The following is a 144,179-nucleotide window of genomic DNA, read 5'->3' on the forward strand; positions in this document are numbered from 1 at the left end:
AACAAGTATCTTATATTATGCTAAAGAAATTCGGCGAAACCCTCATGGGAGGCGCGTTAACCTGGCATTCACAATTGCCTGCACGTTCCATTGAAACCTTCAAGGAAATGACCGATAAGTTCGTAACGGCCCATGTCGGGACCAAGAAAGCCGAGGCAAGAGTAAACGACATCTTTGCTATTAAACCGTCTCCGGGAGAAGGGTTGAAGGACTTCCTCGCCCGTTTCAACCGAGTTAGAATGACCTTGCCAAATGTATCGGAAGGAATGGCCGCAGCATCTTTTCAAAACGGGTTGAACAGAAATGGTTCAAGAGCGACAAGAAAATTATTAAGTCGTCTTATGAAGTATCCCCAACGACTTGGGATGAAATACATAATGCATATTGTGCCGAAGTCCGAGCAGACGAAGACGACCTCAATGGGCCGACCCATCGACTGACCTCGGTGCAAGCAGAATCCAGAAAAAATCGAAGAGATATATCAGAAGAGATATCGCGACCTCACGACCAAACTGGGAACGACATCTTGTCAGAACCACCGATGCGTCTTCATCCTGCCACGAGGAAGGCCCACTACGATCAAGAATGGGACTCACCGGAATGAGAGAGGTATGCCCGCTTTACTATCCACTCACAAGTTTTGCGTGTCACCTACAGAGATAGTCTATGCCTTGGAGAAACTCAGACCAAAGGTGAAGTGGCTACATAAGATGAGGTCAGACCCGAATACCAGAAAATCATATGCCCTCTGCGAGTTCCATCAAGAGCGAGGACACTAAACCGAAGATTGCATCGCATTGAGACAGGAGGTCGTAAACATATTGCGACAAGGAGACCTCAAAGAATTACTGAGCGGTCGGGGGAAAGACCAACTTTGCTAGGGGCCGTGAACAACATCAGGGGCCATCGAAACAGCCCTCGACAGCCCACACCATCCACATGATCATCGGTGGTGGGTACGATACTTCCATCAACAGTATGAAGTTCACCATAACCCACAAGCTCAAACGGTCGATCACCCATGAACGGTATGATGAACTCGAAGAAAGTATCATCTTCAATAAGTCAGATACCAACGGTTTGGCTTTCCCTCGCTATGATGCCCTTATTATCACTTTACGAATTTTATATACCGATATAAAATGGATTATGCTAGACGATGGGAACGACGCGTATTATCCATCCTCGAGTACTCGCACAAATGAAACTCGAGGACAAGATAGTGCCACGATGCATCACACTAACAGGATTTAACAATGCAGTTGAGCGAACATCCGGCGAGATCACACTCCCTGCCCTAGAGGGTAGCTTCACTCTGGAGACCGCATTCCACATCATGGACCATGACATGGCATACAACGCCATAATAGGGTGATTATGGATACACCATGAGAGTTATCCCCTCCAGCTTGTACCAAGTCATCAAATTCCCAACTCTACAGGGAATATTCAGCATACGAGGGGAGCAACGCACGTCCTAGGAATGCTACCGCATAGCCCTAAACTATACGGCCACCCAACAAATAAAGGAAAAAGAAAAATAGGCATATCAATCAACATGGTCGAGGTCGGAATGTGATGGCAGTAAGGATATTATCAGAGACCCCGATATGGTTGAGGCCGCAAGATCGACCATAGAGGACCTCGACCCCGTTCAATTAGACAGCAATGACCACAGCAAGAAAGCTTACATCGGCTATAAACTTCAGAAACCAAGTAAGTTTCGTGAATTTTTAACTGCTAACGCGGACTTGTTTGCTTTTAGCCATGCAGATATGCCAGGTATCCCAAAGGAGATCGCCACGCACAAATTGAATGTCGATCTACTCTACCCCCAGTGAGGCACGTTAGGTGTAAGTTCAACTCCGCAATTAATGACGCAATATGCAAAGAAGTGAAAATATTGTTGGAAAATTGCTCTGTCACGGAGTCAAAGTACCCCCAATGGGTCGCCAACGTAGTCATGGTGAAAAACAAGAATGACAAGTTGTGGATGTGCGTAGATTTCACTGACCTGAACAAAGCTTGCCCTAAGGATTCATTTCCATTACCCCATATCGACCAACTCATTGACGCAACAGCCGGGCACGAGCTACTAAGTTTCTTGGATGCCTACTCAGGCTATAATCAAATACTCATGGAGGAAGAGGACCAGGAAAATACCATCTTCATCACCCACCATGGGGCGTACTCTTACAGGGTCATGCCCTTCAAACTGAAAAATACGGGGGCAACTTACCAAAGATTGGTGACGAAGATGTTCAAAGACCAACTCGGTAAAATGATGGAAGTCTACATCGATGACATGTTGGTCAAATCCAAAAGGAAAGAAGATCACATCGACCACTTGAGAGAAGCCTTGGTCATAGTCAGGCAATACGGAATGAAACTGAACCCCGAAAAATGAGCATTCGGCATGGCCTCAAGAAAATTCTTGGGTTTTCTAGTGTCGCAGTCAGGTATCGAGCTCAATCTCGACCAAATCAAGGCCATCAAAGGGATACCACAGCACTTGACCACCAAAGAATAGGTCCAGAGGTTGACTGGCCGTATCTCCGCCCTTTCGAGGTTCATTTCACGATCCTCCGACAGGTGTCATAAGTTCTTCGGCGTACTAAAAAGGGAGAACGACCTCCAATGGACCCCTAATTGAGTCCAAGACCTGAAGGAGTTAAAGGTGTACTTGTCATCGCCACTGTTGCTTTCAAAACTAGAACCGGGACAGCCCCTCCTCATCTATCTCGCCGTGTCCGAAGTAGTTGTGAGCGCGGTCCTGGTCCAAGAAAATAAAGGTACGCAATCCCCCATCTATTACATTAGCAAAACACTAGTCGACGTCGAGAAAAGATACCCCATCTGGAAAACCTAGCTATGGCCTTAGTCGTAGCTTCACGAAATCTTAGACCATATTTCCAATGTCATCCCATCTCAGTCGTCACGACTTTCCCCTTAAGAAGCATTTAGCATAAACCCGAGCTATCGGGCAGGCTGACCAAATGGGCCATCGAACTGAGCGAGCACGATATTACATGTCGGCCGCAATGGCGATAAAGTCACAAGTCCTCGCAGACTTCGACACCGACTTCAGTGCAAAAATAATGCCCGAAGTCGAAAAAGAAGTCGTCTGCGCTTCTCCCCAAACACAAGATCTCTGGCTTCTGTACACTGATGGCTTGTATAACGTGTCAGGATCTGGGCTAGGACTCGTACTCGAAGTCCCAACGTGCGAAGTGATTTGCCAGGCCATAAGATGTCCAGACATGATTAACAACAAGATCAAGTATGAGACCGTAATTGAAGGACTAAGACTAGCACTCAAATACGGGGGAAAATGGTTAAAACTATGCTACGATTCTCAACTCGTAGTCAACCAAGTCACAGGGACTTTCCAAATCAAGGAGCAAAGGTTACAAAAATACCAGACCGAAATTTGCAAGCTACTACCCGAGTTCGACAATGTCAACTCGACCAGATCCCCCGAGCACAGAACACCGAGACAGATGGCCTCGCCAAATTAGTCGCAGCCACCAAAAACATTACAACCGGAGAAATAAATGTGGTTCACCTCCTCAACTCATCAATAGATCAAATCGAGGTAAGAGCCATAAATCTGACGTGGGACTAGCGCAACCGCATTGTTACATCTTTTCAGGATGGCCTACTCCCCAACGATAAAAAAGAGGCCAAGAAACAGCGAATGCAAGCAGCCAGATACAACATCATTCACAATGACTTGTACAAGAGAACATACGGCGGCCCTCTGGCGAAATGCTTAGGACCAAATCAGACATGGCGCGTCCTTGAAGAAGTACACGAAGACCACTGTGGAGCTCACTCCGGCAATCGAGCTTTGGTCAGATGCCTCATACGGGCAGGGTATTACTGACCCACCATGAAAAAGGAGGCCGCGGATTTCGTGAAAAAATACGAGCAATGCCAGAAGTATGCCCCAATGATCCACCAAGCAGGCGAACACCTACACTCAGTAACTTACCCTTGGTCGTTCATCAAATGTGGAATGGACATCATGGTCCCCCTCCCGGCAGGACGGGGTAACGTACGATTTCTCTTGGCTTTTAACTGACTAGTTCTCTAAATGGGTAGAAGTATGAGCATTTGCCCAAATACGCGAACAAGAAGTGATCGCCTTCATATGGAAAAATATCATATCTCGTTCCGGTCTCCCCAAAGAGATTAGCTACGACAACAGACCCCAGTTTGAAGGAAAAATAAGGTCGCCGACTTTTTTAGAAAATGGCGCATCAAAATAATACTCTCAACGCCTTACCACCTCGTGGGCAACGCGCAAGCAAAATCCTCCAACAAGTCAATACTGAACATCATGACGAAGAAACTCGAAGACTCCAAGGGACTGTGGCCGGAAATATTATCAGAAGTACTTTGGGCCTACCGAACAATGCCAAAGACGAGCACAGGAGAAATGCCATACTCGTTAGTCTATGGGACTGATGCAGTAATACCGGTCGAGGTCGGGGAGACCAGCCTAAGATACTCCCGCGAAAGTGGACCGTAGAACGATGACAGCAGAATACAGGAACTCGACGAAGTCGATGAATGAAGAGATATGGCCTACGTTAAAATGGTCACCCAAAAGCAACAAGCAAAATGCTATTATAACAAAAGGGTAAAAATCGGGCCACTCAAAGTCGGGGACTACGTGCTTAAAGCTAGAACACAAGCAAGCAAAGACCCATGAGAAGGCAAACTAGGAACAAACTAGGACGGCCCCTACAAAATCACGGCAACAACAAACAAAGGGTCATTCCAACTACAAACAATGGAAGGAAAGAGACTACCAAACAACTAGAATATTACACACCTCAAGTACTTCAACTTTTAAAAGATGGTGTCCCCAAAGTCGTACTCTTTTTCCCTCACTCGAGTTTTGTCCTAATTGGGTTTTCTCAAGGAGGTTTATAACGAGGCGATGACAGGGATACTTCAGGATTGAAGTGCGCACGGATGAAGGCACTGGACGGCTAGTTCATTGTTCGACATCTCAATACTTTTCCAGGTCGAACAATGAAGGGACTAGATACACTGGGACTGGGACTGAAATGCCAGCCAACGCCCGAAAAATATGTAAATCTCTCCAAGTGTACGAACAAAGCACAAACACATGAAGTTTATTTCTATTTTCTCTAAGCATAGGTTACATTCGACCTCGTTCAAATTAACACCTAATCGGCCCTCAACCATGACTAAGCATAGGTTACATTCGACCTCGTTCGATTCAAAACCTAATCGACCCTTGATCATGACTAAGCATAGGTTACATTCGACCTGGTTCGAATTAACACCTAATCGGCCCTCGGTCATAACTAAGCATATGTTACATTCGACCTCGTTTGAATGTAAAACCTAATCGGCCCTCGGCCATAACCAAACATAGGTCACATTCAACCTCGTCCGAATTAATACCTAATCAGCCCTCGGCCATAACAAAGTATAGGTTACATTTGAACTCGTTCAATTCAATACCTAATCGCCCCTCGGCCATAAATAAACATACGATATGTTCGACCTCGTTCGATCTAACATCTACTGGCCCCCGACCACGATCAAACCTAAGCTTGTTTCAACCTCGTTCGACCTCACTCGCTCTAAATTATTACGACCAAGAAAATAAAGGCAACCAAGTAACAAAATCAAAAAGCATACAACCCAAACAAAAGAAAATGGATCAGGTACAAATAACGAAGCTGGTATTTCATACTTAGAATATATTTTACAAAGGCTCGAGAAGAAGCTCACCAAAAAGTGCACAAGTCTGTGGCAACACAAAAGAAGGAAAAGAAAAGCTACTAATCGTCGCCTGGCGCAGCCGCACCATCGACCTGGTTGCCTAGACCATTGTCATCCCCCCTTCACCAGGCATCTTCTTCAATCCGGTCCACGCCCGCATCATCCTCGTCGTCGCCTGTCTCTGGTGTAGCAGGATCGTAGCCACACGTGACTCGAGCTCCACGTGCCTTAACGCAAGCATCCTCGAGGACGGCTTCCGAAATAGTTCCCGCATTCATCAAATCTCTGAATATATCCAGCTGGGCCTCGACATGAATCCACTCCTAGTACAAATCTCAAGGGACATCAAGGAAGTTAGAAACATGGAAGAGGATGGTCGAGTCAACAATTGTGCCTTCTCGGCCTCCAGAGCAGCAACTCGATCACAAAGGCCAGAAACCTCTTTCTCTAGTTCTCCATTCCGTTCATCAAACCGCTCTTCTTTGAGTCTGGTCGTCTCCAAGGCATTCTCTCACTCGGAATGGAGAACACACATTATGATCTCCAAGGCCTCCGCCTTCCTCATAGCCCCTGACCAGGCTGACTCCGCCTTCTCGAGATCCGCTGCTTTCTCGGTGACCTCACCATTTAAAGCTTCCGCTTTGAACTCCCACTCCTCGAGCTCGGCGCGCAACGAGATCACCTAGGCTTGAAGATCACCGCACTGGGATTCAACCCCTCTACTAACCTCCAATGCCTTCTCTTTGTCCCTTAACGCCCTCTCGAGAACATTGTATTTTTCGATAACCTTCACCAGCTCGCCATCTTTTCCTTCATCTCATCTCGGAGAGCTCGTAAGTTGCCACCTTTGACAAACCACCTACAGATCTCGCGATACTTACCGCGGTACTCATGGTATTTTCTCTCCATCTTTAAAAAATTAGCCTTACGCCTCTCCTCTCTACGAGCTCTTTCAATCTCCAAAATCACAGTGTGAAAGAAAGAGAAAAATAAAACGAAGAGTAAGAATGAAACCTTGAACTTGACATACAAAAACGAAGAGGGATTGAAAAACTTACCCTAGGAGCGAGACCGGCTATGCTCCTGGATAAAGTGGCATCCTTCAACTTTTTAAGGGTTTTACCCTCCACATCAGAACGGAGGGGACCAAGAGTATGGACCACGTCCTCCGTGTTAACCAGCAAATCTCGATCCATGGGGATTGCAATAGTCCTTGTGGTCCCCTCCAACCTTACCTCGTGTCGGGTAAATCCCTCCCCCATCATCCTCACCTCCTCGGCATCCACATCAGAGCACGTCTTGTAACCTTCCTCGGATACGCACCTTCCTTTTATGTCGGCCATCGAAGAAGGACCCTCGACCGGTCGCGAGGCCGATGGCTCATCCGGCCGCAAGTCGTCAGGGACTCTCGTCGATGGCCGTTTCAACTTCCATCATGGTCTAAAAGAGAGACGTACCCTCTGCGACTTCGGTCGATGGCGGAATCATGGGCGGTAATTCGGCGTTATCTTTAAGTTCTATGGTCGTCGTTTCTCGGATGACGAAATCGCCTATCACCGAATTCACAGCCCGAACAACTCCTTCGCCAACGTCCACCGATTTCCTCTTGCCAGGAAGAAAATTACCACCACTCGGTGATGATTCCTCTTCATCGTCCTCGTACACCAGATGAAGCAAATGAGAAGTTGGAAACCCCGCTGATGATATGTCCGCGGGCGCAGAAGAAGACGGTATGGAAGCAGCAGTAGGTGTAGTTGGTGAATGAGTAGGCTTGGCCGCGGCAGAAGAAAAAACAGAGGCAGATGACCAAGCAGGTCTAGCCATGGTCACAACAGGAATAGACTCCAAAGAAGAAGCGACCTTCCTCTTGCGAAACGTAGGAGGAAGAGCCTTCGGTCTCCTCGAGGACCCTCGAACTGAAAAAGAAATTAAGTTTTATCATCACCAATAATGAACTATAGCAGGCGAGCAACCATGTGGTCCAAGGAGAAATAAAAATAATAGAAGAACTCACCGGCCAAGGAAGAAGCAAGCCCGAACCTCTTGAGAAAGTCGGCCACTCACGAATCCCCACCGTGTGGGGTAGATCTGGCCAATCCGGTCAGAAATATTCCCGACCAAAGGAGGACGCGCGACTTGGTTATACAAGGAAGAAAATATGTTTAGAATTTACGACTAGAAATAGACAAATCAAATACCTTTCGCAAAATACGGGTACTTACGAGCGCGATTCCAGGTCTCTGGAAAGCCGTCCGTGTTGGCTACCACGTCCTCGGTTCTGACGAAGAACTAGTTGAGCCAGAACTGACGGCTCGCTTTATCGTCCATCTTCACCACCTAGCATTTACCCTCACGATGGCGAAGATGCAACATCGTCCCCCTATAAAAGCTAGGGGCGAAGAGATACAACATGTGGCAGAGTGTGACCTCGACTCCGGCCAACTCGAAAAATTTTGAGAGCATCCTGAAAAGCTTGTAAATGTATGGAGAGAGTTGGGACGGGAAGACATCGTAATAGCGGCAAAATTCCTCTGCCAATGGGAGAAGGGGGGAGTATAGCTAACCTGGAAAGGATACGCGTAAAGCGCGCAATATCCAGGGCAGTGGATTTGCACCACGTCGCACCTTGCCGGGATCAAATCGATATGGGAAGGGATATTGAATTTTGCCCTAAGTTCAGCCAGATCGACCTCTCCCATCGCTGACTCCGAGATTTCGGGCTCAACTTCGGGCGCCTTCGAGAAATCGGACCTTCCTCAACAACGACAAAGATCCTATCTAACAATAAATGTTATTTATATAAATAAGAGGAATGATTCACCCAATAAAGGATGGATTGGACGAATGTTCCTCGTGACAATGATGAATGAAAGATAAATTCAAGATTTGTTTGAACAATCCTCGGACCTGGCGAAAATGTATGGAATAATATGGGCAAGAATTTTGATAAAAATGCAATCTTTGTATCTTTACAAGAGAGAGAATCTTCTTCTAAAAAGTATTCTTATCAAATGAACATTACATGCCCTTTTTCCTCCCTTCTTTTTCCTATTTATTTGACACATATCTCTAACAAACACTAATAGTATAAGTACAGAGAATATTCACTAGAATATTCTCTTTGATATTCTATTTCAAAAACTAGTCGTTGTTGTCTCGTCAACGATGCTCGACCTCGATCATTACTGCCTTCTTTACCACGAACCTCGTTATCCCCTGGACGACCTCGACTAAATCTTTCCTTAATGATGCATTACCATAAATATTTTAGGGCAGATTTTGGCCTATACAGTTAGTCCATCCGCTTATTGAGACCGGTCTCAGGCGGGCTCGATGAGCGGATATTGTGTAACGTGATCGAAGTATTTAGACAAAATGAACGAGTCGTGATGATTGGGGCGAGTTGGCAGCGTGTCCCATTGTGAGACACATATTCTAGCTGTATGTCACACGAATCAGGATGACGCCGCGGCGACATGCGTCATTATGACGTGATTTCCCGATACGTTGCTTCGTTTCGCGCGTGCCTTCTGATTGGGTTTGCCACTTCGATTATAGCGCCATGTGATGATGGATTAATTCCTAGGGTTTGATGCCTGAATTTTTATAAATAGCGGTGTGTGGGCAATGTTCCAATCTTTACGAAACCTTTTATATCCGAAAATTCTACATCCTCCTCTTCTTCCATTGTTTGAAATTTCTTACTAATTTTAGTGATTCTTACTGCTTTTATCATTTCCTTGTTCGAACATTTTCCCTCAACCAACATGACTAACGTGTCTTCTGTTTCTGGTATGGCAACTGATCCTACCTCTTTGGCGGTGCTTATGCCCCCTCACACCGTAAATAGAATAACTAAAAATTCAAAAAAAGGTTTTGCTTTTGGTCAAAATCTAAATAGGGGTTGAAAGAAAAGAATCTTTCGATTTAGAAATTAGAATTCTTTGTTTGAAAATTTTTTGGAGCCCGGACACGAGGTCTGAATATTAAGTCTGAATCATAGTTCATTTATTGCTAGTTACACCTCCATTATTGCTCATTCTTTATGAACGTTTTGTGCTTATCATTGTTAACGTTTCACTAGATTTGTCTCATCACACGCACGTTTTTAAGATTTACATCTAGAGTTATTGTGTTTAACTAGATTTAACCCATTATTACATAAATATAATGGATTAACCGAAAGTCAAACTTTTTTGTCAAACAGTTATTACTATAATTTATGTATCTAATAACCCCAATTCAATGCACATCCCCCACTATAACGGGAGAAAATGGAAAGTAGTTATAAACTTATTAGATAAGCAATGCGAGTAGAGATGCTAATGGACTCCTTCGAATGGAGAAACTCGACGGAGAGCGTTTTTTCTTGAATAGATCTTAAATTTGATTTTGTCAGGCCAGTAAATTTTAAATATCGGATAATTGTATATTTATTTTTATTTTTTTAAAAAAAAAGTAGGGGCGCCCGATATTGACAGTTAGGAGTAACTAATTTGTTTCTCTCTCGAATATTGGAAGAAGTCTAGGAAACAATATTATTTATATCCTTGAGCCTTGGTTTTGAATATTGAATCTATATGAAGGTAATTTCAGCCTATACTGAACCAACTAGGTTTGCTCCCGATGGAGATTTGAACCGGAAATCTTATAATTTCAACTTAGTTCATTTATTACTATGCTATATCTTTGGGGGTAAAATTCTGCAGATTATAAATGTTTTAATTTTGAAATGCTCAATAATTTATTATGCGAAAACTCAATATTTTTAAAAGTTTTTTCTTTCTTTCATAGACTCTATGTTTTGTCAAACATAACCACATAAATTGTAATCATTTGATTAGTTATCTTACTTTTTAAGATTTTTGAGTATGGGTTGAAGTTTATCCTCAAAGAAGTCAAAAATGGATAGAGAGAAAAAGCATACAAAAGTCTCAGCTGAAATCGGTTTCCGTTAATTCAGGTAGCAATCACCTGCGTTAATTTTGGCAATATCTTTTGCTGAGGTTGATTGAAGGATTTGAGTTATGGAAAGATATACATTTGGCTGCTCGGCCAAAAATATTATACCTATTATATTTTACGCAAATATTATACTTTTATGTCGGAAGATGAGCCTTAGAGCAATGGTAAAATTGTCTTTGTGTGACCTATAGGTCACGGGTTCGAGATGTGAAAGCAGTCACTAATGTTTGCATAAGGAGGGTTCGAACTGTGAAGGCAGTCACTAATGTTTGCATAAGGAGGGTTCGAACATCATACCCCTTGGAGTGCGGCCCTTCTCCGGACCTTGCGTGAAGGATGCTTTGTGCACCAGAATACCCTTTTATTATACTTTTATGCTGGAAATTAGAAATAATATTGTGACGCCCTAGACGAATCCCACATCGACAAAACACGGGAGAGATGTTCGGTATATAAATAGACATGTCTTAGACCTTAGTGACGCGTTTTAAAGTTTTTGCGAGCCTATGCCCAAAGCGAACAATATCACTAGTGGAGCGGGCTGTTACAAATGTACCGAGTGAGCATCCAATCTTAGAAAGTAGAAAGTCTAGTTAAAATAGTTGAGTATTCACGACTAAAAATTATGAGTTTACCATTATTTACGCAAAAATACTAAACTTTACCTACTATAATGAGAAAACTTACTCATCATCTCCACTATATCATAGTGGGTAAAATGTCAAGAAGTTTTCTTTTTAACCAATCAAGGTCAAATTCAAAAATATTAATGATCATAGAAAAACTAATTATGGGTTATTTTCTTTTGTCATTGATACTTCATCCTACTATCAAATATTTATTTGCACATGTACATAATTGTGTTTTTCTTTTATGTATAAACAGGTTTGATTTCATCAAATTGAAACTGCAGATTATAAATGTTTAAAATTTGACTAAACTCAATAATTTATCGAATATGCTATCTTTTGTATTTATACTTTTAACAGGAAAAATTTGGTCTAGAAAAGTTGGGAAACAACCCGAATCTCCCTACTTCCTTCTTAGATTATTAGCTCCATGATATTTATACTCAGAGATCAAACTAGGATTTGAAGGTTATAAGTTACGGATGTATTTTTGCATTCAGCCAAAATTAAATCTACTCTATAAATAGGGTGCATTTACTACTATATGTCTATATCATTATTTTTAACGACACATATTTATATGTATACATATAATTTTTGCCGAACTTTTCGTGTGCCGATAACCCTATCTCTACAACATAGGTCCGCCTCTACTTATACCAAAAGCTTAGTGTGCAATTTACGTGAAATATATTTTCTAATCTCGCATTTCTTCTTTACTTTTTGAATTTCAGATAGTGAACACCATGTTATTGAAAGTATTCCTTGAAACAATTAAAAGCCGCTAAGTATAATCTACCAACAAACAAATTCTACGCTATATATTCCGCAAATGATTTTATTAACTCCAACAAAGTTAAATAAATTATACATTACAAGAATGGCACAAAAACTCTTACATAATGAACCATTCCAACAATTCTATACATTTTTATTTTTATTATTTTTATTATTATTATTATCACACAAAAACAAAATATATTCTAATAGTCAAAGAGGATTAGATTTGTTTAAGCTAAATTCTTTTTCTTTTCAAATCTACAAAATAAAGTGTGGTAATCATTATCGAACATGGGTGCCACCAAATAAGTTGACACTTTAATCCAACAACTCCCTTTCTTTCATATAAATATCATATGCCACAAATTTTTAGAACATAGCCAAAAAATTTCCAAAATGAGGCCTTACTATCTTTTGGTCCCTCTTTTAGTACTCTCCATTATTTCAACAACCACAAATGGCCTAACACAGCAAACTAGCTATGTAAACTCTGTGAAAAAAACTAACACCATTATCCAACAATTCTTGACTCCTCAAAATGCAGCTCGTTCAGCACTTAGACTAAAACCATTAGTGTGGGACAAGAAATTGGCTAATTATGCAACATGGTATGCAAACCAAAGGAGATATGATTGTGAGTTGATTCACTCAAATGGACCATATGGTGAAAATATTTTCTGGGGTAGTGGTGCCGGGTGGTCGCCGAGCCAGGCCGTTACGGCCTGGCTCGCGGAACGACGGTCGTATAACTATTGGTACAATAGTTGTAACGACGGAGAATGTGGCCATTATACGCAAATTGTGTGGAGAGAAAGTAGAAGAATTGGTTGTGCAAAAGTGACCTGTTTTAATGGATTGGGAGTTTTTATGACTTGCAATTATGACCCTCCTGGTAACTACATTGGAGAAAGGCCTTACTAAACTTTTTTCAAGTTGAAAACTTGAAAATTGAGAGAATTCTTCTTATTTTTCATTTTTTTTTCCTTTTTTTTAACTGTGTTGTTCAGACCAACTTGCAAGAGGTGAGAGAAGTCCGGAACAAAATGCATTGAATTGGTTTTTGCAATATATTTTCTTGAATTATTTTTTTGTTATTTTGTTTTTTTGAAAACATATGTGAGATTTGAGAAAGGAATTTCTCATTTGATTAAATTGTATCAATAATTTATAACAAGTGTAATATGAATGATTTGAAGTTAATTAATCATGGCTTACGAGCATGAAAAAGTACTGAGCTTTGCTGCTTGGTATGCCATTGATGAGGGGTTTAAGTTTGTTTGTCTGTCATGTTTTTTTTAATGATGTTTCTATTTCTCGAGAAGACAAGTCATTTGGAGGGAAACGAAAAAATTACTTCCTCTAGTTCTTTTTTATATTATTTCTGTCTCACTTTATACGATACACTTACTATTTAGAGAGTAAATTTTTTTCTTGACCATAACTTTTCATGTTTTTTTAAAATACTTAAAATATTATACTTATAGTACTTTAGTATAGTTTGTAAATATGTAAATTTTATTACAAAACTTTTTGAAGATTATGTCTGAATTTACACACAAAAAAAAGATAATTTGACCTTCATACTCCAATTCGCATCATATAAAATATGCCGAGAAAGTATCATTTAAAGTTTTGACACATCCATTAAAGAAATTATTGAATAACTTTACGTATAAGAGTATTTAACTAATATATATTTATCTATTTCTTAAATGTGTAATTAATGATTTTATTCTTGAATAGTAATTAAAGGTGGAATTGAAAAAATAATACCTTTTATTTTTTTAAAAATATTAAATATTTTGGACCAGGGAAAAAAAGAAAAAAAAAACAGAAAAGGACATCTCAATTCTTATTTTTATGTTCCTCAATTTTCACACCCTTTACTTTTCTTCTTCTATCCTTCCATTTCTTTTTTGTTGTTTTTCCATTTTATTTTTTGGGATGAGGGAATAAGTCAGGGTAACAGCTGGCATTTAGAAAACAGAGGAATATAGGGGTTCAATTAGCAGAATCGTAACGTAGTCATAGGTTTACAAAAGAATATTTGTTTATAAAAATCTAAAGTAGAACATTATTAATAACAACACTTTAAACTATTCAACACCTTTAAGGTATCTTTGTAAAATATATTGCTAACCAAAAACAATAATCTGACAATAAACCGTCCAAATGCCAGCCTGATTAAGAGCAGACTTCTTGAAGGCTATGCTCCTTTCTAGATTAGATAAAAAATACTTTTTCGGTCTCAATTTATATAATACTGGTCTTGAGTCGATGGTCTATCAAAAATAATTTTTATATTTTCACGAGATAAAGATAAGGTCTGTGTGCACACTAACCTCCCATACCCACTTATGATACTGTTTGACCAAACATGAAGTTAAAAAAAAAATAGAAGTTTTGAAACGTATAATCTAAAAGAAAATTATAGATATTTATCTTGCTACAATCATCTCATAAGGTTAAAATAAAAATTTTAAATTTATATTATATCTGAATATAGTAATATGATATTTTCTATTAAACAGACCGAAAAGAAAAATATATCACATAAATTGATATAAAGTATTATATATTTGGTTTATCAACTTTTGAGCTAAAAAGCTCATTCATTAATCTACTAATGTTCTCTCTCTTTTGATTGATTGGCATTTCATTTTCATGATTCTGCTGTAGACTCAAAAAAGATAAAGTGGAACTTATTTATGTGGTAGAAATAAGTCTATTTCTTGATTTCTATTGCCCATATCTTCACTATATTTCTCTTTCAAACCCTTTATCTTCTCCTCTGACCACATATAACTTCGGTCTCTCCTCGAGCAAAACGAAACCAACAATAAGGAGATACACACCAAACATAATCACTTAAGGGCCGTTTGGCCATATAAATGTTTTTACTTTTTTTTAAATCATCGTTTGCCATAAAATTTTTAATTTACACTTGAGATGAATTTCGAAATTCTTTTAAATTTTGAAAAAACTCCAAAAGACTGTTTTTCAAAATTTTCACTTCAAGCCATCACAAAAATTCAAAAACAGTCCAAAAATTATATTTATGTCCAAACACAACTTTAACTTTCAAATATCATTTTTACTTGAAAAAAAAATTACTTTTTTCGTAATTTTATAATTCTTATGTCCAAACGCCCACTTAAATTAGTGTTGGTTGTTGGAAAAATTGATTATGGAGAATAGGATTTATCAAATCTTGAGGCATGTCAAGGATATTGTTCTTAAGGATATTTTGCCACACAATAAAAAATAAAACTAGTCGTATTCACCAGGATTTAAAAAGCTCTTCCACTTATTAAACTGTAAATAAAAATTACAGAAAATTCAACAAAGAAACCCAACGTCTAAGGAGGACGAAGAAGATTCAGCTAGATAACCGCAAGTTAATTACTAGTTTAACTCTATTAAATATAAAATAATTTACTAAATAATAAATAAATATAAAGATAATATTTCAAAAAAAAATATTTTTCAAATCAATATAATGGACATTCCGTTTTGAGATACCACTATTTTCTCCAACAGTTGTAATTTATGTACCTATGAATTCGAATACCAAATATATAAAGTATAAAGAAAATAAAATCTAGGCTGCAAAAGAGTGATGGTAAAATTTGAAGTTTAATTACTTTCCGTAAAGAAAGGTCAGTTAGAACTTAGAAGCATGGATGATGTTATTCATATGTGATAGGTTTAAATTTTGAGAATTGACAAAAATTTACGAGGGATTTTTACATAAATAGTCGATCATATTCGTTATTTACTTTTTCTAACCATACATATAATTTATACATTGATTATACATAATTGTATATATATAATACATAAATTTGTCACGATCCGAAATTCCCACCTTCGAACCGTGATGGCGCATAACATTTCACTTGTTAGGCAAGCCAACGTTAGAATAATATTAACTAATTTTTAAATTATTAATAATCCAAGAACAAATGCGGAAACAAGTTTTAAATATAGTGAATAATCCATAAAAATAACGGTATCTAAATACCATCCTAGAATTGGTGTCACAAGTGCACGAGCTTCTACAATAAATACAAATAAGGTCTGAATAAAATAAAGCTGACTAGAAATAAACACACAGCTAAAGTAAAATAGACAGGGACTCCAAAACTGCGGACGCCATGCAGTTATACCTCAAGTCTCCTCTGGTAGTTGAAATCCGAGCAAGTCTACGGTATGCCACTGGGACCAACTCCAAAATCTGCACAAGAAGTACAGAGTGTAGTATCAGTACAACCGACCTCATGTACTGGTAAGTGTTGAGCCTAACCCCGACGAAGTAGTGACGAGGCTAAGGCGGGTCACTTACATTACATGTACGCTATATTAGTAATAGCAACAATAATAGAAATAATTCAGGTAACTCATTTATAATAATTGAAGCTAACTCAGCAGTCATAACCAATTATCATTTCCATCAATTATGTTGCAGCGTGCAACCTGCTCTTATCATATATTCACATTCAATTCTGTTGCAGCGTGTAACCCGCTCTCACAATATATTTATATTCAATTCTGTTGCAGCGTGCAACCCGCTCTCACAATATATTCACATTCAATTCTATTTGCGGCGTGCAACCCGCTCCTCCAATATATTCATTTTAATCAAGTCTGTTGTGGCGTGCAACCCGATCCCCCAATATATATATATATATATATATATATATATATATATATATATATATATATATATATATATATATATATATATATATGTCAACTTTTAAATAAGTCTGTTGCGACGTGCAACCCGAACCTCAAATATGGACTTTTAATAAGTCTGTTGCGGCGTGCAACCTGATCCTCCAATATGGACTTTTAAATAAGTTTGTTGCGGCGTGCAACCCGATCCTCCAATATATTCATTATAATTAATTCTGTTGCGGCGTGCAACCCGCTCCTCCAACATATTCATTTACCAATTCTTATAGAAGAAATTTTCCAAATAATTACAACAATTGATATAAAATTATAAGACAACAAGCATACAATAAATGATTTAATTATGAAATAAATAATGTCGAATAGAAAATTATTATGGAAATCAGGGAGAAACTAGGCAGTTTAATATTTAATATGTTAAATGTCAAATAACAATTAAAACACATAATTCAAATAGCATGTAACAATTAATACAGGAATTCAAGAATTAATATTTGACAAAGAATAGGAGAGAAACAATTATTATAATAATTAATTTATGATTTAAAATAATTTTTAATTTTTCAAGTAAGCAGGCAAACAATTAATTTGACGACGTATAGATACTCGTCACCTCGCCTATACGTCGTTCACATACAATTCACATAATAAATAATTTAAGGGTTCTATTCCCTCAAGTCAAGGTTAACCACGACACTTACCTCACTTTGCAAATTCCAATCAATTATTCAACCACAACTTTTCCTTTTAAATTTGTCTCCAAAAGTTTCAAATCTATTCACAAACAATTCGATATATTCAATGCGAATATTAGGAATTAATTCCATATGAATTTATAAATTTTTCGGATAAAAATTCGAAATTTATTAAAATATTCTGCATTGGGACCCGCATCTCAAATTCCGAAAAAACTCGCGAAATCCGAACACCCGTTCCGATACGAGTTCAACCATATAAAATTTGTCCAATTCCGATATCAAATGGACCTTCAAATCTTAATTTTTCGTTTTTGGAAAGTTTTATAAAAATTCCAATTTCCTCCATCTAAATCCGAAATAAATGATGAATATAGACATGTATTTGTGAAATATAATCACTTTTGGTTAAAGAACACTTGCCCAATTCAAAATCGTGAAAATCCCCCTGAAAATTGCCCAAATCCGAGACTTAAAACTCAAAAATGAATAAAAATGGCGACTTTCGAATTTATGGGCTTTTCTTTCGCATCTGCGGATAAAAGTTTCGCATTTGCGGACTCGCATTTGCGAGACAAAGCTCGCATTTGCGATGCCAGGCTGCCACGTGAAGTTTCGCATCTACGGACATCCCTATAGCACCTGCGACATCCGCATCTGCGCAAAAAGGCTGCACCTGCGAAAATCCCAGGACAACCCAGTCCCGCATCTGCGATGGAAGGCTCGCTTCTGCGAGCTCGCACCTGCGGTCAAAAATTCGCAGGTGCGATTACACAGAACCCAAAATTTCAGATTTTGCTTAAGTCCAATTCTTGTTCCGATTTCGATTCGAATCACACTCGCGGTACTCGGGACCCCATACGAATATACCAACAAGTCCCATAACATAATACGGACTGACTCAGGGTCTAAAATCACGTCAAACAACACTGAAATTACAATTCACGCCCCGATTCGAACTTTGAGTTTTAAACTTTTAATTTGCAAATCTCGTGCCAAAACATATTAAATGAATCCGGAATGACTTCAAATTTAGCACACAAGTCATAAATGACATAACGGAGCTGTTCAAATTTCCAGAATCGGATTCCGGCTCCGATATCAAAAAATCAACCCCGTGGTCGAATTTGGAAATCTTTAGCCTTTAAATTACTAGTTTCCGTTAAATGGTCATAACTTGAGTTAGGGACCTCCAAATTAAATTCAGGGCATACGCCCAAATTCCAAATCACGATACGGAGCTACCGGAACTGTCAAAACTCTGATCCGGGTCCGTTTGCTCAAAATGTTGACCAAAGTCAACTCAGTTGAGTTTTAAGGCTCTATTTCACATTTTAATCCATTTTTCACATAAAAACTTTTCGAAAAATTGTACGGATTACGCATGCAAGTCGAGGAATGATAAATGGTACTTTTCGAGGTCTTAGAATACATAATTACTTATTAAATTTAAAGATGACATTTTGGGTCATCACATTCTCCACCTCTAAAACAAACGTTCGTCCTCGAACGGAGTTAGAAAAAGTGCCTGAGCTGGAGAAAAGGTGTGGATACATACTCCGCATGTCCGACTCGGACTCCCAGGTAGATGCCTCTACCGATTGACCTATCCATTACACCCGAACTGAAGGATAAATCTTAGACCTCAACTGTCGGACCTGTCGGGCTAGAATAGCCACCGGCTCCTCCTCGTAAGTCAAATCTTTGTCCAATTGGACTGAGCTGAAATCTAACTCATGGGATGGATCACCATGATATTTTCGAGCATAGACACGTGGAACACCGGATGAACCACTGATAAACTAGGTGGTAATGCAAGCTTGTAGGCTACTTCACCCACCCTTTCAAGAATTTCAAAGGGTCCGATATACCTAGGGCTCAACTTGTCCTTCTTTCCGAACCTCATTACACCTTTCATAGGTGAAACCCGAAGCAATATTCTTTCTCCAACCATGAATGCAATATTACGAACTTTACGGTTGGCATAACTCTTTTTCCTAGACTGAGCTGTGCGAAGTCGATCCTGAATAATCTTGACCTTATCCAAGGCATCCTGTACCAAATCGGTACCCAACAACCGAGCCTCTCCCGGTTCAAACCAACCAACTGGCGATCGGCATCGCCTTCCGTATAATGCCTCATATGGAGCCATCTGAATGCTCGCCCGGTAGCTATTATCATAAGCAAACTCCGCAAGTGGCAAGAAATGATCCCAAGAACCTCCAAAGTCTACAACACAAGCGCGAAGGATATCTTCCAATATCTGAATAGTGCGCTCTGACTGTTCGTCTGTCTGTGGATGAAATATTATACTCAACTCCACCCGTATTCCTAACTCATGTTGTACAGCCCTCCAGAAATGTGAGGTAAACTGCGTACCTCGATCTGAAATCATAGACACGGGCACACCATGAAGGCGGACAATCTCACGAATGTAAATTTTCGCTAACCTCTCTGAAGAATAGGTAACTGCCACTGGAATGAAATGGGCTGACTTGGTCAACCTGTCCATAATGACCCAAACTGCGTCAAATTTTCTCTGAGTCCGTGGGAGCCCAACAACAAAATCCATAGTGATACGCTCCCACTTCTACTAAGGAATTTCTAGCTTCTGAAGCAAACCACCGGGTCTCTGATGCTCGTACTTAACTTGCCGATAATTCAGACACCGAGCTACATGTGCAACTATGTCCCATTTTTTTTTTATCCTCCTCCACCAATAATGTTACCGCAAATCTTGATACACTTTGGCGATACCTGACGAATAGAATACCTGAAACAGATTAAGATCCTTTTGTTTGAACAGATACTGAAGGCTACGGTGATCAGTAAATACCTCACACAAGACACTGTAAAGGTAATGCCTCCAAATCTTCAGCGCATGAACAATGGCTGCCGATTCTGAGTCATGAACAGGATAATTCTTCTTGTGAACTTTCAATTGCCGGGACGCATATGCAATTACCTTGCAATCTTGCATTAATACTGCACCAAGCCCAATGCGAGAGGCGTCATAATATACCGTATACGATCCTGAACCTGTGGGTAATATCAACACTAGCGTTATAGTCAAAGCGGTCTTGAGCTTCTGAAAGCTTAACCCATACTCGTCTGACCATCTAAATGGGGCACCCTTCTGGGTCAATTTGGTCTTAATAGTTGTTCATTATCAATTACAGAATCGTCAATTATCTTCATGTTAACAAAAATCTCATTTCAAACCTTCACAATACTAATAACGAGATGCGAGGCATGAAAACCTCATAATTATTTACCCAAATTAATGAGTCGCATTTAACGCCACCTGGGCGGGCACCTACCTCGTAGGTTACAACTAAATATTACAACATAAAATTGGCAAGTATGCATAGAGAATTTCATAAAAAAAAATTATTGGGTAAGGGTTACCTTTGAGGAGAATCGAAGAGTATGTTAAGAACAGGGTCAGCTCAACAGTGTTGAGTCAGCATAACAAAAGAAGAAATTGGCTTTGGGAGAGATAATTCTCCACAGGTGTCCGTGGCAAGCCTATGAAGAGAGCAGACCAGTCAATACAACACCACCCACTTGGCTCGGTTCTCAGAAATACTCTAGGAAGAGTTTATTTCCCGGACTATCCGTAATGCATGGCGCATAAGGTTTGAACGATTGCATCAGGTCACTATGACGATGTCATAATATGCCATCGGGTTCAATAAGTTAGCCCGTCATATTCCTACTTTGCTTCCTACAGCCAGAGAACGAGGCCACGGACTCATTAAATGACTTAATTATGATCGTAAAATTTTGTATGACTCAGGAGCTACAGACTAATACTTCATTTTCGCTAGTGGTAGAAATTGCAAAGATAAAGAGACCAAGACGTTTCGAAATTCTAGGGGATTCAGTGGATTCTACTCTGCAGGTAAAAATCATTATGGCAGGGGCTCGGGCAGTCGGCCAGTCTAGTCCGTATATCGGATTACCCGGGGTACTCCAGTAAGTTCTTTTAATGCACCACCAGCATGAGTTTCCTACAATGATTATTCCAGCCATCTAGCACAGACTCAATATGAGCAGCCAAACCCGCAAAGGAGTTGTTATGAATACGATGATACTAGGCACATCATGAGAAAATTGTCCCAAACTTGGGAGAGGCATATTTCATCAAAGCACTCAGGCTACGTGCCCCATTGCAGTTACTACACCACCCACACGACCAGTTAAGGGTGGAGGACAGGCGGGTAGAAGGCGTCCTAGAGGTGGAGACCCATCTATTGTTATATTTGTTTTATGGTATGGTGGAGGTCGTTACTTCAGATGGTGTCGTTATAGGTACGACCTCGATTTATAAATAAAGGAATAATTTCCTTAACTTGATTCGGTTCTGAGAATCAAGACGAGTCCTCCCATTGTGCTCCACTTATGAGTGGGCTTAGTAATTCTATAATCTACTTATGTGTCTACTTCCGTTGGGAGGTTTTATGGAGATAACTACACATATCATTCCATGATGGACTCTAATAAGATCTGTGAGGATAAAGGTGCCTTTCTTGTACTTATTTCGGTATGTTTGATGTATTTTCGGATAATTGATTATAAATTATGAATTATATGCCCTACTGGTGTGGAGTACATTATGTCTTGTGATTTTGTTTAACGAAAGTTATTTAAAAGGAGAAAATGGAAAGTTTCGGTTGGCAAGATGTGCATATTACTTGTGATTCAGAACTGAGGCCGAGGTCCTTGTATTTTTAAAAATAAATTGATATGTTTAAACCGGGCTATGAGCTACGATGGAAGTTATATAAGGACGAGATCCTTGTGATAAAAAATCCTGTGTTTAAATTCTCCCTTGTGAAATTAAATTTGTACTATAGTACTAATAGGGAGTCATACCTGCTAGACTTAATTTATTAATATATAACGATCACAAAAGTAGAGCTCCATACAGACAAATCTTGGCACAAACCACATAGTCCAGAATCTCGTCAATCACTGTACTTCCTCCGAAGCACCCCAAAATCCGCAACCGTAACGTCCACACTGAGTAGACCTTCTGTAAATTTAATGTTGTTTCTCTAACTCCTTCGGTACTGAAGTATAAGATTATTACGGAGGTGGACATACCGCAAGTCCCAACCTTATTCTCTACAAGATCTCAGGCCTTAAACACATGTAAATTTTTGGGAGAACCTTTCAGTACCATATATATACATTTCAGGCCAAAACTGATATAACACATGACTCGCAATCCATTCATTGATAGTGGTCTCTCCCACTCGGCGCAAAGTCATAGTTCACCACGTCCGATGGTCCACAATATTAACCTTCACAACTCGTATAAATCAACCAGATGCCAAGGTACGTTGCACCCCCCCACATTATTCACTGGGTGATCTCTTCATACGTCCGCATCTTCAGTCAGAATCACACGTTGAGGCAATGTTTGAGCATCTCTGGCTCCCTCGTAGTTCATCTGCGGCATCACGAACCGTCGATGTACAATTGATACCGAGTGCGCAATGTCATATACGAGTAGATACAAAGGAATGTGAGATATAGGTTTCAAGCAAAATCAATGTCGCACGATAAGGAATGAAAGGGGTGATATTGTTCCTAAACTTCATAGCCTCTGAGAGATAAGTACAGACGTCTCCGTACTGATCCTTCAGACTCTACTAAGCTTGCTCGTGGCTGGTGAGACCTATGTAACCTAGTACTTTGATACCAACTGTCACGACCCGAAATTCATACTTTCGGACCGTGATGGCGTCTAACATTTCACTTGCTAGGCAAGCCGACGTTAGAATAATATTAATCAATTTTTAAATAATTTTTAAATAATTTTTAAATTATTAATAATCCAAGAACAAATGCGAAAACAAGTTTGAAATATAGTGAATAATCCATAAAAACAACGGTATCTAAATACCATCCTAGAATTGGTGTCACAAGTGCACGAGCTTCTACAATAAATACAAATAAGGTCTGAATAAAATAAAGCTGTCTGAAAATAAACACACAGCTAAAGTAAAATAGACGGGGACTCCAGAACTACAGACGCCATGCAGTTATACCTCAAGTCTCCTCTGGTAGCTGAAATCCGAGCAAGTCTACAGTACGCCGCTGGGACCAACTCCAAAATCTGCACAAGAAGTACAGAGTGTAGTATCAGTACAATCGACCCCATGTACTGGTAAGTGTTGAGCCTAACCTCGACGAAATAGTGTCGAGGCTAGAGCGGGTCACTTACATTACCTGTGCGCAATATTAGTAATAGCAAAAATAATAGAAATAATTCAGGTAACTCATTTATAATAATTGAAGCCAACTCAGCAGCCATAACCAATTATCATTTCCATCAATTCTGTTGCAGCGTGCAACTTTCTCTTACCATATATTCACATTCAATTTTATTGCAGCGTGCAACCCGCTCTCACAATATATTCACATTCAATTCTGTTGCAGCGTACAACCTGCTCTCACAATATATTCACATTCAATTCTGTTGCGGCGTGCAACCCCGCTCCTCCAATATATTTATTTTAATCAAGTCTATTGCGGCGTGCAATATATATATATATATATATATGTCAACTTTTAAATAAGTCTGTTGCGGCGTGCAACCCGTAATTCTGTAATATAGATTTTTAAATAAGCCTATTGCGGCGTGTAACCCGATCCTCCAATATATTCATTATAATCAATTCTGTTGAGGCGTGCAACCCGCTCCTCCAACATATTCATTTACCAATTCTTATAGAAGAAATTTCTCAAATAATTGCAATAATTGATATAAAATTATAAGACAACAAGCATACAATAAATGATTTAATTATGAAACAAACAATGTCTAATAGAAAATTATTATGGAAATCAGGGAGAAAATAGGCAGTTTAATATTTAATATGCTATATGTCAAATAACAATTAAAACACATAATTCAAATAGAATGTAACAATTAATGCAGGAATTCAAGAATTAATATTTGATAAAGAATAGGAGCGAAACAATTATTATAATAATTAATTTATGATTTAAAATAATTTATGATTTTTCAAGTAAGCAGGCAAACAATTAATTTGACGACGTATAGACACTCGTCACCTCGCCTATACGTCGTTCACATGCAATTCACATAACAAATAATTTAAGCGTTCTATTCCCTCAAGTCAAGGTTAACCACGACACTTACCTCGCTTTGCAAATTCCAATCAATTATTCAACCACAACTTTTCTTTTTAAATTTATCTCCAAAAGCTTCAAATCTATTCACAAACAATTTGATATATTCAATACGAATATTAGAAATTAATTCCATATGAATTTATAAATTTTTCGGATAAAAACCCAAAATTTATTAAAATATTCGATAGTGGGACCCGCGTCTCAAATCCCGAAAAAACTCACGAAATTCGAACACCCGTTCCGATACGAGTTCAGCCATACAAATTTTGTCCAATTCCGATATCAAATGGACCTTCAAATCTTAATTTTCCGTTTTTGAAAAGTTTTACAAAAATTCCAACCTTTTCCATCTAAATCCGAAATAAATTATGAATATAGACATAGATTTGTGAAATATAATTACTTTTGGTTAAAAAACACTCACCCAATTCAAAGTCGTGAAAATCTCCCTCGAAATCGCTCAAATCCGAGACTTAAAATTCAAAAATGAGTAAAAATGGTGACTTCCGAATTTATGGGCTCTGCCCAGTCATTTCGCATCTGCGGATAAAAGTTCTGCATTTGCGGACTCGCATTTGCGATGCTAGGCTGCCATGTGAAGTTCTGCATTTGCGGACATCCTTGTCGCACCTGCGACATCCGCATCTGCACAAAAAGGCCGCACCTGCGAAAATTCCAGGCCAGCCCAGTCCCGCATCTGCGATGGAAGGCTCGCTTCTGCGAGCTCGCACGTGCGGTCAAAAATCCGCAATTGCGATTACACTAGAACCCAAAAATTCAGATTTTGTTTAAGTCCAATGCTTGTTCCGATTTCGATTCGAATCACACTCGGGGTACTCGGGACCCCGCCTGAATATACCAACAAGTCCCGTAACATAATACGGTCTGACTCGGGGTCTAAAATCACGTCAAACAACACTGAAATTATAATTCACGCCCCGATTCGAACTTTGAGTTTTAAACTTTCAATTTGCAAATCTCGTGCCAAAATATATTAAATGAATCTGGAATGACTTCAAATTTGGCACACAAGTCATAACTGATATAACGGAGCTGTTCAAATTTTCAGAATTGGATTCCGGCTCCGATATCAAAAAGTCAACCCCGTGGTCAAACTTGGAAATCTTTAGCCTTTAAATTACTAGTTTCCGTTAAATGGTCATAACTTGAGCTAGGGACCTCCAAATTAAATTTCGGGCATACGCCCAAGTCCCAAATCACGATACGGAGCTACCGGAACTATCAAAACTCTGATCCGGGTCCATTTGCTCAAAATATTGACCAAAGTCAACTCACTTGAGTTTTAAGGCTCTATTTCACATTTTAATCCATTTTTCACATGAAAACTTTCCGAAAAATTGTACGGACTGCGCACGCAAGTCGAGAAATGATAAATGGTGCTTTTCGAGGTCTTAGAACACTGAATTACTTATTAAATTTAAAGATGACATTTTTGGTCATCACAAAATTATACATATATTATATCTCCACCGGTTATTTTTAGTTTAAACGGTTGGATGAGCAGTTATTTGGGTTAATTTTTCAATTAATGACATGCAAAGCAGGGGATTGAGGATTTATTGTAGCGACCTAAATCTGGTTGGGCTAGGCCCATCAAAGTTTCTTCATCGAATAACCGGCCAGATTCAATATTTACTTTTGCTGTCTGATCTACATAGATTATATATATAATATAATATATATATCGACTACTTTTTATTTAAGAAATTAGAATGGCGACTATTTGTGTTAGTTCTTCAATTCTTAATTGATTAAGCCCAATTAACTGGCACAGCTTGCCGCTCCATCATTAAGATCCTAGCCCATCAACAGGTTTGACGTACTATTACGGTAGATCCATGTACACAAAATTTTTAACAAGCGATATCATTATTTGAAAAGACGAATAAATAAATAAATTACTATAATATATAACAGTATTACTTTTTATATGTTTGTACTTTATATTTTCTTGTTTATAAAATATGTTAATATTTTGTATTAATAGGGGCCCTATTAAATTAGAATTCATGCTGGAAAGTTTATATTGGGGATAAAACGCTCCCTAATAAATGTGGCCATATACAGAGGCGGATCCAGAATTTAATACTTATGGATTCCTGCAGCGACCTCAAGTAAATTTTCAATAGTAAACACATTCAAACATTTATAGATATTTAGTAAATTTTTCGAATATATTTACACTATTTAGACAAAATCTACTGGATTCACGTGAACCCGTAAATCGGGAGGTGGATCCGCCCCTGACTCCATATCCAGGGACACTCTGCTGATTAAGAAACTGAGTATAATTACTTTCGTCCTTTAATGTTTCTTCGATTGCGCTAAATTGTTAATGTTTCGTTCCTATTGTAGTATACTAGTTTTCACTTAATTGGCGGACTTTTAACATTTACAACAGTTACCATGGTGAAACTTGTATCTAAGTAGTAGTGACTTCACCAGCGGAGGAGGATCTGAACCATAATCTTATTTTATTTAGTTCTTAAAAATAAAAATAAAAAAATATATATATATATATATATATATATATATAAAATACTTTTTTAACACAAATATAGAGTTTGGGGTAAAATTATTGAATTTTGCAATCGCCCCCGTTCACCAGCAAAAAAACATTTATACAGTCAGGGCAATTACTCTTGGGGTTTCACTTTGTTTCTTATTAGTCGGTTGCAAAAAAACTAGCACATTCTTATATTTGTTGGATTATATATCGCAGCGAAAGCAATTTCAATTTCATATTCACGTGTAAATTATACAATTAGCACATATAGAGATTATACTAGTTACCTCTTAAAACATGAACAAAACAGATCAATTTCAGTCTCCAGTTTCAGAGTGGCAAGACCACGATCTCTAGAGAAACGTTCCACAGTCTTCTACTGTGTTACCCAAATAATATTCGGACAAAGAAAATCTCGGGTGGGTGAAATTTCAAGGGAAAACGTGTAAAAAATGGTCAGCCCTATACCGTGTATATAGCCACGTTTTTTAGGGTAAAACCCTTTTCCAAAACCTATTGGGTTTTCTTTTTGCACAAAGGAAAGATTTCCTTTATTTCCTATTATTTAGGCACAATATGGACCACAAAATTTAATTAACAAGGTTTCCTATTATGAAATTAATTGCGAATTTTGAAATTAATTTCTACCATAATAAATTACGAAATATTTCACTAAAAATTCGTAATTGAACTCCTTAATTCAATTTTAAAATTCTTCCATAAAACCTTTTTTAACTCCCCATGTTAAAGTTTCGGATATTAAACAATCAAATCAAATTACTGACAATTTAATTTATTGATTACTTCATTTAGACTTTCGCTTAGCTTATTTCATGTGTCAGATACAACATCCACCGGTCGGGTTTACACACGAAAATGTATAAGCTTTCATAAAGGAGTATCATCAATCTCAAAGTCGAGACATGGATTCTATCAACTAATTATTATTTCGCCAATGTATATCATTATTGTCCAATTTATCAGGCTTATTGACACACGAAAGAATGTTGTCTTTTAATAAATTAAAACAATAAATGATACACACAACTAATAATAATTATATCAAGATTAAGAGTATAAGTACATTGAATGGATTAGAGAAATTATTTTATTAAGTCGGTATAAAATACTCATCTCTATTTGATCCGTCCAATATATACAAAATGTAGTAGCACAAGAAATCGGAATTAAACCATTTCCATAATCAAAATAAATTATATTTAATCTTGTGCTACAACCATTCCGATGGTTTGTCCAATTTCATCATTAGATTGTAAACATAAACTTTATGACATATAAGAACCGATGATTTAATCTTCTGTATATAAGCTAAACTTTATACACTAAAACATCTACTATATAAGCAAAGGACACATAGACTAATACATGATCTATTTTTAAGAAAAAAAGCTTTATTAAATTGAATAAACAAACAAACAATTGTTCCATAAAAAATACTACAACAATACGCATGATTTATAGTATATCCTAACAATATTTACTTAATCACAAGTTTTTATAATCATAAAAATATTATGTCATATTTATGATCATATATTTTAAAAAAATTATAGTCTGATACGTGTTATATCATATTAAAACCAGAGGTTCAAAAACATTCATTTCTTTATTAACTTTATTTCAAGTCAAACTATGATAAACTAAATGAAATAGAGAGAGTATAAGTTAATTACAAGTAAATTTTTATGATATATTTCAGCCAACGATTATGGTTAAACTATACTAACGGTAAAAAAATCTTCATATGATCTGTAACATGTATATAATTTAAATTCTTCCTCTTATTGCAACACATGTCACTTTTCTAATAGTGCCATGTAAAACATTTTCAATGGACCGTTTATGCCAAGTTGTCACCATCAGATTGAGCAAAAACAAAACAAAAAAAGGAAGTTCACGGGTTCAACATATATAACTCACGAGAGAGGCCTTCCAATTATTATTCAATGCCAATATATGACAAAATGACCTTTGGCACAAATTGTCAAATACCATTTGGCTATGTTTACAACCATAGAATATTACCAAATGATTAATATGATCGACCCAAATAAGTGTGCGGAGCCACATGCACCAAAGGGTGTCAACCAATACTTATTCGCCGGAAAATTACATTGTATAGTTCGATAATATTTTTGAAAAATATGTATATATACTATATAATGACACCATTGACTTCTTGACGAGTTTGTTTCTTTATATTTTGACTCCCCTTAGTGTAAATTCTGGCTCAGTCACTTCACATAACATGCATTTGCCCTTTGAAGAAAGCCTATTTCCAAAAAATTATACTCCAATATGATAGCATCATATATTATTTACTCTCTGTTTTATTTATATAAAGAGGTTTGGAGTTACGCAGATCAAGGCACCTAATTTTAGTGTGAATTCGGGCATATATTCTTCAAGTTTTCTGATATAGAATTGACATATGAAAATATCGTAAAAGATACTATAAGTCGACATATTTAATAACTTAGAATATTAAAAAAGAAATTGAGAAAATTATAATCAAAGAAAATTGATAGTTTAACTCTGTAAATAATAATAGTATTACATAAAATAAAACAAAGGAATTACAATTTAATTTTCCTTTACAACTTGGATTTTGCCACCTTTTGAAATTATGCATTTTGATTTTTGTATACCTCTAAAAATGGAGCCTTAACTTCTGAGTGGAAAAAAATACTCTGAGTTTTTTAATTAAAAAAAAAAAAATTCCTCCCAGTTAGGAGAATTTATAGTATTTTTACACTTTTCCTCAAGCGTGATTCGAACCCAGAATCTAACGGCCGTGGGTGGAGGTGATCATGACGAGAGGATTGAACTAGGGGTCGAGAGGGCACTTGGCTGCCAACAAAAGAGGCACAAGAATACATGATTTCATAGGCGGCTGTAAAATTTTTAAAACATGAGTTTAAAGTTTAAACCAGATTAAAAGGTTTTTTGGGGACTTGTACGGGGCTCGCCCATGGATGTGATACTTGCAAAACGCTCTTGAGACTTATGTGTGGGGCTCAGTTTTATGAGGCTTATGCCCCAAGCGTCCTGCTATGCAGCCTAAACACGCCTAACGCTCAACACTCGGGGCTCGCCTGACTGTTCCTGAGTAAATCATGTGTTAAATTTTCTACTTTTACATAGTTGACCATCAAAATTTTTTAATAAATGAATGATAAAAAATTTATTCATCTATAGATATATGAAGATTGTGAATAATTCAAATAAATATCATTTGAACATTTCATTTGAAAGTAGATTAGTAAAATTTTACATTTTCACTTATTATTGGTATTCATGTCATAATTTGATTTCTCTCAAAATTATCAAACTTATTGTATTGTTATTTGAAAGCAATCTATGTTTATTCACAAAGGAGTAATATTTAGTATGTAAGACTAATAAAGTTTGATTATTCACTTTTAGGAAGGTAAAATATGTAATTTAATAATATTTTTGGTTTTTAATTGTTTGAAAGTTAAGACGTTATAGGAGTAGTTAATTTGTCTCTCTTAATAACTTTAATACTATTGCATTATTTCTACTTTTTAAAATATGCTAGATATTTTGATTTTTGAGTTTCTTTACTTCCTTTTTATTTATTTATTTTTAAATATTTTAATGTACTTTCTATATTTTTTTAATAAGGGTAACAAAACTGATCTCCCCATAAATTCTCACCCAAAACAAATATTCCTGAAACGTTTATATAATAAAGGCAAGAACCACATTATTCAATGCACTTTCCCTAAGAAACAATCTATCTGTCTCTCCATAACCAAAAAAAATGAAGCCTTTTTTCTTCCTTCTATTTCCTCTATTCTTCCTTTCCAAAATCACCTCAATTCACACTCTTCAAATTCCCTCAAAATCTTTATTACCATCACTTGATCAAACCACCCTAAATAAAAACTTAGACAATGACACAATTTACAAAATCTCAAAGCAACTATGTTGGAATTGCTTAGGAGAAGCAATTCAATTCTTGTTTCATCACAATTTAGTAAGAGCAACAAAAATGGAGTTACCATTAACATGGGATTCAAATCTTGAAAAATATGCAAAATGGTGGGCAAGTTCAAGAAAAGAAGATTGTAGACTAATGCATTCATTTCCAGAAAGTGATTTTAAATTAGGAGAAAATATTTATTGGGGTAGTGGTTCTACTTGGACTCCAACAGATGCTGTTAATGCTTGGGCTGATGAACAAAAATATTATAATTATGCATCTAATTCTTGTGTTGAAGGGCAACTTTGTGGACATTATACTCAAATTGTGTGGAAAAGTACAAGGAGAGTTGGATGTGCTAGAGTTATTTGTGATAGTGGTGATGTTTTTATGACTTGTAATTATTTTCCTCCTGGGAATTATATTGGTGAAAAACCATATTGACGTTAAATTGGAGTTTTATGGTTTTACATTTGGATTCAAATTGATAATCTCTAATACTATGACTCTTATTCTGATATTGTTATGTATAAATTCAAGTTGAAGGTCTATCAAAAATAACTTCTTTACATTCACAAGGTAGGAGTAAAATCTGCATACATATACTATCGTCCCAGACACCACTAGTAAAATTAATTGAGTATGTTGTTGTTGTATATGGTTAAGTATCAAGTCACATGGTTGATGGTACAATTCTTTTTCTTTCAAATATTTTGTGTTTAGAATCCACGGGTCCAACTATAACTTGAATGTGCGCGGTAAAAAGCTCATCTATGGAGGTTTTAGTGCTTCGTACTAAAGAAAAATTATTTAGGGCTAGAACTCGAAACATTTGACTAATGGTAAAAGAACATCCACACACACACACACACACACACACACACACACACACACACACACACACACACACACACACACACACACACACACACACACACACACACACACACACATATATATATATATATATATATATATATATATATATATATATATATATATATATATATATATATATATATATATATATATCACTAGCACTGATGATTAGAAGTTTTTACTTCAAATTTTTTTTTTGGAATCCATTTGATCACTTGCTACTTGCCAAACCATACTTTCAACTATAAACAAAAATATTATATGACTGATAAACCAACTAAGTTTAACCTTTCGTATTATTATATTGAGTTTAAATTACATACACAACGAATATAAAGAATTTTTTTACTATTAGGTCACCAAAAGAATATTTATAGGTAAGTCTTCTTAAAATATGAGATTTATAATTTTAAAAATAAGACAAATTACCTGCTATTACAAGTAAATGTGACTTATGGTATAAAAAAATTCTTTACACTAATGATATATATAACTTAAACTTCCCCGAAATATACAACAAATTTATATAGGAAAAGGGAGGAGGGGAATGAAGTCTTGTCTTCAAACTTTAGTTTAGTTTGACCCCAGCCATATGTTCCTAGTGTTTTAATGTTTCTCAAAATAGGATCCTTTGGAAATTAATATAATATACGGAAAAGGGCCAAAACTTCCCCTGGAATATCGAAATTGGTACAAAAATGCCCTCCGTCCACCTATTCGAATAAAAATGCCCCTACCGTTATTTTTTTTAGCTCAACATCACCCTTATTACTAACAGAAAATTCTGGGGAAATTTTTTTTTTTAATTAATATCCATGTGTTACCGTTCCATTGGCCTAACTTAAACTTCAACTAAAATATAACTAAACTCACCCTTAACCCGTCCTAATATTGACCCACTCCGATTTTAAAACACAACTCTCTCTCTCTCTCTCTCTTTGTGTCTTGTTGCTACTTGGGCGGAATTCACCGGCGGATCCGCCGGAAATAGCAACGTACACAGTAGCCTATCTCATTTGCAAATTATGAGTAAAAAATCCTTTTTTACTAGACTTAACACGGTAATCTAATCGAGAAAATTGAATCCATGATAACAATCAAAATAAGAAAACAAATACTAGTGAAGAAATTATCTAAAAAAATTATTAACTATTATTAGTACATCATATGAACCCAGTGTGTATGAAATGTGACAATTGCACAATACCCATTACACGGAGTAGAAAAACTTACATATTAATTGAATAAATAGTGAAATAAATAAATAATAAACATACACATCACATAAACAATAAAAAAATTGAAAAACATCCTCAAATTTTCACAGAGGAATGACAAAAAATAGTGAAGAAACCGTTAAGAAGAATATGACAATTCCTTCCATTTTCCATATAAATGATTCTAATAGAGAACTCAGTTTTGAGTTTGCCTCATGAATAATAGTAGGCATACACTCGTAAGTAAATGCTCACTAAAATAAAATAGCGAAGAGAGAGAGAGAGAGAGAGAGAGAGAGAGCTATGTTTTAAAATTGGGGTGGGTCAATATCTGGGCGGGTTACGGGTTGGAATTTATGTTAGGCCAATTGGACGGTGACACGTGGATATTAATTAAATTTCTTTTTTTTAATGAATTCTTTGTTAGTAATAAGGATAATGTTGAACCAAAAAATAACAGTAGGAGTATTTTTATTCAAATAGGTGGATGAAGGGCAATTTTATACTAATTCCAATACTTTAGGGACAATTATGACCCTTTTCCGTATAATATATCAATAATTTTGGAGGTAAAAAGAAGTGAAGAATGTTAACATTTGAAAGCAAAGTAGTTGACTGACAAATTGTTCACTAATGGAGCTGCAACCTTCTATCTTAGAGGTACAAGATTCCACTAGCTTCCTTCTTTATAAATTAAGGTGATTATGATGAGGAGAAAATAAACATGGATAAATCATCTATATATTTAAGGAAGAAATCGTTTAGCTCGCTAGTTTAAGTCATTATTATGGTCCAAGGAAAAATTTACATGCAAGTATAGTACAATTGATTGTAAATATGTAAAATACTAAGTTGAAAAATCTAGGCAATTATTCTGCTATGTACCAGTCGCTAGTGCATCCAAGATCTAGTTTGTCTTGTGATATTTGTCTTAGAGCTAAACAAACAATTACAAAATTCTTTCACCAATTCCAAACTTCAAAATTTTCAATCTTGAGTCCATCGAATTGAACACCTCCCAACTCACACTAAAACTTCACATTTTTTTGGTGCGCATTTAATTAATAATTAATGAATTTAAGGTTAACCCTACCTAAAGGTTTTTGTCAAAATTAATGCCAACATACAGAAAAGTCCAAAGATTAAGCAAGAGTTAAACGGAAAAAACAATAATGTCAGTTGATTATTAACTCATATCATCGTCGTAAATAAAAATTAAAGATAAGTTTAATATATAAATATAATAACGATATTAAAAATTCTGTAACAAGACTAAAACCGATACCCAACTACAGTAGATATCATCTATATCGAGGATACGAACTACTCGAATAATTTTGATGGGCGTTGTCTTCATGGTGGTTTAGAATATATCAAGAATAATGCCTTCTTTAATCTACTTATTTGTCCCTATAAATATGTGTTATTAGTAATTAAGTTACTACAACTTCCTACAAACTAGCTTCTTGTTATATTTCAAAGAAAGAAGAGAAAGGTTGAAAAATGGCTGAATCTTATGTTTACTATTCTAGGTTTTTCGTGATACTTAGCTTACTAGTCATTGCTTCAAACGGTGAGTCAAGAAAAGGGATTTAGGATTATATATTGATATTATATATAAAGAAATTTTATACAATCACATTGTAATTTAACCAATTGTAACATGTCATTTCATATTAAAGCAATAATTTTCTTTCCATTTTTTATATCATCACTTCATGAGCATCACAATAGTGATCCCCGCCTGCCCCTTTTGCCTAACCCATTCGTTCACAACTTCGCTACTATATCGAGGGTCGAGCTACCAATAACAACAACAAAAAATTCAGTGTAATCTCACAAAGTAGAGTATGAGAATGGTAGAGTATGTTGGATGTGCGAACAAAATCCCACATTGGTAGCTGGAAAGATAGAGAGCATACATATAAGGTGTAGGAATCTCATAATGGTGTGAGACCTTTTGTACGGGTTTGGCCCAAAACAAACAATATCATACTATGTTAATAGTATTTTTAGGTTGGTTGAGCCCAACAGAGTGTACGTAGACCTTACTGCTATCCTGACCTCACTTTGTGGGATTATATTATATTTGTTGTTGTTGTGTTAGCTCGACCCTCGAGATGGTGAAGAAGTTATGAACGGACGAGTTAAGCAAAAAGGGAAGGCGAGAGTCAAGCTAACACGCTCTTGAAATCCTATATTTTTACTTATCTTCAATGAGAATATAAAAATAACTGGCAATTTTGTTTCCCATTGTATTTTGCTATTTCTTTTCTCTTTAATTTTTATTTTTATCTTTTTTTTTTTTTTTTTTTGTGGGCAGGTATTGAAGCTGTGAAGAGTAATGATTTTTGCACAAAATTTAGTGCTACATTTGAGAGTCAATGTTACCATGATGAATCTTGTATTGGCAATTGTAAGAGGGAGGGTTTTGTTTATGGCGGGGAATGTGAGTGGAAAGGGATTTGGCGCGGATTTGCTTGCATGTGTTTCTATTATTGCTGAAATCACCAAACAAATATCATTTCATGAACTATAACAAGAGAGACGAATTCAAAACTTAAGCTTTATATTTTAGCCTAAATAATAAAGTTGCTTCAAGTTTGTTGTTACAATATATGTACTCATCATCAATGAAATAAAATTGAAATATGTATACTACATCTTTGTTTGATATGTAATTGTGCAAGTAAAGATGAGTTTGTGATCTTGATCCAGTACGAAGAGTAAAAGAGTTGTCTACCTCGTTATTTATTTATTTCTTAACTTCTAGGCGTACGAAGTCTTAATTAAGCCTCGCCACTGTAGTAATGACTACGAGAAAAAAAAAGAATAGGGAGTAGAGGGGGAGAGAAGGATTCGGGTTCAACTTGGGGAAGAGAATGATTTTTGAAACTTTATTTTAAAAAAAACAAAAAAATAATTATATGTCATAAGTTATATATACATTAGTTCATTTGAAAACAATAGGCGATGTTAAAGGTATTTAATAAGTAAAAGTGTTAACCTTTACCTGGTACCTGTTGTTGCTGAAAGGTAACAGGTCTTGTGAAATTAGTTGAGGTGCATGTAAGCTTGCTCGGACATCACGATTATCAAAAATAATAATTAATGTATTAAAATAAAAAACTCATTGTAACGACCCGGCCGGTCGTTTCGAGTATTACAACCCTGTCTCCTCATTTATTACTCAAATTGTGCTTTACGGTTGTTATTTAACTTGTCGGGGTAATTGGTTTGGGTCCGGTGAGATTTTGAAATGATTTGGAATACTTAGTTCCAAGGTTTAGAACTTAAGTTAAAAAGGTTGACCGGATGTGGACTTATGTGTAACGACCCCGAAAAACTTTTGCTAAGGAAATTAAAGTTTGCGGCTCAGGCTTTTTGGGTTGAAGAATGCACTTAAGTGTTAAGAAAATTTTTTGACAGAATAAGGACATTCTACGGTCTATTTTGCGACCGCATAAACGTTATGTGGACCGCGAATTTGCCGCAAAACGAAGCGGAAACTCGATCAAATTTTGGGCCATTATGCGGCCGTAGAAGTGTTTTGCAGTCTATTCTGCAACTGCAGAATGGTCACATACTGGGGCAGAATGTGCCCAGTTCCCAGGGTCCATTTCGCGGGCCAGAGATGCATTATGTGGTCGCATATGCGACCGCAGATCCTGTCCCGTAGCTTCATTTTCTGATTTTTATAACCCGACTCTATTTTGATAAATAGACTTTGGGGCTCATTTTGAAGACAAAAATTTGATATTTTAGAGAGAAGTGAGAGTGTTCTAGAGAGAGGAAGAAGCCCAAGTGCTTTGTTCATCAAGGTCTTGTTCAAACTTTGAAATCCAACAAGAAATATCACAAGATCTTCACCTAGGAGGTAAAATTCTAACGCTAGTCTTCAATTTTGAGTTTGGGTAAAGATGGGTGATTGGGAGTATGATTTTTGGGTGTGAGAGTATTATTTATACATGCACGTACCAATAAGGTTTGTGGAAAGATTGTTGAGTTTCAAATGGGTAAAGATTGGGTTGAAAAATGGTAGAAATCTTCAAGGATTTTAATTGAGGATTTGAGGGTCGAGTTGATGTCGGAATTTGGTAAAATTTGTATGGTTGGACTCGTGGTTGGATGGACGTTCATATTTTATAATTTTTGCCGGGTTCCGAGATGTGGGCCCCACAAGCAATTTTTGAATGTAATTTCGGACTTTGTTGGAAACATTTGTATTTTCATATAGAATTAATTCTTATAATTTGAATCAAATTAATTGTGACTAGATTCGAGCCGTTCAGAGACCGATTCGAGAGGCAAATGCACAGCAGAATAAAGAATTACACGGTTTGAGGTAAGTAACAGTTCTAAATTTTGTCCTGAGGGTATGAACCCCAGATTATGTGTTATATGATCGATTTTGAGGTGACGCACATGCTAGGTGACGGGCGTGCACCGTAACCCGTAGGAATTGTGACTTGGTCAAATTCTATGGAACTATGTAATTGAATAATTTATTGTTATCTGTACATTGTCCATGTGGTAGAGAAATTGAACCATAAATCATGTTTAGATTATGTGTTGGCACTGAAGGGACCCACAAATATCGTGTACATATTGAATTATCTACTAAATTATAGTTTTGTACTCAGTCACAGTTTACTTGTTTATTTTATCTCAGTCTCTATTGTTCATTATTGATGCATCATATCATTGTTGTTTGGGTTGATTTTCATGATTATTGAGAGCCCGAGAGACTGGAGAGATTTATGACTGAGTGAGGCCGAGGGCCTGGTTGTGAGATATTATACTATAACACGTGAGTTGTCCGTGCAGATCCAGATATTATACTATAGCATGTGAGTTGTCCGTACAACACGTGAGTTGTCCGTGCGGATCCAGACATTATACTAGCACGTGAGTTGTCCGTGCAATACGTGAGTTGTCCGTGCAGATTATAGCGCTTGGGCTGAAGGAGCGCCTCCGGAGTTTGTACACCCCCCAGTGAGAGCAGGTACCTACTGAGTGCGAGTGCTGAGTGAATGTAATGGCTGAGTGATTGTGGTCCTGAGAGGATGTATTTGATTTCATTATTGTTGCACTTCAACTATCATATATCACTGTTTTAAAAATTTCTGAGAGATATTATCTTCTGTTTCAGTTGAACTTGACATGAAATTACTGTTTTGACTTTAAATGTTGAATTTGAAAGCATGCCTACCTTATTATGTTGGAAATTACTGTAGTTGGACTCAATTGTGAAGCTCGCCACTACTTTCAGTTCTTTATGTAGTATTGTTACTTGCTGAGTTAGTTATACTCATACTACACCCTGCACTATTGTGTGCAGATCCAGGTATTTTCGGATACAACGGGTGTTGATTTCTTCGCACAGTTGATTATCCGGAGATTCCGAGGTAGCTGCCGGTGTTTCGCAGATCTTATCTCTCCTTCCTTATCTTCGTGATTACTATATTTGGTCTCAGACTATAATAAACCGTGTTTTCCAGATTTGTGAGGGTGTAGATGCTCATGTACTCTGTGACAACCCTATAGTTGGGAATTCCGCATTATGTTTTGGGTTTTCTATTCCGGTTATGAGAACTTTTACTATTAAAACTGCTTTAAATTCATTCTTGTTAAAAGTATTGGAAATATTTGTGAGAAATCGGCTTGCCTAGTATCACGTTAGGTGCCAGCACAACATGTTAGGATTTTGGGTCGTGACACTCATAAATGTAATAGCCGGCTCGAAAAACCGGTTAAAGTTTTGTTAGGCTCCTTTTCTTTAACATAATCCTTACAAATTAGTCCAATGAAAATCATGTTTCATCATTAAGGCCCTCCTATTTTCTTCAACTATCATAATTCTCCCTCCTCTTTTACCTTCTTCTCCCCTTACGAACCAAAATCCCTCAAAAAAGAAAAAAGAAAAAACTTATGCCTTGACTTACGATCACCAAAATTCTCGTAATTTCTTACTTTTAATCAAAAAGTACTTTTTCTTGATGCTCATTTTCCCCCCCTTGATCCTTCACTTATGATCACCAAAATCGAGCAACCCTTTAAGCCCAAGATCCCAATAACAACGTCAGTCCCGCAATTTTCTGGCTCAGTTTTGAGTTTTGGGTCAAAGTCAAAGTCAAAATCAAGATTTGACATTTATAAGGGTAGTGGCAATAATTGTAGGCTGTTGTGGGTGGATTATGAAAAAATGGAGTTGTTGAGAAAATTGAGCAGAGGGTGTTTGACGAATAGTCTAAAAAAGGGTCAGAAGGTTGAAATTGAATCAGTTAATGATGGTGAAGATGTGTTTGATGCAGCTTCTGCTAAAGCAAAGTTGCAGCCTGAACATCTTGTTATTATGGTCAATGGTCTTATTGGGAGGTAAAAAGATTGAATTTTTATTTCATTATTTGTGTTTAATAATGTAGTAATACTATGTGTTTGTTATAGGAATTTGTTAACTTGTGAATATGATATTGATATATGTGGGTAGAGTTACACGACACATGTAGTGGTAGGAGCTAACCGATGGAATAGTAGATGTGTAGGTAAGCTGGCCCGATACCACCGTCATAAATAAAATGATATTCACTTATGTGATTTTCTCGATTCTTTCAATAACGGTTAATGCTGTATTAAGGATTTTAGTGACAATGATGGTTAAAGTAAAGATTGAAGTTTTTTCATCTAATATGTTGATTTTGTTTCGTTTGTGTTTGTTAATTTAGTGATACAATGTGTTTGTTATTAGGAATTTGTTTGTTTGTGTTTTTATAGTCCGGGCTAGTTTGCCCGCACCTCAACTAATTACGCGGGGTACCTGGTACCTCCTATCAGCACAAGTATCGGGTAACTCCGTCTGCCAAAGCTTGGATAGATGGAAAGATATGACCTAGTGATTTTTCCTCTGCTGAGATTTGAACCCGGGCTTCATGATTCTCAACCCACTTCATTGACATGTGAAATATGATATTGGCATATGTGATTTTCTTGATTCTTTTGTTTTGGCATCATTGGTTACTGTTTTTATTAAGGATTTTACAGACAATGATGGTTAGTTGGAACTAAAGAATGATTTTTTTTTCATCTATACGAAACTAATGAATCTGCATTTAGGTTGCTGGCCTCCCAGAAATAATGGTGTTCTATTTTCTTTTCAATTCTTTGTTTGGGTAGGGGTAGGGAGGGAAGTGGGGTATATTTCCGTATTAATTAAAGCTTGAAAAGAGTTAATTACGTGAAATATGATTATTGACATTTAGCTTTAGCAACTGTATCCTTGGACTTCCATACAGAGGGTCCATGTCATAACTGCAAAAATTTCAGATGGCAATGAAAAGTTGAATAAACGAGAAGCAAAAAACCAATTACAGGTATAATGTTGAAAAAAGCTTACTTTTTTCAGAAATTAAGGTATAATGTTGATTTTAGTTGACACTTTGTTGTCTTGCCATTTCTATGAGTGCTGAAATTTTAGTATAATATAAAACCAAGAAAATCTTGTCAGAATAGTTATGCATATGCTTCAAAGAAGCAACCCGAAACATTTCTGATGGGAATTTAAAATGTTAGCGAATGCTACCAAAAATCTCATTGTGAAGGTGGTTCTGATCTGTAGAGTTCATTAAGTCCATAATTGTGGTATTCTCAAAATGTTGCGCTTCATTTTGCATTTGTCTTATATTTCCTGCCTTTTTCAGCAGGTATCAAGTGGATCATGCATCCTCTTTTCGAGTTAATTCCAATTATCCAAATTTCTTAATAGTTTCTTTCTGATGCCTTTGCAGTTCTACAGATTGGAGATATGCTGCTGAGCAATTTGTCAAAAGACTGCCTGATAAAATTGTTGTTCACTGTAAGTTCAACTTTAGTGATGGCCTACCAATTTCAAATTGCAATCCATGACTGTCTGTTTCTTATTTTTTTTCTGCATGCATTTTGATCTTGCCTATAAAGGGAGTTGGCCAGTTCACATTATTTTCCTTTCCCTTTCCTCCCTTTTGTTGTTTGGACCTTGTCAAATATCTTCAATGTGGTTTGGGCTATGTCAAATGTCTTCAACTGGGTCGGCCCTCAGGGTTTAGCTCAAGTGCCAAAGGTTGAGGGAGTTGTGACTTAGGTCATAGGTTCAAGCCCTGCGCCATGCAAACAAAGTCTGGTATTTAAGTGGAGAAGGATAGAGAAGCGGCTCATTATCCCTGAGTTTTGAAGTTTGCGGTTGGTTCTAATGGTTGGTCTCAAACGGATATCTCGGTCATTAAAAAGGATCTTCAACTGGGCCGCAGCAGGATGGTAAGTTTTTTGTTGCCTTAAGAATCAGAAGCACTGCTTGCTACTTCAGTGTAATTTGTTGCGAAAGCATGGAACAGCGAGTGTCCATTATTTGATTGAGTACGATGTGGTCTGCTAGTCGCGTTAAACCTTTCCAAAGGAGTACATAGAAGGAGAGGTTTGGAGTCGAAGAATATTAAAAGTTTACCAAAGATATGAACATCTGAAGCGACACAAGGGGTAGTGGGGTTATGCAAGGACCCTTTTGATGAAATCAGACATGTAAATCAGTTGAGTAGTTTGACCTGAAGTTCTTTATTGTTGACCTCCTCCGCCAATAAGGAGCTTCAAACATCAAAAGAGGCTGCAGAAAAGCTTAAGGAAACTTGGTAACTAATTGATTCATTGGATGAATAGCACATGGAATGTTTGTAGAGACTTTTGGGAAGTTTATCTCTGTGAACTCATGAATTGGGATTAGGCATCAGTGTGGATAATATGAGAGTTCGTCGGTCAGTGTAATTGGGAACGAAGTGGACGTTGGACGCACGTTGGACGCCAGTCTCCAGGATAGATGTGAAGTTTGAAATTTGGTCGGCTGACAGATGTTTTCCATGCCCTTAGTACTTGATTTCCAGAACTTACAGTCAGATTATGTCACTTTAGGTTGTGAGCTGTGACAAACTTGTAGCTTATGCATATAGCTTACATCTTGCTATATTAGATATTTACAGTAGAAACATTGTTATACGTAATATGTATTGTTTTTCGATCTGGTTGGGGTGATGATAGAATAGGTAACACATATATAATTTATACTGAAATGTCAGCATTTCATCCTTTTTTTTTTTACCTCAATGGTGTAAGAAATATAAATATTTTGTTTGTTCTGTCGTGCGTCTTTAGTTATAGACCTTTTGTTTCAATTTTGTTGCTTGAAATTTACCTCCCAACTGCGTGGTTTGTCAATTAAAATAAAGATGCCATGATTTGCTGGGTTTAAGAGCGAAGTGTGACAAAAATGCATGCTTTAATAAAGAAAGATGAAGGTGGAGGAAAATAAACATTAAAATATGTTCATGTAATGCAAAAAGGTAATAATCATAAACAAAAGCTAGATGGACAAAGTAATTGAAAATTTATGATACAGTGAAATATATAAAGTGCTGCCTAAGCAGCGCACAGTTCAAATCCTGCATTGAAACAAATTTTAAGGCTTATGTACGGCTCAAGTGTGCTTTTAATAATACTGTCCAAAATTTTCATTTTTTCCCTTTTTATGTATTTCGTGATGACAAGCATATCTTAACCATTGAGAGGAACTTAAGTTGTTTGAATTGACGATAACACCTTGTGACTTGCCAGGTAGCGAGTGCAATTCTTCTATGTTGACCTTTGATGGTGTTGACCGGATGGGCGAGAGACTTGCAAGAGAGGTACTTCGCTAATGGCTTTCTGATTTTTATAGTTTTATTACCGAATGTTTAATGTCTCTTAGCAAATGTAAGTCCATTAGGAATAAGTGATTTGAGGCTTGGAAAAAACCTGCTGCTTTATAGTGCAGGTGGAGGATGTGATCAAACGGTGGCCTGGGGTGCACAAGATCTCATTTGTTGCTCACTCCTTGGGTGGCCTTGTAGCAAGATATGCTATTGGGAGGTTGTATGAACTTCCAACAAAAACAGAATTAGCTGATATTAATGGCTCATGCTTAGTCAGGGAAGAGAATGTGTCTGACCAATGTCACAAGCAGTCTTCGGAAGAAACTGTTGCTGGATTAGAACCCGTGAACTTCATAACAGTTGCGACTCCGCATTTGGGCTCAAGAGGGCATAAGCAGGTGCTTCATTATCTCACAGTTTCTTTAGGATGATATTTTTTCAGTAATTTTAGCTATCCCTATCTGGAATTACAAACTTCACTGTAGTCATTCCACTTCAAACGCTGATATACTGAAAAGTGCAGTTTACTTGGGCAAGTTTGAGCATAGGCATCTATTAAAGGCTTCACTTAAGTTAACATGTTTGCTGCTTTCATTTTCAATGTTAGTTTCTTGGACTAGTGGAAATTAGTTTTCCATTCAACCTACCGACTAAATTACTAAAGCAAGCAACTTCATTAGGTAAGGATGATCAGAGTCTTTTCTGTTTATTTTTCTTTTTTGTTTTGTTAGAGGGGGGTGGAATTGCTTTCATCCTTATGTGCGAACATAACTGTCTTTATCTTGAACATCTTCTTGTTGATCAGTCAACTATGCTTTAATCCTGAACTAGTTGGGGTAGATTATATGAATTTTCTGTATCATTTCAGCTTTTGATCGTGTCTATTTTATTTCAATGCTGACTAATTTGTCTTTCAATGCAAATTAGGTTTTTTCTAAAATCTTGCATTTGTCCCTACATTGGCATACAGGTCTCTAACCAATCTAACAAGATTCATGGTAAACAATGGACTTAATGTGAGTCTAGCAATAACAAATCCTTAATACCTACTAGTTGATCACCTGTATGATGATTTGCTTCTATTCATTTGTGTTCTTAGTTAAGTCTGCTGGGATCCAAGAGATTGAAGGTACTTTAAGACAAATTTCCTCCATATGAAATTTATCTTGTTTGCTTTTAGCACATTCAAATATTTCAGTATTGCACGTACAACCGATGCATATTGAGGTTAACTTAGGACATGACCAAACCATGTTCGGCGACGTTCTCTCATTTATTCTTTGTATGTGCTATTTGCACCATCTGTTAGATGTTATCATTACCAATCTTGTATGACCGCATATTCATTTTTATAATAGGTATGACGATACATTCATTCATATCCACATTTCTTTGATAATCTAGTGAATATGCTTGACCTACTCACTCAACAACCAATGTTCTTGTCACGGTTCTTGGCCTTCTAAACCCGTGGTCATTCTTTAATAACTTATCCTTAAATGTTACTCCATGTGGTTTGTGTTTTTTTAGTATGTTTGGCATGCTACTTTTCTCTTGTTTCGCTCAGCTCTATAACTTTGCATCCTGGACCACCAGTCTATGTTGGCTGGTTATTATCTTCTTTCGCTACACAAGAGTTAATCCTTATCACCAATTTTCTTTAATTCTATATATTTTTTTTAAACCCTGGTTCTAGAATGATTCACACCCCTTCCTATTTTTATCTAGTCCACAATATCATTATTTATAACTTAATTTTCCTATCTCTCTATCACCTTCTCTTATCTGCTTAGTCTCTTGTAGACAACCAACTCCTTTTTAAGGTTTCCATTATTCTATTGGCTCCATCCTGTCAATAAGTCTATGTTACAACTACTCCAAATATGTCTCTTTCGAACTAGTTTCTTTATCCTATCCGTCTTATTTGGTGAGTTTACTATCTGACACCACAATTCGCCATTGTTATGGTGGGACTAACTTCTTTAAGCACACCCATCTACAATGTGGAAAACTTTGCTTATATTTCATTCATCACACTTAGGCAATGATGTGAGAAATAAAAAAGTTAGCCCAATGCACTAAGCTCCTGCTATGCGTGGGGTTCGGGGAAGGGTCGGACCACGAAAATGGATTTTCCCGCTATGTGAGAAAATGCTTGCTTATTTAATACTTTGCCTAATTGTCGATGTGGATTGTTTCTAAATGGACATGTTACAATGAAAATGGATGTCTTGTTATATGGTTACCAATTATTGGAGGGAAGGATATCACCAAAAGACTTGCTCGTGAGGGGAGGATTGCCCGAAATTGTGTAAGGATATCACAACCCATTCCCTCAATCAATATGGGACTTGACACTCCCCCACACGCCCAGACTGGACAAATATAGTGTGGATAATATAACACGGGGGCCCCACATTGAGAAAACAACAACATGGATCAATGTGTTTGGTTCTGATACCATGTAAAGTTACAACCCTTGGGCGTAACTCAATCCCAAAAGTTAGTTCATGAAAGGAGGATTTTCCAAGACCATCTACAACCCATTCCCTCAACCAATGTGGGGCTTGGCAAAACATAAGGACGCGAGGAGAGAAGAGTTAAAGGAACACCAAAGCATCACTGGAAGCTTCTTATGTATATACATGTAATCATGATATTACCCCGATAATATGATACTAGTATAATTGCTTATAATGCTTGGTTCCTATAAGCATTTAGCTGCTGATGGTAAAGTTATTTTACGTTTGTCATGCTTTCATGGTGGGTGTGCCCCTTAAAGCTTGTGTATCTCAACACATTAGTTAACCTTGAACTCTAAATAGAGTTTACCAAAGTAATTGTCCTTTTCTTTGTAATTCTTTTCTCTGTTTTGCCCAGCTGCCACTTCTCTGCGGTCTTCCTTTGCTGGAGAAAGGGGCATCTCAAACTGCTCACTGGATTGTTGGGAGATCTGGAAAGCACCTATTCCTGACTGATAAAGATGATGGGAAGCCTCCCCTCCTCCTTAGGATGGTCAATGATTCAGATGATCTCAAATTCATGTCAGTACCAACTTTTGAATTTTTCCCCCCTATTAGAGGGAAGTGGCAAACGCATTATCTTGTAACATCATCTTTGGCTTTCTGTGTAGGTCAGCGTTACGCTCTTTTAAGCGTCGAGCGGCATATGCAAACGCAAATTATGACCGTATCCTATGAGATTTATTAGATTTTCAGGTTTCTTATAATATATATGCTTTGAGCACACAAAAATAGTTGTAGTTTGCAAAATTTTCTGAACGAAAACCACCCAGTAGTTTTTGATGAAAAACCTCCCAGTAGTTATATATGAGCTAGTAGAACTTTTATGTTTTGGGATATCTATTTGATTCGTGTTGCCATTTTAAGATAAATGAACTACCTTTCCTGATCTTAATCAGTTTGAAATATTTCAATGATGCTGCTTTCTTGTTCAAACAGTTATTCTGAACTATTGCTACAGCAGTGGAGGTTTTCATAAATTTGTTGTCATCATGTAAAATTTCTTGAACACAGCCTCATGCGTGCTGTTAGGATTGAAGATGACGTCATTGTTCTTAAAGCTTCCACCAAAATTATAGTGTCTAGGTCAGTGGGTTTGACTTTTTAAAAGTGGACATTGCTGGATAGAAGATGATATTCACACTTGAAATGCTGCTACGATAAATCTAAAACTAGTGATGATATGGAAATCCATCGGTCCTCTATGCTGTAAATTGCCCTTACAACTAAAGTTGACTCCGAATACTGACATTCAGTGATGCCACCTGCTAGTTGCTTAGTTACACCTCCATCAGCATCAGGCTAATGATAACTCCGTCCTCAAAAACCTGACCTACTGGCTACTTTCCTTTTTTTCTTTGTTTTCCCGGAAAAAAAATAGGTTCTTAAATGTGAAGGTATTTATTCTCAGAAACTTCAAACTAATCTAAATGATACTTCTCTTTTTCATCTCTATCTTGGTGCGACATCTTTTCAACTGACTACTTCACTTTGTGGCACTTCAAGCAACTATCTAGATATTTCTCAGTCCAAATGGAATTTAATAATTGTTCAAAAGTTCCTCTCTTAAAAGAGTGCCAGTCAACGTAGGTAGTATTTTATGAGAGGGAGATAGTACGAACTTCTCTTAATCCCAGAACTGGTTAAAGTGGTGTAGCTTTTTTCTTACAGCCAATAATCAACAAGAGTGATAAAGAGTCCGCATGTTGTATTGCTAGTGTGGTTTTCCCTGTCCTAATATCGGTATCTCTATCCTGCCAAGACCAGTTTTTCCATTATCCATCTGCAGGACATTCTCCTTTGTGTAGCTAAATTTCCCCCTGCACAGCTATGGGACGCTTAAGCTTCTTGTATATATTAATCTTGTCTTTAGCAATAGGTTCTTCTGTTTCATTCATGATAATAGTGTTGAGTTGTAATGTCCCGCGTTGGCATATAGGGGCAACCGAAAGCTTTATAAAGTTCTTGAGCTACTTCATAACAGTCTTAGAGGTTTTGATATTAATGTTTAGATAGTTTCATAGAGTATCAGAACCTGTGCGATGTTAGTAGATACCTAAACAGCTTCCGTCATAGGACTTTTATGGTGCTTGATCAATCAATGGTTTTGTTACTTTCCATGTTTTACTATTCTTTCCTATTAGAGTTACTGTTTTGGTATTTCAATTTTCCTTTTTTTTAAAAGTAAGTGTTTTTGGTAGTTCGGTTGTTGTTCCAGTTGCCTCTCTATCCTCACAAGGTAGGGGTAAGGTCTACGTACACACTACCCTCCCCAGACCCCACGTGGTATAATACTGCGTATGTTGTTGTTGTTGTTGGTTGTTGTTCCAGTTGCTCTTATTTCCGATTTCTTGCCACATATTTGTTATTTTGGGGTGCACACTACTTTTTCCCACCACTATTATGTCCATTTTTCCAGCCATTGTGCCGACCATTATTCCAGCGAAATTCTACAGAACTAGAGTTTATAGCTACTGAGAAATATATATATATATATATATATATATATATATATATATATATATATTATGTCTTGAATTGTGTCTGTACATATTCTGTCTTTTCTCTAATTTCTCGCTTTGTGTCTGCACCAACATTTGTTAAGCCTCTTTTGACATGACTAAATCCTCATCTAAGTCATGCGTGAACCCAAAATTAGGCTATATAATCAGGAGGGTGTTGAGTTACAATGTCCTATATTGGATATATGAGGGTATAAAAGCAGTTTTAGGTCTTGTCCATCAATAACCTTGACGGTTTTTGATTGTGTGCTTAAATTTTTCCTAATGAATTGTCTGAATTGTTGTCTAAAAGTTTAAATTGTACTTATTAAATTTTGGTCTGGAACACTCTCCTTCATGTGGATGCCTAATTCTTTTCGGGCCAAGTACGTGAAGATATTTGGTTGATAGATGGTGGTGAGTTTAGCCCAGAACCTCTATTTGATGCCTGAAGTATTGTGTAACTGTCTCATTTAAAAGTTTAAAGGGATACTTTTATTTATTTTTTGGTCTAAAATTACTTATTTTAATAAGCAGGATAATTCTCATCAATTACCTGCAGTCTTTGGTTCATGCCTGTTGATCATCCCAAACGCTATTCTCGCTCCGCGGAAAACACTTTGGTTCAAATTTTCCATCTCTTCCTTCTTTAGATTCTTCATAGAATAATCTCGGCTTCTCCTTGAGCGCCATTCTCTAGAATCCTTTGTCTTATCGTTCTCCTGCTGCTATTTTTTCTACATACCATGTGAATACTATGTTGTGACATATGATTATATGGGATTCACCAAAGTTGGAATTTATTTTATCCTTAACACATCTATAAGATGTTGTTGGATGGAGAACATCGTCAATCCGCCGTCAGAATGAACTTCCAAAGGTTGGTATTCCATTGACTGAGCTGCATTATCTGTTTAACTACTAATTTGTTCTTCTTGTATATGTAACTGGATTTCTTTTCATTCTTCTCCAGTCTAACCTTCAAATAAAGGATCAGAAATACCCACATATCGTAAATGTTGAGCAAGAAACTGCTCTGGATATTGACCATAAAGTATCTTCATCGGATGAGAAGCAAATGACTGATTTAGAAGGTTTGTAAACCCTCTTACTCTATTTTGGTAGAGTGCCCAGCCCCCACTCAAAAGAAATAAAATGAGTGTAAAATAATAATAAAATAAAAAGACATTACTTCATTTTTCACTTTACCTCTAGTTTAACACATGTGCCTCACACCTTTTTGGTAATAAAGGTTATGATATTTATTATTTTCTTATTGGATATCTGTGATGCTTTCTGTTCCCACAGGCAGAGAGCCAGAGAAATTGTTTGATGTTGCTTGAGTTTTCCTTTACTTTGGTAATATTTTCATCCCAAAAGGAAAAACTTTTAGGAGTAAATTCTGATATGTACAGGTTTTTGACTAGTAGCAGGATAGCAACATTCACTTGTAGATTAATAAAAGATTTCGGTAAACTGAGGTCACTTTCTACTATGCCAAGATTGTTTGTGATATGATCTAGTTAGTCCTTTATTATTTCCAGGCAGATTACGATAACTAATAGCACTATAGCAGGATTACGTAATAAAGCTATTCATTCTTTTGACATGCTGCTCCCGGAGGTTTTAGAAATAGGACCTCGTTTATTACTAATTTTACTTCTTATTGACAGTTACATTTTTTCCGGTTTTCAGCTCCTCTTTTGTCCGTCCTTTTCTTCTTTTGGTAATATCTTCTATGTGATTATTTGCTGCTCGGGGCTTTTGCTTCATTTGGGGTTCTCATAGAGCTTTTCTTTTTGCCCATCTAGAGGAGATGATTGACGGTCTTACACAAGTACCATGGGAACGAATTGATGTTAGCTTTCACGAAAGCAGACAACGATACGTTGCACACAATACTATCCAGGTAAGCTTTAGGTTCATTATTCTTGCTGGTATTTTCTAGTCAAGCCGTGTGTATTGTAACATATTTTTTTTCCTTAAGACTTATGTGTTTGACATTTTAAATTTTTTAAAGTTTTGGGTCTAGTAGATTGTTCAAACCTTTTGCTAAAAACTGTTAGCTTCAACTGTAAATGCTATGCCTTTTCTTTGGTTATTCAAAAGGATGAATGTTCAGAGATACGGTAGTTTGGTATATATTAAGGAAACTGTTCTCTTTGGTTTTTCAATCTTCATTTACATTCTAGGCAAAGGATATGGAGTGAAGAACTTTTGTTGTGAGAATACGAGAGTTCATGCTGTTTAGTTGTCCCACATCGGAGGGATTTGAGGTCTTTGGTCTCCTTATATGGTCTTGGGCAATTCTCACCTCATAAGCTAGCTTTTGGGGTTGAGTTAGGCCCTAGGTCTATTTATCATGGTATCAGAGCCAGGTCCATCCCACTTACTGTTACCGATGTTGGGCCCCATTTATGTTGTCCACGCTCCAGTTTGCATGCCTGGGCGTGAGGGGGTGGGGGTGTTGAGTTGTTTGTCCCACATCGGAGGGATTTGAGGTCTTTGGTCTCCTTATATGATCTTGGGCAATCCTCAACTCATAAGCTAGCTTTTGGGGCTGAGTTAGGCCCAAAGTCCATTTATCACATACTTGTTTGGTCTGTTGGCTGCTGTGCAATTATGTAGCACATACTTGTTCGGAATTTCTTTCTAGTGTCCTATTGAGCTTATTTTATTTATTGTGTTTTTAATTTAGGTGAAGACCTATTGGCTAAATTCAGATGGTGCAGATGTGATTGAACATATGATAGATAACTTCCTTCTCTAGTTGTCTGTTCATCGAGGATTGGCTGTCTCGGTGATAGTTCCTTTTGCTTATCGGTAGCGCCTATGGTACTTCATTCCAAGGTCCTAATCACATGCATAACCACGGATCTGAGCATCATTGCCAAATTGTTTCTTCTTGCATGTATATCATGTGTGAGTGTTATCTTCAAGAACCTCACAAATTTGTAGTTGATCAGAATCTTTGCAATGCGTTTTCTCATTTTCTTTCATTTGTGCTTCCTTTATTTTGTCTTTTACGTTAAATTGAAAGAAATGTTCAAAGTGGCGGTAATCGCTGCATTCACAAATAATTTTTTCTCCATGAACATAGTGCTATTTATCGTATTCTTTAGTCTCTTACTCGCATCTTTTGTAAGACCACTTGAGGATGGGCATGCTGTTACTTATTGTTGTGTCTACTTCGGGCAACTATATAGGGAACTTCACCTTCTGCATATCTTTTCAGATGAACCTTTAATCCTTTACTCTTGCTGATGTATTGCGTTACCTGAGGTCAGATAATGTGCTGTTTTTACTATTTTGATTGGTATAAACATACTGCATTAGTATATCCATCATTGTTCGTACACAGAGGCGGATCCAGGATTTGAGGTTTATGGGTTCCTACCGTAATTTTAAATTAATATGCAATAATAACTGGGTTCACAGTTAGATATTTATAAATATTTAGTGAATTTCTTAATATAAATACAGGGTCTACGCAAAAGTTACTGGGTTCCCGGGAACCCATACTCAATACTCTAGGTCCGCCCCTGTTCGTACATCACCTTTTGTTTTATACCTTTTTGTGCATTAAATTGATTCGCGCACCATTTCTTACAATTAGTATTCTCTTTTCTAGTGTAGCATCAGGACTTTCTAGGAGGAACCCCCCCGAGCCAAGCCAAAAGAAAAAACGATACACGTTTGCTTCCTAGTTTCTAGCCGTGTATAACCTCTGAAGCTCAAGTCTCTGCTCTTCTTTCCATTTTGAACTTCCAAACTTGTTATCCTCGGAGAAATTGTGATATTTTTTACGGTAAACATGCTCTTCAGGCACTTGAGTGTTCCTTGCATGCTAACCTTTCTGCACCATTTTACGGTCAAGTTAATGCACTCCAATCATACTTGAATAGTTCTAGTGCTGTTGGGCTTTGTCCAGCTTTTGCATTTTACATGTTTTCTTTTAGCATCTTCCCTCCTTTATTAGCATACTTGATAAACTTTTGCAGAACTGGTCAGAAAGATTACGTAAGTATGACAAGCAATTGTGAGTGGATCGCAACTTTATTCATATTTTTGAAGGACATGTACCTGCTTGTATAATCTCAGTTCACCTTCTGACTTTGTTATTTCTATGGCGCAATTGCTTGGCGCGAGCTCAACTACCTAAAATTGGATATGAACGGCCAAAAAAAAAACCAAAAAGTATTCAAGAAGACAAATATAACATCATATAGACATTTGGGATATTTTGGTAGCTTTGTTTTGCATAAAATCAACATTAAAGTAATTTACCCGGGCTGTTAGGTCAATGTATGAATTTGAAGCTTTAATCATCTTGGTAGGGTGAATTTGTAGCTACAAATAAGATAGAGAATTAGCCTTAATGTTATTGCCGCATGCTAAAAGTGGAAGGAAAAAAAAAAACAAAGAGTGAGGTAAAAACCTTGCACTTGTCTATTCTTTCAGCTGATAGTCTCACATGTTCTGCAGCAGCCTTTATTTTCTCTATGGTTTCATGGATTGTGTGCTTAGATCCAAGTGTTGTCTTCTGCTTTTCAGTATCCTAGAAAGAGGGAAAATCATGAGGTTCATGAAAGTAAAGAGGTTTATCGGAAACATGACCAATTCTCAGGCTTCAGCTTACCTCTTTTTCAAAGATACGTGACAAATCTAGGTCGTGTGACATTGCTATTAGCCTAAAGGCATTTATGAAATGGTCTTTCGTCCACGTCATTTCCTGCTTCAGTTTCCTTTTGAAACATGTGGTCAGTTCCAGTTAAATCTATTTGTGTCTTTTCCATTCTGTCAGATTTACCTTAATTAAATTGAATGTTGTATAGCGATCATCCTTGCCATTGTGCTGTTTGGATTCTACGCGCACGTCTGGCTTATAATCCATTTGAAACCATTCATCTTCAATAATTTCTGCTATTGTTATCCTCTGCTTGATAGGAAAATGATCATTATTTTTGATCTCAGCTTTTGGAATTTTCTGACACAGTTCTAGTAGGAATTAAGTTTACCATTTTTGGATTAGGGTCTAGTATTCTGGAAATTAGCTTCCTCTGGTCTTCCGTGAACCAACGTGGAAACATGCATTTAGCTCGATAGATCTTCACAGCAAGCAGATTATTAGATATAGAATGAATTATGCAAGCAAAAATAAAGTATTTTTTGAAAAATGTAAGCAAAGATATATATAGCATGCCTTTCTATATAAGTTTGTCAAGTTACTATCATCAAAGGGTAGATATCCAGCTAGTAACTCGAAAAGGATTACTCCACATGACCAAATATCTGCAGCTCCTCCCTCGTAGCCCTTTTGACCGAGCAGCTGTAACAACAAAAGCAGGTTTATGAACTCGTCCGTGAATTTTAGCCCTTTTCTGTGCAGAGTTGAGTTAGTACAACGGTATTTTATCTTTACCTCTGGTGATACGTAGCTTGGTGATCCGCATGTGGTGGATAACAATGAACTTGCCTGTGAAGTTAAGTAGTTAACCATTTATCAGTATCAACATTTGCATTTATAACTTGAATAGAAATTTTGCTATTTGTTCATGCCTTTGCCAATGTGCTGAGGCCGAAATCTGATACTTTGATGTTTCCCTTGCCATCCAAAAGCAAGTTTTGTGGCTGCATTAGACAGTAACTGCCTCAATCTTTTTGCATTCCGTTTGTTAAGAAGCTAATGAATAGAGTCATATCATTCTTGTGTTCATACCTTTAGGTCTCTGTGATATACCCCTTTGCTGTGGCAATGACCAACAGCATCAATTAACTGTTGAAAGTATTTTCTTGCCTCTTTTTCTTCTAATCTCTTTATATATGACTGCAAGAAGGAAATAAATGTATTATTTACTTTGCTTCCCTACTGTCTTTAGTACTAGTTCTGGTTCTGTTTTTTGTATCTCACCATCTTATCTGATAGTGGCCCTCCTAGTATATACTCCATGATGATGTAAATTTTCGTCTTTGTCCCTATTACCTAGTATTTTAAAAGGCGTTAATAGTAAGCCCCTCAAGGAAATTCTAGCATATTGTTATCTGTGAAATGAAAGCAACGTTACGTTGATGTTCTTACTTCGTATATTTGAACAATGCTGGGGTGACTGAGGAGCTTCATTGTCCGTATTTCTCTTTTCACCTGAGAAAGAACTCCTTAAGACGAGAGGAGATCGAGCCCTTAGAAATGAAACTTAAAGAGTCCAACTGACGTACCTGGCACACGAGATTGTTTTGCTTGATCATGTGTTTGTCAATGATCTTGATGGCTACCTTTTCACCATTGATAGTGTTAATAGCGAGTTTAACCTTCGCAAAGGTACCTTCTCCAATTGTTCTTACAAGTTGATACTTCCCTATCATGTTTGAAAATCCCATTTGTTCTACTACGAAGAAGTCAAATTCTCATTGTTTAGTTTCAAAAGAATTCTTGAAACTGCTTGTGGTTGAGGCGTTCTCGTTGTTGTTGTTGATGTTGTATGCTTTATATGAAAACTGCATGGAATTGAGATGTTTTCGTTGTTGGTGTTGTATGCTTTATATAAAAACTGCTCGGGATTGAGGAGTTTGTTGTTGTTAGGCGTTTTCGTTGTTGTTGATGTTGTGTGCTATATATAGAGATTGCTTGTGAAAGGTACTTTCTATTGTTTGAACATTTTGAGTTCTAGGGAGAATTTGAATTTTGTGGCTGAGTTTTGAATGAATCAAAGACATTGACATTTGCTGGCTAGTAGTTGAATCTTGAGGACTGAAGAGAATGGCTGGTGAGACTTTTCCTTTTTTGGTTTTCTATTAGACTTCTCAAGGTTTTTTGAAGGTAGACCAAATTAAATGCCTCTTTTTAACTGCAAAATAAAAAAAAAGTTTATTCATTTTTTCTTTTTAAAGTTCTACGCACTCTGTAATTCTTAAAAAAAAAAAAGGCAGTCTGGTGCAAAAAGTATCCCGCATTTCCATAGGGTTCGAAGAAGGGCGTCACCCCAAGGGATGTGATGTAGACAGTCTACCCTGATACAAGTATTAATGGCTGCTTTATCGGCTCGGACTTGTGACCTATAAGTCATGAGGGACAACTTCACTGTTGCTATAAGGTTTCACTTGGTGATTCTATCAAATCAATTAATTCAAGGCATGTGTAGTGTGTATAGATAGACTTCTATCATTTAACTATGGTTAAGGGATATGTAATCCTCACCTTAGTCTATAATTCGAGGTGAAGTTCGGGGTATAGGTTTAACCACATCAACTTTCAGTTTCTGGAATGTTATAATTTATAGTTATTAAAGTCTCTCGACGTCATTTCAGTTTCTGAATTCTCAAAACGTCACTTTTTCTGACAAAGAAAATTTGTGACTTGTCTAATTGAATGGTCTATAATTAGGCATGTCTTGATCTGTATACACTTAATTAGAGAGAGATCAAACTCTTGACTGCAGATGCGTGACAAACTAAGGAACAAGAAAGTTTTATTTCCTTTTTTTGATAGTTTAGGTATGCAATTAATAGATTCAGGTAACATAATTGACTCAATTAGCCTAAGATATGAATGCATTTACTAAAACAAACATACGTATATACTTTGAGGTGACGTTTGGTTGATGGCTTATGTATTAGAGTAATAATCTTCACATAAAACCTAGTGCCATTAATGCATTGGTTGGTCCTTATCCCTTTTACATTTTTTTTTTTTGGTATTTCACTCGGTATTCAATATTCACTTAAGGGTGCTAATCTAGATTCACACAGAAAATCACGGTTTGGGAGGTAAATGGCCTACAAAAAGTGAATCTATACTAGGGCTAAAATCCGAGACCTCTGGTTACAGATGAATGTGTATTTATTGTTCCACTACAATCTTTGGTGATTTATTCTTCCGCTTATACTTGCATAAATTACAGAAGATGTATATATTATTTATAAGGAATGTAAAATAAGAATACGAGAACTCTTAATACATGGATTGAAGTAACTCGTATATAGTAAACAATCTTTTATTTTGATCGGGATAAACACATTTTAATGTAGTATACTAATTTTTAGTATAACAAAACTAAACAATGTAGCGAAAGATAAATTTCGAATGTAATTACGAAGGGGAGTCTTGGAACAACGGTAAAGTTGTTTTCATGTAATTTATAGAACACGAGTTCGCGCCGTGAAAGTGTAACGACCCGACTTGTCGTTTTAAGAATTTACGCCCCGTTCAGTGACTTAAGGTTTCGAGAAGCCTTGCAATATGTATTAAAACCCGCGTGTGTGGTCGAGTTTGATTTACGGATGATTCGGAGAGATTTGGGACACTTAGTCCTTGAGATGGAAGCTTAAGCCTTAGGATTTTTACCGTAGTCGGAACTGTGTGAAGATTACTCCGGAATAGAGTTCTGTCGGTTCCGTTAGCTCCGTTGGGTGATTTTGGACTTAGGAGCATGTCCGGACTGTGAATTTGAGGTCTGTAGCCAATTTAGGCTTAAAATGACGAAAGTTAAATTTTTGAAAAGTTTAACCGGGTGTTGACTTTTTGATATCGGGGTCGGAATGCGATTCCGGGAGTTAGAACAACTCCGTTATGTTATTTGGGACTTGCCTGCAAAATTTGAAGTTATTCCGGATTGATTTGATGTGTTTCGGCACAAGATATAGAATTTGAAAGTTCAAAATTCATAGATTTTGATTTGAGGTGTGATTCATCATTTTGATGCTGTTCGATGTGATTTGAGGCCTCGAGCAGGTCCATGTTATGTCATGGGACAGAATGGTGTGTTTGGTTGAGGTCCTGGGGGGCTCGGGTGAGTTCCGGGATGGTTTCAGATCATTTTTCCTTGTTTTGCAACTGCTGGAACTAATATCTGGTATTGTTCTTCGCGAACGCGAAGGGTCTCACGCGTTCGCGAAGAAGGATTTTGGACGGCTGGGATTTGCCCATCGCGAATGCGATGAAGAAGCCGCGAACGCGAAGAGGAAAGGGAGTTGGGGGCCTGCCTGGTGTTAAGCCTTCGCGAACGCGAAGGGCAGATGTCGGAAGGCATCGCGAATGCGATGAGGATATCGCGAACGCGAAGAAGGAATCTGGGCAGCACATTTTTGTGTTTCGCGAACGCGAAGCTATGGTCACGAACACGAAGAAGGCCTATCTAGGCAGAATTAAAAGTCCCAAAAACGGGAGTTTGAGTTTATAACTCAAAATCTAATTTGGAGCTCGGTAGAAAGTGATTTTTGGAGAGATTCTTGCATGGGTGTTTGGGGTAAGTGATTCTTATCCAGTTTTGATTAATTTTCATGATTATGTCTTTGAATCCATTATTTAATTCGGATTTAATGGAGAAAAAATCAAGATTTTTGTAAAATCTTCCAAAATCGAAAATTTAAGATTTGGAGGTCGATTTTTTATTGGAATTCGATAAAATTGGTATGGTTGAACTCATATCGGAATGGATGTTCGGATTTTATGAAAATTATGTCGGGTTCCGAGAGACGGGTCCCGCGTTGACTTTTGTTGACTTTTTGGAATAAAATTTTAAGTCGACGTATTATTATGCGGAATTATTTTTGATGAATTTTAATAAAGTTATACAATTAATTTGGATAGATTTGAGCTGTCCGGAGGCCAATTCAAGCAAGAAGGCTATTTTGGAATATCGGCCTAACTTCAAAAAGGTAAGTGTCTTGCTTAACCTCGAGTGAGGAAAATTCCCCTTAGGCCTTGAGTCTAATGTGCAACTTGGGTAATTGAAAATCATGTATGCGAGGTGACGAGTACGTACTTGGTTTATATGTGCAAATTTTATTGAGTTAAAGTCTTGAGCACATTGTGTAGTAAATTGAATAATTATTGGCATATATTTAATCATCTACTTGTCGTACCTAAACCCTTGTTGTTGACTCTGTTGTTATATGACAATGTGATGTGATTGTTATTTGATTATTTATGAAATTTCACGAATTTGCTGGTTTGATAATTATTGGAATTTAATTTCATTTTGAATTTTTTCCTATGCAAATAATTAATTAAATAAGCTTAAGAAGAGGTGTTTATATAATTATTAAAAAATTGATCTTTTATGAAGACTTTGCTTTATGTTGAGTAATTTCTATCTCTATTGATTATTTTTGGGTGTTGTACACATTGTGTGGAGCATTTGGCTATTTGCTGTGAAATTAATTGACTTGATTGTAGCTTTGAAATTTAGTTGTGGCCATTGGGCAAATTGTGATATGAATAGATTTTTGTTATGTTGTTGTGATAATTTTCCGTGTAAATTATTGTGTTGTGTGAATTATTATTTTGGGAAGATAAGGGTGACATTTCACCGTTGATATTATGTGGTTATAAGGGTGGCATTTCACTATTGTGTTTGTTGGCTATTGATATTTTCTAGGCGGAGCGATAAGGGTGGTTATAGGAGCGATAAGGGTGGCAATAAGAGCGATAAGGGTGGCTATTGACATTATCTGGGCGGAGCGATAAGGGTGGCTATAGGAGCGATAAGGGTGGCAATAAGAGCGATAAGGGTGGCTATTGTCAGGGACGATATGTGATGATGTGGGGTTGTGGTATTGACAATTTTCATGTGATGTTGTGATTTTCTTGTGTTTATTTTTATACCTTGTGCAACTTGTCTTGTTGTTAGTAAATTGATAATAATCTGATTTATGTTGAAATTGGGAGTCTGTGGCTATTGCCAGGCAGTTTATAAAAATGAAATGTGGGTGCGAGGTGCCGTGAATTGTGATATAAAATGGGGATATTGGCACGTGAATTGTCCGTGCAGTTGTGATACAAAATGTGGGCACGAGGTGGTGTGATAAAATGAAATGATATTTGGCACGTGAATTGTCCGTGCAGTTGTGATATGAAATGAGGGCACGAGGTTCCGGGCAAATATGATGATTCAATTATGGGCACGAGGTGCCGTGAAAATATGAAAATGGGATGAGACCCGTATTTACGAAAAATATAAAAATGGGCTGAGACCCGTATTTTGATGATTTTGAAATGAGGTGTCACATGGTGACTTTTTAATTGAAAGAATTATATTCAAAATATTTATTTGGAAGGATTTTTATTTAGAAAGTATTATATAAAAGAATTGTATTTTGAAAGATATTTATTTGAGGAAATTGTATTTGAAAAGATTTATTGAAAGAATTATATTTGAAAAAAATAATTAATTGAGAAAATTATATTTGAAAGAGAGTTATCTGGAAGAACTATGTGAAAGACATTTATTTGAAGGGCTTGATTTAATTGAGTGTAATTGTGTTTATTAATTGTTGAGTGATATTAATGGTATTCTTGTTGTCTGTTGTGCATATCACTGGTTGTTTTATCCTGCCTTTATTATTATTTGTTTCCTATTATTTTGTATATTATATTGCACAGGTTATTAGACTAGTGAGTGTCTTGACTGTACCTCGTCTCTACTCCATTGAGGTTAGTCTTGATACTTACTGGGCACCGCTGTGGTGTGCTCACTCTACACTTTTGCACATTTTGTGCAGAGCCAGGTATTGAAGATAACAGACCCGAGCAGAGTTAAAGCTGGATCGTAAGGATTCAAGGTAGAGTTGCTTGGTCGTCGCAGTCCCTTGGAGTCCTTCCATTTCATTGTACTGTTAACTTGTAATCAAACAATATTGTATATTCGGTCCTCGTGATCATTCTATGTATTCAGTTAGAGTTCGTGACTCAGTACTACCAGTCTTGGGAGGTTTTATATTCATATTTATTCCGCTGTTAGTTTTGGTTACTTATTTAATTTTAAAAAAATGGCTTCAAAATGTAATAGAAATCGGCTTACCTAGTCTTAGAGACTAGGTGTCATCACGACGCATGTGATGGGATTTTGGGTTGTGAGAGAAAGCAGCCAGTAATGCTTGCATTAGAATAAGTTGTTTACATCATGTCACGCCTCCTTTTTCCCGAAAGGATAGGGGATTAGGGGAGTTTTTCCAATTAAAGTGACATTAATCAAAATGGGATTATTTGTTCAATCAGAGTCGCCACTTGGAATAATTTATGGTGTCCCAAGTCACCAGTTTATTTTAAATCCCAAATCGAGGAAATTTGACTCTATTTATGGTCCGCGAATACAGAAGACCGGGTAAAAAATTCTGTTAACTCGAGAGAAGATATGAGGTACTCCCGAGTTTCGTGGTTTTAGCACGGTCGCTCAACTATTAATAATTGGCCTAATTATCTGATTTATTATATGTTTGAACCTATTGTGCATTTTATTCCTTTTAACCGTTTTTTTTTATATTTATGGAGATTATTTAAATAAGTCGCGATGTCGCGCACTTATTATTTTTGTACACATTGTGAATCGCGTCACGTGAAACGCACATGCGATTTACAACATGTTAATTTTTATCATTTATTCGAAGTTATGGTCGGGTCACATGAAATGCACACCCGAATTGGAATTTACATATCGTGACCATGCCACGGGAATCGTACCCATGATCACGATGATTCATTATTAATCGCGCTTAAAGCAAACTACGATGTTCATGAATCAATTATTGGACTATTTGAGATCGTGTATTGGGGTCTATAGCTAAGGAGTCGTTATTGGGATAAATTACAGATAAGGTTGAAAAACTTAATGACGGAAATTTCTGGGCCATGGAAGTTTGAATTAATTGCCAACATACATACCAACAGAGTAAATGGATGAAATTGAATCACAATCTAACTTTTGAGGAATTTCGTATGCATAACCGGAAACGAATTAATAGCCACTTTGGACATTGCAGTGATAGCCATTTTTGAGTAACAATCAATTTTAGCCTTCATTTCCAGCCAATCGATCAGCTCAAATGCTAAAACTTACAATAACAGACACACATGACGAGTCCGAAAACCAGAACAGATTTAGAACATAATGGTTTCAGAACTTAACAAAACTCAATAATAGAATCATATTCATATTATGGCTACTAACTTTCATCGGCCAAACATTTACATGTACTGCCATGAAGGATGGATTTAGTCTTTGGTTCTAAGAATGATCCAAACAATAGCAATTAAAAGCAGACATGTCTCAAATCTGAAGACATATATGATATTATAATTGAAAGATGATATTCAATCAATACTATGAACATTGCATGAAGATTTAGGTACCAATTTCATGACTGGATCCACTAATAACAAAGAAAACGCGATACTAAACATACACAAGAAGAAGAACTAGATAACTTCAACAGAACACAAGAAATAACGGAAGAAAATGACTGATTCCATTAATTTCAAAGCACGCATATCTCTTCCATGTAGGCATATTTCATATCCAATTTACAGTCTAAGGTTCAAAAGAGGTACCTGGACAGCAAGAGCAATAAAATAAGATAAGTCCTTGAAATTGCAATGAAGCAATAGCAGTAAGAATAACAACAACAAAAACAGCGGAGCAATGGAGATAAACCAAACTCCAAAACCCAGAATAAAATGAAGACCCAAGAGCAGCCAATGAAACCAACTGAAAGTTTTTGTTTTTTTCTGTATTCTCCCTTTAAGCTTAGAAGAGAAAAAGTTCGAATAAAAATGAAGAAGGAAAAAAATGAGTCCCCCTCTTTCTGAAGGTTCTCCCTCTTTTTATATAATGTAAGCATGTGCTGTGTGTGAGGAATAAGGGGTGTGAGAATCTTTTGCCAGCTTCCTGAAAATCAGGGAAATAACATCTTTTGCAACTGAAATGGACAGCTGTCCAATTCCAAAAATTCCTTCCTATTCTTCAAACCCCTTAACTTCTCAAATTGACCCCTTTTTAACCCAAATTTAAACTAACTTTCTCATATTATTGCATTTTGGTCCCTTATTTCTATTCTAGAACTTTTCTGCTATTAAAAAAAAAAAGCTTCTGCTCAATTCTAGTTCCCAAATGCCCCCTTAAACTTTGGTTAATGACAAAGGAACCTTAGCAAGGAATCATACGGATCAGAACAAAAGTAAAAGTGCAAAAACCAAACCATTTAATAACTTGTTTTAATATCTAATTAACTCAAAATTGATTAAACTAAAAACTTGTGTGATTAAACTAATTAACATATAATTGACCTAACTATGTAATTAATTAGAGCATGCAAGCAGAAATTAACTAAAACTGTCTTCAATTGAGCAAAACAAACCATAAACTACTTTTAAATGATCATGCAATTGAAATGGAGATTTAGGTATCAATCCGGTCATAACAGAAAAAGCAAGCAAAAAAAGAAAAGAAAATATTAATCCAAATTTAATGAGAAGCAGTGAACAAAACCGGCTAGTTAATAATGGTGAGAAGCTTTGGCCGGACTCCGATGATTCCAGAGTGAACTCAAACTTACATTAATCAATTATTTTTGACAAGAATAATTAATTAATGTTAGTTTCAACTCAAAACGGCTAAATCGATGAGCAAAATCAGAAAGGAACCAAGCTAGGTTTTCTGACAACTTTAATCGAACATCAACCCTTCGAAATGAACCGAGAAATAGAAAAACACCACGAGAAAAGACGATTAATGCAAATTTCAAGACGAATCGAGTCTTGAAACTTCAAGAGTCGACAAAGAGTGAAACTAGGTTGCATGAGGGTTTTCGGATCTGGAATTCAAGAGTTTTGGGAAGGTTTCTGGAGAGATTGATGGGGGATTAGGGATTAGGAGGGTATGAGGGTTATAGGGTGTGAGTTTGAGGGGATTTGGAGTGGCGCCGCCGGCGTGGGAATTTTGGGTGGCTAGGGTTCTGAGGGAGTTTGAGAGAGAGAGAGAGATGAGGGATTTGGGGGCGGCTAGGGTTCGGTGAGTGAGAGAGAGGGAGAGGAAAATGAGATAGGTCTCAGGGGTTTGGGGAGGGGGGGGGGGGGGGCTCCGACAGATATAAGGGGTTAGAGGGGGAGTTACGGGCCGCTCGATCAAAGGAAATCAACGGCTAAGATCGTCGTTAATGAAACGACGTCGTTTTGGTTAAGTGATGGGGCTGGACCGGGTGAGGGGGTTTGGGCTTGGGGCGAGTTCGGACAATTTTGGTGGAATTGGGCCACTGAATATGGTGGCCCAATCCGGAATTGAACAAGATTTTATTTTTTGATTTTTATCTTAATAAATTTAATTTTTTTAAAAAAATCCTAAACTAAATTCTACATCAAATTTAATTTGTAAAGTTAAATTAATTATCTATTTCTAACATAAAATAATTAATTAACTTAAGACTAATGAAAGAAAATTACTAATTTGCAACTGAAAGTTAAAAAATATAAAAATGTACAATATTTTGATTTTTTTTTGTTTAATAATGCAATTAACTTATGTAATTAAATTCTAAATGCAATTAAGACCTAAAATGTTATGCATGAAATACTTTAGACATTTTGGTACTTTTCTTATGATTTTAAAACGTTAAATATGCAACTAGATGCAAGCAACAATTAACCAAAATTCCTACAAATTCTATAAAAACTAAAAACAACTAAGAAAAACTCTATTTGTGAATTTCTTTAGGAATATTTTAGTCGGGCAAAAATCACGTGCTCACAGCTGCCCCTCTTTGCTTGGAAACACGAAGAGTTTTCGGGCAAAGATACATTGAGCAAATACGAGTGATTTTTGACCGTTTGGATACTCCAGGAAGTATTTTGAAAACGTTTGACCGAACCTTGCTTCCGAGGTTGCCTACATATCCTCGGCTATGGAAGAATCAGGTCAGTGTAGTTCTGAAAGTTTTGGTAGTTGGGACTACCGAGAAGCTGTGATTTCACTATTGTTGCTGCTGCTACTGCTTGTCAAATTCCTTATTACATCGAAATCAAAATGAAGAGAAACTAAGCAAATCTATCAGCTATGAGTTACAAGATTCATGTCTATATGTCTTCACAACTTGATTTGGAGTCTTCTGTCACCTCTAACTTGAACTTGAAATGACTTCCCTCATTTTTCAGGTGGGCGCTTGCGACTGATTTGAACTTAAAATAAATTCCCTCATTCTCCAGGTGGGCACCTGCGACTGACTTTAACTTGATATGAATTCCCTCGTTCTCCAGGTGGGCGCCTGATTTTGACTTAAAGCTAAAATGAATTCCCTCGTTCTCCAGGTGGGCGCCTGATGGCTTAAAGCTTGAAATAAATTCCCTCGTTCTCCAGGTGGGCGCCTGATTTTGACTTAAAACTTGAAATAAATTTTCTCGTTCTCCAGGTGGGCACCTGATGACTTAAAACTGAAATGAATTCCCTCGTTCTCCAAGTGGGCGCCTGATGACTTAAAACTTAAATGAATTCCCTCGTTCTCTAGGTGGGCGCCTGATAACTTAAACTGAAATGAATTCCCTCGTTATCCAGGTGGGCGCTTGATGACTTAAAACTTTAAATAAATTCCCTCGTTCTCCAGGTGGGCGCCTGATTTTGACTTAAAACTGAAATGAATTCCCTCGTTCTCTAGGTGGGCGCCTGATTTTGACTTAAAGCTAAAATGAATTCCTTCGTTCTCCAGGTGGGCGCCTGATGGCTTAAAGCTTGAAATAAATTCCCTCGTTCTCTAGGTGGGCGCTTGATTTTGACTTAAAACTTGAAATAAATTCCCTCGTTCTCCAGGTGGGCGCCTGATGACTTAAAATTGAAATGAATTCCCTCGTTCTCTATGTGGGCGCTTGCGACTGACTTAAAACTTGAAATAAATCCCCTCATTCTCCAGGTGGGCGCCTGCTATCACAACAACACGTCAAAATAAAGAAAATTTCCTGCCCCAGTTTGTACCAGGAACCTTCATTGATTTTTAGTTGAATCCCATTATCCAGGAAGGTCCTGAAAATTTAAAACTAGATCCCCTTATCCAGGAGGGTCCTGAACAGTTAAAACTGAACTTATCTGGAATATGCTTTCCTCATGGGGGATTCCTGGCAAAGCAAACATGATTTCTTTCCCTTGCTTAAAACAAAGAAAATTTTGTCAGTTTGAAAATATGGTGGTTAGTTTGTGGCATCCTTGCTGAAAGTGTCTGCTTCTGCCACTATCCCGCTTCATTTTGATTAGATGCTTCGGGCTACAAAGAATTGTTTGACCTTTCAATCGGACCTCGACCACAAAACCTCTGAATGACTTGAATCCCTTTCACTCAACTCGTCGTATGGCATTTTCATTCTGACAACTATTGAACCTTTGCATTTCCTACAAATTCACGAATCACTTGACCACTGAACTTCAGTTACCACTGCATTGCTCATTCTAAATCATGTCACTTGTGATGTGCCTGGCCGAATTTCACTTGGTGCAAATAAAAAGCTGGTAATGTGCTTTGAAGTCCTTTCTTACTTGCTTAACAAAGACTGATTTGACAGAGACTTAGAGAAATAGACCCAAAAGAGACGAAGCGAAGTGACTTCGAGAATTAGGAATAAAAGGAAAAAACTGAGATGACTATTTGAAGAAAAATGGAAAAGAGACTTATCTGAATGAATCAGCTGGCTCTAATGATCATGACATGCATTTCGGATTGATCAGCCTAATCCATCCAACTAATCACATTTCTGTTCAGGTCATGTCTTCATACTTCAAAAATCGGGCTTTCAACGATCCAACTTTTCTGTAGAGTCACCAACCTCTTTCGACTTGTAGTGCCCCGAAGGGTTTTCACCAACAAGCCTCTCTCATTTGTTCATCTCTCAACTCACCGCCACCTTACGGTGCTCGTGAGGGTTTTCACCAATAAGACTCTCTCATTTTATTTATTTCCTTGTACCCAATAAACAAAGTGTTACCCATGATGGAAATCATACCTCTATCTCACTTGATTTGGCATCCTCAAAGATTGATCGGAAGGTCTTTCTTTGGACCGTAGTATAGGCTTTTGGAAAGGGTTAGAAAGAAAAGGTGGTATAAGGCTCAACATGACTTAAGATGAAAGGGTTCAAAATTACAACTTTTGGAATCAGACCTATTGCAAAACTAAAACTTCTGCCCCAGTTCTTTTTTGAATCTGGGGAATTTTGAATTTTTTATTTGATGGGACTGAACCTCAGAGTAAGGCTGCCTACATATCCTTAAAAGGAATCAAGTCTAACGTAGTTCCAACATAAGAGTTTTATTTTTGTTACCTTGCTTTTCTTTTTCTCCTTTCTTTTCTCTTTTCTTTCTTTGCTTTTATCTTTTCCTTCTATTTTTTTTCTTTTTTTTCTTTTCTTTTATATTTCTAACTCTGCTTCTGATTCCAAAAGAAGGGTATGAAAGAAAATAAATAAGGCTCAAAAGGGGTAACAAATGATAAAAGTGTTTGGGATAGCAGAATAAAATGCCTTCGTCATTCCAACTTTGAACATGCCTAGTACAAAATGCGATTGAAGATAAGCAAAGAAATCATGCATAATATCTCTTGACTGCATCAGAATTGATAGCCATATCCACACATTTACCTTCTATGTCTGTTAAATACAAAGCACCATTGGGCAACACCTTTGTCACAATGAACGGCCCCTGCCAGTTTGGGGCGAACTTGCCTTTAGCTTCGGCCTGATGTGGAAGGATGCGTTTCAACACCAGCTGACCCACCTCAAATTTTCGAGGACGCACCTTCTTGTTGTATGCTCTTGCCATTCTTTTCTGATACAATTGACCATGACATACTGCTGCCAATCATTTTTCATCAATCAAACTCAATTGCTCTAGTCGGGTCTTGACCCACTCATCATCATCAATTTCGGCTTCGGCAATGATCCGCAGGGATGGAATCTCAACTTCCGCAGGTATAACTGCCTCGGTTCCATATACCAGCAAATAGGGAGTTGCACTTATTGAAGTGCGAACAGTAGTGCGATAACCCAGTAAAACAAAAGGTAACTTTTCATGCCATTGCCTGGAACCTTGCACCATCTTATGAAGTATCTTCTTTATGTTCTTGTTAGCAGCCTCAACAGCTCCGTTTGCCTTAGGACGATACGGAGTGGAGTTTCGATGCATAATCTTGAACTGTTGGCATACCTCTTTCATCAAATGACTGTTGAGGTTAGCAGCATTATCTGTGATAATTACCTTGGGAATTCCGAACCGGCAAATGATGTTTGAATGAACAAAATCTATCACCGCCTTCTTGGTCACGGACTTGAAAGTGACAGCTTCGACCCACTTGGTAAAGTAATCAATGGACACCAGAATAAACCTATGCCCGTTTGAAGCTGTCGGCTCAATTGGTCCAATGACATCCATGCCCCAAACAACGAAGAGCCAAGGTGCAGACATTGTGTGCAACTCAGATGGCGGGGAATGAATCAAATCACCGTGCACCTGGCATTCATGACATTTGCGAACGAAGCTGATGCAATCTCGTTCCATGGTGAGCCAATAATAACCTGCTCGAAGAATCTTCTTCGCCAAGACATACCCACTCATATGTGGCCCGCAAACCCAGGAATGCACTTCGGCCATGATAGTCGAGGCTTGTTTAGCATCTATACACCTTAGTAATCCTAGATCTGGAGTTCTCTTGTACAATATTCCCCAACTTAAGAAAAATCCACTAGCCAGACGTCGAATGGTTCTCTTTTGATTGCTTGTGGCATGTACCGGATATACCCCCGATTTGATATATTCCTTGACATCATGGAACCAAGGCTCACCATCAAGTTCCTCCTCAACCACATTGCAATAGGCATGCTGATCACGGATTTGGATATGCAGAGGGTCGACATAAGTCTTATCCGGATGGTGTAACATTGACGCCAGAGTAGCCAAGGTGTCGGCAATATCATTATGAATCCTGGGAATATACTTGAATTCTACCGACCTGAATCGTTGACAAAGATCATGCAGACATTGTCGATACGGTATGAGCTTCAAATCACGAGTCTCCCATTCTCCCTGAATCTGGTGAACCAACAAATCTGAATCTCCAAAAACCAATATTTCTTGAACTCCCATGTCTATAGCTAGCCTCAAACCTAGAATGCATGCCTCGTATTTAGCCATGTTTTTAGTGCAATAAAATCGAAGTTGAGCTGTTACGGGGCAGTGATGCCTTGTTTCAGAAATGAGTACAACCCCTATTCCGATACCTTTCGTGTTAGCAGCTCCATCAAAGAAGAGTTTCCAACCTGGCTTTTCATCATGATCAGCCTTGTCAACATACATCACTTCATCATCAGGAAAATAAGTCTTCAGTGGCTTATATTCTTTATCCACCGGATTCTCGGCCAAGTGATTGGCCAGGGCCTGGGCTTTTATCGTGGTCCGAGTCACATAGATGATGTCAAACTCTGTGAGTAAAATCTGCCACTTTGCCAATCTTTCTGTGGGCATAGGCTTCTGAAAGATATACTTTAGAGGATCCATGCGAGAAATGAGGTAAGTAGTGTAGGATGACAGATAATGCTTCAACTTTTGTGCCACCCAAGTCAGGGCGCAACATGTCCTTTCAAGAAGAGTATACTTAACCTCATAAGGAGTGAACTTCTTGCTGAGATAATAAATGGCTCGCTCTTTCTTGCCCGTGATGTCGTGTTGACCCAACACACAACCGAAAGAATTATCCAATACCGTCAAATAGAGAATTAAAGGTCTCCCAGGTTCTGGCGGGACCAACACAGGTGGGTTTGACAGGTAACTCTTGATCTTATCAAATGCTTCCTAATACTCATTAGTCCACTTAACCGCAACATTCTTCTTCAGCAACTTAAAGATGGGCTCACAAGTTGTCGTGAGTTGAGCAATAAACCTGCTGATGTTGTTTAACCTTCCGAGAAGGCTCATTACCTCGGTTTTGTTCTTTGGCGGTGGTAATTCTTGGATGGCTTTGATCTTTGATGGGTCCAACTCAATACCGCATCGACTGACTATGAATCCCAATAGTTTCCCGGACGGGACACCAAATGCACATTTTGCCAGATTGAGCTTGAGGTTGTACCTGCGGAGCCTTTGGAAAAACTTTCTCAAGTCTCCAACATGGTCGGACTGCTTCTTTGACTTTATGATCACATCATCTACATAAACTTCAATTTCCTTGTGTATCATGTCATGAAATATGGTAGTCATTGCCCTCATGTAAGTTGCCCCAGCATTCTTCAAACCAAATGGCATTACCCGGTAGTAGTATGTCCCCCATGGTGTGATAAATGCTGTCTTTTCTGCATCTTCCTCATCCATCAGGATCTGGTGATATCCTGCGTAGCAATCCACAAAAGACCTAATCTCATGCTTGGCACACGTCGATTAGAATATGGATGTTCGGCAATGGAAAGTTATCTTTTGGACTTGCCTTATTGAGATCACGATAATCGACACAGACCCTGGTCTTACCATCCTTCTTTGGTACTGGCACGACATTAGCTAACCAAGTGGGATATCGAGTGACCCGAATGACCTTTGCGTCAAGCTGCTTTGTGATTTCTTCTTTGATCTTCACACTCATATCAGTCTTGAACTTCCTTAACTTTTGCTTGAATGGAGGGGATGCCGGATCAGTTGGCAATTTATGAACTACCAAATCAGTGCTCAAACCCGGCATGTCGTCATACGACCATGCAAAAACATCTTTATATTCAAACAATGCTTTGATTATTTCTTCCTTGATTTGTGGTTCCAGATGCACACTTATCTTGGTTTCCTTGATATTATCTTGATCTCCTAAATTGATTGCTTCAGTTTCATTTAAATTAGGCTTGGGTTTTTCTTCAAAGTGATTTAGTTCTCTACTGATTTCCTGAAATGCTGCTTCTTCATCATATTCTGTTTCATCATCACACTCTACCTCTTGGATTGTTGTTTCAGAATTAGATTGGCTTTTAAGATTTGGCTGAAAATTCCTCATGCATGTCATGTCATTGAAACCAGCATAAAAAGAACTGTACAGAAAAAAAGAAACAAAACAAAAATGAAATGCTACCAGGAATAATGGAAAACGGGAAATCGTATTTCATTGAAAATAAAGGATAGAAGGGTTTGTACATCAAAACAAGCAAACAAAAATAAAAAAATTCTGGATTACAACCCTGGAATAACCCAGATTACAGATAGGAAAACAAAGCAAACTACCAAAACTCCTTCCGGGTGGGGAGAGGAGTAGCTTTCCAATTGCTAAGCTTCACATTTGGCCTAACGAGCTGCACATCGGCATTACTGGAACCTTCCCTGATTTGCACCATGTTAACCTCATCAAACAAACTCTGGAACCTCTTGATCAGCTCTTCATCAAAGTCGACCACAGGTTTTGGGACCGCTGATATTGGGCGTTTTGCGACCCCTGGCTTGACAAAAGACTTGGAGATATGTGGAACAGGCTTAGGAAGTGACCATGCCTTTCTTTTCAAATTTTTTGCCTTTTTCATGTCCTTCCCTGTGAGTGTGAATCCCAAACCAAATGTACCGAAACTTTCATGTGGACACACCGAATGTGCAATACCCTACAGAGACGAACCCAGGCCTTTGCCCGGCACAAAACCATTCTTCAACATTTCATTTGCTACCATGACGGACGCGGAGGGTAGCTTTGGACCTGGAATGCATTCTCCTTCAGGAATCTTCTCGACAGACACTGTTTCAAATGTTTGGTACACCCAAGTCCCTTTATCATGTTCAACTTCAATAAATGGAACAATTGTGTCATTGTAAGCAGATAAGTTCTTATCACCGTGCACAACTATTTCCTGCCTGTCCCATTCAAACTTTACCATTTGATGTAGAGAAGACGGGATTGCCTTGGCAGCATGTATCCATGGCCTGCCCAACAACAAGTTGTAGGAGATAGCCACATCTAGCACTTGGAACTCCATAGTGAACTCAACTGGCCCTATTGACAATTCGAGCATTATATCACCGACAGAATCTTTCCCTCCTCCATCAAAGCCTCGAACACATACATTGTTCATGTGGATCCTTTCAGTGCTGATCTTTAACTTTTGCAAAGTGGACAGAGGGTAGATATTTGCACTAGAACCGTTATCAACCAGTACCCTTGAGACAGCAGAATCCTCACATTTCACTGTGAGATAAAGAGCTCGGTTGTGCTCTGTACCCTCCATAGGAAGTTCATCATCTGAGAAAGTGATCCTGTTTGCTTCGAAAATCTTGTTAGCAATCTTTTCCAAGTGGTTTACTGTGATCTTATCAGGAACATGGGCCTCATTCAAAATTTTCATCAGGGCTTTGCGGTGTTCATCTGAATGTATCAGCAAAGACAAAAGAGAGGTCTGAGCTGGTATTTTCCTTAACTGCTCTACAATGGAATAGTCTTGCATTTTCATCTTTTTCAGGAACTCTTCAGCCTCTTCTTCGGTGACCGGCTTCTTTACTGGGATGTTGCCATCCTTGAATGGCTTGGCTTTCCTCAGTTCTTCTGGGGTAAAACATCTCCCAGAACGAGTCAGTCCTCCGGTTTCATTGACTTCTTCCTCTACTTCTTTCCCTTTATATGTTACTATCACCTGTTTGTAATTCCACGGGACGGCCTTTATGTCAACCATTGGTAACTGGGTCACTGGCTTAATAATAACGGGGGTAATACGAGTTCCTTCCACGATTATGACAGGCTTGCCCGGGACCCCTGGTACAATCACTTTTTGCTTTTCCTGGTTCGCTTCAACATTAATCGGAGGCCCTTTCACAACCAATACAGATGGCTTCACGTTGAGTGTGCTTAGCTTCTCCGACACCCCTTCAACTGTCAAGGGCATTGCTTTTGCAGAATCTGGAGCTTTAACTGGATTACTTTCGCTAGCTCGGATCATCATGACAGACTTGGAAGAATTCTTGGGCTCCCCATCCTTATGAACTATCTCAATCATATGTGTCTTTGCATGGGCCGGCAAAGGATTTTGGTTGATGTTTGGTGCCTCCGGGTTCTGGAACACAATTTGATTTGTATCAATAAGCTCTTAGATCGCCCTCTTCAAATGCCAACACTTCTCTGTGTCATGCCCTGGGGCATCAGAACAATATGCGCATCTGAGGGAATAATCAAGGTTCCTTAGAGGTGGATTTGGTGTCTTTGGCTCAATCGACCTCAAAACGTCCAACTGCCTCAACCTTTGAAACAAACTGGTATATGACTCTCCAAGAGGGGTGAAGGTTTCTTTCCGCTGCTGCCTCTATTTTCTATAATCCAGCCTCGATCGAAAGCTTGGACCAGTAGGGTTTCGGTATGGTTGTGGGGGTGGATAAGGATTTTGTGGAGTTAGAGCACGCCATTGCGGGTAAGGAGGGGGTTGCACATATGACTGTGCATGGTGAACATGGTATTGGGGTGGTCTGACTGAATATTGAGGGTCTTGAGGTGGGAAATAATGTGGGGATGGATTATATGGAGTTTGGGTATAGGCTTGAGGTTGGGGGCGAGGATGGGTGTACTAGTGAGGTGAACCCCTTGGGCCACACCCTGATCCAGAGACAAACATAGCGACATCATCTTTCTTTTTTTTGCCTAATAGGCTTCCGGTGCCACTTTGAATTGCCTGTGTGGTTGCTTTTATGGCGGAATAACTCATGATCTTGCTTGACTTGAGTCCCTCTTCCACCATTCCTCCCATATTTACCACATCGTTGAAGGACTTACCTATGGCTGAGATCAAATGGCCAAAATAAATAGGTTCTAAGGCTTGAAGAAAGTACTCGACCATCTCATCTTCTTCCATTGGAGGATTGACCCGTGCAGCTTGTTCTCTCCATCTAAAACCATATTCCCTAAAGCTCTCACTGGGCTTCTTCTCTACCTTGGTCAAAGATAGGCGATCCGGGATAATGTCTATATTGTACTGAAAGTGCCGAGCAAAGGCCTGAGCCAAGTCGTCCCATATGTACCACCTGCTAGCGTCTTGGCGGGTGTACCATTCTAAAGCTGCCCCACTCAGACTCTGACTGAAATACGCCATTAATAATTCATCTTTCCCACCGGCGCCTCTCATATTGCTGCAAAAGCCTCTCAAATGGGCCACGGGATCTCCATGTCCATCGTACGGGTCAAACTTGGGCATCTTGAACCCAGCGGGCAGTTGGACATCCGGAAATAAGCATAAATCCTTGTAAGCCACACTTACTTGGCTTCCTATCCCTTGCATGTTCTTCAAAGATTGCTCTAGACTCTTCACTTTCCTGAATATCTCGTCCTGCTCCACGTTCCGGGATGGTTTCTCAGTTTCGACAGGAGGTTCAAAGTGAGGAGCGTGGGAATAAGGATCCGTGACTTTGAAAGTTGGTTCCGGAACATAATATTGGGTATCTGGAGCTTGGAACGCGGGTTCACTAGAAGATCTGTGAAGGGTAGCTCGCGGAGGGGCTACGAAAATAGGAGCGGATGTCGGAGCAGGGTATGCAGTTATTTTGGTTGGTAGAGCATGAAAGGTTTGGGACGAAGTGCCAGGGTAGTGGTGATAAGGGGTAAAGCCTGGTGCGTGCTGAGGTGAAAGATCAATGGTAGTGGGATCTTGGGCTTGTGACAGTGGTGGGATGAAAGCGGGATTTTCTGTGTAGTTAGCGGGGAATGAAAGTGGAGGATGCCCCCTGATCCAGGCTTGATACATTTCTGCCATTTGATGCTTCAACCTGTAGACTTCCTCTTTCAATTCAGACTCCGATTCTACAATCTCCCTTGGCGGGTCGACAACACCCGTGTCCGATTCTTTGCTAGTCATGACTGCCTTGCACTTTGATCTGGTGTTATAGGGGTGACTTGCCAGGATGCCAACAAACTAACCACCTAAAACAGAACCTGACTTTATGCATACACAATGACTTGGTCAGTTTTAAAGCAATTTAACAGATAGGGAATCGCATATTGAGGATGCAATGCACCTGAGCAGTTAAACGTTTCTAAATGCTTTGCGACGGCTTATGTGCTTCATCCCGGCTCTTTTCCCAAATTTTGAATCCTGATTTTTTCCTCTCTCCTTTTGCTGTGTTTCGCTCTTTTAATTCTCATTCTTTTTTTTCTTTTGTTTGGCCCCTCTTTTCTTTCTTCCCTCCTTTTTATTTTCCTCTCCCTTTTTCTTTTGGTTTGTTTTCTTTTCTCTATTTTCTTTTAAGACTATGATCGAATCCTATGGGGATTGCCTACGTATCATGACGCCGCATGAATCAGATCATTACGTAGTTTAGGGAAATAAATGCGAAATGATTTTTTTCAATATTTCATTAATAAAAGACATCTTTTTGGATTTTCTATTACAAGGACTTAAAAGTAGTGATGACTACAAAAGAAAAATCTATAGACTCGAAATAAAGCAATAAGCAGCCTTGACAAGGATGGACAAAACTCGAGGAAAGTAAAATACAAACTCAAAAACTAACTAAAAAAAAATCAAAAATACATAAGAGCCTCCACTGGTACTCCGGGGGCTTACGGGACATCAGCCGGTCTCCGCACGGGCCTACGGGCAATATCTTCTTGAAGGTGGTCTAGGTCAACCATCACATGTCGAACGAATGTCATTACAGAAGCAAAAAACATAGACTTGGTCATGTCTTCACATTCGTGGCATTTCATTACAACATAATCAGCTATCTCTTTAATCCTCATTCTGATGACACCCTTTTCTTGAAGCAAACGTCCAATCTGCTGGGCCCGAGCCTCTAAAACTTGTGTATCTGTGTTGTTTTGGTCTTGTAACTGTTGCAGGCTTTCTTGTAGTTGGTAAATCAATGCATAGCAATTCTCTCTTTCTGTCTTGAAATCCTTTATTTGCTTGACCATTTCATTTTCCAGGGCAACCAGCTTTTTCTGTAAAATTGCTACTTTTTTGTCATATTTCTGCTTCAACTGGTGGGCTAATCTAGCATGTTCTTCTGCACTTTGGGCCAACTTTGCTTGAGCATTTAACAAGTCCTTTTCGGCCTTTGTCAAGTCAAAACCATAATCATGCACTTTCTGCCTTAAGTTGGTTATAATTTTCTCATCTCTCTCACTTCTTACCGGTGTCTCGGCGGCTATTTTCATTCTCTGGATTTGGGCTCGAAGGGCTTCATTTTCCCTAGCCAACCTCTTTTTTTCCCCTTCATCTTCAGCTGCCTGCAAACTACTATCAAATTTGATTTTTTCAATTTGTTCTTCTAGTTTGTTTATAGTAGTCCGGTATTCCTTTTCTTTAGCTAACCAAACCCATTGCTCTCGTGCTCCATCAGTGAATTGCTGGACATGGGGCCTTTTGGCGGGTTGTTCTGGCTCTTGATCGACCCGACTTCTTTTACCATACCATGTGGCGTAGTTGGATCCTACTTCACCCATGGACAAATCTCGTACTTAAGTCTGTGGTTCCAGGAATCTACATTGATGCCAAATCTGGCGAACCCTTTCTTCTGGAAATGTGGCTTTTGGGCATAGTTCAATAACCTGTGGACTCAAATCTTCGTCATAGGGGACTGTTTGGTATCTGCCCAATTGGCGTAAGACCCGATGCGGGGTATATGGTTGAATACTCCGAAGAGCCATTAATAAAAGAAAGCACACTCCGGTGGACATGTAAATAACTTCATCGACCGGGAGACAACCGAAAGTCCACTCAATTCGATTTGCGTTTAAAGAACCCAAATATGCGAACCATGCCTCAGTACCTTCTGGCAACTCATGACCGTTTACTCGATTTTCATATTCTTCGATGCAATTGAGTCCGGTCAGACCGTAGTTCATGTAACCTGGGCGATGACAAAGATGTTCTACCAACCACATTTGTAAAAGCAAGTTGCAACCCTCAAAAAACTTTGTCCCGGCTCGACAAGCGGTTAAAGCTCGGTAAATTTCTGCGAGAATCATCGGTATGATAGTGCCATTGGCCTTTTTGACCATAAAGTCGGCCACTCCTGCGAGCCCCAATTCTATATGTCTGTCACTCCTTGGGCATATCAGAGTGCCTAAAAATGCCACCACAAAGGCCAAACCCCTGCGTGCTTCCCATTTGTCTTTATTTCCCTGATGATTCAAACCAGTGTCCGGAGCCTCAAATCCGTGGGGGTCCCCATACCGGCTGTATAAGAAACGGAATGTGCAGAATCCTCCGGCTAAATTTTCATCTTTAACCTGCCAGATAATACTCAAGAGGTCCAAAAACTTATGAGGCATTACAGTTCTTGGTGCTACTGGATATTGATGCCTTAGCTTCCCTTCGAAATCAACATAACCTGCTATCTCCTCTAGTGTAGGGGTCAACTTGAAATCAGAGAAGTGGAAAACATTGTGTGTCGGGTCCCAAAACGGTATCAAAGCTTCGATTATATCAACTCTTGGTTTAATCTCCAGAAGACCAGTGAGCCCACCTAAAGCCTTTGTCACAGAACGCTTGCTGACCTCCCCCAGGTCGTTCCACCACATATGGAGTCCTAGCGGAATCTCGTCTACGACTCGAAAAGGTATATTCTCAACAGTGCTCATCCTGCACATTTTTATTTAAGGCGACTGGTGAAAAACAAGTGACTTTTTTTTTATATATATATTTTTTTATTTTGACCCCAAAAGAAAGATTATTTGTGCAAAATAAAACTCAAACAACTCAAGGCCACCTTTGCAAATACGGCCCTTCAGCCCTTCAGAAATGAAGATTTTAAAACTGTGCTTGCTAAGTGGTCAGAATTAGGAAAAGAGCCATATATGGCTATTTTTGCAAAACAAGCCTTTCAGCATCCCGTCGGGACGCTTCTGGCTATTTGGACAGAAAATGGCATCCCCTAAATTTATTTATGATAAAATGACGCATGTTTTGGTTATTTTTGCAAAAACGGGGCCGGACCCGATGAGGGTTGCCTACGTATCTCACCTCCGGTGAGAATCAAACCCGCGTAGTTCGGTCAATTTTGATGCACAGAAAGATATGATTTGTTTTGAAATGATTTTCTTTTTTTTTCTTTTTTTCTTTTTTTCTTTTTGAAACTTTGGTAGAGTAACGGGATTTTTGAATATCGGAATTATCAAAATCGGGCATTTTTCTATCCTACCTCACTCTTGATTTTTCTTTTTCTTTTTTTCTTAATTTTCTTTCCTTACTCTAGAAGTCGGTCAACATACAAGCCAAGCAAATTAATGCACAAGTAGCACGTAAAGAATGCATCAGGATGGTCTTTTAATTTTCGGGTGCCCCTATCCTAGACGGACCCAACCCCTGTGTTAAGTTCCCTAAGTCAAATGCACGTGATGCAAGCAAACGTACCTACTAGGGATCCGGCATGAGGCTGTGTTATTCTAAATTTAAATCTTGGGTGTATTGTTCTAGACCTGGCTTACCCGAGCGGACAACTCGAGCCGGGGAGGGAGGAGGGCAGCGTACCGGGAATACAGAAGCTTCACCGGCTTTGCAACTTGTCCGAACCTCGTTCTAAAATTAGGATATGACTCTAACAGAAAAGAAGCCACGCGAAACGCACGCTCCCCAGAAGATTTAGAAGACTCAGAGAGAAGGAGGGTTTCGTAGCAGTTTATATACAGTTCAAACAATATCAAAGCAGTAAAAAGCGGCATTTAGCACATTAGGCTCAAACACGTAAAAATCAGATAATAGACAAAAACCAAGTATAACAGTTATTCTAAGCTCGAATTCTGGTCTGCGAAACCAGAGATTCTGGGTTCGGTTCCCCAGCAGAGTCGCCAGAGCTGTCACGCCTCCTTTTTCCCGAAAGGATAGGGGATTAGGGGAATTTTTCCAATTAAAGTGACATTAATCGAAATGGGATTATTTGTTCAATCAGAGTCGCCACTTGGAATAATTTATGGTGTCCCAAGTCACCAGTTTATTTTAAATCCCAAATCGAGGAAATTTGACTCTATTTATGGTCCGCGAATACAGAAGACCGGGTAAAAAATTCTGTTAACTCGAGAGAAGATATGAGGTACTCCCGAGTTTCGTGGTTTTAGCACGGTCGCTCAACTATTAATAATTGGCCTAATTATCTGATTTATTACATGTTTGAACCTATTGTGCATTTTATTCCTTTTAACCATTTTTTTATATTTATGGAGATTATTTAAATAAGTCGCGATGTCGCGCACTTATTATTTTTGTACACATTGTGAATCGCGTCACGTGAAATGCACCCGCGATTTACAACAAGTTAATTTTTATCATTTATTCGAAGTTATGGTCGGGTCACATGAAATGCACATCCGAATTGGGATTTACGTATCGTGACCATGCCACGGGAACCGTACCCATGACCACGATGATTCATTATTAATCACGCTTAAAGCAAACTACGATGTTCATGAATCAATTATTCGACTATTTGAGATCGTGTATTGGGTCTATAACTAAGGAGTCGTTATTGGGATAAATTACAGATAAGGTTGAAAAACTTAATGACGGGAATTTCTGGGCCATGGAAGTTTGAATTAATTGCCAATATACATACCAACAGAGTAAATAGATGAAATTGAATCACTATCTAACTTTTGAGAAATTTCGTATGCATAACCGGAAACGAATTAATAGCCACTTTGGACATTGCAGTGATAGCCATTTTTGAGTAACAACCAATTTTAGCCTTTATTTCCAGCCAATCGATCAACTCAAATGCTAAAACTTACAATAACAGACACACATGACGAGTCCGAAAACCAGAACAGATTTAGAACATAATGGTTTTAGAACTTAACAAAACTCAACAATAGAATCATATTCATATTATGGCTACTAACTTTCATCGGCCAAACATTCGCATGTACTGCCACGAAGGATGAATTTAGTCTTTGGTTCTAAGAATGATCCAAACAATAGCAATTAAAAGCAGACATGTCTCAAATCTGAAGACATATATGATATTATAATTGAAAGGTGATATTCAATCAATACTATGAACATTACATGAAGATTTAGGTACCAATTTCATGACTGGATCCAATAATAACAAAGAAAACGTGATACTAAACATACACAAGAAGAAGAACTAGATAACTTCAACAGAACACAAGAAATAACGACAGAAAATGACTGATTCCATTAATTTCAAAGCACGCATATCTCTTCCATGTAGGCATATTTCATATCCAATTTACAGTCCAAGGTTCAAAAGAGGTACCTGGACAGCAAGAGCAATAAAACAAGATAAGTCTCTGAAATTGCAATGAAGCAATAGCAGTAAGAATAACAGCAGCAAAAACAGCGGAGCAGTGGAGATAAACCAAACTCCAAAACCCAGAACAAAATGAAGACCCAAGAGCAGCCAATGAAACCAACTGAAATTTTTGTTGTTTTTTTCTGTATTCTCCCTTTAAGCTTAGAAGAGAAAAAGTTCGAATAAAAATGAAGAAGGAAAAAAATGAGTCCCCCTCTTTCTGAGGGTTCTACCTCTTTTTATATAATGTAAGCATGTGCTGTGTGTGAGGAATAGGGGGAGTGGGAATCTTTTGCCAGCTTCCTGAAAATCAGGGAAATAGCATCTTTTGCAACTGAAATGGACAGATGTCCAATTCCAAAAATTTCTTCCTATTCTTCAAACCCCTTAACTTCTCAAATTGACCCTTTTTTAACCCAAATTTAAACTAACTTCCTCATATTATTGCATTTTGGTCCCTTATCTCTATTCTAGAACTTTTCTGCTATTAAAAAAGAAGAAGATTCTGCTCAATTCTAGTTCCCGAATGCCCCCTTAAACTTTGGTTAATGACAAAGGAACCTTAGCAAGGAATCATACGGATCAGAACAAAAGTAAAAGTGCAAAAACCAAATCATTTAATAACTTGTTTCAATATCTAATTAACTCAAAATTGATTAAACTAAAAACTTGTGTGATTAAACTAATTAACATATAATTGACCTAACTATGTAATTAATTAGAGCATGCAAGCAGAAATTAACTAAAACTGTCTTCAATTGAGCAAAACAAACCATAAACTACTTTTAAATGATCATGCAATTGAAATGGAGATTTAGGTATCAATCCGGTCAAAACAGAAAAGCAAGCAAAAAAATTAAAAAAAATATTAATCCAAATTTAATGAGAAGCAGTGAACAAAACCGGCTAGTTAATAATGGTGATAAGCTTTGACCGGACTCCGATGATTTCGGAGTGAACTCAAACTTACATTAATCAATTGTTCTTGACAAGAATAATTAATTAATGTTAGTTTCAACTCAAAACGGCTAAATCGATGAGCAAAATCAGAAAGGAACCAAGCTAGGTTTTCTGACAACTTTAATCGAACATCGACCCTTCAAAATGAACCGAGAAATAGAAAAACACCACGAGAACAGACGATTAATGCAAATTTCAAGACGAATCGAGTCTTGAAACTTCAAGAGTCGACAAAGAGTGAAATTAGGTTGCATGAGGGTTTTCGGATCTGGAATTCAAGGGTTTTGGGAAGGTTTCTGGAGAGATTGATGGGGGATTAGGGATTAGGAGGGTATGAGGGTTATAGGGTGTGAGTTTGAGGGGATTTGGAGTGGCGCCGCCGGCGTGGGAATTTTGGGCAGCTAGTGTTCTGAGGGAGTTTGAGAGAGAGAGATGAGGGGTTTGGGGGCGGCTAGGGTTCGGTGAGTGAGAGAGAGGGAGAGGAAAATGAGAGAGGTCTCAGGGGTTTGGGGGGGGGGGCTCCGACAGATATAAGGGGTTAGAGGGGGAGTTACGGGCCGCTCGATCAAAGAAAATCAACGGCTAAGATCGTCGTTAATGAAACGACGTCGTTTTGGTTAAGTGATGGGGATGGACCGGGTGAGGGGGTTTGGGCTTGGGGCGAGTTCGGACAATTTGGGGCAATTGGGCCACTGAATATGGTGGCCCAATCCGGAATTGAATAAGATTTTTTTTTTTGAGTTTTTTTTTTAATTTTTAATTTTTTTTGATTTTTATCTTAATAAATTTAATTTTTTTTAAAAAATCCTAAACTAAATCCTACATCAAATTTAATTTGTAAAGTTAAATTAATTATCTATTTCTAACATAAAATAATTAATTAACTTAAGACTAATGAAAGAAAATTACTAATTTGCAACTGAAAGTTAAAAAATGTAAAAATGTCCAATATTTTGATTTTGTTTTTTGGTTTAATAATGCAATTAACTTATATAATTAAATCATAAATACAATTAAGACCAAAAATGTTATGCATGAAATACTTTAGACATTTTGGTACTTTTCTTATGATTTTAAAACGTTAAATATGCAACTAGATGCAAGCAACAATTAATTAAAATTCCTACAAATTCTATAAAAACTAAAAACAATTAAGAAAAACTCTATTTGTGAATTTCTATAGGAATATTTTAGTCGGGCAAAAATCACGTGCTCACACATCATACTCCTTAAGGGTGCGACCCTTCCTTGGACTCTGCATGAATGCGGGATGCTTTGTGCATCAGGTTATCATTTTTTTAAATTTAATTTCTGCACTACAAACCTTAAAACAACAAATTGGAGAAAATGGGTAATATTTTGTTATATCATGCCACTTTATATATGATTCCAAACACTTGCAAATATAGACATGCGATAAAAAGAAGCAGCTAAGATTATTACCAGCCGAAATAATTATATTGAGCTTATAACAGATGATTATTTCCATATGTTGATTTTTCTTTCTTGTGCATTGTATATATTGTGGTTCAAGTAAATAATTGACATTTTTGTACTTAAATATACATTCTCACTTACCACACAAAAAATAAAAAATCAACAAATTGATTCGGGGAGTTAGTGGACTAATGTTATATCAGAGGTTAGCCATCACGTTACCAATTAATACTTCTCGTGGGAATTTACTGGTAATTTACACAGTGTTAATGCATAGTATTTATACTTTCTTTATATAACCATCTAGTATCGAGAATACATTGGCCCGACTTATTTAAATTTGCATGGTATATAACTTATATTCATATTCAATCAGCTTATTGAACCTGTGAATAACAAGCAGTGGACAAATATTTTTTATCTGAAATGTTACTTCTTTTTCTTCTTGTTTTTTTCTTCACTTACTTGGTTAATTTCATTATGATCACCAAAATTACAAACCAAAAACAAGAAATATCATGTGTTTCTTCTTTCAAACAATTTCAGTTTTTTATATAATGCTATCCATTGTTGCTCTTGTATATACATTTTAGAAGTGTTTCTTATCAAACTCATCACTTTTGTTTTATCAAGATTTTCTATCAGAAATAAAATTATATACTAATAATATTCTCATATACTTACAATTGAAGGGAATTTATTTATGTGACTAGATATCTCCTTCTACCATAATAAAGATACAAAAAGCACAAACAACTTTGAAATTTAAGAAAAAGAAATAGCTATCAATGTCGAAATCTTATTTGTAGATTTTATGTTTTCGTGGCGACCTTTTTGGTTGCCACTGAAAGCAGAGTAATTCAAATTGTTTTTGTGGGGACGTTTTGGGTCGCCGGCGAAAATGGCGAACTTCAAAATCCAAATTTTAGTGGCGACATAATAAATCCTAGTTTTAGTGGCGATCTTTGGGTCGCCACTGAAATTGGCGACATACAAATGGCGACTTTTGGGGGCGACATACAAATACTAGTTTTGTGGCGACTCTTTGGGTCTCCACTGAAAATAACGACATAGAAATACTAGTTTTGGTGGCAACTTTTTGGAAAGACTTAATAGGCAAAATTTTATTTAATCTTAAAGCCCTAATTATTAGGAAAATAAATAAGTAATAATTTTATTTAAAGTGAAATTTATTTTTAAAAGGTAAAAAAAATAAACAACATTTTTAGAAGGAAGAATAATGTTTTGTATGACAAAACTAAACATTTAACGAAATATATTTTTCGAATTGTAATTTCTGCATTATAAACCCTAAAACAACGAACTGGAGGAAATGGTTAATATTTTGTTTATATCATGCCAATTTATATATGATTCCAAACATTTGTAAATATAGACATGCCAAAAAATAAATTGAATGACAAGCCTAAGATTATTATTTTTTCTTTTGAGTTTATAACAAATGGTTATTTCCATAAGTTGATTTTTCTTTCTTTTGCATTGGTATATATGGTGGTTTAAGAAAGTAATTGACTTTTTTGTTCTTAAATATATATTCACACCAACCAGAAAGCAATAATAAATCTGGAGGGTCCTCCCTCCTTGCATTATTCTTTTTATACTAAATAGTTCATCTTAATCACCACTAAAAGTATTTATATTCTTTAATTCAACACGAATTAGAATAATTTAAAAAAAAGGAATCTATTCACTCCCCATTTGAAGAAAAATAAAAGAAAAGGAAAAAAGGGAGGAATAAATTGATTCAAGGAGTTAGTGGACTAATGTTACCAATTAATACTTCTCGCGGGAATTTACTGGTGATTTACACAGTGTTAAACTGTTAATACATAGAATTTATACTTTCTTTGGGTCTCACTGAAAATAGCGGCATCAAATATTGGTTTTTTGTGGCGACTTACAAATACTAATTTTGGTGGCGACGTTTGGGTTGCCACTGAAAGTGGCAACATACAAAATATTGTTTTTTGCGACGACTCTTTGGGTCTCCACTGAAAATAACGACATAGAAATACTAGTTTTGGTGGCAACTTTTTGGAAAGACTTAATAGGCAAAATTTTATTTAATCTTAAAGCCCTAATTATTAGGAAAATAAATAAGTAATAATTTTATTTAAAGTGAAATTTATTTTTAAAAGGTAAAAAAAATAAACAACATTTTTCTAGTATATGTATAGATAACAATACAAGAATTCTTAATACATGCATTAAAATAACTCTCATATAGTAAACAATCTTTTATTTTGAATACTAATTTTTAGTATAACAAAACTAAACACCGTAACGAAAGACATTTTTCGAATTGTAATTTCTGCATTACAAACCATAAACAACGAATTGGAGGAAATAGGTAATATTTTGTTTATATCATGCCAATTTATATATGATTCCAAACATTTGTAAATATAGATACGCCAAAAAAAAAAAAAGAAATAGAATGACAAAGCTAAGATTATTACCAGCCGAAATAATTATATTGAGCTTATAACAGATGATTATTTCCATAGGTTGATTTTTCTTTCTTGTGCATTGTACATATGGCGGTTCAAGAAAATAATTGACATTTTTGTACTTAAATATACATTTACACCAACCAGAAAAACAATAATAAACCAACCATATTCTTTCTCTAATCCCCTTGAGCAAAATGACAAATATAGAGTGTCCCCCCTCCTTACATTATTCTGTTTATATTACCAACTTATTTACCACTAGGGGTGTTCATGGTTAGGTTTGGGTCGATTTTTCCCTAAAAAGAAACCAAACCAAGTAAGTCGATTTTTTAAATATTGGAACCAAACCAAACCAATTAAGTCGGTTTTTTATCGATTCGATTTTTGTCGGTTTTTCGTTTTTTTCGGTTTTTTATCATTTTTTTTTTTAAATATGAGACATACACTACCAAATGCATATTTCGGCGACTGCGTTTTTAACGTAACACTATCAAACTAATTGCTTTTTGAGAAATCTATCATTTAACAAGATATATTGATGATAATTGACTCAAATAGTGATGAATAATTTAAGTACTCAATTAAAAATATATTATTTTTAACATGAAATAAATTCTTGTACTTAGCAAAAGAAAACTACCAATCAAACTAGAAGACAAAGAATTGGATTATTATAATACCAAAGAACTAGACTAAAAATACAAATGACTAATATGTACTATAAAATTTCAGAAACTTTATATAAAAATATACATATATATAGGTGTAATAATAAATTTATATAGCTACTTTTATAGTCGCTTTAGTTCGATTTTTTTCGGTTATTTTTTTATTAAAACCAAAACCAAACTAAATTTGATCGGTTTTTAAAATTTAAAACCAAAACCAAACCAAACCTAAAAAGTATCTTTTTTTTAGTCGGTTTGGTTCGGTTTTCGGTTTGGTTCGATTTTTCGGGTTTTTATGAACACCCCTATTTACCACTAAGAATAAGAATATTTATATTCTTCCATTCAACAAAAATTAGAATAATAAATACAAGGAATTTATTCACTCCCCATTTTGGAAAAAAAGCAAAAAATAAAATAAAATAGATGAACGTCAAATCGATTTGGGAAATTCATAGACTAATGTTAGATCAGAGTCGTAAACTGAACACTCAAATATACAATGGATTTAAGTTATATATATATATATGGATAGCGAAAAGAATTTTTATACTATCAATATGGTTTAACTTGTGATAACAACTCAGCTACCAAGTTACCACTTAATACTTATACTTATCGAACCGTTAGTGTATATGGCTTATATTACTTTTATATTATTATTCGATATTTAAAATACATTAGTCCGACTAATTCCAATCTGCGTAAGATATAACTTATGCTCATATTCAATCAGCTTATTGAACCTGTGAATAACAAGCAGTGGACAAATATTTTTTATCTAAAATGTTAATAATCACCAACAACCAGTACAACATCTTACTTTTTATTTGTAAAAATTCACTCCAATATAGAAATTACATATTATGTAACATATCAAGAAATACTTATAATAAACTTACATCTAATGAAGTAAAATCTTGAAGCTCTTTGTCCTTTTCAAACAATGCCATTTCTTGATCAGCCATAACAACCCAAGCTTCAATTCCACCAGAATATTTTAAAGAATCCAAAAGAACAATATGATCTTTAACTCCAAGAATTGCAACAATAGCCAAAATAGACTCACCCCACCCAAAGTTTATTCCATTAATTTGAAAATTACACCAACTTCCAATTCTTAACACCTTAATATCATCCCCTTGACTTAATAATTCTCCAACCTGATTAAAATTACTCTTAACAAACTCAAAACCATTTTCTCCGCGAATTTTTTCCACGTAATTACCATCAATTCTCCCTATAGCATTCTTTATTTTCCCTACTAAAGAAAACCATTCATTTTCTACATTTCCTATAGCACTTGATACTAAGAAAAAGTTTCCAAATGAATTTTCAGGCAAGGGTGGAACTATCCTTTGCCTTATATTCACTGGCAAAATTGCAATAGAATTACACCCTTTTGCAGCCATGAAACATTTCCATAACAAAGCTACAATTACTTCAACGCGCGTTACACGTTCCTTATAACCTGAATTAATTACCTTAGTCTTCATTTTAGCTATATTTGAAGCAGTAAAAATGAATCTTTTTACAACTAGTTTTTCAACTACAGGCTGAATTGCTACACATTTTTCATTTGGCATGGAATTATGAACTATCCCTCTAGGTGGAAAAAATGATGATAAAGAGATGAAAATAGAGTCTTTTATTACCTTTTTGTTGCTTCTTAATTCTGCACTTGCATTGCACCAATTCTTGACTAATGTACAAAGGCTAGAAGCATCACCAATTTTATGTGAAATACTTATGCTAATGGCAATTCCACCACATGTAAATAAGTTAACTTGAATGGCTAAAAGTTCTTGAAATTTCGATATTGTTCCATCTGAATTGTAAGGTGTGAGTTGGATCAATTCATTGGATTTTGGAATCTTGATAATGTCTAAAAGTGAAGTATCCACTTGAACTTCTGCATAGTAAACACCTTGATCATTGCAATCAATTGAATATTGAGACTTCATTCTACCAGCCAACGGGTAAAATTGAGTTAAAGTTTGTGAAAGTGAAGTCTTTAAAAGGCTACATATCTCTAATTGTGTGATGTTTTCATTCTTGTTGTAGAAGAGAATGAGTGGAATTGAGGAATGAGGTATTATTTCATCTATAAAAGAGATTTTGTGGTCTCTAAGTTTAAGTGGGGTTGGGGAAGATGGCTTGATAAGTTCTTCACAAACCTTTTCAATCTTCATTTTTTTCTTGATATTGTAAGAGAAGAATGTAGCTTGTTTGTTGCTTATATAACTGATCTGAGTTTAGCTTCAATATACTGACAACATAGGTGGGCCGGGATTTCAACTTTATGGGTTCTGGATTTTGGGACTACGATTTCACGTGTTAATGATTGAGTTCTAGATTAAATATTTATACATATTTCATGAATTCAAAACACTAAATACACTGTTTGAACAAAAGTTACTGGGTTTGACCAAACCCATAGGTCGGCTTGTGCTTCCACCCCTAACTGACAGTATAAGATTTTCTACTCTTTCAGGTAACTTCAAAGATAACTGCATATAAATTTATCACTACGAGTGAAATTAGTAACCTAAAAAAATAAGGAAAATAACATTTTGCAACATGTTAATTTGCATTACTAGTGTAATTTTATTTTTTTTATTATACTGCCCGTGGATATAAGTTAAATCCTAACTGAATAAGATATTCTACTATATTATAATATATAAAAACAACAACAACAACAACAACAACAACAAAATTAGTGTAATCTCACAAGTGGGGTATAGTGAGGGTAATATGTATGCCGAACTTAACTCTACTTTGTGAATATAGAAAAGATGTTTCTGATACACCCTCGACTCAAGGAATAGTGAAATGGAAGCAACTAATAATAACAACCACAAGAAATAACAACGACACAACGTGTAATAATAAAGATTTAAAAATAAAAATATAAGAATAGTACTAATACTATGGGCGAAGTCACATAAACTTCACAACCAGAAATGAAATTATATAATTATATTTTCATCTCCTTATAATTGAAGGGAGTCTATTTATGTGACAAGGTATCTCCTTCTTCCATAAAGAGACAAAAACTAGAAACAACAATAAAAATAAAGAAAAAAAATGGCTATCCTCGTCATTGGATTGATGACAAAACAATGGAGTTTAAAAAAAACTGCTATAGGCAGGCTTTTGCTGCTTGCAATAGATAAATAATTCAATTTTGTAAATGAATAAAACAAAAATTAAAGGGCATAAGTCTTTGTCTTGTGATTGTGTTTGATAGTAACTTATGGAATATATAGTTAAACTATTGAACTAATAATTAATTAATGGAATAGTTCAACTATTAAGTCCTTGTCATGTGTTTGTCTCTCATAGTCATAGAAATTAATATAATATATATACAACAAAGGTGATCAGTTGAACACACTTTATTAAATAAAATTGTATACATAAATCAAAAATTACTTTTTATATATGTATATTAAATCTTGATCACCCTTAGTCATGAAATTCTTGAATTCGCCATTGTTGTGTAGCTCATATGTCTTGTTAATTCGGAGGCCCTTTTCCCAAGGATTTGATCGAGTAGTAAGAGAGTGGCGTTTAATATGTGGGTTAGTTGCACATCATGGGTTCGGATCGTGCCGCATACACAAGCCTGATATTTACAAATAGTTCTCCTAAGAAACAATTTGCTGTTGTATTATGATATACTACTTTAGCATGATTAAGTTACATTTTAACGTGAATACTTATCAACCTAAGGCTTAGAATATACGTGTGAGTTAAAGTGCATTTGTGACCTTCAAATCCTGAGTCCGCCTCTGGTTTTAAAGCTTGTGTCACTTGTTCTCGAGGATTTCTGGGTTATAAAAAAAAAATCACATATCTGTGTGGATCATATGCATATGCAAATGCAAAGGTGAATCTAAGGTTTGAACTTAATAAGTTCGACCTTTAAGGCTCTTTGGCTAAAATCACCGCACACTAAACTTGTCTGCCAATTAGCCCAACTGTTATGCACCAAAGGCTGGGCCTAGCTATTTTGGCATTACTCTGCTAGTGCAATTTAGGCCCACAGCACGCCACCCATTAACTTGGTCAAACACGCCCATTACATTGGTTGTTTGCTTATGTTAAGTCGCCCTCGACATCGAATTTGCCCACATCAACATCATTGCTTGACTTGTCTTGCCTCGTCATGTCTTGGCCCCTGCCTTTACATGGATTTACTGCTCAGGAATGTAAAACCACCACTCCTTTTTATGCCACAAATTCTAACAATCTTGCTAGTGAAGAGAAATTAAAAGTAGTATCAAAGTTGAATTCTGCTACTTGATTCCATAATTGATACTCCTCCGTTTTATGTCCGTCTTAAATCCGTTTTATGAAATTCGAGCCTTAAGATAAAAGACTACTTCTTCAAAGTATAGTCACATAGGTATTCTTGATATAAGGATCACTTAATAAAGGTAATAAAAGTTAAATGCATTAGCTCAGGGCAAAAGAGCCTAGCTCGGGTCATGATTATTGATACATTATCCCTGGGACCAATTCAAACAAATATCAGCTGTGTAAGAATTAAAGAAATTTCTAGCTGATTCAAAGTACTCAGTTTTTGCACCATCCTTACTGAAATTTCTGATTTGCGCCCACGTCTGCAGCCCGTACAAGAAATTGTGCAGCTTGTCTTCCTCAGACATGTTGCATATATCTAACATCAAAGAACTGAAATCTTTGACATAATCCCTGACCATATGTGGGTGATGACAAGGATTTACATGATGGCCTTGGCATACAACCCGAAAAATGGGGTAACATCATGTAATGGCAGCTCGGCATGACGGACTATGCAGGGTTCATTACGTACCTTGATAGAGGCAAGGTGCATTTCACATGGACGTGTGGGGTGGCAGATTAAATGGCAAGGCGAAATCCATGCAAAGGCAGGGGCCAAGACATGGCGAGGCAAGACAAAGTAAGCAATGATGCTGATGTGGGCAAATCCGATGTCGAGGGCGACTTAACATAAGCAAACAACCTATGTAATGGGCGTGTTTATATCATTCAAAATTATATATTGCTTTGATGCTTTCTTGCTTTCACATTGCGTATCAGATCTTCCCAAAGTAGTGCATTTTTGGAGTATTCGATACGAGTACAGTGGCATTATGGAGACGCAACATAGCCTAGAATGGCATAAAAAGTGAAAATTCAAATTCATTTTGAATGGAAGAATGAATAAAAGATGAGAAATTCTACATGGCCAGAGGTTGATGGTACCCGGAGGGGGTGCACTCCCTAGTTTTTAGTCAAATTCTCGCACCCATATCCTTACCTCCCGATTCTTGAAAGTTAGATCATGACGGATCTGACCTCTAGATCCGCACCCGTATCCCAACTTAAATTCGTACCCCGAATCTTAAAATTTAGACCACGAAGGATTCGACTTCTAGATCTGCGCTCGTACCCGAAACCCGCATCAGAGTTCAAACAATTTAGGTAGTTAGGTAGGTAGTGCTTGTATCAGCTGGACTAAAATCTGGCAGCCCTAACATTCTGGACACATGAAGAAACAGAATCCACTTCTTGTGCCAATGGAAAGGCATTCATTTTCTTTGAATTCTACTGTTATTCAGCTTGAATTCTTTCTGATATCACAACTAAAATTGAAAAGTGAAAGCTTTCAATATCTCCTTTCAATACTTTCTGTGAATTATATATAAGTATATGGACACTAACTATCCAACTCCTAAACTCTATCAAACTCACACCAATAACAAAACCAAGAATCCTAAACTCTACTACATCTTTCTTCTTTCTTTCTAACTTATGGACAAGGAAACCATCATTTTCCTCTTACTGCTAACATTTATCAGTCTTCAACCTCTAGTAGCTTCACAGATGCTGGTTTCTCGTAGCGGAATCGAAGGCGAATGGCGGCTGTTGCATGAAAGTATCGGCGTATCAGCCATGCACATGCAACTACTACGTAATAACAAGGTAGTTATCTTTGATCGGACAGATTTTGGCCGTTCTAATCTCTCGCTTCCAGGGGGGCGTTGTCGCTATGATTCCCATGACTTAGTCATACGCGAAGACTGCTCTGCTCACTCTGTCTTATACGACGTTGGAAGCAACACTTTCCGTCCATTAATGGTCCAAACTGATACATGGTGTTCGTCTGGTGCTGTCCTCCCTGATGGAACATTAGTCCAAACCGGAGGATACAATGACGGGGACCATATAATACGTACTTTAGCGCCTTGCACGGGCGAGAATTGTGATTGGGTAGAGTTTCCTAGAACTTTAATTCAGCGAAGATGGTATTCAACTGACCACATTCTTCCTGATGCACGAATAATCGTGATCGGGGGAAGAAACCAGCATAACTACGAGTTCTACCCGAAAAATCCCTCTTCCTTTTCCGCGTTCTGGCTACAATTCCTTAGTGATACCCGAGATGGAGATAATGAGAACAACTTGTATGCATTTGTGTTCTTATTACCAGATGGAAATCTTTTCATTTTCGCGAATACAAGAGCTATAATTCTTGATTACAAGAAAAATGAGGTGGTGAGGGAATTGCCTTCAATTCCTGGTAATGAACCTAGGAACTACCCGAGTACTGGCTCAGCAGTTTTACTTCCTTTAGATGAAAATAGCCCTATGCAAGCTGAAATCATGGTATGTGGAGGAGCGCCTCGTCGTGCATTTGGACTTACAGATTATGGCGTTTACATGACCGCTCTTTCTAGTTGTGGACGGATCACTATAAGCGATGATCATGTTAACGACGGTAGCTGGAAAATGGAGCAAATGCCAACGCCACGAGTCATGAGTGACATGCTAATACTACCCAATGGGGATATTATACTCATAAATGGTGCAGCAAGGGGGACAGCAGGTTGGGAAAATGCACGAAATCCTGTCACTAGGCCGGTGATTTACAGGCCAAACAGGGCGGAAAACAACAGGTTTTCGGTCATGGAAGCATCCTTAAAACCGCGACTTTACCATTCCACGGCCATTTTGCTAACCGATGGACGAGTTCTTGTTGGAGGAAGCAATCCACATAAATTCTACAATTTTACTGGTGTGGAATTCCCAACTGACCTAAGTTTGGAAGCCTTTTCTCCACCATACTTGGCCCCTGAATACGCGCCTCTAAAACCAACCGTTCTCTCTATTGATGAGATCTTGATATACAAACAGCCATTTTCTGTGACTTTCACAGTGCCTAAGTTCCTGAAAATGGGGATTGTTTCAGTCAGGATCGTTGCTCCTTCATTCACCACGCATTCTTTTTCGATGAATCAAAGAATGGTGGTGTTGAAAAGCATTGCAATTTCTACTGTCTCTGATAATACATATAGATTTACAGCATTTGGTCCATCAACTAAAGAGATTGCGCCGCCAGGGTATTATATGCTCTTTGTAGTACATGCTGGTATACCAAGCTCTGGTGTATGGGTCCAAATTCAGGATCTTTCTGTGTATTAGCATTTGTGACTTAACATAGAATAACAAGGTAGCTCTTTTGTTAGTGAATATGTTATGCAGCGGCAAAGGCAGAAATTTTACTAATGACGTCGAAATATAAAAAAATTAAATGCACAAAGAAAATAAGGGGAGTCCATGTTAAAACACTATAATTTTCGGCGTAGAAGTGTTATTATCATAAGATGGCTCCGCCACCGATGATGTGTTCAAATTGATTCGGAAATTACAGCTATTAAAAATAAGGTTAGATACATCAACGGCCCCTAAAACTTGTCAAAAAATTTCATATACACATCTTATATAGGAAAGTAACTTATTGAACACCTTATGTAACAAATTGTGCCTATGATTAAGTACTACACTAACAATGATCAGCTAGAAAAACAAGACACATAACATATAATCGCCTTGACAAGGCAAAATAATAAATCAAAACGAGACACGTGGCCATAAATTTGAAGGAAATCTGTGTGACAAGGAATTAATCTCTTACCATTAGAGTCGAACATTTTTTTCTTTGATTATTATGTTTCATGCCTCTTAAATCCTGATTAATTATATAAGTTATTTTTTTCCAAATTTTTGTGGATCTCTTAAATTGAGACATATAATATTTTTATGTAGTCTTAGTTATATAAATTTATTTCTAAAAATAAAGAATCAATGTCCAAATAATACCAAAACTAGACAGTTTGACCCTTATGCTCTATTTCGAATGATTGACCATTAAAAGAATCTAGACCATCATCTTAGGAATAAATTTGTTTACTCTGTCAATATAATTTAATCAATTTAGCAGATTAATTACTAATTTAATATGTGCTAACTCACTAATCACGGACAATAACTAGTATTTGATTTTTCAGTAACTTCATAATGTAACAAATTTTTACACTATCTATATCTATCTATTCTATATACTATATTAAAAGCACGAATGCCCTTAGCGAAATGTCGTTCGCCTTATTTACCCTTTTAAAATAATGTTCACACTAGACAAAATAGTCATTTGATTATTTCCTAATATTTTAAAATAATTATTTAATTATTTTCCTAATATTTAGAAATATTTAATTAAGTATGTTTCTATTATTTAAGACTTTATGGTCAGATAAATTTCAGTTATTAAATCTCTCCTAAAATTTCGGAATTTAACATCAAAATTTTACTTATGTAAATCTTCTCATTGTTTTAATCGTGCATAACAATATAAAGTATTTCAAAGAGAATCTCGTAATGAATAAATTTCTTCCGAAAAAGCATTCTAGGTTTGGCACGTTAGATATGCATAGTGTTCAACTTATGTTAAAAGGTTATCGTTTCTACAAATTTGCCGTCTAATGCTTCTTCGCGTTGCCATATAAAAATTGTTTTATTGTTAAAAACATGTATACTATTATTTAGAAAGTTAATTTTAATATTCTTTGCGATCTTTCATTACCATAAGTAATAATCACAATTCTTGATAACGCATATTCATATTCAGACCAACCAAAAAAAAAAACCTTTTTTGCTTACAAATAAACAAACGCACACATGAGAAACTAAGATGCACTATAAAAGGCTTTTTTTTACACAAGTAGTAGTGAGATGGCTTATATAAACTAAATTTCGGTTGTTCACTTCTTTTAATTGGCACTGGTCGTAAATGTAATTTATTGTTGGAATGACAACAAATTGAAGGAGGTTTCATAGATTATACAGTTTTAAATAGTCCAGGAGATAAAAACCCTATAAAAATAGATTTTTATATTGGACAAAAATAGTTATTTAAATTATTATTTTCAAAATCAACTAAAATATTAAAGACTTTTGAAATCAATTAAAAATTATACTATTGAATCTTTTTTATTTAAGTTATATAAGGACTTTTAAAACCGATTAAGATTTACCTTATATAAAACATTTGATTTCTGCAATTTAGTAGTAATACAAGATAGAAATTAATGACAAAAGATAAAGTGGTAGCGCAAGAAAAGACTATGCAATGGGTAATTTAAGATGTAACTTACAATTGGCAATCTAAGATATGACATGCAATCTAATTTTTTTGATATTAATTCATGCTATTATTTTTCTTATATATTTATATTTTTAACATTATCAATTGGTACACGTTTGCATTTATTCCAAATGACAACTCCCTATATATTTTATATTAAATTATTTGTTATACAATATTGAGTTAATATTAATCATTTTAGACTTTACATTGTCCATTAGTATCAATAACGCCAACCTCTTCATTCCAATTTATTACTCAAACATAATTTCTAATAATATTTATGTGACTTTTATAAACAATTTACTCACCGGAGCTAAGTACACGCACGAGACGCGTATCATAAGACTAGTACTATATTAAAAGTACGAAGGCCCTTAGTGAAATGTCGTTCGCCTTTTTATCCTTTAAAAATAGAGTTCACATTGAATAAAATAGTAATTTAAATATTTTCCTAATATGTAAAAATGATCATTTTAATTATTTTCCTAATATCTGGGACATTGAAATCAACTATAATTCTGATTATTAAAAATTTTCATAGTTGAATTATGTAGAGAATCTTTATATTTAGGATTTTAAAAGCAATTAAATTTTATTTTATATAGGTTTTCTTATTTCAAGCACATTAATATTAAAGTTGTAGTAAACTATAATTTTTTTATCATCTAAAACTTAGAAATTAAGTACTCATATTTGGTCTACATTTTTTCGTCGATTAGCACAATTTTAAAGCTACTAAAAATAGGTAAGCATAAGTTATATATGACACAAAAGTAGAATACTCATTGAATTTGGCAAAATTAAAAGTAACATCGAATTATTAGGTTCAAAAGGAAAAAAATAAAAGAATAAGCAGGAATATCCCTATTAAAGGGTGTTATAAACGTTTCTAATTTTTAATGACACCAGGGTTTAGTCTCTCTCGATTAAAGATTTCATTATTGTTTTAAGAGTGATTTTTTGTGTCTTTACCTTGTTTGTCTTTCATTGTTGATTGTTGCTTTAACTTGAAAAGAGTCTAGCTTTGAATTCTCTTTTATGTTCTTTTTAGTTTGCCATATGACAAGTTTGATATTTTCATTAAGTCTTAATTGTTGATTGTGATTCAAACTCTTTTATTGCTTATTAGTGCTTTTGCTTTTATTCACCATTTTCTTTTATATTCTTAACTTGGCATTGTCTAACCTTTGTGTTTTCTTTCTCCAAGTTTTAGGTTGCCTATCTTAGAAGCTTTTGGATCTTTTAAAACTAACACAACAAAGTATATCGAGTATATCGAGGTAACTTATTATTTATTTTGTTCCTACCAAACGTGATATGAGTTACGCCTTAGCATGTGAGTCCCTTAATCTTTTTTATTTTTTTATTTTATAGAATATTATTGTAAAATTTGACAATTTTTTCTTGGTTTAGTTTGTTGTTACTTTGTTTTTTATGCTTTTATAGGATTTTGGAAGAATTATTTTTCGCTTAAGTCTTATTCTTTTCACCATTCAATTCATTTTTTTAGGATAAAAGATTATGTTGGTTAATATTTTGGGTTAAAAGATGATTTACGTTTGAGAAAATATCTAAATACTAACGTAGTCATATTATTTATATTTATATACTGACATCAGTATTATACAATAATTCATATTATTTATATTTATACATTATTTTATTGATACACGCAAAGTTCACGTGCAACGCACGTACACTAAAGCTATCTATACTATATTAAAAGTACGAAGGTCATTAGTGAAATATTATTCGCCTTTTTTACCATTTAAAAATAGAGTTCATATTGGATAAAATAGTAATTTAAATATTTTCTTAATATGTAAAAATGATCATTTAATTATTTTTTTAATATCTTGGACATTGAAATCAACTATAAATCTGATTATTAAAATTTTCCATAGTTGAATTATGTAGAGAATCTTTATATTTAGGATTCTAAAAGCAATAAAATTTTATTTTATATAGGTTTCCTTATTTCAAGCACATTAATATTAAAGTTGTAGTAAACTATAATTTCTTTTATCATTCAAAACTTAGAAATTAAGTACTCATATTTGTACTACATTTTTTCCATAGATTAGTACTACTTTAAAGCTACTAAAAATAGGTAAACATAAGTTATATATGACACAAAAGTAGAATACTCATTGTATTTGACAAAATTAAAAGTAACATTAAATTATTGGATTCAAAAGGAAAAAAATTAAAAGAATAAGCAGGAATATCCCTATTAAATGGCGATATAAACGTTACCAATTTTCAATGACACCAGGATTTAGTCTCTCTCGATTAAAGATTTTATTATTGTTTTAAGAGTGATTTTTTGTGTCTTTACCTTGTTTGTCTTTCATTGTTGATTGCTGCTTTAACTTGAAAAGAGTCTTGCTTTGAATTCTCTTTTATGTTCTTTTTAGTTTGCCATATGACAAGCTTGATATTTTCATTAAGTCTTAATCGTTGATTGTGATTCAAACTCTTTTATTGCTTATTAGTGCTTTTGCTTTTATTTACCATCTTCTTTTATGTTCTTAACTTGGTATTGTCTAACATTTGTGTTTGCTTTCTCCAAGTTTTAGGTTGCCGATTCTATATCTTAGATGTCACGACCCAATTTCTCCTATAGGTTGTGATGGCGCCTAACGTCGTTGCTAGAAAATCCTACGATGAATTTACTACGTGATTCCTTCTTTTAAATAATTTTCAAGTAATTAAATCCCATTTGTTTAGAAATTTGAGAAGTGAGAGTCAAATGATTAAAATGAAAACATCTGAATGCAAGCATAAATATGTAAATACCCCAAAACCATAAGGTCTACTAGAGTGTGTGCCAAGATCTAGTGTCACAAGTGTATGAGAAACTAGTAGAATATACAAAATTCTAACTATTATCCGAAATAAAGTAGACACAATTTAAATACAAAAGAGAGACTCTAGGGGCTGTAGAACGGCTCGGGAAGCAGCTCACCACTAGGCCTCGGGATATCTGGGACGCACGTCGGTAGGACCACCAGATGCACCTGCCTCAGATCCTGGACGGTCAGTGCAGAAGTGTAGCGTGAGTACATAAACAACACGTACGTAGTAAGTATCAGATCTAACCTCGAAGAAGTAGTGACGAGGGGTCGACATCGACACTTACTATGTACTACCAATAAAAGTACAGAAGTTCTAAATAGCATGGGTTATGTAATCAAGATAATAACTAAATAACAAGTAGGGAGTAAAGAATTTCTTTCACACATGGTAAGTCCCAAGTTAATTCCATCATGTATACTTTTAACCTTTCAAGCCATGAAACGATATCAAATATATAATTAAACTCTGAGTGTTAACACTCACGATTGTGCCGAGGTCGTACGCCCTGATCCAAAATAATGTGTATACTGTCGAGGGTCGAGCGGCATGAACCATAGATGCATCTATCTACTGCCGAGACTTTCGGCCCGCTCCACAGGAAGAGAGGATACTTTGTAAGTATTTGACTTAACGTTATTAAAGACTAGCACACAATGTAGTACAAATTCCCTTAACAATCTTTCACAATTCCTCTAACAAGTTTAATATATTGTAGGCACTTTAATTAACAAATAAGGTGCGACATTCAAATAATTCATGATTTTGGTCCTAAACTACCCGGACACATCATAAGTAGTAGTTACACACGGACTCTCGTCACCTCGTACGTATGTAGACCGCACAATTGGAGGCAAACAATAATTTAAATCACCTATGGGGTAAATTTCCTCTTATAAGGTTAGACAAGAGACTTACCTCGTCTCAAGGCTCAATTTCCGGTCAAAATTCTGCTCTAAAGTCCCAACTCGGTGCCGAAAAATCCAAAACTAGCCAAACGTTATATAAATTAATCAATACATGTTCAAAAGTTCATATTCAAACTATTAGAGTGATTACCCAACCCCAATTTGAAGGATTCCTAAAATTCATCCCTCAGGCCCACGTGCCTGAATTCCGAAAATTTTCGAAGAAAGTTGTTACCCATAACCTCACGAACTCAAATACATAATTTTCACTCAATTCCCTAACCATTTTCGTGGTTAAATCCCATTTTTATCAAAACCTAGATTTTTCAACTAAACCCAGATTTTTTTTTCCACAATTTACATGTTAAAATCTACCTATAAACTATGTATTTAACTCACATTAGATAGACATTACTTACCTCGAATAGTTAGTGAAAACCCCTCTCTAACCAACTCCAAAATCGCCCAAGAGTGAAATAAATGACCGCAAAATGTTCAAACCCCGACTTAAATGAAGGTTCTACCTTCAGTGATTTCTGCACCTGTGGCTCCTTGGCCGCATCTGCGGAAAGGGCCTCGCAGATGTGGTCCTCCCCCTCAGCTGGTTTCCTCGCTTCTGCGGTGAGGTCGTCGCATCTGCGCCTCCACCACTTCTGCGATCGTCTTCTTCGCACATGCGCTTCCGCAGGTGTAGTCCTCCTCCCCGCTTTTGCGGTTTCTGGGCAGCCTTTGCTGGGTCGCTTCTGCGGTGGCTGGGTCGCTTCTGCGAGCGCGCACCTGCGGCTAGCCCTCCGCTGGTGCGATTATACCAGAAACCTGGTGCTTCAGCTGCTCTTCCAAGTCCAAAATGAGTTCCGCGCCTCGTCCGATTAACACTCGAGGCTCCCGAGGCCCCGTCCAAACATACCAACAAGTTTGAAATCATAAAACGAACTCGCCCGAACCCTCAGAACGCATAAAACAACATCAAAGCTAAGAATCATACCCTAAACCACATCGAATCAACTTATGAACTTCAAGTTCTTCCAACTTACTCTGAATGTGCCGAAACATACTTAAACTACTCGGAATGACACCAATTTTTGCGTGCAAGTCCCAAATTACCATACAGAGCTATTCCAGTCTCGGAATCCCAAACGGACCTCGATAACACTAAAACCTACTCCAAACTAAATTTAAAGAATTTTAAAAACCTTCAAGGTGCCAACTATCAATATTAGGCGCTGAAATACTCCTGGGTCATCCAAAACCCGATCTGAGTGTACGCCCAAGTCCAAAATTATCATACAAACCTATTGGAACCATTAAATCCCGATTCCGAGGTTGTTTACTCAAAACGTTGATCAAAGTCAAATTTGGTCCTTTTTTCCAACCTTTAGGAACCAAGTGTTCCGATTTCAACCCGAACCCTTTCAAATCCCAAATTGACCATCCCCGCAAGTCATAAAACAGTTAAAGCACATACGGAGAGTCTTATTTAGGGGATCGAGGTTCTAAAAAGTAAAACGTCCGGTCGGATCGTTACATTAGAAGCTTTTGGATCTTTTAAAACTAACACAACAAAGTATATCGAGTATATCGAGGTAACTTATTATTTATTTTGTTCCTACCAAACGTGATATGAGTTACGCCTTAGCATGTGAGTCCCTTAATCTTTTTTATTTTTTTATTTTATAGAATATTATTGTAACATTTGACAATTTTTTCTTGGTTTAGTTTGTTGTTACTTTTGTTTTTGATGCTTTTGTAGGATTTTGGAAGAATTATTTTTCGCTTAAGTCTTATTCTTTTCACCATCCAATTTATTTTTTTAGGATAAAAGATTATGTTGATTAATACTTTGGTTTAAAAGATGATTTACGTTTGAGAAAATATCTAAATACTAATATAGTCGTATTATTTTATATTTATATACTGACATCAGTATTACACAATAATTCATATTATTTTATATTTATATATTATTTTATTGATACACGCAAAGTTCACGTACAACGCACGTACACTAAAGCTAGCTGTGTATAAAAGTTAAACCATAAAAATAAAAACTACCTATTAAATGAAACAAGAGGGGTGACCATGCAATTTATCCTAAATATTGGATGAAAAAGGTAAACAAATAACAGAAATATCTAATCATCAAAGGGGAAGTTCAAGTGACGCAAGAAACGCAATATTTCTTGACGGATATACCCCTAATGGAGCAACAAATACTTCCTAATTGTCTCATTTTATGTGACGGTTTTTAATTAGCACAAATTTTTAAAAAATAAAAAATTAAGTACTATATAAATTAAATGCATATAATGTATTAAAATTATCATTTTAAGTAAGTGATCAACAAGAGTTTATAGGCCATTTCAATTTAATGATTGACAGTGAATCTCAATAAATCATGTCATTAAAAATATAATGAAAGTACGAAATGGTTTTCACAACCACACAAAAAAAAAATCTTTGTCTCAATTTATGTGACGGAGTTGAGGCTACAAGAGTTAAGCGAATTTGTTTTTTGATCAAGATTTTTTATATGCTTTTTAGGTATTATAAATAATTTATTATATTTTTATGCAATTTTTTAATATATAAATTTAAAATAAACTCTCTGAAATTCAAGTTTTTGCCACATAAATTGAGACAAAAAATATATCACACGAAATTGAAACGAAAACTATTTTGCAAAGGATTATTAGGATTTGGGGGCAAGAGTTGGAAACACGTCATAAATACGTGTTAAAGTATATCTTTAGATACCTTATCTAAATCAAAAACATTAATTATTGCAATTCTAGTCCAAATTAAACAAATCAAATACTATGGGTAATCCGTAATAGTTTTTGTTTCCTTTTCAATATAAAATTACTTAAATATCCAGTGCAGCTTGTTTTACTATATATAGACACTGTTGCTTGCATAGAATCGTGTGAAGCTAGAGTTTTGCTCTGTGTCGACTCAAGAAACCTTAAACTCATCTCTAAATCTTTATTTGTAAGCTTTTTTCTCTCTGTTATCATTTGTGTTTATGCAGATTAAAATTTGAATTTTCTCCAAATTCCTTTAAAAAATGAATTTTTTTCCTTTTCTCATCATATTTTTGTGATTTTTGATTGGTTATGGGTGCAAAGTTGTGATTTTTGGATTATTCTTGTTTAGATTAATGTTAGAAGTTTCTTGAAATTGCTGGAAATTTTGAGTTTGTTTTTCTTTTTATATTTTTTATTGGGTATGAGTGTAAAGTTCTGATTTTTGGAGTGTATTTGTTTAGATTAATGTTTGAATTTTCTTGAAATTGCTGAAACATTGGAGCTTTTTCTTTTTTCTTTTTCCTTTCTTTTTCTGTATTTTTTTAATTGTGTATGGGTGCAAACTTCTGATTTTCGGAGTATTTTTTATTAGATTAAGGTTGAAAAAATGCTGAGAATTGGATTTTTTTTTTCTTTTTCTATTTCTTTTTGTAATTTTTGATTGGTAATGCATGTAAAGTTCTGATTTTTGGAGTATTTTTGTTGAGATTAAGGTTGAATTTTGTTGAAATTGCTGAGAATTGGATTTAATGGGAGTTGTGAACTCTTTGAATTGTAGATATCAGTCGACTATTGGCTAATGTTTAGTGACTAATGGGGTTGGTTTATTTTCTTGTGCATTGCAGGTTTGACAAAGATGATAGAAAGGAATCTTGGAAAATGTTTGTTGCTCCTTCTTTGTTTAAATGTTGTCTCAAATATAGTGGTATGTGAACCTCTGTTCGCGCGCCTTGGATATTTCTTTAGTATGATTTTCATGTGTGTAAATTATGAAAGAATATTTTATGAATAGTCAACTCTTTCTATATATTTTTCATTATCTACATTGGTGTTATAGTCTATCGGAAACGGCCTCTTTGCCTTTCCAGGGTAGGGGTAAGGCTGCGTACATCCCACCCTCCCTAGACCCCATTTGCGGGAAGCCGGGAATACACTGGGTTTGTTGTTGTTGTTGTTATGTACATTGGTGTTATCCCAAATGCAGACCGCTGCTGCTCCACCAACTTGTCCTGCTGATATTGGTAGTGATTGTGGAGGTGATTCGGGTGAATGGGAAGGGGAGTTCTTCCCTGGAATTCCAAAAATTAAGTATGAGGTAATTGCAATACACCGGATTCACTTGTTTCTCATTAGTAACAGTAATTTAAGTAGTGAAGTTTTAGTGGATTCAAGATGTTATTTAACTGAATTTTAATTGCTAATGTTAGGGGCCATCTAGTAAGAATCCGCTTTCCTTTAAATGGTACAATGCCGAGGAGGAGATTCTTGGCAAAAAGATGAAGGTTAGTGTATCACTTGCCTTTTGGATTCATCATGAAATCAATTTTATCTATACCTACAATTTCTCTGTTAAATACAGGATTGGATGCGATTTAGCGTTGCGTTCTGGCATACGTTCCGTGGCACAGGAGCTGATCCATTTGGTGCTCCTACAAAGTTGTGGCCGTGGGAAGATGGTACCAATTCCCTGGCTATGGCCAAGAGAAGATGTGAGTTCATAGATTACTACTTTTGTTCCACTTTAGAAGCAACTCTAAGTAACTTTTGAACAGAAACGTATTTCTCATGTTATTACTTATTACAGTGAGAGCAAACTTTGAGTTCCTGGAGAAACTTGGAGTAGATAGATGGTGTTTCCATGATCGGGACATTGCTCCCGAGGGCAAAACCCTTGAGGTAAATCCTAGGAGATTGCTTCTAAATGCTAAATGGATCTACCATTTTCTCTCGTCTTTTATAAGCATTAATTTGTCTCTTTTATAAGCATTAGTTTGTCTCTTAATCGTCTTAATCCGACATTAACTCAAAATACATGGTTTGTGTTATAGGAAACAAATGCAAACTTGGATGAAGTGGTGGCTCTTGCCAAAGAGCTTCAGGTAATACTGTGTTTTTCACCTAACAGAAACTGTTTTGCGATGCTTTTTTGAATCTTATGCCAGTTCTACAAGTTCATCTCATCATGTTTCTGTGAGATTCAATTATGATTTTCTGTGTTAGCAACTTAGCATGATAGGTTGACATATCTTTGAACGATTCTCTCGATGTGGATTTACAGGGAAATAAAATTCATCTTTTGTGGGGTACCGCTCAGTTGTTCCTCCAACCTCGGTACATGCATGGTGCTGCTACTAGGTATGCATTTTAGTGTAGAATTGCCTTTGATTCAGCTTCTTTATAAAAAGAGTGCTCACACTCGGGAAATGTTGAATTACAGCCCTGAATTAGGTGTATATGCATATGCTGCTGCTCAGGTCAAGAAAGCTCTGGAGGTTCGAACTTCCACTTTCCTCTTTATGTGATTTTTATTGTGAGATGTTTATATTGAAATAGGAATTGCTTGACACGGTATTTTTGCTTATTGTTTATTTTCAGGTTACACATTATCTCGGGGGAGAAAATTATGTCTTTTGGGGTGGTCGAGAAGGTTACCAGAGCCTCCTAAACACAGATATGGAAAGAGAGCTTGACCATATGGTGAGATTGCTACTTGCTTCATAAAAGTTACTAGCAAAATTCAGATGCATTAATTTCACTTTAAACATGTCTTTTTCTTGTAAACAAGTTAATGAGGAAGAACAACTAGTCTTAACCTACACCAAGATGTAATGAGGACATTTGTAAGCAACTCACTCAGAGTTTTCTTAAGAACCCATCCTCTGCCATAATCCTATCCTAAGTTGCTTGAAATTTTCACTTTCGGTGCCGCACCCATGTCGACACGATGTGGGTTTGGGTGTGGGTGTAGGATCCATACAGATCAACCGATTTTGCTTACTTTGACCAAAATCAGCAAAGAAATTCGGGACAAATACAATGAAATCAAAAGAAAGCTAGGGTGAAATTGAAGAAAATGGAATACCTTGTATAAAGAAATTTCTATGTCTGTCCTTTTCCTTTTATCTCCTTCTGGGATTCTCCTCTTGGATCAATATTTTCTCCTTCTCAGAATATCTTGTAAGTTTTCTTCGTAATGTCTCATAATGTAGACATATTTTTGTAACTCTATTTTTTAGATATTTGAATTATTTTTAGCTGAATCTCTGCACCCCTATCTGTATGCACCCCTATCTGTATCTGTATACGTACTCCCGAATCTTAAAATTGAGATCATAAAGGATCCAATTTTGAGATCTGCACCCGTATCGGACACCGGTACACGAGTCTAGTCTGAGCAGCTAAGATCCTTTCATTCTTTGTGTGCTTTGGGGGTGTTTGGGCCAATTCAACAGTGTGTGTCTACTATTATTGAGTTTCTTCGTTTTGTAAAAGATTGCTTACTGTACTGACATGATGTGGTTTCTACGTCCCAACAGGCAAGATTCATGGAAACTGCTGTTGCTTACAAAAAGAAGATTGGCTTCAATGGTATTTCCAACTTGTCCTCTTCTAATATTGTTGATTTTACTTTTCTACGGTGGAGTTTAAAACAACAGTTTAGATAAAAGTATGAAACTAACTGATTTGACATCTTGTAGGTTGTAGCCCATCATTCTTATTAGTTTGTAAATTACCCTCACTTATTTTTTTAAATTTGATTCCAGGAACATTACTTATTGAACCAAAGCCTCAGGAGCCAACAAAACACCAGTACGTTTACTTTACGTGATGCATCTGCTTGGAATACGAACTCCTAAACTGTTGCCTAAATTACTTATTTTGTTACTCTAGGTATGATTGGGATGCTGCAACATCTGCTAATTTCTTGCGCAAATATGGACTTATAGGTACTTAATTCATTCGCTATTTCCTTCATAAGTGCATTCTCCAAAGAAGTAGCCGAGGAGCTTTGTTATTATGTGCATTTTAAGAGGGAAATTCTTATGTTTTTGTTTTGCATTTTCTGCAGGAGAGTTCAAATTAAACATAGAGTGCAACCATGCCACTTTGGCTGGTCATAGGTTTGTGCTTTTAATCTTTTAATAGCTCCCATTTTCATTTCAGTCTTATAAAAAAGCTGCTGGTGCCGACTTTTGCACCTTCTTACAACCACTTTGTATTCTGCAGCTGTCATCATGAGCTTGAAACAGCAAGAATTAATGGTTTGCTTGGTAACATTGACGCAAATACTGGCGATCCCCAAGTTGGTATGGTTACATGAATATATGAGAATACTTTTATTGAACATGTAAATGTATTCCCTTGTGGTTGCTGTAAATACCGCGAGACTTCGAGTTATAAAAGCTTCCCCCTGATGCAGGTTGGGACACAGATCAATTTTTGATGGATGTCGCTGAAGCAACACTAGTGATGCAAACCGTTATTAAAAATGTCAGTGCTTATACATTTTTTTTTTAACTACTAGAAAACTTAAAAGTTTAAATCAGTTGAAAATTCGTATTTCTTATTGTTTAACTGCTCATCTTTTTGTTTTGAACAGGGAGGATTGGCACCAGGAGGATTCAACTTTGATGCAAAACTGTTAGTTTCCTACTACTATTACTTTTTGTTTTACGGTTTGGATTTTATTATTTCCAAGGACAATATATCCGGTGTTATCCGTCATATCAGAAAATTATAGAGTTTTTATTGGAGATGATGTTTTCTATTCGTCCTAATAGGCGGAGGGAGAGCACTGATGTTGAAGACCTATTTATTGCTCACATTGCCGGTATGGACACTTTGGCCCGTGGCCTAAGAAATGCTGCCAAGCTAATTGAGGTGATATTCCTTTCTCAACTACTTCAATAGGTCAATCAACTAATATATCAAAACAATCATGCAATAATGTATCTAAGCTTTTCTTTTTGTTTACTAACAGGATGGCTCCTTGAGTGAGCTTGTTAAAAAGAGATATCAGAGTTTTGACACAGAGCTTGGTGCTGCAATTGAGGTATTGTTTTACTCTCACTTTTTTATTTTCTATTTGTTTCCCGTATTTCATTCTCTAACGCTTGCGAGCAACGTGTTATCCAACACAGGCTGGGAAGGCTGACTTTGAACTGCTCGAGAAGAAGGCGTTAGAATGGGGAGAACCTAAAGTTCCTTCTGGAAAGCAGGTAAGACCATTTTTAGCATATGGAAATCATACTTTGTGGCTATATCGTTGATTTTATATTGACATTTTGAAGACAATGGTAATGCTTACAATGTTGATGATGTTTTGGTCATAATTATCTGCAAATACTGAAATTCAGTATTTGAAATTCTGGCGAAATCTTGAACAACTTATTTGAGTAGTATTTCAAGTAAAATAATGCTTTTTCACTCGCAGAACGTCAACGCTTTTTCAAGTGAAATTAATATCCAAACACAACAACTTTCAAATATGCTTTTGAAATTTTAACATTACATGCTTTTTCTTTTTAAACTTCAACCTAATGTTATCCGAACGTCTACGTATTGTTATTCATGAGTTGATATTCGCCATGTATCGAATGATTGACCATTTCTCTTTTAGGCTAACTTTCGAGTATATTTTTCACAATAGAATGCAATTACTAGCTTGAGTTTGTCAGTTTGATTTTATTTAAAATGTTGCAGGAACTTGCGGAGATGATTTTTCAGTCAGCATTGTAGAAAGCAGAGTTTAATATTTAGCATGGTAGTAAATAATCAGAGTAGAATGGAAAAAATGAGAAATAAAAAGGAATGGCCAAGTGTAGCACCTTGGATATTTAGTAGCTTGAGTTTTTACTTTTTCACAGTGTAATTACTAACTGTGGTTTTTCAGTTAATTTTATGGAACTGATTATGCAGAAAGTTGAATATTTACCTTGTTATACTTTCATTATGTTTTTTTTGTCTGTGCTAGTCCGCGCGTTCGGATAATATTTGAGTTGCACCTGAAAAAATTATATTCCAACTGCAGTTGTATTTGGACATAAATTTCAGTTGGAAGAAAAAAAGGTTTGTAAGTTGAAGATTTGAGGGTGGAAATACAATTTTTACTGGAACTACTGTTTTAATATTATACGTGAAGAAGGTTATAGGTTCGAGTCGTGAAAACCTCCTCTTGTAGAAATACAGGGTAAGGCTGCATATGATAGACCTTTGTGGTCCGACTTTTTTTCGGATCTTATTTATAATGGGAGCTTAGTGCATTGGACTGCTCTTTTTTAAGTTCAATTACTAAAGTATAGTGTTTGTAAATATAAATGGTCAAATTAGTAACTGCAAATAAAATACTGAAATATTGTTTTGTGGTCACATATTAGTTACCTGTGAAAGAGTCTTAATCTTAAGTTATACTTCCCTCCTAGGAAGCTGTATGTATGTTGATTAGACTCATTGTTGATAATATGTAATACTCCACTATTTAGGGTAATGAAAAGGCTTGTTTTCTCTATGTTAAACAGTAATAAGTCATAGGATTGGATTTAATGACACTTTTTTGTGAAGAGCTATCATTATTAAGACTTGACTTTTTTTGTGAAAAATGGTTCACTAATCATGCAATATTAGGTGACTATATTATATAGGGGATTAGTAAAAGAGGATCTTTGGAGCAATCGATGTCACGGGTTAGAGCTGTGGTAACATCTACTAATACTTGCATTAAGGTAGACTGTCTGCATAACATCCTTGGGGTATGGCCTTTCCCCTGACCCTACATGAACGCGGGATACCTTGTACAATGAACTGTTCTTTTTTATTTATTTAGGGGATTACTAAGGAACCTACCCAATCCCACGACACGCCCATCTAAAGTGTGTATCGTCAAGCTCTGGGAATATAGAAACTCTTGGTAAGGAGCGTTTCTCCTTTAATGAGTCTTATACAACGCAAATCTAAGTTAGTCTATGGTTAATAGGAGCAGTAAAAGATCAAACCCCACCCCACTCGGCAGGGCATTCATTATTATTGCTTCATATTCTGATCTCTGACTCAAATTTGAAATATCGAGTGCATAACTCATATAACTTAAACCAAATTTAGACATAAATTATAAAAGTTCCATGTATTACTATAACTAGTATTACGAATCAATTACATCCAACACTACCTTTGGTGGCGACTTTCTGAGTCGCCACATATAAAGGCAACATACAAAACTCCTTTCGGTGGCGACTTTCTAAGGCCGCATCTGATAAAGGCGACATACTAAACTACTTTTGGTGGCGTTAATTTGGATCGCCACTGAAAAAGCGACGGTCAGCAGTACCTTTTAGTGGCGCTAATTTGGGTCGCCACTGAAAATGGCGACGTACAATAGATCGTTTGGTGGCTAAAAGGGCAATAGGACTTTTGGTGGCTACTTTTTAGTTCGCCACGAAAATAGAAACATACAATGCTACTTTAAGTGGAGAAAGTCAAAACCTTATTTGTAGTTTTAGGCAAAAGCATTGGTGTAAAGCTTCTTTCTGCTCAGCTATATATGTCATGTTAATTCATTGACGTATAGGACTTAACGAATAAAAAAATCAAGCAAGTGTGAAGCTTCTAATTTCACACTGCCTAGAGTTTCTATGTGATCTCACTTTTGATTTTTATTTGAAAATGTTGTGGCGACGGAAAGATACAATCTGTTGTGGCGACTTTTCGGGTCACCAGTGAAAATAGCGACACACAAGTATTACTTTAGTGGCGACTATCAAAAGGCGCCAATGAAAATGGCGACATAAAATAGGCATACAAATATTATCTTTTGTGGCGACTCTTTGGGGTCGCCACTGAAAACGGAAGCATACAATTATAATTGCATTACACATTCTCCAATTTGATTTGTTTTTATGTTATCCAATCTTCTATGATTGCATATTTGTGTTAACACCCGCATTTTCATGTAACTCATCTTGTGAATATATTAGACTTTAGAGACTATTATTTACTCCTCTATAACATTAACCATTCTTTAGAACACTACCCATTTCAATCATACCATTCTCCAAGAATAACGAGCATAAATATCTAAATTGTTTACATTTTCCGTTCGATCTCACTCTTTCTTATGCAAACTAAACTCACAGTGCATAGTCTATATCACTTTTATTTATCTTAAAACCCTTATTCTCTGGAACTTGCAAGTGTATACGACAAACACAGCCAATTGCAACAAACTAGGATAGAAACGTGATTGTTGTTGCTGTATAATACCACAAGAATAATGTTGAAATCAAGACAAACGTACGAAAACAGGAAACAAAAACGAAAAGAGAGTTAAAAGCAAAACAATCTGATATCTCTTTGCAACAAATACATCTCTTTTCAAGAGAAACTGAATAGCTGTAATCTATGAAGAGAGGCAAAATAAAACATCATATTCTCATTATCTGTGATAAGTATTAACACTATATCAGAGCAGTTCACTTCAGAAACTATGACAATTAGAAAATTATCGGAGGCCGATATCTCTTCACATTATACCAAGTTCGCGTTTGTATGTCTTCAAATTTATCTGCATCTTCACCAAAATTTAGCTACCTCCGGATTTGAGTGTATTACTCAACCTACAATTTTAGAAGAATCGAGTAAGTAGGCATGAGGATAGTAGGTATATTGTGTGTGCATGAATATGAGTGTTTGTGTTCGTGTTTTCAACTCATGAAGACATTTCACAAGGAACTATAAATCCGATATGTACAACTGCAAAGCCAAAGAAGAGAAGGTGATCCAGAAAAACGTTTTGCGTAGGCTTGGATCCTGTCGTCCACTGCAAGTTTGACATATATCACTTTGTTTGCCGATCTTAGCTTATCAATTAATCTTCTCTTTTAAAGAAGGCAGCTGATGACAAATGGAAATGCTGGATACTAAATTTCTCGTAAAGCCTACCTACAAATGGTGAGAGCAAATAAACCACGTGCACTATAACGTGGACTGGACATAACAAATAAAAACTGCCAGTGGTACGAACAAGGTAGGGGGTAAGGTCTGCATACACACTACCCTCCCTAGACCCCACGGTGTGGGATAATAGTGGGTATGTTGTTGGTACAAACAAACCAGTGTTCCGATTAATATTGGTTACATTCGTGCTATTATAACTACCATAACAGCATCAACAAGATTGAATTAGGAATATGCACTCACCAGTCCAAACCCTCAAAAAGACCCTCTCCTTTGATGGCAGAAGTCTTAAAAATAGCCCACTGCCTATTTTTAATCTTGTGCAACTCTAAGGCCTCAGTCACTGCAGCATCATCAAGTGCACCAGGAAGATCCTGTCAATAATAAAAGACTCTGAATAGCGAATGGATACATAATCTGACCAAGCCGCTAAATATCAGTCAGGATGTTAGCTGGTGTCTGTGTGCGTAAGAGAGAGAGAGAGAGAATGCAAGAGGGGGGCAAAGAAAGAACAACGATAACTGTACTTCAACCCCAAACTAGTTGGAGCCAGTTATATGAATCCCCTATTTTCAAATGCGCTCTATTTGATACTAAATACTAACGCAAACCTACAGCTTTGTAATGAAAATAACACTGCATTTACTCCAGGATCAAATGAATCAAAGCTTCTTCCTCAACTAAGTGGAAAAAGAGAAGCGAGGACACAAACCTGCTTGTTAGCATATACGAGGACAACAGCACCTTTTAACTCTTCCTCCTGGAAAAGGAAATACACATCATCAATGGTCATACTCACAAGTAACACACATCGTAAATGCCCTCACAAGTCAATAAATGGTTGGAATCAAAAAGCTCAACTAGAAATTAGAAGATGCAAAAGAAAAAAAAATGTTTGATGGCTCAGATGGCTTCCTGGAAGTATAGATCTGTGTTTCTATAATTTTTTGTAGCTCTTCCTAAAAGTTGCACCTCTGATACCCTCAAAAATGCAATTCTGCCGCTGATAGAGATTATTCCCCACTCGCTACAAAATGGCTTATTTACTGTGCAAAATTTACAGAATGAAAAAGTTAAAGCAAAAGCACGTATTGGAGCAACCTTTCCGCTTTCAAGTCCTTTGCAAAGTTCCTCCGCGAAGCTTTTGAATTGGAGGACACATGCCACTTTCAGGTTGCAGACTTACGATAACTAAAAAAACATTCTAAGATATTTGAACTTTCATCATTCAGTCTCAAACAAGTTGGCGTCGGTTATATAATCAGTTACCATGTTTCTCCATTTAAACTCATTTCAGGCCAATATTTTATAAAATAAAAATAAAAAGTACTAGAAATTCTCTATATTTTCTAATGGAATATAAATCTAAAATCTCTAACAAGGCTAAACTCCTAGAAAGCATGGACCTGAAGTAAACGTACTAACATGACTAAAACAAATTCCTAAATTATTGGTGTCACCTATATAGATCGTTTTCTTCCATTGTGTCCTATTTTTGCTAAGTCTACATGGATTCAGAGAGATTGCAAAATTTATATGAGATTTTAGGTCCACCTCGTCCCCTGTCTTTGAAAGAGCACTCAAAGAAATTATTGTCAATCAACTTGCACCGCAGAAAAGAATCTACTGCCAATCAACTTTTAGAAGAAGTCCTATTGAGAGAAAAAGTAGCAGAAGACCTCTTTAGCGCCCGATCAGATTTTGCAAGCTCGATCAAATACCAAGTTCCGGAAGAACTGATTTGAGAACCTAAAAAAGCCCTCTAACGCTGAGACTTCCCGGAGCGGAGCTTTACTCAATACTAACCCAGTTTCTTTTGATAAATTCGAAGAAATTCATTTACACGCACCAAGATAATGCTCAGAAATGGCAAGTATTTAGCATTGCTCTTCCAAAAAATTATACATCCAAACTATCTAAAGAGGAAGAGATGTTCTTTTTATACTGGGAGTATAACTGAAAGCACGAGGAATATTTGATCCCCCACGGAGGTTTTCCAACTGCATTAGACACCTTTCTATTTCTTTTCCCCCATATCATCCAAAAAGTTCATGTCGAGTTCCCCTCCTATATTTCCCTATCATACTCAATTTCTATATCACTAGGGTTTCCTCCATTTCTGGGGAGTAACTAAAATATGTCGACAACCAAATAACACCAAACTCCATAAGTCCTATGTGAATTTGCAATGAAGAAGCAAATACCTATGTACTCTCTCTTAGTTTTGCACATATAACACCATTATAAAGCTACTTTTTAGGAACTTCGTCTTCAACATACACTTGAACAATGGTTTCTCACCTCTGATATTATTCAGAGAAAAGAGACTTGCACCTGGACCTCCCCATAATATGCTATCACTGCCTCCTAAATAACACTAGAAATTTTCTTAGATGTTCCTGAATTGGTTTTCTGAAAGAAGAAAAGTTCACTTGTGCATCTCTCCAGAATAAGCCTGACACCATCTCCTCCTCTGTTTTTGGCAATTGAGTAACTAAGTGGGAGGCCTCCTTTAAGGTTTACTCCTCCAACCACATATCTAACAATAAAACATTTTGCAAATACGTTTTCTCTACCAAAAAGCTAATGTATTTCAAGAAATCACTCTTTTTGAGAAGGTGATAAATTTAATTGATCCAGTTAAGCATGTGCTGTAAAAGATATTTACAAAAAGAATAAAAAATGTATGTCCCTATCCCATTAAAGTGAAAATTTTCTTATATATACTCCCTCCGTTTCAATTTATGTGAACCTATTTCCTTTTTAGTCCGTGCCAAAAAGAATGACCACTTTCCCTATTTGGAAACAATTTACCTTTATGCAATACTTTATAGCCACACAAAATATATGTACCTCATTTTACAACACAAGTTTAAAAATCTTCTCTCTTTTCTTAAACTCCGTGCCGAGTCAATGGGTTCACATAAATTGAAACGGAGGGAGTATTATTTTTGTTGAGTTCTTTTTTATTTAGTTATTTTATTACAAGGTTCATTTTGGTATTCTTTTAAAATTGCGCTTTACTTCAATGAAGTGTGCGCTTCACTTATCCCTTCCTGCTTAAAGGTGGTGGATCGCTTTGTTGCGCTTCTCGCTTTTAACAACACAAGTCCGACGTTTCTAAACATCTTCAGGTTCCATCTTTTCAACTTCTCAACGTATTCAACTTTTATAAGTGCTATTCAATTTATGAGAAACGCAACGTCAGGAAGCTTTTGAGAAGCTTTGAATATTCAAATAAATTCTTTACATTCAAACAAATCTAATAGTATTATTTTCGATCCATGGTTATGATATTATCGGCAAATCTCTCTTTTTGCATTTCATGCTCAATGCAGCTTTGTGTTTGGGAATTATCTACTAGATCTTTGATTCATTACAAAACATTGTTTGAAAAAAAGTACAAAAGGAAGCATAGCGTTTCTTCGATTGCTTCTGTTTATTGCGGGGATGAGACTATGTATTTCGTACATTTTACTGTTTTAGCTTATTCTTCGGCTTAACTTTCTGCTTTTTAAGTTTTACAAGTTTTAAATATCTTAAAGTCAGTTCTTGGGGTATTATTGTGTGTTTCAGAATTCCTTCACTTAACAGGAAAACATTGAAAAGGACAGATGTAGCTCTTTTACAATACTAGCTGGTGTTCTGGTAAATCAAGTTTGTTTAGCTGTTATTAGAATACCAACATAAAAAGATATGGCATACTTAGCATCAAATGGTCACAATAGAACCTAATAAATTCACCAAGCAAAATATACATAAGAGCAGCGAGGAAAAGGTACCTCCAATATGGCATGGAACTCCTCTTTAGCAACCACGAGCCTATCAGTGTCACTTGAGTCAACAACGTAGATTATAGCTTGTGTATTAGGAAAATAGCATCTCCAGTATGGCCTAAGCAGCAAAAGAACCCATGAAAGGACCTTTCAAAATTTGACAAAATCACGAAATGGGAGATGAGATATACATTACGATGGCAATCAAAAGAACAGACATAGTAGGTACATAGGATCAAAAGAAGACTAGATAAACATTATGAGGCTTAAACATGCAACAAAGAGCGATTTACGAGAACCTACTGCACATATGGACCTTGTATGTCTAAAAGCCATTTAAATAGATCCGTTTTTGAGGCACTAAATCATTTAAGTTACCTCCCCTCCCTCTCCCCCTCCCCCTCCAACAAATCTCACAGAAGAAAAGGCAGGTTGGACTTGGCTTTTACTCACGCCTGAAGACATGTCAAGGTAACATAAAAAGTATGCCAAACGTGATTATCCAATTTAATATCCTAGCTTATAGCCTACAACCTGGGATTCTGACACATATTGTTCCTGTTTAGATGGACAAGCGTCTATAAATTTCCAGCAGTATGTCAATGAAAAGTAGTAGAGATTTGTGCAAAAGGTAGGGATAAAAGCATAAGCTAGCTTTGCCCTCTCAAGATTCATGAATATCAGTAGTACAACCCAAATATATAGAAACCTTCAGATGATTGTATTCAGTTGTTATCTGATTTGCCAAAGAAAAGCCCATAGATGGACCAAAGAGATCTCTTTCCCTGGTTTCCTGTCTAAACTAACAAGCAGAGACAAGATATTTTGTGGTTCTCAAAACAAAAAAATCTTTTTTCCTCAATCGATACAGTCAAGGCACTGAGACAGGATCTTCAAGGTAAAAATTATTGCATAAAGAACTCTACTGAAGCTTCTCCTAGTATGTGTAAAGGCCAAACCACTGTATAATTTTAATGCAGATCAGGAAATATACTGCATCTATATAGAACAAATCAAGTCTTGAATACATAGAACTTCAATTTTCAGCCTCATAATCCCAATTTAACTTGTTATTTGATATCTTCAGTGATGAGCCAAATCCTAGATTCCATGGAAAGAAAGAAATAATTCCCTTCACTCTAATTTTGCAATCACTCCTATATCCAGTTTTTATATATTATAATCCATCGAATCTCATCAGAGCATGGAAACTTGGAAGGTAAAGAAGTGAACCACTTATGACATTGGCCATCAAGTAAAGCACTGTAGAGATTAACTAGATGCACGCAGTATGATGATTATTTGTAAAAGAGATCAGCAGCAGACTGCATTAATCACCTCAAATACAAAAGAGATGAAGGATAGACTGATGGGCAAGACGAGTACATTAATCAATGAAGTTAACATCCACCATGCACATTAGTAGATTTTAAGATAGATATAACGAATAAAAGATATATATATTTCTTTTTAGTATAAAGTTTTGGAGCCAATTAGATGTTACCTGATACTAGTCTGACCCCCTGGATTATCATAAAAAAGAAAAAAAACATTATTAGAAGAAAGCAATATTCTTGATTCTAGATAGAGATGAAAACAAATAAAAAAGATGATATGCACAAGAAATCAACAAAGAAAATCTATCAAAAAACATCGAAACGAGTAAAGCAATAATTTTAAAGAAGAAAGGAAACAAGATGAGAGGAAATGAGAATGAGTCCTAAACCATGGTCTTTGGTATGAACAATCAGAGAAACTTGCATTATTACACTTCATTTTTTATTATGATGCCAAGGTTTACTTTAGCATTCTCTAAATGAGGTCTAACATCCCACTTTCGCTGCTTGCCTTTGAGCAGAAACAAAATTTTAGTTTTTATTTTCCATCACATTTTCCTTCACTTTCCCTGCCTAAAGCTCATCCAACCTCAACAAAGGCTTTCTATCACTTTCTAACCTTTCTATATGTTACTCTTAGTCGAAACTTACGATGAAATAGAAAAAGAAACTATTTTTTATAACTGCAGTGTCCAGGCCAACTTGGGCGCATCTCGATAGTTCCACGTGGTACCTGCTACCTCCCATCATCATAGGTACCGGGTAACTCTGTCCACCAAAGCTTGGAAATATGGGAAGAAATCACCTAATATTTTTGCCTCCATTGGGATTTGAACCTGAAACCTCATGGTTATCAATCCACTTCATCGACTAGTGGGCCACACACTTGAGTGCGATATAAAAAAAACACACTTGATGAGAAAAGCGTAAACCACACACTTGATGAGAAAAGTGTAAACCACTTGAGAATGTAGCTAAAGGAATCAGGTACTTCTTAAATTAAACTAGTTGAATAGTGAACTTGTTCAATGACCATCATCAGAAACTCTTGCAGTAAAACGAGCTAATAATTGATGATATAAAGACATGGAATATTCAAACACCGCATGAAACTGCACATGCTTTTAAGCAGCAAGCGGTGATATCACATGCTGAGAATTGCGTCTTGAGATAAATCCAAGACTGAGAATCTTTTTCCAGAGGTCAGGTTAGCCACATAGATAGTTTTATGCAAAGTGTTCTTAGAATCTTGAGTATTAAGTTTTCATTCCAACTTGTTTTTACACTCCCTTTTTGTCCAACACAATTTTTAGTGTAAAAAGACAATGACAGAGAAACCTCATTCCACTATATCTTGGGATCTTATATCCTGCCTAAAACCCAACGCAAAAAGTGAACATTTCGAGACTGACAGAGATATCAAATATAAAATTAAAAACACTCCTTCTCATAGTTCACTTCTATTAAAGAGATAATGAAGTAATTAAACGTGTGTTTTCTCTAACAGGCAACGGTCCTGGGTTCGAGTCCACCGCCACCCAGTACAAAAGAGAATCTCCACATGCTTGGCCCAAGAAATGAGTTTAGCCCGCACATAAGGGGGCGACACGAGATGTTTATTGCTTTCTTACACAATGTTAGATGTCATAATCGTGTTGTTGCCCCTTAAACAAAAAAAAATAACAGATTTATTTTTAAGGTAGAAGAGGCACTAATGTGCAAGGAAACTGCATAACATATAATGCCACAGCTATGAAGCTGGACAAGCTCTCCAATTCCTTTTTACACATTCTTCATTGTACCAAAAGAGAAGTATGTCGCTTAATAGGTTGTATAGCCTCTAATCGACTTTCTTTTTTTTGAGAAGGAGCCTCTAAATCTATTTATCTTTGTTAATTGACTTTCTCACATGGAAATATGCTAGTTTGCAGTTTAAAGTTTCATGATATTATATTACAGTTGATCTTTTGCTAAATTGAACAATTTTTCTTTCATTTCTCCTTTTGTTTTCCTGGTTTCTTTAATTCAGAAAGGCTTGAGTTTCAGTTGAATAAGACATGCACTTTCTATGGAATATGGTGAACTCACCCCCCCCCCCTCCAACAAAAAAACACCCTACCTCGGAAGCCATCAGTGGTCGTTCTTCCCCACTTTGCTCCACTAGTGACTCAACACCCAACCTTATGGTTGGAGGCGAAGATCTCTCCCACTAGGTTATCCCTCCTTTGTCAAGACATGCACCTTAATTACTAAGCTTTATGATAAAAAATGCGACCAGTAACCACAAAGCTTATACGTGACTTAATTAGAGATAAATGAAATTTTTTTTACGACTTCCATGACATGATTACTTAAATTTGATTCTCAAGGCCCATGACCATACCCATTGAACATATTTAGCCACATAAAAGCATCAACGAGCACGAAATTACTGCCTTAAGCGAAAAGCTGAAAAAGATTGAACTAACTTCAGAAAACTAGCTAGAACATAAGTGACATATGAGATTAAAGCTGAGATTGAGCTCAATCAGAAAACTGGGCCGAAGAGAAGCATTTCTTTTCTAACAAAATCTAGTTAAGGTTCAGCAAAAATTTGACCAAAAGTTTCTTAAAAGCTAAACCATTCAATTACCATAACATTGACCACAAAAACTCAGAACATAGAGAACAATTAGTTTGAACTTCACTCAAGAAAATTTTCCTTTAGATCACGAAATGGCATCCAAAAATGAAGCTAAGACAAGTTGGCTGCAAAGCTCAAATAAATCAATCATCATACCTAGATCCCAAACTTGAAACTTTATATTGTTATACTGCACCGTCTCAACATTAAATCCAATTGCTGCATCGTGAAAATAGAAAAAAACATAAATCAATAAAACCATCCATTACAAAACAAAAGAGAGAGATACAAAAAGAAAAAAAAATCCTCTCTTCACTTAAAATGTGTGAGTAAATGCAATGAAGTGATAGCTCAATGATTAATGTGGAGGTTGAGGTTCAAATTCAATGGATGTATGGGTTTGCTTCCAATCTAAATCTTGATGTTCTCCTTACTAGTGTGTGTTAGGCGGTAGCAATGATTTTAAAAGCAAAAAGCACAAAAAAGGAACATGGTCCATGGGACTTGAAGTGAAAAGCGAGAATTTGAAGTGAAGGGCACAATACATGACATTAAAAACAATATTAAAAGCATATATGAATTTAGTCCTGTTACCTTACTCAAAAAAGCATATATGAATTTAGTCCTGTTACCTTACTCAAAAAAGCATATATGAATTTAGTACTATACTGATCAAATTGCAATTAAAATAACTAATTTCAGTACTCAACATGCAATAATGTTGATATTTGTCCAAGTTTTTGAAGTTGCTATTAAAAGAAGTGACTGCTTCTCGTGATTACTTTCTGCACCATTCTTTTAGCAGTCACACTTCCATAAAGTGCATAGCTTCACCCACGAAGCGATAAGCCATCCGCTCACATCACTTCATTAGTTTAAGTGACAAAGGGATAACGTTTACTAATGATACTAGGGGTGAACATTTCCAACCCGTATATGGCACATAAATTTCTGTAAATACGATTCTACCTCATCACAAAAAAAAAAGAAAAAAGATCACAAAATTGTGGCCACCATAATTTCATATTCACTAGAAAAAGGCCTAAATTTGACTTGGCATTAGTAATAATTCCTCTTCCTCCAAAATGGTCGTCCGTTTCTCTTTCAAGACTTAAAATAAGTGGTCTTTTTAACTAATATTCTTAAAAATGAAATCTTAGGTCATTGGTATAAGAAAAATGGCAACTTATTCAAACTCTTGTATAGATTTGAATATCATATTTTTTTATGAAATTTTTTTATTAAAGGTGGTAGTCGGGCGAGCTTGCCGACACCTCGACTATACCACCAAATACCTATGCACCTCGACTATTCCACCAAGTTGGTCTTGCTACCTCCATCTGCACATGTACCGGACAACTTTGCCCACCAAAGCTAAGTATTTTTTGCCTCCACTAAGATTTGAACTGAGACATCATGGATCTCCTCTCACTTTATTGACCACTAGACCACGCCCAAGTGCTAGAATATATTATTTCTTTTCAAGTAGGATTAATTTATACTTGGTTTAGTTTGAAAATTTTGGTAAGATTGATCAAAACACAAAGGGAACAAACAAATTTAGAGGAAGAGTGACATAAGTAACCATTCACTTAACTAAAAGGGATCTTTACACAAATAGCCGGCCGGATTCACTGTTTACTTTTTGTAGCTGGTATACATAGATTTATTACATGATTACACACATTATACATGGATTATACATATATTATACACTGAGTAGCCGTATGCTATTTTGGGTTTAAGCTGTTGGATGGGCGGATATTTAAGTTAATTCTTCTAACTAAAATATGAAAGAAAAGATTATGAAATAAGAAAGAATACTAACTTGGAATAGTGGAAACTACTTCACCCATCTGAAGCCGATCTGCATATTACCCCAAAACAATTAAACATCATATTAATCAATTTTTTTAAAAAAAAAAAACAGAATCCAAATCACAAAAGGAGCAAAAGGGTATAAAGAAAAAACTAATAAATCATACAGAGAATGGTAGTTTTGCCAGCATTGTCGAGTCCAAGAACTAAGATCCGAGCTTCCTTATTCCCAAATAACGATGAAAACAATCGCGAAAACACTAATCCCATTTGCCCCCCTTTTGCTTTGCTTGCTTCTGTGTGTACAAAATCAATTAAAGATCAGATCTTGCAAAGAAAACACAATTAGCAAAATTTAAAATGTAGTGAATATTTAGACAAGAATATTGAGATACAGTAAAGGCGAAAAGGGGAAAATTCAGATTTGTGATTGAAAGTGAATTACCAGGAGAAAGCTCAAGGGTCTGCTTGGGGATTTGTTTAGTTTTGGGGTTAAGTAGCGGAGAAATAAGTGAGAATGGAATAGACATCGGTGTTTGAAAACTAAGGTTCTTTTACATACACACACACAAAAAAATAAATAAATAAATAAATAAAAAGTTATGGGAGGATTAATAATATAAGATTGTAACATATAGATTAATGGACAGTCTGATGCACAAAATATTTCGTATTCATATAAGGTCCGAGTAAGGGCCGCACTCCTAAGGGTGTGATGGAAATAGTCTACTCTAATACAAACATTAATGGCTGCTTCCACGGCTCGAACACGTGACCCAACTTTACTGTTGCTCCAAGACTCCCCTTCGTAACATAGAGATAAATGATGGATGAATTATAATATAGAGATTATTTTTTAAATAATATTTAATATAAAATATGAATTTACTTTTTAAAAATTATTTGATACATGAGGTTATTTTGGAAATTTAATTGTTTAAAATCATGTATTATTAAATTTAGCATTCAAATTTTACTTTATATTTCACATAAGTAATAAATAGATTGTTGCATAAGTTATGCAAGTAAACTAATACTCTCTCCTGTCCACAATAAGTGACCAATTTATCTTTTTATTTTGGTCCAAAATAAGTGTCCATTTATATAATAAAGAAAAAATTCAATTTTATTTTTTTAAAATTATCCTTATGTACGTATCCCTAAAAAGTCTTTTACTGCTCACATTAACTATGCTGCAACATTTAAATTAATGGTAGTTTAGTCACACTAACTATTGTTGTCTAGAATTTTATATTTCCTTAATGGTGTGCCCAAGACAAATTGGTCACTTATTGTGGATCGGAGAAAGTAATATTTATGCGGATAACAAAAAAGACAACTAAATGCTCGAACGTTAATGTTGAATTTTATGCCAGTTTTGAAAAAAATAACCAAAAACCCAATAACTATACTCTAAGGGGGAAGATTTGCGTCGTTTCTAAGAAAGAAAAATATTTTGAAGTATTATTTTATTGGGCTAAAACTAAGAAGAAAACCAATAACCATACTATTAGAGGTATGTTTATGTAACGTATAATATTAGTTTTAAGAGAAAACAAGAAGCCACAAATAATAAGTGTTTACCCTTAAAAACGGTAACAATTGAATTTATACGCGGTTTTAAGGATATATGGATTAATTCCATACAAGTGATTAATAACGTTAGATTAAGCAAATGAAAGATGTAATAAATGGCCAAACCAATGATAAGAGTGATCCCGAGCTCGGTAATAGCTCGACGAGGAACCTGCCTTCGGTGCCGAGCTTGCACTTGTGAAGAACTTATGAACAAAAATAAGAACTTTGAATAACTTGTAGAAACAGAGAGAATAAAAGTAAATTGCCTTGGTATGCGTGTTACAATGTGTTTTATGAACAATAAGCTTCCCCCTTTATATAGTAGGGAGTTTTACCCTAAGTACAATCCTAAGAAAGGTAAAAATTTAATGTTTCGTTAGTCGCTGATCTTTTACCGATACGGGCCGAGATTCACGCCATGATATCCGGTTGGGCACGGACATCACGACTCTTTGTTAGTCGTGTGCGGTTGTTTGGTAATGTTCTCCGAAGTTTTGAGGCTCGAATCGGACGTGGTCCTAATGCCCCCGAGGGCAGGTGTTTTTCTCGAGCCCCGATACGAAGGGCTCCTCGCTCTGACTCCGATTCTTTACGGTCACGTTCCTACTCCGTTTGCCTCACCGAGAAACTGGGGTACTCAGTGGGCTCGGTTTTACCCATATACAGATAGTCCCCTCGTTTCTCAGAGAGTAGGCTTGCCGGAATGATGGGAAACGACAGATGACTCAGGTTCCTTCCTTCGTACGTTACAACGAGGGAGCCAAAACACCCCTTCTGACTTCGGACACGTGTCGCTCATCTGCAGGTTTCCCCCGAATGCTAAGCGTCGGTTGTTTCCCTATAAAAGATTCCTCCATTTTTGTCTTTTTCTACTTTTCGACTAAATTACTACCTTCGAGCTTTCCAGTCATCATCAAACCTTATTTAAACCTTCATATCTTCATCCTTATTCTTTAATTTCCATAGTAATTCCCATATTTTTGCCTAGATTTTCTTTAAATCCTCATACTCTCTTCTTCATCTTCAAAACCCATTTTTCCAAAACTTTGCATTCTTTCTTCAAAATTTCAAACCTTCCTCCAGATAATAATGGCCAAAACATCGAAATACGTTCCTCAACAAGTTGCCTCTTCATCTTTTCAACCGACCACTGGTACTGAAGCGGTCGCCCCTGAAGTAGTTGCCCTCGAAACAGCTTCCCCCGATGTGGTTGCTAACGAACTGGCCCTCGAGCCTCCCTTAAAAGCGTTCATCCTCGGTGCTGCTCAACTGCAGACGACTTTAAAGTCGAGAAGCCCTCGCGAAACAGGACCGGGGCGAAGGAGTCTCGAGGTAAATATGCTCTGTGACTGAAGATGTTCTTCCCATAGTTCGAAAGGACTTCAATTGGGAGGTCAAGGACATAGTAGTCCCCGGGCCCGAGGACGCCGTTACTACCCACGTGGAGGGGTACTTAAGTGCTTACACTTACCCCTTCACACTGGACCCGGTGGACCCGATCGTTCTGGACTTTTGCAAGAGGTACGGGGTGTGCCTCGGGCAAATCCATCTGTCGTTGTGGAGGATCGTGATCCTCCTTCGCTACTTCGTGAACAAGACCGAGTCTCGTCGGTTCACGATCGACCGCCTGCTTCGGTTATACAGTCCCCAAATATTCCGAGGGGGACTAATCAAGCTTACTCGTCGGGCCTGCAAGACTCCCTTTTCAAGTATCGATGAAGACCGAGACCAGGAATGGCAGGGATGCTTTGTTTGAGTGAAAACCGAGGATTTGATCCCCCCCCCCGAATACATGTCATTTCTTGAGAAGTGGAATGCGTCTCGTAAGTGCAATCTCTCTTTAAACATCAAAAAAAAATCTTCAATTTCTTTCTTCTCATTCATGCTTGTGATTGTGCAGCTGTTGCCCAGGTTTCGAATGCGTTTAACCGGCTAAAGGAATGGATCGAGGGCATCTCTACTCAGATGTCGAACTTTGAGCGCACATGGCGCGGACTCTAGAAGGGTCGGTGGGAGGCTTGTTCTCATGGTAAGGCCTCTTTTTAAATAACCAATACCATGTATCTACCTTTTATTACACTAACTCCTCTTCCCTTTTGTTATTGCAGGTTTGCGTAAGACCACCGAACTTAGGCCTTCGAAAGGGGACCAGGATGTGCCATATCCGTTGATCCCTCCGTTGCTACCACGGAGGGAAAGAAGAAAAGGAAGAGGAAACCTTTAGGCTCCCCGGGCTCCGGGGTGAAGAAACCAAAGAAAAGGGTGCTCTATAAGCCCAGGAGGGGCTCTAGTTCCCGGGTGCCAGATTCCGACTCTCTTCTACGGCTTAGGGACAAGCCGGAGGATGAATCTATTTTTGTTACCCACGGGATGGCCTATCTCGGGGACTCGGATGCATTCGAGGAGGAGACTCGTGTGATCAACCCCCCTCTAACTCAAAAGACCAACGTGGATACCCGGGGTAAAACTCTCCAGGATGCCAGCTCCGCTCCAAAGGAAGCACCCGGTGTAATTGAGATCTCGGGGACGCCCTCCTACACTGAGACCATGCTCGAGGAGGCCTAAGCGAAAAAGGAGAAGTCTAATGAGGGGGTCCATGTGCGGACGATCCCCTTCACTCATTTTTCGATAGTGTGAACTCGTCTTCTTTGGACGACTTCTCCGGGATGGGCGACCTAGAAGTTCCGAAGAAGGACACATCGTCAGAAGCTGGCGCGCCGAGCTCGAGCCAAAAATTGATCAATCAGTTCTAGTTTTGTCTGCTCATGTGTGGGTAGCTAGCTACTTCCAATGCCTGGTAACCGAGGAGGATCAGGAAAAAATGGATGAGGTGAATGTGCCATGCCTTTTCAATGAGGCGCAGCAGGCGCTGAAAAGAGTAAGGCATCGTTTCTTGCTATCGATCTATTGTTATCTATGTTTGATGTTTCTCACATTTTTTGCCCTTTTTCAGGCTTCACTTTGGTACTTCACCACGAGAGTTTCCTTCGGTATCAGGTTGAGGTAAAACAACTCGAGCTCGAGATCAAGGAGCTTGCCCAAAAAAGGGACATGTACAAGCTTCTTAGCTAGCAACAAAAGGGGGTCGCCAAGAACCTCCAGGCCGAGCTGAATGTAGCTCAGAAAGAAGCATCGGCCTTAAGGTAGGAGCACGCCGACTTGGGGGAAAAGGTAAATGTTTTTGAAGTTAGAAATGAGAGTCCGGTCGCAAAGGCTAACAACAATACTTTGCAGGTCCAGTAGAAGATCGACCATATTGACCAACTCCGCAAGGAGATGGACGAGATCTAAGTAATGGCCGATGGGTGGAAAAGCAAGATGGACCTGCTGGCCTTGGAGAAGGAGACCGCCCGGGCCATGCTGTCTTTGGTGGAAGTTCATCTTTGGGTGGAGAAGGAGAAGGCTGATACAAGGACTCAGCAAAATGAGGATCTGCAAGCACAACTGGGCTCGGCCATCACTGAATGGGATGCCCTTGGTTTGGAGCTCGAAATAACGAGGTCCGGGTTGGAGACAATGCTGATGAGATGGTGACCCAATACAAGGCCTATGTTGAAGCAGTTGAGGCCCACATGAAGACCACTGCTGAGTACGTGAGGCGGCTATCCCGAAGGGAGACGTGTCCATTATGAGGAAAAGCGAACCCGAGATTACATGTCGGAGGGGACCATCTCTTTCAACGATGAAGACGCTGAAGGCATCATGCAACCGCATAATAATGCACTGGTAATTTCTGTACTTATAAATAAATCTCGAGTTAAGCGTGTGTTGATTGATCCAGGTAGCTCGGCCAATATCATCAGATCGAGGGTCGTAGAGTAGCTAGGTCTACAACACCAAATAGTGCCTGCAGTCCGGGTCTTAAACAGATTCAACATGGCATGTGAAACTACTAAAGGGAAGATAACCCTACCATTGAACACCGTCAGAACCATTCAGGAAATGAAGTTCTACGTGATCGAAGAGGGTATGAGGATATGGCCCACGTGTAGGAGGTCACGTGTTCATTTGGATTCGTGGTCTCGTTATACTTTGGAATTTCGGGCATACGGAACTTCTTCGGGATTGGTTTCGGAGCTGTGATCGGAGAGAAAGGCTTTTGGACAAATTTCTTGGAATCCAAACCTTTTAATATTGGGGGTGCTCCTGGGATTTGATCAACCTTGGAGTTATAGGTCTCCACTTTTTTGTCGTTGGCTTCGATCTTCTTTTCCCCTGATTCCACCCGCTTTGTCAGTTCCTCAAGCATCTTTATTATTTCGGGGTTGGTCCCGGGTTCAACAGGGAAGATATAATAAAGATGCTTGAGGATTGACAAAGCAGGTGGAATAAGGGGGAAAGAAGATCGAAGCCAACGACAAAAAAGTGGAGACCTATAACTCCAGGGTTGATCAAATCCCAAGAGCACCCCCGATATTGAAAGGCCTGGATTCCAAGAAATTTGTCCAAAAGCCTATCCCTCCGAGCGCAGCTCCAAAACTGATCCTGAAGAAGTTCTGTATGCCCAAAATTCCAAAGTATAACGGGACCACATATCCAAATGAACACGTGACCTCCTACACGTGTGCCATCAAGGGAAATGACTTCGAAGATGACGAAATCTAGTCGGTTCTGCTGAAAAGTTCGGAGAAACCCTGTCCAAAGGAGCAATGATATGGTATCGCAACCTGCCCCCTAATTCCATTAATTCATTTGCTATGCTTGTGGATGCCTTCGTAAAAGCTCATGCTAGGGCCATTAAGACAGAGACCGAAAAATCGGACCTCTTTAAAATGAAACAAAGAGATAACGAAATGCTCAGGGAATTCGTATCAAGGTTCCAAATGGAAAGAATGGACATGCCTCCTGTTATAGACGATTGGTCCATTCAAGCATTCACTCAAGGACTCAACCCCCAAAGCTCTTTGGCTTCAAAGCAACTGAAACAGAATTTGATAGAGTACCCGGCAGTAACTTGGGATGACGTCCATAACATGTACCAATCGAAAATCAGAGTCGTGGATGATCGGCTCAAGGCCCCATCTGGGTCCGTGTATACCATCAGAACTAATGACAGGTTCAAAAGTCGATCATGAATCGAGACCAAACAGAGATTGGTATCAACCGTATAGCGAAGATCGAAGGGGCAGCGGATTCGGACGTAACCCTGCAGAGAATGAAAAGAGAAGCGATCGAGGTCATAATAGCCAGGGACTCATGAACAAAAACGGTTTCAACAGGCCACTCGGGGCCAGGGAGGCACCGAGGTTATCGGAATACAACTTCAGCGTCGATGTTGCAGGCATCGTATCTGCCATCGAACGTATCAAAGATACCAAGTAGCCTCGATCATTGTAGTTCGATCATGCCCAAAGGGACCCCAACCTGATGTGTAAGTATCATGGCACTCATGGCCACAGGACCGAAGATTGCCGATAACTAAGAGAAGAAGTGGCCTGACTATTCGATAACGGGCAACTCCGGGAATTTTTGAGTGATCAAGCCAAAAATCACTTCAAGAATAGGGACTCCAACAAACAGACCGAGCAAGAGGAACCTTAACATATCATCAACATGATCATTGGTGGAGTCGACGTCCCTAGGGGCCAATGCTGAAGCGTACTAAGGTGTCAATTACGAGGGAAAAACGAACCCGAGATTACATGCCAGAGGAGACCATCTCTTTCAACTATGAGGACACTGAAGGCATCGTGCAATCGCATAACGATGCACTAGTAATATCTGTACTCATAAATAAATCTCGAGTTAAGTGTGTGTTGATTGATTCAGGTAGCTCAGCCAATATCATCAGATCTAGGGTCATAGAACAGCTGGGTCTACAAGACCAAATAGTGTCCGCAGTCCGGGTCTTAACCGGATTCAACATGGCATATGAATCTACTAAAGGGGAGATAACCCTGCTAGTGAACACCACCGGAACCATTCAGGAAACGAAGTTCTATGTGATCGAAGGGGATATGAGATGTAATTCTCTATTCGGAAGACCATGGATTCACAACATGAGGGCAATACCCTCGACACTACACCATGCATTGAAGTTCCCCAGGCCGGGAGGGATCAAGACAGTTTACGGAGAGCAGCCGTATGCAAAAGAAATATTCGTAGTCGATGAGGTGATCCCGATGTCCGCACTCTCGACATCAAAGAACCCGGAGTCGGTTAGGAAGGAAGAAACTAAATAGCAATCACCGACACCGACACTGGCCGAACCGGAGAAGCAAGAGACAGGCGAGGATAATGATTACGGAGTTCCCAGGTCGTTCATTGCCCCTGATGATTCCGATGCCACCAAATTGATGGTCGAGGAGCTGGAGCAAGTCATATTGATCGAATACTTTCCCGATCGGAAGGTATACCAGGGCACGGGGTTAACTCCCAAGCTCATAAAAAACTAATTTAATTCCTTATAGCTAACGTGGATTGTTTTGCTTGGTCCTATCTAGATATGTCAGGGATCCCCCCAGAAGTAACCACTCATAAGCTAAGCTTGGTCCGAAGTTCCACCCGGTTAAACAGAAAAAGAGGCGACCTCAGTCCAACGTTAAGAATGCATTCATCAAAGACGAGGTATCTAAACTCCTTAGAATAGGTTCCATCCAGGAAGTTGTGTACCGGATTGGTTAGCTAACATAATGGTGGTGCCTAAAAGGGAAAATAAATCAAGGATGTGCGTAGATTACAAAGACTTGAACAAGGCGTGCCCCAAGGATTCTTTTTCTTTGCCTAACATCGATCTCATGATCGATACAACGGCCAGGCACGAGATACTCAGCTTTCTTAACGCCTATTTCGGATACAACCAAATCCGGATAGGCCAGAGCAATCAAGAAAAAACTTCTTTTATCACTAAATTCGGCACCTATTGTTATAATGTAATGTCGTTCGGACTAAAAACCGCTGGTGCCACTTATCAACGCCTAGCAAACCGGATGTTCGAAGAACAAATAGAAAAATCAATGAAAGTTTGCATTGGCGACATGTTAGTTAAGTCCCTGTGAGCAGAGGACCATTTGAAACATTTGTAGGAAACCTTCAACATACTGAAGAAATACAATATGAAGCTGAACCCGGAGAAATGCACATTCGGGGTCGGATCCGGGAAGTTCCTTGGATTCATGGTGTCCAACTGAGGGATTGAGTTCAATCCCAACAAAATCAAAGCTATAGAAAATATCACCGTAGTTGACAATGTCAAGGCCGTTTAGAGGCTAACCGGGCGCATAGCCTCCCTGGGCCGGTTCATATCGAGGTCCTCCGATAAAAGCCATCAGTTCTTCTCATTATTGAAGAAGAACAATAACTTTTCATGGACCCCGGAGTGCCAGCAAAATTTGGAAGAACTCAAACGGTACCGTTCGAGTACACACTTGCTCCAAACTCCGAAGGTAGACGAGCAGTTGTACCTGTACTTAGCGGTATCCGAGATAGCGGTAAGTGGAGTCTTAGTCGGGGAAGAGGAAGGTATGAAATTTCCTATCTATTATGTTAGTAGAACTCTAGGCGAGGCCGAAACAAGGTACCCTCACCTAGAAAAATTAACGCTCGCTTTGCTAAGCGCCTCTAGAAAGTTAAAGCCATATTTTTAATGCTACCCCATATGCATCGTAACTTCTTATCCATTAAGGAACATAATGCAAAAACCTGAGCTTTCGGGCCGATTGGCCAAATGGTCCGTAGAAATTAGCGGGTACGATATCGAATATCGACCCCGAACAACCGTCAAATCTCAGGAATCTTGACTTTTTTACGGATGGTACCTCGAATGCAAAGGGGTTCGGACTCGGCATCGTGTTGAAGCTGTCTATGGGTAACGTAGTTAGGCAATCTGTTAGAACTGTGAAATTTACTAACAATGAGGCCGAGTATGAGGCCATGATTGCAGGTCTCGAATTGGCTAAAAGCCTGGGGGGCGAAGTGGTCGAAGCTAAGTGCGACTCCCTCCTTGTGGTAAATCAATTCAATGGGACATTCAAAGTAAAAGAGGAACGAATGTGAAGGTACTTGGACAAATTATAGGTAACACTGCATCGATTCAAGGAATGGACCTTACAACACGCATCCCAGGACCAAAATAGCGAAGCCGATGCTCTGGCTAACTTGGGGTCATTGATTGATGACGGTGAATTCAGCTCAGGAACGATCGTACAACTCATGAAATCAGTAGTGGAAGAAGGCCATGCCGAGATAAACTCAACGAGTTTAACTTGGGACTAGAGAAATAAGTATATAGACTACTTGAAGACTTGGAAGTTGCCCTCGGATCCTAAAGAATAAAGAGTTGTACGCACGAAGGCAACCAGGTTTAGCCTGTCCGAAGGTACTCTGTTCAGAAGAACATTCGATGGACCACTCGCCATATGCTTGGGGCTGGGGGACACGGAATATGTTTTAAGGGAAGTTCACGAAGGCACCTGCGAAAACCATTCGGGGGCAGAATCTTTGGTTCGTAAGATAGTCAGAGTCGGCTATTACTGGATCAACATTGAGAAAGATGCGAAGGACTTTGTATGGAGATGCGATGGCTGTCATAGGCATGCACCAATGATCCATCAACCCGGGGAGCTACTACATTCGGTCCTGTCACCTTGGCCGTTCATGAAATGGGGAACGGACATTGTCGGTCCCCTGCCGTGGGCACCCGATAAGGCTCAATTTATATTATTTATGACTGACTATTTTTCTAAAAGGGTCGAAGCTCAAGCGTTCGAGAAGTACCAGGAAAAAGAAGTCATCGACTTCATTTGGGACTACATAATATGCTGGTTCGGTATACGGGCCGAGATAGTGTGTGATAACGGGAAGCAGTTCATCGGCAACAAGGTAAGCAAATTTTTCGAGGACCATAAGATCAAAAAGATCTTATCAACACCCTATCAGCCTAGTGGGAATGGACATGCGGAGTCTACGAACAAGACCATACACCAAAACCTTAAGAAAAGGTTGACCGATGCCAAAGGAAAATGGAAGGAAATTCTGCTCAAAGTCTTGTGGGCATGCCGTACGACCTCAAAAACTAGTATCGGGGCCACTCCATTTTCATTGGCCTTTGGTGCCAAAGCAATAATACTGGTCGAGGTGGGAGAATCGAGCCTCGTGTTCCGATATGCGACCGAAGAATTAAATGATGAGGACATAAGCACGAGCCTGGAACTATTGGATGAGAGGTGCAAGACCGCCCTAGTTAGGTTGGCCGCCCAGAAACAGCGGATAGAAAGATATTACAATCGAAGAGCCAACCTCCGACACTTCAATATCGAGGACTTGGTGTTAAGAAAAGTAACATTGCACACCTGAAACCCGAACGAAGGGAAGCTGGGACTGAATTGGGAAGGACAATATCGAGTTATCGAGATTACTGGTAAAGGTTCATACAAACTCGGTGCAGGAAACGGTTCACAGCTACTGAACAACTGGAACGTGACGCACTTAAAACTGTACTACTGCTAAGGTATGATCTCATTCACCTTTTTTACGAATCGGATTAACACTTGCATGCAACAACCAAAGGAGAATGTGGTTGTTAGGTATGAAAGCGCGCGTTGCACTCTTTTTACCTTAAATCAGTTTTTTCCCAAATAGGTTTCGCGACATGGTTTTTAACGAGGCAACAATAAATCGTGCTAACTTAGAATCGAAGACCGGTTTTAAATCAGAGTCAATGGTCGCATCAACAGTATCCGAGTCCTCTCGAGACCGTCCTCGAATACTAGAGGCTATCACCCTCGGGTCAAGCTTTTTGGCAATGAAGGGATGATATTTTGTGCTTGAACAGTCTAGGCTCGGTGACGAGCGCAAAACACATACTTAAATTGTGCTTTCTAGTGAAAGACAGTATAGTATAATATCGTGTTCACATGGATTGGATTTAAATAGTATTATCATAGTTTGTAGCTAGATTGCTATTCAGGAGGATCAACAGTTGAGGTTTATATAATTAATAATCTAAAATCTACAGTTATTGACTAATGACAATCGCAACAAAGGTAAGAAAGGGAGTTATCAATGGGATAAAATATGGGTTAATAGGATAGGTGAAAGACAATTGTTTGGGATCTAACTCTAGATAATTCACTTCTATTGTTCAAGTGAGTCTCTCGAATTCACTTAATTATCAGTACAAATGTTTAGTAGAAACTCCTCTCTCGATTAAGTCTCAACCTCACAATATGAACCAATCTAAACTCGGTGAAGATATGCAAGAATTCGTAGTGGATTGGTATTTAGGAGAGCCTCTTTCGATTATCCTCCTAACTAGGTTTAATCAAGGATTCAACTAGCCTCTTTCGATTACTTCGAAGAATCTATAAACTCAACCAACAATATAGTGCAAATATATCACAAATTATGCCTATTTCGATTACAAGAATAAGTGAACATAGATGCAATAATTAAATCTTCCAAAAATGATTCAAATACATAAAAATAGAGTTATAATCCACAAACAACCATCAATACACCAAATCCATCAAAACCCAAAAGGTTCTACTCCATAGACAGGAGAAGTTCTTCAGAAATGAAATAAAAGTAGAGGAAAACATAAATACAATCCAAACCCGGATCTTGAGTGAGGAAGGAATGATGAAATCCTTGTGCTACTGTTCTTCAAACTCCTCCTTAGCCTCCTTGTCCTCCCTAGGTCGAAATCTGTCCAAAAGTGTGTCAAAAATGGTGTTTTGGGGTATTTAATCCGCCCCCAAAACAAATCCCGGATGAAACTATCCTTTTCTTAGCAAAATAGGACTTTTCCCGGATAGGACATGTGTGGTCACGCACCTGGAGACCTGCTCATGCACTTGGTCGCGCATTTTGCACATTGTTCTGCCTCAAATGCGCGCCCAGGTGCGCTATCGCGCACTTGGTCGCGCACCTGGATGGTAAGTTGGGAATTTGGGATAATTTAAAACATGAAAGTTGTAGATCGTTTAAATAGATTTCCAATGATATATTGTGGATCCCAAACGTATTTATGAGCGAAAAGTTATGTGCATTTTACTGGACAATGCGCACTATGCCTACTCAATTCTTCGTTTCGTTCTTAAAGTGCATTATCATCCGTTGATCCCCGATCATGATCCCAACTTAACCCTTGGGATTTTACTCAGACTTCAAAGCTCCAAAATAGCATGAATTCATGCCACAACATCTACATAGCTCGGAATCACTCCTACATGGCATAAAACACACAATAAGTGCAAAACATGCCTAATTAAAGCTCAACATAAGTAAAGTGCAGTGAATTAGAGTGCAATAAGCGACTAAAATACGAGATTATACTCTACCATCAACACCTCACACTTAAACCATTGCTCGTACTCGAGCAATAAAACTATACTTCATAGAGACATGACTTTTTTTATACAACTCTTTTAAATCATCACACCAAGAATATTAGAAAAGATTAAGCACAAGACCGTAACATCCTCGCCTCAAGAGTTGACTTAACAACACCATACATTTTTCACAACCTACTCACTTACTCTAACACAGAGGTCAATGACATTACCATTCCTTCATGAATCAAGTGACCTCACACAAAAATAGAGAGTAGTTCCACAAACAATAAAGTTTAAGAACAATTAGGAACTCAAGATAGGAAGAATTCGCTCACTCTCAGAACAACATTCATGTGCAACAAAAGATGTACCATAATCTTGCTCGTAGTGTACTACTCTACTAATTGAGCTTATTCAGTCAAGGATCAGGTAGGACTTTAATTGATTGTAATGTAGGTTGCGGGACATGTAGGATACATTTGGACATATTGACTACACCTCCCTAAGCACTTTAATACATACAATTGACCGTTCAAAACCCCACACTTATGTCAAACCATAACTCCACCTTTACATCAATATACATTAACTCCTTACTTCTTTAAGTACAATTACATCAAGTAACCACTATCAAGGAATATTTTTCACAATCATACACTTATTTCTTTCTTTCTTTTTCAATCCAAGTGGCTCTTTCTTTTTCAAAATAGTGCACCTTTCTCCTTAGTTAAATAGTTCCACTCAAAAGCCAAACCAACCACCCACACTTCAACCTTTACAAAGTTCATACAATTTCAAGTCCTCACAAAAGGTAAATGGTTCAAATAGATGGTCAATTCAAACAAATGGGTAAAGCTTGTAATGTGGTTGCCAAAGAAACAAGATTATAGGCTCAAAGGGGGTTAACTAAGATACATAACAATTTGGTGGGCAAACACATATATCTGGCTCAACAAAGAAATGCCTATATCACTTCCAAGACTGAATAAAACTTCTATTTCGCTTTGCAAACACACGGGGCAAGTTTTAGACATCAAATACAATGCACAGAATAACACAAATTTTCACCCACACATGACACATACTCACTCAGGATCGGACTCATCAAGACACTCTAGTCAAAGCAGTTAAGCAAAGTTAAGATCATACAATTTAATGTGCTTATACAAGAGTCAAAAACTGAGCCTAAGCGTCACAACTAAAGTACTTACTATTCTCAAGGCATAATACAGTTAAGAGATATTGCTTTCATTTCAAATCGCAGCACAAGAATTCCTACTCCTAAAAAGAAAATAAGACTAACTACACTCGGTTCAAATAAAACTCTTGGAAAAGAATCGCGACACAAAGAAAAACCAAGGGTAAATTATTATACTACCTAAATAATTTGATTTTTGACTTTACAATTTCAATCAAAAATTATTTTATTTTATTTTTTTCGACTTAATCCCTCAAGAAACCTGTCGAATGACATCCATCGTCGAGAAAAATCAAAAATTTTAAAATTTTCAATCAAATGAATTACAAAAACACACATAAACATTTATACATTCTATACATATATACATCCCTACCCCACACTTTAAATCGTGCCATGTCCCTATGACAAACAAATAAAAAGAAAGAAGTAAGGACAACTTCCCTGAACATCTAGTCGGGATTTGAACAGAAGTTGGGATCCATCCCTCGCGCCCCAACTAATGCACACATCCATGCAGACAGCTTCTTCTCGGCCTTCCTTGGATACACGCCACACTTATCTTTTTCGCTCGCCGCAGTTTTCTCTTTCTCGCCCTTCACTTTCCACACAACACTAGCATCTAGCTTCTCCCTTTTTACCCCCATTTTTACATCCATCTCAAAATTCACAGTCTCCTCGCCCACCTTAAGCATGATTTTTCTCTCATGTATATCTAATATTGCTCTACCCGTTGCTAGGAATGGTCTTCCTAGGATGAGGGATGCCTTTTTGTTCTCTTCCACATTAACCACCATGAAATCCACATGAAATACAAACTTATCTACCCGAACAAAGACATCTTCATCTATTCCCTTGGGTATTAGAGTCAATTGGTCTGCCAGCTGCAAAGATATTGGTTTAGATCTTATCTCTCCAATCTCCTTCTCGAGTTTCCTGTAAATAGATAGAGGCATTAAATTAAGTGAGGCACCAGAATCACATAGAGACTTATCAAAATTAGTAGTGCCTAAAGAGCAAGGTATGGTAAAACTCCCTGGATCTCCACACTTTTGTGGGAGTTTGTTTTGCAATATTGCACTGCAATGCTTTGTGAGCTTGACCACTGAGGTCTCTTCTATTTTCCTCTTCTTTGTCAGAATCTCCTTCAAGAACTTGGAATAAGCCAATATTTGTGAGAGCACTTTTGTGAATGGTAGGTTTACATGAACCTGTTTCTTCACATCTAGAAATCTCTCAAACTGCTTGACCAGCTTTTCTCGACTCAACTTTTGGGGAAAAGGCAGCGCAGACATATGCTTGCTCTCATCATGTTCCGCCCTTCTTGATTTTTCTTCCTTCTTTTTCTCAGTTTTCATCAGGCCTTTATTCTTTTTATCAACATCACCCTTCAATTGCTTCTCACTTTCTTTTTCAAAGTTCACCTCATTTTGGATCGGGGTGGGATCTTTCAACACTTGCCCACTTCTCAAAGTTACAACCATTATTGTTTCTTTTGGATTTCTCTCAATATCAGCAGGAAGTGTTCCTGGGGCTCTCTCCGACATTAGAGTAGCTAAGTGCCCAACCTGTTTTTCCAGTTTTCGAAAAGATGTACTCAATTCTTTGATAGCTGCATCATGGGCATCAAGCCTCTTATATGTCTTGATAATGAATGTCTTCATAAGATCTTCCATGCTAGATTGATTCGACTGTGGAGAGTGATACTGCTGCCTCTGCTGATTTTGAAAACTTGTAGCTCTTTGTTCTTGGAATCTAGGGTTGTTTTGTTGCCATACATTTGCAGTACCCCCAGGTGAACTCCATGAGAAGTTGGGGTGCCTCTGACCCATTGCATTATAGTTTCCTACAACATTCACTTCCTCAGTTGAGGCTTGACACTCATGGGTGGGGTGTCCTCTTCCACATATATCACCAGCTGCGTGGTGTACATTTTTCATTGAAGCTACAATTAGCTTCCGTATTTCTTTAGCCATAGCATCAAGTTGTACTTGCACAGATGTAATGGCATCAACTTGGTGAACACGAGTTTATTTTCTTCTTTCCATACTCTCAGAGGGCCACTGATTAGCATCTTCAGATAGTTCATCATGAATTGTAACTATCTCCTCTGGAGTTTTCTTCATAAAAGGGCCTCCAACTGTATTGCTCAAAGTTCTACGCGAGGCCGATGTCAATCCATCCCAAAAATCCTGGAGTTGCATCCAGAGTTCAATTCCGCTATGTTGACACCTTCTAATTATCTCCTTAAACCTCTCCCATGCTTCAAAAACAGTTTCATTCTCTTTCTGGCAGAAGTTATGGATTTCTCTTCTAAACTTGCCCGTCTTGGCTGAGGAGAAATATTTATCAAGAAATTTTCTGGTCATTTCCTCCCATGTTCTAATTGATCCATTTGGCAAGCTTCGAAGCCACTGCTTTGCATCATCTTTAAGTGAAAAGGGGAATGCCCTTAAATACACAGCATCTTCTGACACCCCATTATGTTAAAAAGTGTTCATAATCTCCTCGAAGTCCATCAGATGCGTGATTGGATCTTCGTTCACTTTCCATCTGAAAACGCAGCTGCTTTGAATAGTTTGAAGGAAACCTTGCTTCAACTCGAAATTATTGGTTTTAATTGAAGGTGGTCTAACACTTGACAATCCTTGATTGTAGATTGGTCTAGCATAGTCACCCAATGCTCTACCAGGCTTTGGTAGCGCATTCTCAAATTGGTCTTCAATCAAGGGTTGATTTAGATTGAATCTTCGACCCCTATTGTCATCGACAGTTTCCTCAGCAGCTCTATGGGCTGCCTCAACAGCTATCCTAGCTGCCTCTACCTCATTGTCATCATTATTAGCCATGTGTTCTTGGTTGAACGTTTCCCCAAAAACCTTACGGTAAACTCTTTCTCCTTCCTCAGTTGCCGCATGTGTTTTTCCAATTCCGGTTTGTAGGGTATTACTTCTCTACAAGAAGATCGTGTCATACACCACACACTTAACATGTTACCTGTACACGAAGGAGAAACCCGTGGAGAACAAAAATAAAAGTAAAAATAAAATAAATTCCTGAATTAGCACTACAAACTATTTCTAACACTATTAATTGCCAATCCCCGATAACGACGCCAAAATTTGACGAGTGTAAAACACACACTTAAATTGTGCTCGCTAGTCAAAGATAGTATAGTATAATATCGTGTCCACAAGGATTGGATTTAAACAGTATTATCGTAGTTTGTAGCTAGATTGCTATTCAAGAGGATCAATAGTTGAGTTTTATATAATTAATAATCTAAAATTTATAGTTATTGACTAATGACAACCGCAACAAGGGTAAGAAAGGGAGTTATCAATGGGAGAAAATATGGGTTGATAGGATAGGTGCAAGATAATTGTTCGGGATCTAACTCTAGATAATTCACTTCTAATATTCAAGTGAGTCTATCGAATTCACTTAATTATTAGTACTATATTTAGTAGAAATTCCTCTCTCGATTAAGTCTCAACCTCACAATATGAACCAATTTAAGCTTGGTGAAGATATGCATGAATTCGTAATGGATTGGTCTTTAGAAGAGCCTTTTTCGATTATCCTCCTAACTAGGTTTAATCACGGATTCAACTAGCCTCCTTCGATTACTTAGAAAAATCTATGAACTCAACCAATAATATAGTGCAAATATATCACAAGTTATGCCTCTTTCGATTACAGGAACACGTGAACATAGATACAACAATTAAATCTTCCAAAAATATTTCAAATACATAAAAATAGAGTTATAATCCACAAACAACTATCAATACACCAAAGCCATCAAAACCCAAAAGGTTCTACTCCATAGACACGGAGAAGTTCTTCACAAATGAAATAAAAGTAGAGGAAAACATAAATACAATCCAAACCTGGATCTTGAGTGAGGAAGAAATGATGAAATCCTTGTGCTTGTGTTCTTCAAACTCCTCCTTAGCCTCCTTGGCCTCCCTAGGTCGAAATCTGTCCAAAAGTGTGTCAAACATGGTGTTTTGGGGTATTTCATCCGCCCCCAAAATAAATCCAGGACGAAACTACACTTTTCTTAGCGAAATAAGAATTTTTCAGGACAGGATATGCGCGGTCGCGCACCTGGAGACCTGCTCGCGCACTTGGTCATTCACCTGGGTAGTAAGTTAGGAATTTGGAAAAATGTAAAACATGAAGGTTGTAGCCCTTTTAAATAGCTTTCCAACTATATATTGTGAAGTCCAAACATATTTGTGAGAAAAAGTTATGTGTATTTTACTGGACAATGCGCATTATGCCTACTCGATTCTTCATTTCGTTCTTAAAGTGCATTATCATCCGTTGATCCCCGAACACGATCCTAACTTAAACCTTGGGTTTTTATTCATACACGCGATTATAGCCTACCATCACTCGGTGGTTAGGATTTATTGTAAGGGCCAAACGTTTAAGTGAACCGTGCCCGCGTAGGCCACCTTAGCCATAATACGAGGTTGTACATGCTTACAATCTTGTACATTACACACAGAAATGAAAGAGAGTTTCTACCTTGCTAAAATATATTTTTGCTTTTTGAAAGTATCAAGCCTAAGGGCTATTTCTATCCGGGGACTATCGAGCCCAAGGGCCATCCTATCCGAGCCCAAATGGCAACCCCTACTCGGGGACTGTCGTCCGAAATAAGTTCGGGCGGCTCGAGTTATCGAAACCCGGAGGCACAAAACCTATTAGGCAATGCCTAAACCTAATACGCTCGACCACCCTAAAAACCGTTCGTAGATGTGCAAAGCCCGTAATTAAAATATAAGACCTTTAACTAAATTCTAAACCTGTTCAAAGTTTACCCTCGACAAAGGCATAGTCTAAAAATGTTTAAGCAAGCATCTTGGGGAAATTTCCGGCCACTCCGAGTTTTCACAAGTTTCGAGCAAAAACTGCATCGAGGCAGGTTTTGTTCGGACCTCCAAAAAATGACTTATTACTACTTTTGATTCCGTGCTAAGGCATTAGAAATATTTGCAATTATAAAAAGATGCTAAGATAATAAACTTGAAAATTGCCAAAAGAGAAATTTTTTACCCTTAACAAAAAATATGTACAGGATACAAAAACAACAAAAAAATCCTAAGGCATCTACGCCTGATTTTCACCGGAGCCCAACTCGTCACCAGAACCGTCGGGGCCTTCGGATTCTTCAGAGCCCTTAAAAATGGATAACAATTGAATTTATATGCGGTTTTAAGGATATGTGGATTAATTCAATACAAGTGATCAATGACGTTATATTAAGTAAATAAAAGACGTGATAAATGGCCAAACCAATGATAAGGGTGATCCCGAGCTCGATTAATGGCTTTACGAGGAACCTGCCTTCGGTTCCGAGCTTGCACTTATGAAGAACTTATGAAATAAAATAAGAACTTTGAATAACTTTTAGGGATAGAGAGAATAGAAGTAAATTTCCTTGGTATGTGAGTTACAATGTGTTTTTATGAATAATAAGCTTCCCTCTATATATAGTAGGGGAGTTTTACCCTAAGTAGAATCCTAAGAAAGGTAAAAATTTTATGTTTCGCTAATCACTGATTTTCTGCCGATACGGGCCGATATTCACGCCGTGATATCCGGTTGGGAACGGACATACGACCCTTTGTTAGTCGTGTGCGTTTGTTTGGTAATGTTCTCTGAAGTCTTGAGGCTCGAACCGAACCCGGAGGACGTGGTCTCGATGCCCCCGAGGGCAGGTGTTTTGCTCGAGACCCGATACGAAGGGCTCCTTGGTCTAACTATGATTCCTTACGGTCACGTTCCTGCTCCGTTTGCCTCACCGGGAAACAAAGGTGCTCAATGGGCTCGATTTGACCTGTATACATGTTTACCCTTAAAATAGATAACAATTGAATTTATATGCGGTTTAAGGATAAGTGGGTTAATTCAATACAAGTGATAAATGACATTATATTAAGTAAATAAAAGATGTAATAAATGGCCAAACCAATGATAAAGGTGATCCCGAGTTCGGTTAATGGCTTGACGAGAAACCTGCCTTCGGTTCCGAGCTTGCACTTATGAAGAACTTATGAACAAAGATAAGAACTTTGAATAATTTTTAGAGACAGAGAGAATAGAAGTAAATTGCCTTGTTATGCGTGTTACAATGTGTTTTATGAATAATAAGCTCCCCCCTTTATATAGTAGGGGAGTTTTACCCTAAGTACAATCCTAAGAAAGGTAAAAATCTTCTATTTCGCTAATCACTGATTTTATGCCAATACGGGCCGAGATTCACGTCATGATATCCGGTGGGACACGGACATACGGCCCTTTGTTAGTCTTGTGCGATTGTTTGGTAATGTTCTCTGAAGTCTTGAGGCTCGAACCGAACCCGGAGGACGTGGTCTCGATGCCCCCAAGGGCAGGTGTTTTGATCGAGCCCCGATACGAGGGGCTCCTTGCTCTAACTCAGATTCCTTACGGTCACGTTCCTGCTCTGTTTGCCTCACCGAGAAACAGGGGTGCTCAACGGGCTAGATTTGACCCGTATACATGTTTACCCTTATAGATAACAGTTGAATTTATACGCGGTTTTAAGGATATATGGGTTAATTCAATACAAGTGATAAATGATGTTAAATTAAGTAAATAAAAGACGTAATAAATGGCCAAACCAATGATAAGGGTGATCTCGAGTTCAGTTAATGGCTTGACGAGGAACCTGTCTTCGGTTCCGAGCTTGCACTTATGAAGAACTTATGAACAAAAACAAGAACTTTGAATAATGTTTAGAGACAGAGAGAATAGAAGTAAATTGCTTTGTTATGCGTGTTACAATGTGTCTTATGAATAATAAGCTTACCCCTTTATATAGTAGGGGCATTTTACCCTAAGTACAATCCTAAGAAGGGTAAAAATCTTCCGTTTCGCCAATCACTGATTTTCTGCCGATACGGGCCGAGATTCATGTGTGATATCCGGTTGGGCACGGACATCACGGCCCCATGTTAGTCATGTGTGGTTGTTTGGTAATGTTCTTCGAAGTCTTGAGGCTCGAATCGGACCCAGAGGACGTGGTCCCAATGCCCCCGAGGGTAGGTATTTTGCTTAAGCCCCGATACGAGAGGATCCTCGCTCTGACTTCGATTCCTTACGGTCACGTTCCTGCTCCGTTTGCCTCTCGGTTTTACCCATATACATGTTTACCCTTAAAAATGGATAACAATTAAATTTATACACGGTTTTAAGGATATGTGGATTAATTCAATATAAGTTATTAATGGCGCCAGATTAAGCAAATGAAAGACATATAAATGGCCAAACCAATGATAAGAGTGATCCCGAGCTCGGTTAATGGCTCAACGAGGAACCTACCTTCGGTGCTGAGCTTGCACTTATGAAGAACTTATGAACAAAAATAAGAACTTTGAATAATTTTTAGAAACAGAGAGAATATAAATAAATTGCCTTGGTATACGTGTTACAATGTGTTTTATGAATAATAAGCTTCCCCCTTTATATAGTATGGAGTTTTACCCTAAGTACAATCCTAAGAAAGGTAAAACTTTTATGTTTCGTTAATCACTTATTTTCTGCCGATACAGGTCGAGATTCATGCTGTGATATCCGGTTGGGCAAGGATATCACGGCCCTTTGTTAGTCTAGTTGCGGTTATTTGATAATGTTCTCCAAAGTTTTAAGGCTCGAACCGGACCTGGAGGACGTGGTCCTGATGCCCTCGAGGGCAGGTGTTTTGCTCAAGCCCCAATACTAGGGGATCCTCGCTCTGACTATGATTCCTTACGGTCACGTTCCTGCTCCGTTTGCCTCACCGGAAAACCGGGGTGCTCAGTGGGATCGGTTTTACCCGTATACAAATAGTCCCCTCATTTCTCAGAGAGTAGGCTTGCCGGAACGATGGGAAACGACAGATGATTCGGGTTCTTTCCTTTGTACGTTACCACGAGGGAGCCAAAATACCCCATCAGTCGCGTCGTTCTGACTTCGAACACGTGTCGCTCATCGACATGTTGTCCCCGAATGCGAAGTGTCAGCTGTTTCCCTATAAACGCTTCCTCCCTTTGTTCTTTTTCTACTTTTCAACTAAATTACTACCTTCGAGCTTTCCAGCCATCATCAAACCTTCTTCAAACCTTCATATCTTTATCCTTGTTCTTTAATTTCCATAGTAATTTCTAGTTTTTTGCCCAGATTTTCTTTAAATCCTCATACTCTCTTATTCATCTTCAAAACCCATTTTTCCAAAACTTTGCATTCTTTCTTTAAAATTTCAAACCTTCCTCCAAATAACAATGGCCAAAATATCGTAATCCATTCCTCAACAAGTTGCTTCTTCATTTTCTCAACCGGCCGCTGGTACTAAAGCGGTCTCCCTTGAAGTAGTCGCCCTCGAAACAGCTTTCCCAGATTTGGTTGCTACAAAACCCGCCCCTAGCCTCCCTTGAAAGCGTTCATCCCCGGGGGATGCTCAACTGTAGACGACTTTAAAGTCGAGAAGCCCTAGCACAAACAGGACTGGGGCGAAGGAGTCTTGAGGTACATATGCTCCGTGACTGAATACGTTCTTCCCATAGTTCGAAAGGACTGCAATTGGGAGGGCAAAGACGTAGTAGTCCCCTGGCCTGGGGACACCGTTACTACCCACGTGGAGGGGTAATTAAGTGTTTACACTTACCCCTTCACACTGGACCCGGTGGACCCGATCGTTCTGGACTTTTGTAAGAGGTACGAGGTGTGCCTCGGGAAAATCTATCCGTCATTGTGGAGGATCGTGATCCTCCTCTGCTACTTCATGAACAAGACCTAGTCTCGTCGGCTTACAATCGACCACCTGATTTGGTTATAAAGTCCCCAAATGTTCCGAGGGGGACTAATCAAGCTTATTCGCCGGGCCAGCAAGGCTCCCTTTTCGAGTATCGACGAAGACCGAGACCGGGGCTGGTAGGGATGCTTCGTCCGAGTGAAAACCGAGGATTCCCCCCCCCTGAATACATGTCATTCCCTGAGAAGTGGAATGCGTCTCGTAAGTTCAATCTCTTTTTGAACATCAAAATTCTTTTTCTTCAATTGCTTTCTTCTCATTCATGCTTGTGGTTGTGCAGCTGTTACCCGGGTTCCAAATGCGGTTCCCCGTCTAAAGGAATGGAGTGAGGGCATCTGTATACAAATGTTGTACTTTGAGATCACATGGTGCGGTCTCTCGAAGGACCTATGGGAGGCTCGTTATCATGGTAAGGCCTCTTTCTAGAAAGCCAATACCACGTACCTATCTTTTATTACACTAACTCTTCTTCCATTGTGTTATTGCATGTTTGCCTAAGACCGACGAACTTAGGACTTCGGAAGGGGACGAGGATATGCCCCCGTCCGTTGATCCCTCCGTTGCTGCCACAGAGGGAAAGAAGAAAAGGAAGAGAAATAACTCAGGCTCCCTGGGCTCCGAGGTGAAGAAACCAAAGAAAAGGGTGCTCTGCAAGCCCAGGAGGGGCTCCGGTTCCCGCGTGCTGGATTCTGACTCTCTTCTCCGACTTAGGGATGAGCCGGAGGATGAATCTATTTTTGTTACCCATGGGACAACCTATCCCGGGGACTCAGATGCATTCGAGGGGGAGACTCGTGAGATCGACCCACCTCCAACTCAAAAGACCGACGTGAATACTCGGGGTGAAACTCTCCAAGATGCCGGCTCCGCTCCAAAAGAAGCGCCCGGTGTTATTGAGATCTCGGGGATGCCCTCATACACTAAGTCCATGCTCGAGGAGGCCCAAGCGAGAAAGGAAAAGTCCAATGAGGGGGTCCATGGTGCGTAGGATCCCCTTCACTCCTTTTTTGACGGTGTGAACTCGTTCGCTTTGGAAGACTTCTTCGGGCTGGGCGACCTGGAAGTTTCGAAGAAAGACACATCCTCGGAAGTTGGTGGGCTAAGCTCGAGCCCAAAATTGATCAATCAATTCCCTACTCCGAGTGTGGACCCCAGTCGTAAGAGATCGATTATACTGACCGTCCTGGAGGATGCTAGGGTTTTATCTGCTCTTGTGAGGGTAGCTAACTACCTCCGATGCCTGGTGACCGAGAAGGATCAGGCAAAAATGAATGAGATGAACGTGCCATTCCTTCTCAATGAGGCGTAGTAGGCGCTGAACTGAGTAAGGCATCGTTTCTTTCCATCGATTTATTGTTATCTGTGTTTGATGTTTTTTTACGTTTTTCGCCCTTTTTCAGGCCTCGGTACTTCACCGTGAGATTTTCCTTCGGTACCGGGTTGAGGTCAAGCAACTCGAGCTCGAGATTAATGATCTTTCCCAAAAAAAGGGATATGTACAAGCTTTTTAGCGAGCAACAAGAGGGGGTCGCCAAGAACCTCCAGGCCGAGCTGAATGTAGCTTAGAAAGAAGCATCGGCCTTAAGGCAGGAGCACGCCGATTTGGTGGAAAAGGTAAAGTCTTTTGAAGTTAGAAACGAGGGTCTGGTTGCAAAGGCTAACAACAATACTTTGCAGGTCCAACAGAAAATCGATCAGATCGACCAATTCTACAAGGAGATGGATGAGATCCAAGTAATGGCCGACAGGTGGAAAAGCAAGATGGACCTACTGGCCTCGAAGAAGAGACCGCCCAAGCCAAGCTGTCTTCGATGGAAGTTCAACTTTGGGTGGCGAAGGAGAAGGTTGACACACGGGCTCAGCAAAATGAGGATCTCCAAACACAACTGGGCTCGGCCATCGCTAAACGGGATGCCCTTGGTAAGGAGCTCGAAATAACAAGGTCCAGTTTAGAGATAACCTCGGTTGATGCTGATGAGATGGTGGCCCAATATAAGGCCGATGTTGAAGTAGCTGAGGCCCGCCTGAAGGCTACTGCTGAGTACGTGAATTTTCCCTTTTGGCAATTTTCAAGTCTATTATCTTAGCATCTTTTTACAATTGAAAATATTTCTAATGCCTTAGCACATAATCGAACGTAGTAATAATTCATTTTTTTAAGGTCGAACAAAACCTGTCCTCGATGCAATTTTTGCTCGAAACT

General features: G+C 37.5%; 9 protein-coding genes, 1 non-coding gene and 1 pseudogene across 10 annotated transcripts; 7 read left to right on the top strand and 4 right to left on the bottom strand.

Moving 5' to 3' along the window:
* Positions 1-12,508: 12,508 nt before the first annotated feature.
* Positions 12,509-13,336, top strand: LOC107823159 (pathogenesis-related protein PR-1-like). Its single transcript, XM_016649755.2, has one exon. The coding sequence runs from the start codon at positions 12,537-12,539 to the stop codon at positions 13,059-13,061; it is 525 nt and encodes a 174-aa protein (XP_016505241.1). The 5' UTR covers positions 12,509-12,536; the 3' UTR covers positions 13,062-13,336.
* A 17,628-nt stretch (positions 13,337-30,964) lies between these two features.
* LOC107791665 (pathogenesis-related protein PR-1-like) lies at positions 30,965-31,778 on the top strand. The gene has a single exon (XM_016613761.2). The coding sequence runs from the start codon at positions 31,039-31,041 to the stop codon at positions 31,642-31,644; it is 606 nt and encodes a 201-aa protein (XP_016469247.1). The 5' UTR covers positions 30,965-31,038; the 3' UTR covers positions 31,645-31,778.
* A 7,382-nt stretch (positions 31,779-39,160) lies between these two features.
* LOC107791666 (uncharacterized) lies at positions 39,161-51,236 on the top strand. The gene is made up of 10 exons (XM_075236525.1): positions 39,161-39,674; positions 41,081-41,148; positions 42,930-43,000; positions 43,129-43,404; positions 45,887-46,050; positions 46,140-46,195; positions 48,857-48,909; positions 49,003-49,123; positions 49,841-49,938; positions 50,728-51,236. Exons 1-10 carry the CDS (start codon positions 39,328-39,330, stop codon positions 50,797-50,799), a joined length of 1,326 nt encoding a protein of 441 aa, XP_075092626.1. The 5' UTR covers positions 39,161-39,327; the 3' UTR covers positions 50,800-51,236.
* An 81-nt stretch (positions 51,237-51,317) lies between these two features.
* LOC107765371 (CBL-interacting serine/threonine-protein kinase 21) lies at positions 51,318-55,288 on the bottom strand. Its single transcript, XM_075236526.1, is given in 14 exon segments — positions 51,318-52,032; positions 52,113-52,187; positions 52,317-52,379; positions 52,468-52,587; positions 52,669-52,806; positions 52,906-52,965; positions 53,048-53,137; positions 53,233-53,358; positions 53,452-53,505; positions 53,589-53,660; positions 53,749-53,856; positions 53,941-54,012; positions 54,109-54,171; positions 54,246-55,288. Coding segments are annotated over 14 exon segments (1,251 nt in total). The 5' UTR covers positions 54,408-55,288; the 3' UTR covers positions 51,318-51,984.
* An 11,067-nt stretch (positions 55,289-66,355) lies between these two features.
* LOC142173020 (uncharacterized) lies at positions 66,356-75,200 on the bottom strand (annotated as a pseudogene).
* A 10,111-nt stretch (positions 75,201-85,311) lies between these two features.
* Positions 85,312-86,769, bottom strand: LOC107803726 (stemmadenine O-acetyltransferase-like). Its single transcript, XM_016627489.2, has one exon. The coding sequence runs from the start codon at positions 86,738-86,740 to the stop codon at positions 85,436-85,438; it is 1,305 nt and encodes a 434-aa protein (XP_016482975.1). The 5' UTR covers positions 86,741-86,769; the 3' UTR covers positions 85,312-85,435.
* A 3,428-nt stretch (positions 86,770-90,197) lies between these two features.
* LOC107803725 (aldehyde oxidase GLOX-like) lies at positions 90,198-92,266 on the top strand. The gene has a single exon (XM_016627488.2). It carries the CDS (start codon positions 90,354-90,356, stop codon positions 92,022-92,024), a length of 1,671 nt encoding a protein of 556 aa, XP_016482974.1. The 5' UTR covers positions 90,198-90,353; the 3' UTR covers positions 92,025-92,266.
* Positions 92,267-100,646: 8,380 nt separating this feature from the next.
* LOC107803724 (xylose isomerase) lies at positions 100,647-106,519 on the top strand. The gene is made up of 21 exons (XM_016627487.2): positions 100,647-100,781; positions 101,443-101,522; positions 101,802-101,912; positions 102,025-102,099; positions 102,177-102,306; positions 102,402-102,493; positions 102,646-102,696; positions 102,876-102,952; positions 103,035-103,089; positions 103,193-103,294; positions 104,134-104,185; positions 104,362-104,407; positions 104,489-104,544; positions 104,667-104,718; positions 104,825-104,904; positions 105,018-105,088; positions 105,198-105,238; positions 105,379-105,478; positions 105,579-105,650; positions 105,739-105,816; positions 106,301-106,519. Exons 2-21 carry the CDS (start codon positions 101,454-101,456, stop codon positions 106,334-106,336), a joined length of 1,446 nt encoding a protein of 481 aa, XP_016482973.1. The 5' UTR covers positions 100,647-100,781; positions 101,443-101,453; the 3' UTR covers positions 106,337-106,519.
* Positions 106,520-108,916: 2,397 nt separating this feature from the next.
* Positions 108,917-119,662, bottom strand: LOC107803723 (ADP-ribosylation factor 1). The gene is made up of 9 exons (XM_016627486.2): positions 119,546-119,662; positions 119,268-119,396; positions 119,111-119,149; positions 117,439-117,501; positions 114,827-114,845; positions 113,329-113,440; positions 110,259-110,306; positions 109,790-109,920; positions 108,917-109,206 (listed from the first exon to the last, which is right to left on the bottom strand). Exons 1-9 carry the CDS (start codon positions 119,628-119,630, stop codon positions 109,173-109,175), a joined length of 660 nt encoding a protein of 219 aa, XP_016482972.1. The 5' UTR covers positions 119,631-119,662; the 3' UTR covers positions 108,917-109,172.
* Positions 119,663-125,327: 5,665 nt separating this feature from the next.
* On the top strand, positions 125,328-125,753 carry LOC142173021 (uncharacterized). Its single transcript, XM_075237602.1, has one exon. It carries the CDS (start codon positions 125,328-125,330, stop codon positions 125,751-125,753), a length of 426 nt encoding a protein of 141 aa, XP_075093703.1.
* A 9,610-nt stretch (positions 125,754-135,363) lies between these two features.
* Positions 135,364-135,470, top strand: LOC142173104 (small nucleolar RNA R71). Its single transcript, XR_012702534.1, has one exon. It is a non-coding gene; the product is annotated as a small nucleolar RNA R71 (small nucleolar RNA).
* Positions 135,471-144,179: the final 8,709 nt, after the last annotated feature.

This window comes from Nicotiana tabacum, chromosome 18, assembly GCF_000715075.1.
Source record: "Nicotiana tabacum cultivar K326 chromosome 18, ASM71507v2, whole genome shotgun sequence".
Classification (NCBI taxonomy): domain Eukaryota; kingdom Viridiplantae; phylum Streptophyta; class Magnoliopsida; order Solanales; family Solanaceae; genus Nicotiana; species Nicotiana tabacum.

What these genes read in the sequence shown, in the direction of transcription:
- LOC107823159 (XM_016649755.2), top strand. Translation starts at nt 12,537, where the DNA reads ATGAGGCCTTACTATCTTTTGGTCCCTCTTTTAGTACTCTCCATTATT.
- LOC107791665 (XM_016613761.2), top strand. Translation starts at nt 31,039, where the DNA reads ATGAAGCCTTTTTTCTTCCTTCTATTTCCTCTATTCTTCCTTTCCAAA.
- LOC107791666 (XM_075236525.1), top strand. Translation starts at nt 39,328, where the DNA reads ATGATCACCAAAATCGAGCAACCCTTTAAGCCCAAGATCCCAATAACA. An exon ending in GCGAGAGACTTGCAAGAGAG is followed by an intron (nt 43,001 to 43,128) that starts GTACTTCGCTAA and finishes TTTATAGTGCAG; the next exon opens with GTGGAGGATGTGATCAAACG. An exon ending in GTCAGAATGAACTTCCAAAG is followed by an intron (nt 48,910 to 49,002) that starts GTTGGTATTCCA and finishes ATTCTTCTCCAG; the next exon opens with TCTAACCTTCAAATAAAGGA.
- LOC107803726 (XM_016627489.2), bottom strand. Translation starts at nt 86,740, where the DNA reads ATGAAGATTGAAAAGGTTTGTGAAGAACTTATCAAGCCATCTTCCCCA.
- LOC107803725 (XM_016627488.2), top strand. Translation starts at nt 90,354, where the DNA reads ATGGACAAGGAAACCATCATTTTCCTCTTACTGCTAACATTTATCAGT.
- LOC107803724 (XM_016627487.2), top strand. Translation starts at nt 101,454, where the DNA reads ATGATAGAAAGGAATCTTGGAAAATGTTTGTTGCTCCTTCTTTGTTTA. An exon ending in TGCAAACCGTTATTAAAAAT is followed by an intron (nt 105,089 to 105,197) that starts GTCAGTGCTTAT and finishes TGTTTTGAACAG; the next exon opens with GGAGGATTGGCACCAGGAGG. An exon ending in AGCTTGGTGCTGCAATTGAG is followed by an intron (nt 105,651 to 105,738) that starts GTATTGTTTTAC and finishes TATCCAACACAG; the next exon opens with GCTGGGAAGGCTGACTTTGA.
- LOC107803723 (XM_016627486.2), bottom strand. Translation starts at nt 119,630, where the DNA reads ATGTCTATTCCATTCTCACTTATTTCTCCGCTACTTAACCCCAAAACT. An exon ending in GACCCTTGAGCTTTCTCCTG is followed by an intron (nt 119,397 to 119,545) that starts GTAATTCACTTT and finishes TTGTACACACAG; the next exon opens with AAGCAAGCAAAGCAAAAGGG. An exon ending in TGGCAAAACTACCATTCTCT is followed by an intron (nt 119,150 to 119,267) that starts GTATGATTTATT and finishes GGTAATATGCAG; the next exon opens with ATCGGCTTCAGATGGGTGAA.
- LOC142173021 (XM_075237602.1), top strand. Translation starts at nt 125,328, where the DNA reads ATGATATGGTATCGCAACCTGCCCCCTAATTCCATTAATTCATTTGCT.